General features: G+C 31.7%; 2 protein-coding genes across 3 annotated transcripts; one reads left to right on the forward strand and one right to left on the reverse strand.

Moving 5' to 3' along the window:
* Positions 1-7,481: 7,481 nt before the first annotated feature.
* On the forward strand, positions 7,482-13,422 carry LOC139484967 (putative leucine-rich repeat-containing protein DDB_G0290503). The gene is made up of 3 exons (XM_071269037.1): positions 7,482-7,613; positions 8,816-8,881; positions 11,394-13,422. Exons 2-3 carry the CDS (start codon positions 8,823-8,825, stop codon positions 13,333-13,335), a joined length of 2,001 nt encoding a protein of 666 aa, XP_071125138.1. The 5' UTR covers positions 7,482-7,613; positions 8,816-8,822; the 3' UTR covers positions 13,336-13,422.
* A 17,789-nt stretch (positions 13,423-31,211) lies between these two features.
* On the reverse strand, positions 31,212-115,313 carry LOC139484966 (bridge-like lipid transfer protein family member 1). Of its 2 annotated transcripts, XM_071269035.1 has the most exons (65): positions 114,803-115,313; positions 110,743-110,886; positions 110,189-110,363; positions 109,208-109,274; positions 108,239-108,429; positions 107,170-107,249; positions 106,420-106,561; positions 105,403-105,559; positions 102,884-103,054; positions 101,935-102,052; positions 100,912-101,067; positions 100,307-100,404; positions 99,767-99,930; positions 98,107-98,431; positions 97,135-97,326; positions 96,729-96,866; positions 94,478-94,654; positions 93,854-94,099; positions 90,372-92,091; positions 89,893-90,004; positions 89,077-89,311; positions 87,309-88,444; positions 86,820-87,000; positions 80,122-82,360; positions 79,508-79,657; positions 78,689-78,782; positions 78,061-78,273; positions 77,588-77,783; positions 76,889-76,978; positions 76,228-76,251; positions 73,999-74,238; positions 73,310-73,432; positions 72,113-72,310; positions 71,229-71,312; positions 70,744-70,840; positions 70,090-70,163; positions 69,392-69,532; positions 68,864-68,905; positions 67,800-67,920; positions 66,702-66,848; positions 65,654-65,850; positions 64,135-64,277; positions 60,435-60,561; positions 59,823-59,911; positions 59,310-59,441; positions 58,948-59,124; positions 58,333-58,500; positions 57,675-57,849; positions 55,588-55,848; positions 53,003-53,105; positions 52,274-52,531; positions 51,557-51,775; positions 50,539-50,727; positions 49,597-49,743; positions 48,366-48,578; positions 45,442-45,691; positions 44,903-45,060; positions 43,463-43,661; positions 41,616-41,830; positions 39,700-39,954; positions 34,843-35,013; positions 34,079-34,252; positions 33,353-33,481; positions 32,588-32,708; positions 31,212-31,570 (listed from the first exon to the last, which is right to left on the reverse strand). In XM_071269035.1, the coding sequence occupies exons 1-65, from the start codon at positions 115,026-115,028 to the stop codon at positions 31,360-31,362; spliced, it is 15,105 nt and encodes a 5,034-aa protein (XP_071125136.1). In that variant the 5' UTR covers positions 115,029-115,313; the 3' UTR covers positions 31,212-31,359. The 2 variants fall into 2 exon arrangements, with proteins under 2 accessions (XP_071125136.1, XP_071125137.1); XM_071269036.1 differs by lacking the exons at positions 68,864-68,905; positions 76,228-76,251.
* Positions 115,314-144,179: the final 28,866 nt, after the last annotated feature.

The raw sequence follows: 144,179 nt of genomic DNA on the forward strand, positions 1-144,179 counted from the left end.
GGGTTAAAAATGAAAATATCTGAAGCAGTCAAATATATCGTCGTGTCATATGATTTCATATGTCATATGTTTTCGTATCATCCATATTTCATTGGTTTCGATTGCACACGCGTATATTGAGGCGGGTTTTCCGGTTCCTATATTTGAAACAACAACACTACAACTTGACACATTTTAAACATATTCAAAGTCGCTTTAAAAGACGCTACAACACATTTAATAAAACTGACCAGATTAGCCATTTTTATTTAATGCCAAAAATGTGCCTCACTAGTATAGTTGATTAGAAAAATTCTGAAGGGTTACATGAAGTACAGATCAGTCGTTTGCCTGTCAGACACCGGATCTTCAAGACATGTGACTGTCATGTGCTTTATTTGTCATTTAAAGTATAAATCAGCGAGTTAAAATTAACAGGCATCTTAAATAAAATATTCGATTGACATGTTTTTGTATACATCCTTAATACATAAAGATGAAAACAGTCTTCTTTTTTATATTAGCTTTTTTTAAATTTAAAAATTATGAAAACTGCATTTTAAATTAAAAAAAATGTCTTTTGTAAAAACTGAGTGCCAATCTGAAAAAAATATCACAATGTTAAAATTTCAGCACATGAAACATCAACAAAAAACTATTCACAAGTTAGTTTTAGTACTGAAAAGAATTCAATAACTTTGTTTATGATTCAATCAATTACCAGAACCACGACTTTAGAAAATGCTCATTTCCAAGTCATTCCCTGTCCGTGTATAGATCCAATTTTTACTTCATACGAAAACATTTGACGCCGTTTTCGATATACGAAAATCGAAAAATAATCGGAAACAGTAAGAAATTGTCGTGAGCCTTGACAAAAAAAATCGAAATACCTAAAAGCATTAGGTAGCAATAAACAGTTAGGAAAAAATATCAAAATTTGCTCTCATAAATTGCTTACCATTTGTGCCATATATATGTGCATGCATATAGATATAGGAAGATGTGGTGTGAGTGCCAATGAGACAACTCTCCATACAAATAACAATTTAAAAAGTAAACCATTATAGGTTAAAGTACGGCCTTCAACACGGAGCCTTGGCTCACACCGAACAACAAGCTATAAAGGGCCCCAAAATTACTAGTGTAAAACCATTCAAACGGGAAAACCAACGGTCTAATCTATATAAACAAAACGAGAAACGAGAAACACGTATATATTACATAAACAAACATATGTATGTAATCAGAATCTTCCATAGATTTTATAATCAGTATATAAAATGGTAAAATATAGTTTCTTTTGAGTGTATCCATGGCAACAATCTGCATTTATTTGCTATAAAATATTGCAAAAAGGGGGGAAAAGATGTTACATATTTCCCCAAAATTTGGCTAAAAGTAGAATTTCAATCGCTTGAAGTGATATTTTTTCTGAAGCTGTTTACATATATCTTTCAGGTAATCCAATGACAATCATATGTCTTTCGTCTCATTTTTTGTAAAATTGCGTCAAAAACTTCGTGTAGAAAAACAGGGTTTGTAAACATTACATTAATTTCTGGACCGATGGCTGGTCTAGCTATGAAATTACGGAGAGTCAAACAGAAAATAGCCAATAAAACATGTAAAAAATCATCTTGATGATCTTATTAACCATCTTTGAAGGCTAAATTAGTACTCAGCTGTCGAAAAATGAACTTTATTACACAATAACTTTCATATTTGAAAAATCCACCGGGTCTAAAATGCGAAACTAAACTCCTAACTGTGTATTGCTACCTTATTAGTAATTTTTTTTTAAATTCCCCCTTTTAACTAATTGTCTGTGTTGTGCTAGCTAAAACGAGTAAAATGGCCTTTCATGTTTTTAAATTGGTTGAGTAATGAGTATTTTATGAAGGTTAGCAGTTGACACCAAAACGCGACAAAACTGATTTAAAGAAAGGTGCCAAGTCAAAGTGTAAAATCTTGTTTCTACCTCAATTTTTGGCAAAATCTTTAAAACTATACTTTTTTGGCAGTTTTTTAATGTTGAATATCTCAATAAGATCTCTGATGATGCAAAATTGTACAAAATTTAGCAATTTTAAGCAGGAAAATCTAAATTTTTATGTTTATTGCATACCAAAGACTTGATTAAAAAACTTGGTAATAGGGAATCTAATTCTTACATCTGAATCAACTATACATTTAATATATGTTAAAATGTAGCATGAAAACTTGATAAAAATAATAATTTGATATATTTGCAAGAAAAAACCAAAGCGTTTAATACTTAGGCTACTACATACAGCGCAATCCTTCAGAAGCAAGGGTTAGGCCAACAGAGTACAAATATAAGCCTTGTGTCAAAATGTCTAATTTTGTTTGCTAAGGAGTGTAAACAATAAAACTGAGATGTATTGTCATTCTTAAACACTCAATCCCATCAGAAGTTGATTTAGAATCTAAATATCAATAGATTTGTGGTATGAAAAGTCTTAAATTATACAATTCTGGGCTTGGTAAGTATGCCATAAGGTAGCAATAAACAGTTAGGAAAAAATATCAAAATTTGCTCTCATAAATTTTACCATCGGCCCTTTTCATTGCTTTCTTGCAATATTAAGCTTACCATTTGTGCCATATATGTGCATATGTATGTAGTCAAAACCTTCCAAAGATTTTATAATCAGTATATAGAATGGTAAAATATAGTTTCTTTTGAGTGTATCCATGGCAACAATCTGCATTTATTTGCTATAAAATATTGCAAAAAGGGGGGAAAAGATGTTACATATTTCCCCAAAATTTGGCTAAAAGTAGAATTTCAATCGCTTGAAGTAATACCTTTTCTGAAGCTGTTTACATATATCTTTCAGGAAATCCAATGAAAATCAGATGTCTTTCGTCTCATTTTTTTTGTAAAATTGCGTCAAAAACTTCGTGTAGAAAAACAGGGTTTGTAAACATTACATTAATTTCTGGACTGATGGCTGGTCTAGCTATGAAATTACGGAGAGTCAAACAGAAAATAGCCAATAAAACATGTAAAAAATCATCTTGATGATCTTATTAACCATCTTTGAAGGCTAAATTAGTACTCAGCTGACGAAAAATGAATTTTATTACACAATAACTTTCATATTTGAAAAATCCACCGGGGCCAAAATGCGAAACTAAACTCCTAACTGTGTATTACTACCTTAGACAGAACATGCTTTTAAAATTCGTGTACACAAGTGTATAAAAACTCAACAGTGAAACCCGTAAGCAGTGAAAAATTTCATTAGTACGGAAACACATCACACGATGATATTGTTTTAAATCTTAAACGCATTCATCACTGTGTGGGTTACGTGTTCGAATCAAAAAGCAAAGGCACAACTACCGCAATGAAACTGCCTCAATAGAGGTGTTTGAACCATTGACGTGGTTTAAGATTTGGTTGTGAGTTTGTCTCCTGATATTGTTAAAAAAAACATATTTTCGTGTTTCCGAACGATTTTTAGAGTGGAAATGATTATTGGTATGTTATTCCACCAGATCTATATATTTCCATATAAATAGAAATATACTAGATATATTAAATTCAAGATGTTCTGGCAGGTTTGTTATACAATTGTTGATAACAATGATAAAGAGGAAGAAGATAACAAAGGGCAATTCAAAACCGTATGTTGAATAATAACAGATCACAGGAAATGGTACAGTCTAAATTATCACTTAATGGCTTCTCGGATATTCTTATATGCCTTATGATATGTGGTTTACATAATAGAGAATAATGGCCAAAATACAAAATTGAGCAAAAATTATAATCAACAGAAAATAATTGAGTTTAAAATTGTAAGGAATAACTGTCATAAAAGAATTGAAGAATTAGGTAATGAATTAGTGATAACAGAAATGAATCAAGTACTGAATAAAATCATCTCATTACAGAAAAAAAAACTTAATTGTAAAATCATTTTTGCGAGAATTTTATAGAATAAGCGTTATCTTCATCAGGTAAAGATGAATTTCCTTGAAATAAAGACTACATAAAATAGAGAACGACATGTCAGGTCCATTATCTTACCCTTAATCTTGACCGAAACACGTTTTCCACCAGGATACATGAAGACAAAAATAAAGTTACTAAATCATTTATTTCCTATTATAAAGATTATGGTAACATGTTAACCGATTTATAAATCTCTGACCTTATTTGGTTACCTATTAATTACATATATGTTCACATATAATCATTGGTATAGTTTTTCTGAGTTTAAATCTACAAAAGAGAGACGAAAGAAACTTAAGGGACATTTAAACTCATAAGTCGAAAATAAACTGATAACGCCATGGCTAAAAAAGAAAAAGACCAACGGAAAAACAACAGTACAAAAACACAATATAGAAAACTAACGACTATGCAACACGAACTACATCAAAAATTCACATATTAAATTATAAGTCTGATAACTATTTACACCACTGGGTCAATGCCACTGCTGGTGAACGTTTCGTCCCCGATTGTATAACCAGCCTAGTAGTCAGCACTTCGGTGTTGACATGAAAATCAATTAAATGGTCATTTTTATAAATTTCCTGTTTACAAAAGTGTGAATTTTTTAAAATACTAAGGATTTTCTTATCTCAGACATAGATTACCTAAGCCTTATTTTGGCATAATTCCTTGGAATGTTTGGTTCTCAACTTTGTACTTGTTTGGCTTTATAACTATTTTGATCTGAGTGTCAATGATGAGTCATATGTAATCGAAACGCGCGTCTGGCGTATTAAATTATAAGTCTGGCACCTTTGATAACTATTCGCTATATACTAGTACATAATGTCTGTATACAAACAAAATATGAATATGTTGTACGCATCTTTCCCTTTAAACTATAAATAATGGATACACAAGATATAATTAGGATTTCTTATATCTTGACTAACATAAAAAAATATTATAACGGTCGCTTGTTGAAAAAACTGTACGACAAAAGAGATTATGACCTTTTTATGTCTATGTAGCATATTTCCTAGTAGAAACGATATTCCGTTATTATGATCGAATGAAATTTATCACCGATAATGTTTTTACCTGGCACTGAATCTGATTATCATTTAGTTTCGTTGGATTCGGGTTGCTCAGTTTTGAGTTTTCTATACATATGTTTTTTATACTGTTGTTTATGTTTAATCGATTGTTTTCAAGGCGTTGTAATGCCAATAAATTTCTAATGTTTTAGCTCCAATATCGTTGTCACTGTATGCACTTATAAAGTAGGATGGATGTTTTTCCATGAGATAACAGTGTACGATTATTTTATCTGCTAGTTAATATTATTTTTAATCACCTTTTTTTTTTAGAAAATCTGCAAATTATTTGAGGAAAAAAATATCAATGTTCCTGTTCTCTTTTCAAGATATTAAAATTATATAAATGTTTATACAAAACAATGCTGTATTCTTGGTTAACCAAACGTTTCTTCAATTCATTATTTAAAATCATTGAATATCTATAAGCAAACAAACATTGTTTAAGAGTTTTCAAAGCAAAAAATAACTAATCTGAGAACTATGTGAATCAGAAAATTTGAAACTTACGTCAGCAAGATAATTAGATTCCGCTTCTTACCATGTTTTCCTTAATTTTTTATAAATCTGGCTTCAAACATGAATTTCTCACAAAAAATAACAAAGCTTGATGTTTGTTCAACTATATTAATGACTGTTGATCACATCCATTTCAATTGTATTTGAAATAAAAGGTAACAAAAACACAGACGTCTTTTATTAAATTTTGACTTGCATAACAAAGATCGGTTCTTAATGAACGATACAAAAGGGGCAATTTCAATTTCCTCATTGTGAACTTTTTACTTCTCACTTGTAACATTAAAGATGAACATGCATTATGACTATATATACTAGAATATATTTAATCAATTGCGCATCCTAGTAATATCTTTTCCTTGACAGAGGAAGATAGGGTATAAGCTGATCACGAAGAAGTTATTGAACACAGGGTTCCAATTGGTAAAGTCATTCCTTTGAAAGATTTAAGAATGCCAGAATTATTTGAATCACCATTAAGTGCCAGAAGAAAACATTGTCCTTATTTCATATATACAAGGAAGAGTTTCCGTTTTTGTTAACTTTTTTTAAAAATGTTTATTTGACTATGGTATATATATAACTCATGAAAATTACCAATTTTAAAGCGAATATGTATCCAAATGAGTATTCATGAAAGAGTCAAATTTATGTACCTGTTCAAAACTGTGTCCCATTCTGGAAGGACGCTAAATAAATGTGGCCCTGTGTTCAGCCTTTAAAGTCTTTCTTTTTCCGAGATGTGTGTCCTGTTACGGTCTTTGTTTATTGAAATCCGTGTTTTTTCTGTCTATTATACAAAAAAAGTCATATGACACATATATATTTGTCATTTCTTTTGATGAGTTCCTTGCTGATATGAAGACCCCGCAAAAAGGATTAGAACGTAGTATGTAACTTTATTGAGAGAAAATACTTTTCGTTTTCTGACTGTTTTCCTTCAGTTAAACCCTTTTTATTCTAAAATCATAATATGGTTTACTAATAACTAAAAGATGAAAAGTATTTGTTCTTCTTTTGTTGTTGTTGTTTTAATTGAGGTAAATTGAAAGTCCTCTTCTATTTTCCCTATTTTTGGGGGGTTTCGCACCCTGACAAGCAACTATTTTGACACTTATTTTTTACTTCTCACTTGTAATATTAAAGATGAACATGCATTATAACTATATAAACTTGGATATATTCAACCATTTGCGCATCATGGTAATATCTTTTCCTTGACAGAGGAAGATAGGGCATTAGCGTGTTAGCGTATAGGGAGCTACGCGCCTGGTTGTGATAGATCTACATTTTAATTCGATTGTTGTCTGATTATGGAATTTTATGCATTTCCCTTTCGCGCAGAAAATCCATAAATAAGGCAGGCACATTTCATGGCAGGCATTTTACTTAACTATTTTATATTATATATTATCGTTTTTACATATTTGTTAGCCCTTTCGATTTTTCTAATGTGTGTCCTCTCAAATGAGATGTCAATACACAACAATTAATTCTTTAATGATCCAATGGTCACAATAATGATAACATGTGTTTAGTTCTTTCACAATTTTAAAACGTAGTCAGAGATTAGAACATCTTTACTATGTTCGATTGTCAACAAATAATTATCTTTCCAGAAAATCAAACTAGTAGGTAAATTTTAATAAAAGAAGTTAAAGTCAAAGATTTTATTGATTTTAAGTGCAAATTATGGAAACCAACATTAATCATGACAATCAAAAATATGAACATAAAATGATAGTATATATGTTAATCATATCAGATTCAATACAAAACAATAAAAAGGGATAAAAATATATAGAAAAGTGTATTTTATCATTTTTTTTTCCTTCTATCTATTTGACTGAATTCGTTATGCATGTTAGCATGATTTAGACCGTTTTCCGAAAATCAAATATGTCATCTATAAATAGAAATCACTTTGATATTGCACTATTATGTAGTTAACGGTAACTATCGTGTATTGAATCTTAACATTTGTACTTATACCTTAATATTTCAAGGTTGCATTTGAATTATTCATTCTACTTTCATAATATCAGGTGAGTCGATTTTATTTTAAAATGCATACGAACACATTTAAAAAATATTTTTGTAGTTTATCCATGAACCTATATAGACTCTTCATACAAATCCATGTTTTATCTAATAACATGAATCACTGTCAGTGATAGTCGAAGCCTCGGATTTTTGTAATTCTAAGAAACGAAAGTAAAAGTAAAAGCATTTTATTTCAATTAAAAAACTATTGTGTTTGCAAAATTATATTTAAAAAATTATTGACGATCAATGAAGGTGATGAACAAAACATTGTAATATGATTTAAATATACAAGAAACAGTTAAAGACTTTTGTTTAAGGGGCACATGCTATGATTTAAACAATATATGTATATAAGATTAATCACATGTCTCACATTTCCAAGGCAGTATACATGGTATAAAATGCTTCACTTTACAACTTCATAGTTCATTGTCGTCGTTTAAATATGTGTGATTTTGGAGAATTTATTGTTTTTATTTACTTCATAATAATCGATTAATTGTACTTGATAACTTTCGGAAAACTGTTGGGATAAACCATAAGCTAAGTTTAAATATTAAAGGCAGATTTTTCGTGTCTTAAACGATTACAAGAATTGAACATGTTGAATAATGTAAAACTATTCGTCATAGACAGTCAGTTTGATTCAATTTTGTAAGAAAACATCCAATTACTGATGCATTCTTGACCTCAAACACAATAGTTTGACATCATGTGAATATATATATGCATGCAACCTATTATTCAACCTCAGTAGGAAACGATTATCTACCAAGTTAATTTTCTATTTAGTAGTATAGGCAGTCCACTTTCGGTTTCTGAGTGGTATAAGAAGTTTTACTACTATATCACTATCTAGTCAATACTTAAGTTGTGAGTTCGAATTCGCCACGTTGCAGTCGGCTATTTTGTAAAATGGCAACATCAAACTCTCAAACATATCAAACGAATAGAAAAACAGCTGTCACATTCCTGATTTGGTTCAGGTTTTCAGAAAATAGTGGATTAAATTTCAGCAGACAGTCGGTAATCCAATGGGTACTTATCATGTGAACATCTACTGACCGACTTGTTTTTACACTCGTATTAAGCAGAATTAATATTAAACCTTCCTGAAGACACAAAGAATAATACTTACTAATTTTTATGAATTTTGTCAGTTCATGTACTTTGATTTAACTTTTTGTATATTTTGTTTCAGAAAAAAAATGTATGCGACTGTTTTCTTTCACATCATTGCAGTTGTCTCTATTACTCCAATTTACAGGTAAGGTATACATTCTAATTTTCAGTTTACATAAGTTTTGCAGTCATCGTTTACTATTTAAAATAAAGCAAATTAGAAAAAAAATAGTTGGCAAGTTTGATTTCTTTATGAGTACCGAAAAACTTTGGATTACACGTTAGCAGACAAAAACAGTAATACATCAATACAAAGGGTTTCAAGGATTACCTTTGTCAATCAGTCTCCCTGTCAAAGTAAAGAAAATTAACTGCAAATAAAAGTAGATTTTTTTTTCAGATCTTTCCTATATATATGTTCCATAAGTATGACAAAATTAGTCACTGGTTACTATTTACAATCAAATACTTAGGTGAAATGTGGTTTTTATGAGCAAGTCCCCATATTGACCTGTTAATTTATGCTTTAGAATCGAAAGGAAACAACCACAGGCACTTGTTTCTGTCAATATGGGGTTTACTATCCATACCCAGTACCAAAAAAAACACAAGGTAGCTAACGGAAATTTTCAATGTATTCGCTTCAACCAATATTTTTTTAATTTCCCTTGATTTTTTTCACAAATAAAAGTACACCAGTCTGTCGGTAATTGATTTATCTTTACAATGAAACAACTTTCACGTACCTTGAGAATACCCCTCAAACAGAATAACACACTTCAGATGAGAATTATTGACCTTTTTCCAGACCGTGGAATTTGTAAGAACTTAACTTCCGGTTAACTTAGGAAGTTAATATAATTGTGTAATCCCATTGGTCACATTTTTCTGGTTACTGGTAACTAGTATAAATAAACAGGTAACCAGATGAATTAAACCAATGGGATTGCACAGTTATATTAACTTCCTAAGTTTACCTAAAGTTAAGTCCTTACAAATTCAATGGTCTGGAAAAAGGTCAATAATTGTCATCTCAAGTGTGTTATACTGTTTGAGGGGTATTCTCAAGGTACGTGAAAGTTGTTTCATTGTAAAGATAAATCAATTACCGACAGACTGGTGTACTTTTATTTGTGAAAAAATCAAGGGAAATTAAAAAAATATTGGTTGAAGCGAACACATTGAAAATTTCCGTTAGCTACCTTGTGTTTTTTTTTGTTTGTACTGGTTATGGATAGTAAACCCCATATTGACAGAAACAAGTGCCTGTGGAAACAACACCTTTATCTCACATTTCATTTTAACGAGATGTTATCAGAAATTTAAGCGTAAATGTAACATAACTACCTTCAGCTTTAGAGTGTACTTTCGTATCGCGTTGAGTTCTGTCACGCTACTGTTGTAAAATCATTTATGACATTTCTAGGAAAATTATTTTAATTTATACATTGGTCCAAGCTCTACTGTATTTGTTTGTCCGAGGATCCAATGCTTGTATATAGCACATAAACCGATCATAATGACACCGATAGTTTTATACGAGTTTTTGCAAAACGTAGTTTTGGTAACATGCTCTTTTTATTACTTGTAAACCAATGGAAATAACTTTTAGGGACCATTTAGAATTCATAGATGTGAAATTTGTAACCTTATTATCACTTTATAAATATCGTGCGTCTTATGCGATTTTCTGCTATCACCTGCATCAGGAATACTAAAACCTAATTATTTCAGAGCAAGACAGTATTCTAAAAGAAATGTTGAAAATATATTAGTAATTATGCAAGAACAGAACCATCGGCCTCCGATTGCAAAGCGAGCAATTTGGGTCATCAAAGATTTGGGTGGAATACACAATGCAACGATCGTTGCTTTAACGCGTAAGGTTCATCCATGTTCAAATCAATCGTGATGTCTATATACTCGACTGGATATCGAACCAATATTGATGAAAATATACAAACATGATATAGTGAATTATCGGTTTTATTCGTTGACAAAACCCATCAAAAACATTATGTATATACCCTAGATATTAACAATTTCGACGATGATTTATTGCATTGACATATTAAGATGAATAAGTTTATATAAACCGAATAAAAAAATGATATACTATAGTAGTACATCTCCTTGTTTGAAAGCAAAAAAACAAAATTTCACTGATAACCGATCTTTTCTTTTGAATTTGGTCTTCTCCAAGAATGTAAATGGATCTATTTGTCGTTAATTAATATACGATCTTCTTTTCTATCCTTTTTAAACTCAAAGTGATTTGTATTTAATCAAATCAACCAAATTATGGACCATGTAGGTATTTACGATTAATCAATATGATTTAAGAAAAGAAATTGTTAAATTTAGATAGTTTAATAAGGGATGTGACTATCAAACACTAAGTTTAAAGCTTTATGCTGACTATGTCATATTGTCTATGACATGTGTTTCTCTCTTTTTAACTTACCTGCATTTCCGACTGCAAAATACGGGTATTAATTTTGGGAAGTATGGGAAGAAATTGAAAACTGTATAATCAATTTTATTCAAATGGTTTATATGAGATGTTGAGAAAAGCATTATTTAGTATTTCAATCAATCGAAATTGTTTACTGGTCTCCAATATAAATTGCTATTCATTCATGTTATAATGGTTATAGGATCAATGGGAGTTCTCCATCAAAAGCAGATACTTGCGATAAGAGTGATATTAGAAAACAAGCCAAGGAAATAGCAGAAAATGAGATAGCTCCTTATTCAAAGTGGGACAGCCTACTGACATCAGCACCTACATCTATTGCTTTAATTGGCCAACTTATGCTGATAGCAACCGAAAGTGATTTTACATTACTTGAAAATGCTCCGAAAGACGGTTTTAAATATTTGAAGTATCCAAATTCCTTCAGGGCTTCATTGGTTCAGTTAAGTAATATGGGATGGGATGCGTTCAATGACGCACATATGAATATGGATAGCATAAGGTTACACACTACCAACCTTGATAGTCATGTTCAGACATTATTTAAAATAATGAATGATGGAACGAACGACGAATTGGAATTACTTGTTCCTATGACACTAAGGAAAATAGAAAATATTGCAGATGAATGCTTGGAACTTTCTGTAAATACCGAAAGCAGTTTTGACTTATTCATGAAAACAATCAGCGAACTGAATGAAGCAAGCACAATTGCTAAAGGAGTATATGAGGAAAAGTATAAAGATACAGAAACGAGGATCAAATCAAGTGAAATAGAGCAGGAAAGCTCAATATCAGAAAGGGAAACCATGAAACAACAGATAGAGGATATGAAAAAAGAAATAAAAGACATGCAGAATGATTTTGAAGAAACATTGGATGAAATGCCATCTAGTACGAAATTGCTAGGATTATCTCTTGTTGACGGATTTCTTGGTGTAGCTAAAACAATTTTCCGTGGCCATTCGGATGATATGTTTGAGGAAATTCAAACGACAAGAGAAGAACCAGAAACACCAGAAGATCGAGCAAACAAACGAGCCTACAGATTTGCTGAGGAAATAAATAGACATGTGCATACACTAGTAAATGTCGCAACCTCTCGCCTTGATAAAGGCGAAAAGATACCTAACTGGAATGAAATTGATTCAGTGCGCTCTGCAAAAGAAAGTCTTAAATTAAATTTAAAGAACATAAATAGAGATCAAATGCAATCTGAGGTTCATATGAGAGCCATACAAATTTGTGAAGATTCAATACGGTTGTGTAAACAACTTATAGCGTTACAAAAAGACTTGAAACTTAATGACGACAGAGTAAAAGCATTAATTATTGAAGTAGAAGATACATTAGATATTTCAGAACAATTTGCTACAGATGCAGATACTTTTTTGCATAGTAGAGGTCCTCGTATGAGTTGGCACAAATCAATGTTTAGTTCTAGTTTAGTGCATAACGAGTTAATAAAAGCTCATATTAAAGTCGATTCTGCACAGGAGGTGTTGCAAGGTTCAAGAAAAAAGCAAGAAGAAATGTTTCAAAGCCTTAAAAGAAATAATGCCCGAATGGAAGATACCCTAAAGGATTTAGCTAAATTTAAGGTTGAAAAGGTTGACTTTGAAGAAATCAGAAAGACTTTAATAAAAGGTATTGAAGCCATACAAAATGTTCGTGAAGAATGGGGAAGAGTTGTGAGATTTTTTAAAACGATATCAAAAATGATAAAAATGAATTTTTATGTCAATGTGAATACCTTGATAGAACATTCAAATATAGGAACAAAACTGAAACTGAAAAACGATGCTTTTCCTGCTTTAACGCGTAAACTTGTTTCTGAAAGTATGTTAAAAGTAAGTGCATTATCGTATGCAGTTCATGAAATAGCATCAACCTACGTGGAAATATCGGAAAAGCATTTACTTGATCAGATGAACGCATTGGGCGGGCTGGCTGCTTTAGATCCCAAGACCGAACAAACGAAAATCAGTGAGAAGAGGGAACAGCTGAATGAAAATTGCCAAAATGCCTTAAATGAAATAAGCAAAATCGTAATGAAAAAAAGACAGGAACGTCTAGCAAAAGTTGAGAGAAAACTAAATGAACTAACATATGTTAAAAACTAATTTAAAAAATCAGTTTCTCGCCTACTTTTGCTGTTAATCGCAGACTCAACAAAAATGAGGAAAAACATCAATAAAAATTTCCCTCTCGATACTGTCTTTTCATTGAAAGAAGCTTCCAAGTTTGGTAAAAATCCAGGATAGTTTATGAATCTAATAAATGTTTTATAAACTTACCTGCAGACTGTATGTAATGTTAACTGGAAGAAAAACTAAGTCAATTTATAAGTAAAATACGGGAAAAGTGGAAATTTTATTTACAAAATTTACCTCTGAATAATATCTTATGATCAAAAACAAGCTTTTGTTCAAGTTTGATAGAAATCCAGGACAGTTTAAGAACAATATAAGAATTTTAAAAACTTAAACCACAGAGTGAATGTTCTGTTTCTGGCAAAAAAAACTAAGTCCATTTATAAGTAAAATACGGAAAAGTGGAAATTTATTTTTACAAAATTTTCTTCCTGATACTATCTTATGATCATAAACAAGCTTCTGTCCAAGTTTGGTACAAACCAAGTATATTTTATGAAAGTTATTTAAATTTTAAAAACTTTAACCACAAAGTGAATGTAATGTTTCCTCGCAGAAAAACTAAGTTCATTTATAAGTAGAATACGGAAAAAATGGAATTTTATTTTTACAAAATTTACTTATGGATACTTTCTTATGATCATAAACAAGCTTCTGTCCAAGTTTGGTAGAAATCCAATATAGTTTAAGAAAAGTAATTAAAATTTCAAAAACTTTAACCAGAGAGTGAATATTTGTGGACGCCGCCAACGACGACGCCGACAACGACGACGCCGACAACGGAATGTAGGATCGCTTAGTCTCGCTTTTTCGACTAAAGTCGAAGGCTCGACAAAAACATACGATGACACGTATTGCTAGTTTGTATGTCGAGCAATCGTTTTTAAATTCACTTCGTTTTGTAGATTTTACATTTGCATCGAATATAAAAATTTGATATTTTCATCATTTTTGCAGAAATGTTGACAGCTATGAAAATAAGAAAATAAACTTATAAATGGTTGAACTTAAAATAAACAGGAATTTCAGGGTTTTTTTTTTAATTTCACACCGCTGAAAGATTTATACTTACAAGAACCAAATAGAAATGTCAATAGTAGTTTGATTTTGATTCCTTATATATATACTAATAAAGGTCTGTGGCTTGGAATGATTAAGCCTGGTAATGATCATCTTATCTGTCACTTGGACAACCAATTTGCATTGATAGAGATTGGGATTACCTTTATGCATAATCACTTTTTTATCCTCGACAAAAAGTTTGTTCAATGAGATATTTGTTCTTTCAAATTTGCATTTCATCGAAAAAAACCTTTACACTATATAAACCATGTAAACGATTACATATGTAACATAAGTTACTTATGTTACATATGGATACGACATATATACCCCTTTCTATCCATAAGAAGTAAGATTGAGTTCTTAGCTTCGCCTTTCGGATATTAAGACAAAGACAACGTTTTGTCGAAAGTAATACACAATAAAATGAGCATAATGTGATCATTTCTATCGTATAAAATAGTTACAGTTTACTTCAATCAAAACTTCAAAGTCTATCATGTTTTCATGACCTTTATGTTTTCCTATTCTGGATTTTTTATATTAGGCGGATGGTCTAGTTATATAGAGAAGAATAATACGTGTAGACCATTTTACGAGATAAGAAATATTTAAAAAACAATAGTTTACCAATGTTCAAGTTTAATAAATCGATGAAGGAGATACAAATCAAAATAACTAATAAAGTAAGGAATTGCATGAACTCAAAAAGGATGAGACGATGTGTATCTATATGATAAGCGTCTCCTGCTATGAGTACAAACAGAATTATGCGAAAGAACGACTGAAATTTACACTTCTTTCATGTCATTTGTCTTACTCAACTCATTAATGACTATTTATTGCCATTGGATCTTTAGATACCAATATAGTCGTGAGACCAAATAATTTACTTATTGTGTTCTATTCTAGATTGAGATAATTTGATTGCGTCTAGTTTGAATTGCTGGTGATGCATGCATAGAAACACATATCCTGTTGATGCGTCTATTTTTAGCCCCTTTAGCAAGACTGTCTTGCATTCTTATGTAATTTGAAACTTAGTGGTCTTCTTTTTTCTATTCAATGGATTTCATAGGACTCTTTACTAAGTTAGGTCAAACTTTGTTATTCCAAACAATATATGACTAGTATATATATGTGTTTAGGGGCCAGCTGAAGGACGCTTCCGGGTGCGGGAATTTCTCGCTGCATTGAAGACCTGTTGGTGACCTTCTGCTGTTGTCTGCTCTATGGTCGGGTTGTTGTCTTTTTGACACATTCCCCATTTCCATTCTCAATTTCATGAACAAGTTTACAATTATAAGGGTATAATTGGTACAGATAGAAATACTTACAATATGTGAAAAAAATATATAGCCGAAACGTACATAGATGTTGTCAAAAAGAAAACTAACAACTTGTATTGCCTCATCACAATCTTTGTATTAATTCTTATTGGAGTTAACATAACGGTACCCAAATTGCAACTAGTACCCAAATTGCACCAATTTAGCAAAAATAGCAACGGAAATCTTACAAGATCTCCCAGAGACTAAACAGTTTTGTATTTTTATGATTTGATACTATGCACGTTTTTCAAAATAGGTAAATATATTTAGATATACACAAAACGTTCTCAGTATTTATCAACAGAAGAAGTGTTTACTGAAAAAGCAAAATGTACCGAAACGTCGCCAAGGGACGTTATCAAAGCGTCATCTTTTTGAAATTAGCAAATACAATATCTTCCAAGTATCCATTTCTTAAAAAAAGAAGAGTAAGCATGGACAAATATCCAATTGTTAACAATATTTGAAAAAATAAACAAAAGTTCTGTGCGAATTTAAGCATGGATGCAATTTGGGTACTCCTCATTACAGAATCATTGATGGTTTGGATGTTAGTTCAGACCATTTTTTCGATGATTCCATATGAACTGAAAATCAAATTGGTGTACCTATATAATAAAGAAGGAGTCGGCTACAAAATAAGCACAAAATGGAAATGTTGGTCATGATCATAAAAAACGTAGTTGAAAAAAACTGACAAAATAGGTGCAATTTGGGTACCGTCACGTTATGTTCTTTTACGCTAATTAAAATAACCAAGTCCGGTCTGGTTTATGTCGCATTATTTGATGACAATTATTTTAAACGGTTTAAAACGTACTTGTTGAATATTTAAATTCGTGGTTCCCATGTACCAACGAAATACACGAAAATTGGTATCAAAAGAATATTAATGAATCCACAGTATGATGCTTTTATTTTCATATATGTATTTGTGTTCTTTATAACGGCCTTCTAATATAACGATTAATTAGAATTGTTAACGTCAAGGCGATGTATAAGCCTAACATACAGAGCTTTTTGAAAAGAAGATAGAGAAAATTCCTTGTCCGATTGTCCCAATGATTCAGTCATTATCAATACCCTCAATTTTCAAATACAGTTTGCATTGGGGCACAGGATAATACAAGCTTTGTTACTAAGTCACCTTGGTGGACCAAATTTAACAACTACCTGACGATAGGATAATCCTTTTAAAGATGAAACACAAATATGTTGTAATTTTTTGTGTTTCAGCTAAGGTGGTACAGAGAGTATTAAAGTAGGAATTTGACGCAAGAGCAATGGAGGCATCTGTAGTACACTATGATTATAGTATTAATGTTCATGTGACGCCATACGTCAATTCTGGAATCCTCAAACTTATGATGGCATATCAAATACTTTCTAATGTTTATATTGAATCCGACGAGCAATTTTCAAAATTTCAAATTCAAAAAATGTATGATTTGATACTTAACGCTAATAAGGATTTTGAAAAAGCAGACACTAATTTATCAGTACTTAGATTGAATGCTAACCAAAAGTTTGAAAAATCAATATCTAAAGAAAAAATTCTATCGGACATAATCAGAAATTTAGAAGTGGGAATTGAAAGAACTACTTTAGAACTAAATGAAAAAAAAGATGAAATTGAAAATGCACAAATTCATTTTAAAGTAGCACATGAAGAACATAAATATGCTAAGCGGTACAAAGATAGAGCAGTTGACGAATATTATCATAAGAAAAGAGAAGAAGAAAGTGGATTTAATGCAATTCCTTTCATTGGTGGAATTGTCGCATATTTGTCTGGATTGAGTGATGAAATTGAAAGAGCCAAGCGCGAAATGGAGTATGCACGGGATGATTATGAGTATCATAAAACAATTCTTGGTAGTAGGAAACTGGAGTCTAAAGATTTACAGTCCAATATTGCGAGTTTGAAAAAAACTCTGGTTTCCCATGAACATAAACTTAAGGAGCAAACTGCAGGTGTAGCCAATTTGAAACATAATCAAAAACTAATGAACGAAAATCGTGTAACTTTAGGGGATTATCTCCATATTAGTTCTACACTCCTAAGAATGACAAAGATACTTTTGAGCGAAAGTAGTGAAATTATCTCTGTAAAACCTTTGTTAAACGTGTTCCATGACGTTGCGAAAAAATTAAAAATGTCATCACACAAAACAAAAATGCTTAAGAGTGAAGAGTTTAAATCATTTTCACTTCTAGTTGATCCAGCGATCTTGGAAAACAGGCAATTTTGACATCGCTTAACGTTGGTTTTGATTTTTTTTGCATATTTAGTTTTATCAATAATGTTGTGTTTTGTCATTTATTTCTGTGTGTTCGAAGTTAGACCGGTATTGTTATATTTATACAACATCAGAAACCGTTAAAATATTTTTGTGATCTAAAAGAAATAAAAGTAACTTCGCATAGTAATGTTTGTTGACCCACAAACGCAAGTTTCTCTGCCTTATTTTTAGAATACATCGAATTTGAATATAACGCTCATCTCAGTACCCGAATCAAAGACAAACGAGACGATATTTCATATTTTTTTTTATAAATGTTCTTCTTCTTAGCAGCATTACCCCAACTTCACGGGTGTATGGAAACAAAAATGGTGCGACAAAATTCTCAAATCATAAAATATTCGACATTCTGCAGCTATTACTCATACTTTTTAAAACGTCACCGACCTCTGAGCAAAAAGAAATAAGCCAGGGTTTTGTAAGAGAACGTCTCGTCCTTAAGGACGGTACGAAGTCTTAATAAATAAATATTCAGGGTCAACTTTACAATAACACTGGATGGTCTAAAGACGAGTATTCTAGGTACTTACAATGTGTATCGTTTTATTTACATTAGTTTTTATCTACATTTTTATCGGCACTATTGTGTTTATTTTAATCGTATGACTCTTGACGTTACTAATTATTTGTGCATTCTGCAGCTTTCGGGATAGGGGTATTTTGTGTTCCTGATGTGGATAGGTACCGAGATGCAATTCCGATGCATGAGGTTTTCTTATTGTGGTTTTTATATATAAGAGGCACGAAAGATACCAGAGGGACAGTAACACTCATAAATCGAAAATTAAACTGACAACGCCATGGAATAAAAAAAATAATGGTGCTTTGAAACACCCAAGACATATGTTTATGACCCAGAATTTTTTATACTGCAATAAAATGTAGGATAAGTTACCTTCAACTGTTAAAATTAAATGAATATTTTTTACAATCCTTTTGTGTATGCATCTAGATGTGACGTACTATAATTTGACCGTATTACACCTTTAGTAATACCATTGTATTTATATCATACTTAATTTGTATTTTTTTCAAGAAAGTGTTTGTATGTCAAAACGATTCACTCTACTGTAGTATAAATCACAAAAAAATAAATTGTTGGCGTCTTGTGTTAAGATTTATTTGTTCGTTTGTTTGAAATTTTAAAGTTAGTTGTGTTGTATGTATGTTTAAACAATTCTGGTTTCAATTCAAGATTCATTTTGGTTAACAACTGTCATATTCTTGACTTGTTATTGACATTTTCTTATGTAGAAAATGATGGATTTAACCTGGTTTTATTGCTAGCTAAACTTCTCACATCAATGAACATTGTGTTATAATCTCAATCATCCTAAAAATAAACGAATATATCAGAAAAGAACAGTAACTCAAGCCGTAAAGTCTTGCTAAGAATAGTAACTCAAGCATAAGTCTTGCATGAGAACAGTAACTCAAGCCATAAGGCTTACATAAAAACATTAACTCAATCCATAAAGTCTTGCATGAGAACAGTCCCTCAATCCATAAGGCTTGCATGAGAACATTTACTCAAGCCAAAAAGTCTTGCACGGGGACAGTAACTCAAGCCAAAAAGTCTGGCATGAGAACAGTAACTCAAGCCATAAGGCTTGCATAAGAACAGTAACTCAAGCCATAAAGTCTTGCATGAGAACAGTAACTCAATCCATAAGGCTTGCAGAAGAACAGTAACTCAAGCCAAAAAGTCTTGCATAAGAACAGTAACTCAATCCATAAAGTCTTACATGAGAACATTAACTCACTCCATAAGGCTTGCATAAGAACAGTAACTCAAGCCAAAAGTCTCGCAAAAAGTCTTGCATGAGAACAGTAACTCAAGCCAAAAAGTCTTGCATAAGAACAGTAACTCAAGCCAAAAAGTCTTGCATATGAACAGTGACTCAAGCCATAAAGTCTTGCATAAGAACAGTAACTCAAGCCAAAAATTCATGCATGAGAACAGTAACTGAAGCCATAAAGTCTTGCATAAGAACAGTAACTAAAGCCAAAAAGTTTTGCATATGAACAGTAACTCAAGCCAAAAAGTCTTGCATGAGAACAGTTACTCAAGGCAAAAAGAATTGCATAAGAACAGGAACTCAATAAAGTCTTTCATAAGAACAGTAACTCTATCCATAGTCTTGCATCAGAACAGTAACTCAATCCATAGTCTTGCATGAGAACAGTAACTCAATCCATAGTCTTGTATAAGAACAGTAACTCAATCCATAAAGTTTTGCATGAGAACAGTAACTCAAGCCAAGACGTCTTGCATGAGAACAGTTACTCAAGGCAAAAAGAATTGCATAAGAACAGTAACTCAATAAAGTCTTTCATAAAAACAGTAACTCTATCCATAGTCTTGCATCAGAACAGTAACTCAATCCATAGTTTTGTATAAGAACAGTAACTCAATCCATAAAGTATTGCATGACAACAGTAACTCAAGTCATAAAGTCTTGCATGAGAACAGTAACTCAAGCCATAAAGCTTGCATGAGAACAGTAACTCAAGCCAAAAAGTCTTGCATGAGAACAGTAACTCAAGCCATAAGGCTTACATAATAACAGTAACTTAAGCCATAAAGCTTGCATAAGAACAGTAACTCAAGCCAAAAAATCTTGCATGAGAACAGTAACTCAAGCCATAAGGCTTACATAAGAACAGTAACTCAATCCATAAGGTTTTGCATGAGAACAGTACCTCAATCCATAAGGCTTGCATGAGAACAGTAACTCAAGCCAATAAGTCTTGCATGAGAACAGTAACTCAAGCCAAAATGTCTTGCATGAGAACAGTAACTCAAGCCAAAAAGTCTTGCATGAGAACAGTACCTCAATCCATTAGGCTTTCATGAGAACAGTAACTCAAGCCAAAAAGTCTTGCATGAGAACAGTAACTCAAGCCATAAAGTCTTGCATAAGAACAGTAATTAAAGCCAAAAAGTTTTGCATGAGAACAGTAACTCAAGCCAAAAAGTCTTGCATGAGAACAGTGACTCGATCCATAAAGACTTGCATAAGAACAGTAACTGGAGCCAAAAATTCTTGCATGAGAACAGTAACTCAAGCTATAAAGTCTTGCATAAGAACAGTAACTAAAGCCAAAAAGTTTTGCATGAGAACAGTAACTCAAGCCAAAAAGTCTTGCATGAGAACAGTTATTCAAGGCAAAAAGAATTGCATAAGAACAGTAACTCAATCAATAAAGTCTTTCATAAGAACAGTAACTCAATCAATAAAGTCTTTCATAAGAACAGTAACTCAATCCATAGTCTTGCATAAGAACAGTAACTCAATCCATAAAGTATTGCATGAGAACAGTAACTCAAGCCATAAAGTCTTTCGTAAGAACAGTAACTCAATCCTTAGTCTTGCATAAGAACAGTAACTCAATCCATAGTCTTGTGTATGAACAATAACTCAATCCATAAAGTATTGCATGAGAACAGTAACTGAAGCCATAAAGTCTTGCATGAGAACAGTAACTCAAGCCAAAAAGTCTTGCATGAGAACAGTAACTCAAGCCATAAGGCTTACATAAGAACAGTAACTCAATCCATAAAGTCTTGCATGAGAACAGTACCTCAATCCATAAGGCTTGCATGAGAGCAGTAACTCAAGCCATAAAGTCTTGCATGAGAACAGTAACTCAATCCATAAGGCTTGCATAAGAACAGTAACTCAAGCCAAAAGTCTCGCAAAAGTCTTGCATGAGAACAGTAACTCAAGCCAAAAAGTCTTGCATAAGAACAGTAACTCAAGCTAAAAAGTCTTGCATGAGAACAGTAACTCAAGCCATAACGTCTTGCATAAGAACAGTAACTAAAGCCAACAAGTCTTGCATGAGAGCAGTAACTCAAGCCAACAAGTCTTGCATGAGAACAGTAACTAAAGCCATAAAGTCTTGCATATGAACAGTAACTAAAGCCAACATGTCTTGCATGAGAACAGTAACTCAAGCCAACAAGTCTTGCATGAGAACAGTAGCTCAAGCCAAAAAGTCTTGAATGAGAACAGTAACTCAAGCCATAAGGCTTGCATAAGAACCGTTACACCACAGTGTATGGCTTTTAAATCAAAACAATCTATTTTCAGTGACAATGTTTATTATTCTGGAATCTTTGTAACAAATAACAATATTCTACAGATGAAATTTTAAACAAATGAAAAAGTTTCCTCCATATTTTAAAAAAAGCTCCCTAAAAACCAGTAACAATAATTTTATTATAGTTATGCTCTTTCAAACGAGCTAAGATGTAGAAATAATAGTACATAGTTACAATTAGCATCTACAATATTTTCTTTTAAGCTTCAAGCAGAACTCCAATGACAAAACTTATTAAAAAAATTTAATATAGAACATTTTTTCCCTCCAAATTACACTTCCTTTATCCATAAATTCATCACACACTGTAAATGTAAAAATCATAAAAATTCTGGAAGAAAATTAAATAAAATAACAAAAAAAATTTAGTATAAAAATAATGTTAACATAAATGGGACAAAATAATTGCATTCTGACAATAAAACATGAGCATTTATCACACCAATAACATATTTAAGGAAGAAAGCAGATTCAGTTTCCATTCATACATAGCATTCCAACACCTCATATTTCTTGGCTTTATAATCTCTAATCACAACTTACCTTTACCTTTCAACTTTTAATATTTTTTCTTTCGTTGACTCCGAGACTCTCAAGTTTTCAGTTAACAATTCTTATTAATTTCCTACCATATTGTCTTTTTTTATGGTCAAATTTCGTAACATTTTCTAAAGAAAGCACAATTTCAAAACAGTCATGTACAAAATAATATATTCATGTCAAGCTAAAAATAAACTGAATTTCACCCTGTTTTCCAAGACTCCTGTTTAATACTTTTTTTTACAATGAAGGTTTACCTCTGGATAAACATATTTAAATTACTCAATTAATGCCTTGGTACATATCCCTAATTCAGAAAAAAAGGCACATCATGAATAACCAGGTGCTCCGCAGGGCGTAGCTTTATACGACCGCAGAGGTCGAAACCTGAACAGTTGGGGCAAGTATGGACAAAACATTCAAGCGTGATACAGCTCTGAATTTGGATTGTGATCAAATTTTTGACATTACATGTTTTTTTTTTTACACAAAACAAATGTCAAGATTTTACAAATCAATTAAAGATTTCTTCTTCAAACTTTTTAAATCTAAAATTAAATAGTTGACACAGCATAGGTTTCTGACACAGAATGAATGTGGTCTAATGAACTTAAAATATTTTTTTTGCCTTTGAGCAATTCACTATGCTGTTGAATATTTATCCTCTCAAAAAAATGTTTGAAGAAATTTTCTTTTTATTTATGAAATCTGAAATGAGAAAAATTTAAACCCCCCCCCCCCCCTTTTTTTTTCACATCCCCGTTTCCCTTTTTCCAAAACTGATATCAATTCAAATTTCTAATGGAGTTTGCAACAATAACTACTCTTTTAAATACATCATATAATATTAAAATGTAAAATAAAGTGCTTGTTATCACTGAATGGTAAAGATTGGTTGGTAGTAAAAGTGAATATACATTGTTTATTGTATAAAACAATAAAAAAAACTTCATCAGCAACATTTTATATTGGCAAATTTCCAATGAAGTTATTTACATAAAGTTATTGGCAAATAAAAATAGAAAATGACATCATAGTCATATCTGGCAAATGTCCAACATACATTATCTAAAGACATTTTAGATAAGATAAGGAAAAAAAGCTTCATCAGCAACATTTTATATTGGCAAATTTCCAATGAAGTTATTTACATAAAGTTATTGGCAAATAAAAATAGAAAATGACATCATAGTCATGTCTGGCAAATTTCCAACATATATTTATCAACTTCTATTCTATACAAAGAAAGATAACTCCAATTGAAAATTAATTGCTATTGCACAATATTGTGCAATTAGATATTTCTTGCTATTGTGCAATACTGTGCAATTGAAAATTTCTTGCTATTGTGCAATACTGTGCAATTGAAAATTTCTTGCTATTGCACAATACTTGATATGGAATCCTGGACCAACTTGAAAACTGGGCCCATAATAAAAAATCAAAGTACATATTTAGATAAAGCATATCAAATAAGCCCAAGAATTTAATTTTTGTTAAAATCAAACTTAGTTTAATTTTGGACCCTTTGGACCTTAATGTAGACCATTTGAAAACTGGACCAAAAATTAAGAATCTACATACACAGTTAGATTTGGCATATCAAAGAACCCATTTATTCAATTTTTGATGAACAAAGTTTAATTTTGGACCCCCATTTGGACCAACTTGAAAACTAGGCCAATAATTAAAAATCTAAGTACATTTCTAAATTCAGCATATCAAACAACCCCCAGGATTCAATTTTTGTTAAAATCAAACTAAGTTTAATTTTGGACCCTTTGGACCTTAATGTAGACCAATTTGAAAACGGGACCAAAAATTAAGAATCTGCATACACGGTTAGATTCGGCATACCAAAGAACCCCAATTATTCAATTTTTGATGAAATCAAACAAAGTTTAATTTGGACCCTTTGGGCCCTTTATTCCTAAACTGTTGGGACCAAAACTCCCAAAATCAATACCAACCTTCCTTTTATGGTCATAAACCTTGTGTTTAAATTTCATAGATTTCTATTTACTTAAACTAAAGTTATTGTGCGAAAACCAAGAATAATGCTTATTTGGGCCCTTTTTTTGCCCCTAATTCCTAAACTGTTGGAACCAAAACTCCCAAAATGAATCCCAACCTTTCTTTTGTGGTCATAAACCTTGTGTCAAAATTTCATAGATTTCTATTAACTTAAACTAAAGTTATAGTGCGAAAACCAAGAAAATGCTTATTTGGGCCCTTTTTGGCCCCTAATTCCTAAAATGTTGGGACCAAAACTCCCAAAATCAATCCCAACCTTCCTTTTGTGGTCATAAACCTTATGTTAAAGTTTCATAGATTTCTATTCACTTTTACTAAAGTTAGAGTGCGAAAACTAAAAGTATTCGGACGCCGGACGACGACGACGACGACGAAGACGACGACGACGACGACGACGACGACGACGACGACGACGACGACGCCGACGCCAACGTGATAGCAATATACGACGAAAAATTTTTCAAATTTTGCGGTCGTATAAAAATTAAAACTGCAGAAAATGAAAAAAATTGTCCAAGCATAATAATGTCTATAAAATAATCCCAAACACGTCCATCATATTAACAGATGAAACAAAATTTATACATAACTTTTTTACCCCAAAAAATATTAACAACACAAGGCTTCTTCCAAATTTGATAAAGGAACAAAATAAAGAGCAAAACAACAGAAAATCATTTCATCATAACAGTGTTCCATTACTTAAAAAGTCAAAACAATAAAGTATGATTAGACCCAATATTTTGCCCTAAAAACTTGTGAAAATTGAAATTCTTTACAGATACTTTATCATTGCCTTGTTGTTCATATATGTATGGATACTAATCATTATTGACAGCATTTCTTCCAGTAAGTGTTGAAAATGTATATAGAAATTTAAATGTACTTCTAAAGGTATGGAGATCTGGAAGATAAATGTTTTTTTCTGCTGAAGTACAAAAAACTTTCAGAATAATAAAGTTTCACATTTCCAAATTTAAAGAGAGAAAGAGTGGCCTTCTTATAAAACTATATGCATGAGATAAATACATATGAATTTTCAGTCATAAATAATTCATTCATACATTACCAAATATAATTCTCTACTGTCATTGTTCAACCATGCTAAAGCTTAGGATCACCCCCCAAAAAATTTGAAAATCAAAATAAAGTATGTGATGCAAATCATATTGCTATAAAATTATTTATTACGTGTCAAAACTGTAATGAAGCTTTTTTGTTTCCTATCATAACATTGAACGTCTTACTGTGAGAATAGTATGTTCAAAATATCAGAACTAATGCTTTGAATAAAATCATTAGTCTGAAAGTATTGATTCCTTAATACAAATAAAATGATTGTCTAACATAAAAGGCATACCATTTTCCATATGTATTACAGCAGTATTTCTCTAATGACTGTTTATAACAGATAAAAGAAAAATCTAACAAAACCTACCATTTATAGAGCAATGACATACATTAATGTCAACTACCAATAGATTCCTTTAATAGTTGCATTTCCTTTATAATGAAAAAGGCTGAAGGTTAAACATCAATGATACATTAATCAAAGAACACATCAAAACAAAACAAAAAATATTTCACTGATTTATGGAACAGATATAACTGCTTTTATACACGTACTGTGGATTCATTTATTTTCCTGGGTATCAATTTTCGTGGATTGAAGAAAACTTCAAGGGTATCTGATTTTGTTGTTTTACTCAACTCTGCATACTCATCCTATAGAAAATATGTAATTCGTTGATCATTTGAATTCGTGGTTCACCTTTACCTACGAAAACAATGAAAATTGGTACCCAACGAATAATAATGAATGCACAGTATTTGCAACTTTTCCTCAGTATTACTTTCAAAATATTCAATCTATCATTTTAAAAACTGCTGTATTCTGGGTAATGTTTTCAAAAGCATTTTTTTTTTGTGACAGGGAATATTAAGCCTATTCCTAACACAATATTTATCTTTAAACCTCATTACCACCAATGAAAATGATCTTAAAATAATGAAGTTCACCGTGGAACATTCTACTTACATATGTTTACAAATAAATAAACTACATATAGATACAATATAGTAGATGTTTGTATATACACAGATACTGGCTTTGGAAAATGATGCCCAAACCGGACTCACCACAAAAATGTAAAAATAGTATTACTAGATACTAATATAATCTAGATAAATATATATACATTGTAATGTTTGAAATAAGTGTACTATATTTATGTAAAATCTATAAATTTTCAACAACATAAATTCAAATCTCAATAAGAAGTTCTAATTCAGAAATGATTTGAAAAAAGATAAAAAAAAAAAAAAAAAAATCCTTTTACACCCCTAGCATGCTTCCAGTGTTAGAAGCAGATAGAGAAGATAAAGTAGGAAATATTCCCAAAGTATAAGATCTTCCTGTAATTTTTTTGGAATTTCCCCATTTCTTTAGAAATATATTAAATCAAATTAATAAATATAATGCCATTCATTTCATATAGAAGCAATCTTTGTCAAAATGCCATTATCATATATCATAAAAGGTATTGTTTAGTATTGACATGATTAACAATTACATTAGCAAAAAGACCAGCATTTCTTAGTGCAAAAAGGTTGCACCTTAATCATCTATCACAGAAGAAATAACTCACAACAAAAATATGAAAACCCATGCCGCTTTTCAATGTCAAGTAGATTTACTCTGAAACTTTTAAAAATTTGTAGTTTTGGATACTTTAAACTACCCAAAATAAAAAATGGATTATTATGGACCCATTTCATACTGGCCATACAATTAACATTCTAATGTACAGATACAATGGTATAGATAAATGCTATCTACAGCTCTCCAGGTAAACCCATTAAAGCATACCTATGAAGATCTGATAATATATCTAAGGTAATTCCATCAATCCTATAAGGGTATTGCTTTAGAGTAACTCCTCATGTGAAAATTATATGTTAAACACTTTTGTTTAATCATCTTTATTTCAAATCCATCAGTCCTTAGTTTAAAATAGACACAACATTACATTTATTCACTGATAGCAGAGACTTGACCTTTGCACCAATAATATTCTTAGTGACTATTTGTAAAAGTTTTACTGAGTACTTTTAAGAGAGAAAGAAGACACTGTGAAAGGAAGAACACACATATACACATGATTATTTTATGTAGATTTCTCTGTAAAACTGTACACATCATTAAAACAACTCAAAATAATCAGTATTTTAGAACAAATAAAAGTTACATGATTTGATGATTTCATATTTATAGAGTACATAGAATGTGTTACCAAAATAATACATTCATTTAAAAAATGTTGAGAATTCTTCGTGGATTTGAACCCTGATACTTATACATTGAGTATGCTATATATTTTCTTTTGTTTGTCTTGACTAAATAACTAAAACAACTTTAAAGGGAAAATTCACGATTTTTTACTTATGGTTTAAATATGTTCATTATGACATAATATATATATTCACAAAGTTTTATCGCTATATGTGCAGTAATAAAGGAGAAATTCAATAATTAATGAAAAAATATCAACTACTTCCTGTAGGTCGTGACGTTTTCTCCTGATTTTTGCATGCCGGGATTTAAAATACAATCATTAAAAGTCTTGGTTTTTAATCATATTTTAACGTAATCGTAAGCGCGCCGATGACTTATGCTTTATCTAATAACCATCCGATAATAAGAAGATAAAACGCACAGACGTTCAATTGTACTCATTCGTGAGATAAATTATCTATGTTAAACGTATATATTCGAATTATTTTTGTAGACAACACAAAAAGTTATAAATTTATTTTTAATAAATGCATTTTCGGACTGATAAGGTGAACACATTAAAGTACAATAATCTGTAAAGACAATATGTTGGTGTACTATTATTGACCTTTTACTATCTCTGCTATGGCTAGGTTTATACGATGTGTGTATTCACGGTTCTGTGGCAATACTCGTAGATGGCTTGTTGAAAGGTAAATTGTTATTTGCACTTCGGTATTTAACCACGCCTCTAGGGCACACCTTGCCAGGTGTGACTGTCTATTCGGATCAGTGGTAGCATTTAATACACACATTAAAAATACATATTCAAGTTGGTGACAAATAAAAATTGGTCGCCGTGGAATTATTTAATTATATTTGGTGCTATTATTTATTTGAATTCAAATAAGTTAATTTACTAAGAAATACACAATTTTCGGTTAAAGACGGGAAACTTAATTCATATGTCAGAATGAAATGATATACAAGTCTTGTCCTTGATTTATGTCTCATAAAAAAGGGGGACTTAGAAATTAGAAATAGCTTTACTAAATCATTTTTATTTGTCTTTATTAGGCGAAAAAATGTACGAGAACACTTACATTTAGACTTTTGAAAGCCATGTATTAATTAATATATGAAACTATCTGAAGATAACTCTACCGAAGCGGAATATAATATGTACGAATAAAGAAAAAAATATTTTTGTAATGGAATCGCGAAAAATTACGAATAGATATTCTTTTCAAGTGTGATAAACGTCAACCAAATTTATTCATAATCGGGAACGTCCTTATTAAAATCTGAGACAACTATAATAATCGTCGTCTCCCAACGTATATATATACTTAAATAACTATTTGATCAACGATGTTTAAAATTAAAAGACAACGAATTTAATGTTATCTTTCCCTATTTCTGAATGTTATTATAAGTCTGTTCAACTTGCAAGAATACCCCTAAAGCGGACAAATATCCGACAAGCAGTTTATTCTTTAAATTGCTGTCATTGAATATCAAGAAAGAAAATAAATCCCGAAATTGATACTCAATAGTTTTCCTAGAAAATATTCACATTCCTTGGGGATTATTAGTGTACGTCCAGTTGCATATATTTTACATGAATGTTGGAACAATTGTGATGATGACGAATTTCGTCCTTTATTCGAGAACAATTTAATTGATATATAAATCTGTGAGTTTACTATGTTCTTAACTTCGATGAACCAAAGCAAGTTATAAATTGACCTGTATTTAAATCAAATTGGTTTTTTTTTCTTCTTCTTCTTTTGGTATACAATAGTCTATCGAATTCGTTGATTACATACTGTTGGCATACGTGGACTAGTCTATTTACAAAACTTTTACCACAATTTACACAAAATGTATGTTTCTTTCTTATGTTCAATGTATACATGTATACATATTTTAAATAGCGCTACTGACTATAGTTCCGTAACTTTCTACCAGGCGTATGTATACACGAATCGTCGACAAGTGCGCACATTTTTTTAGATCAATAATTCTGGTATGTTCCAATCTGTCCTAAACTATTGACAACGAGTATATATTACATTTTCCCAAATTAACCCTTGGAAAAATATGTAAATAGATTTGTATTTCTTCAATTATTTTTTTTTGTATTATTTTTTTTTTATAAATAATATTCTTTACACCAGAAATGTTATTTATAAACAAGCGTATGAGTTCAGTAATGACTAGTATATTATATCACTTTCGGACACGCAAGACAAAAATGTGTATTATACATGCACCTGATAGTTCAAAATGGAAAGTTATAAGTAACGGTCGTGTACACTGATCAATACCTACAGAAGTGAAACGATGCATGAACTTGCAAGCCCGCCGGACAGGAAATCGATTGAATACCTGGACGTGTCACCTTACACCCCTTCAAATACCTTTGGGAGTAATACCTTTAGCCATGCTGGTGATCAGATGAGGGAAGATACGAATTTATTTAAATAAAGTTTATTACTTGAAAGAATTATGAACGAATTAGATTTTCGAAAACAATTTCCACGGAACACTTATTTATCATTTTATGATTTGAACTTTGACTTTTTAACTAATTACAATATTATCAGTTTAAAAATAACAGACTATATGGTTATTTAAAAATATAAGACCATTTTCCGTATCAAGTTAGTCAGTCAGATAAAACAACCGTACGATTGACAAGATATCGACACGCAATTACGACTACATCGTTTACTGTAGTTTTGTTCCTTTGTGGTTTATTGACATATCGTGATTTTTCATCGGAGAAGGTGACAAGATGGCGGCGAGTAGAGAACTGATACTCAAAATTTAAAATCGATGGTGATCTCTTATTTAGCGGAATAAAACTTTAATATCTACAAATTTGAGCATTTTTATACAGAATGGACATAATATCAATTTTTGATTTTTTTGCGAAGTTTCCCTTTAATTATAATACTTTAGTTTTCCAATATATCTAATGTTTTAAACCTGCAACATTTACTAAACATTAACTATTGTGAAATTATTATACATAAAATGATCAATATACAATAATGAATGTTACTGAAAACAAATATAATAAATTAAACTGATAAACAGCAATGGTTAAAGAGACATGGGAATAACTATAGGAAAAATGCCATATTACAGATGAAACACAAACACGGTTTATTCACAGTCTGTAAATAACATAATTAAATATATACAAATATAGGTACACACTTTCATGAGTAGTATAAATATACATGTTATATTCCACAAATCTAATGTAGTTTTTATTGTGCTCAATATTAATCTCTATATATTAATACATTATAAAAGGGACATAATTCAATCACTAACTCTCTCCTTCTGTCTGTTCTTTAGGTTTCTCTCTTAATACTGTAATGAGATATTCGATAAGTATAGATAAGAATTTATCTAGTGGGTCCATGAATCCACGCTGCATCCATTTGGGTATAGTGACTCTAGCATGAGTAAATCCTAACTTCTGTAGCACGTAATCCACACCAACAGGGTCTATTTCTTTACTGGCCCAATGGAGTAATCTAAAATAGGTAATTTGAAATAGTAAAGTCTTGTCAAATAGCCTTATTATGAAAAAAGCCCATATAAGAAGGTTGTATGGTCAATTTTTTGGAAAGCCATAAGTAGAAAATATTAGGATTTCAGCATGAATGTGCTGTCCATTATCATCCATAAGCAAGAATTTAGTTTCTTTTAGGAAAAAAAACTTTATTCAAACTCATTGAGGTTGATGTAGAAAGTATAACTATATTGGAATCTGCAACACTTGAACTATTTACCTCATAGAACAATCACTCTTGTATTGAAACATTTTCCTTTCATGTCAAAATTTTATTTGAACTTCTTGGTCGCCAGTTATGTAGGACAAATAGAGAGAAGAAGTAATGTGTTTTGAGACTTATAATTATATTTCATTGCCGGAAAAAGTAATAAACTTTTTCAGAGTGCATTTCTGATCCATATCATAGGTTTTTAAAATATGTATTACTACACAATTAATAACGGCTTATTTTTTATATCAAAAAGTCATTATTTTATAAGATTTAATCAGAACAATACTGACTTTTGGCAATTCTACAAAAAAAGGCATTAATATCAGTTTCTCAATCAAGAATTAAGTACTTATAAGTAGTTTTAAATACTAGTTGACTCAAAGTATTGTAAAGGTGTAGGATTTTAAACTTTTCCCTGTATATTATATAACTGATGACCTAGTGTTTTAGAAATTTATTTCACATGAAATTATTGCAGTATACTTTACCCAGGAATCATAGTATTCCATTGCCAACAATGTAAGTAGCTATATATACTGTAAATTCAGAAAATATTGTGTGCATTTATTATTGCAATTTTACCATTTTAGACTTAAATGCGATTTTAATTCTTATGATTTTGGGGAAAATCCTGCTTAATTCATATTAAATATTTTAAAATGTGAGTTTAAATTTTTGCATTTACAACTCTGTCACAACTTTCAAAATAATAAAAACCTCACAATAATTTCTGAATTTACAGTACTCTCTTAATGAACTACCTACCTAACAGTTGGTTCTAACTTCCAGAATTTACAATTAAATTCTCTGCCATCTTCCTTCAATGCTGCTGTTGGGTCAGTCACTTTTTTCTTCTCTGTATCTGTTTTGTATGACATTCTACCATCTGTACAACAAATACAAGATGTAGTGAAAAATAAAATGAAAAAAAAAAGAAAATTGAATGTCATTGGGTAATTCTTTACCTTAAACCTGTCTATACAAGATAACTGTTTTAGGCTTTGAGGTTGCATCTAGATATTTCCCTTATTTGGTTTGGTCAAATAAGTAAATTCAGAAATTTAGTATTTTTTTGTATCATTGGGAAAATTACATAACGATTTCGTAAAAAAAAAGGAGAAGGTTAGATTTAAAATGTTCTGATTGGATTTTGCATTTTCTGAAATTGTTGTTGATGTTTGGTGATTGATTTACGCCGTATTAGCACAAAAAAACTATATATTGCGGGAAGAGCTATTTTAAATATTGTAATAGGGAATTTGTAATTTTCTAATTAATCATTTTCGTTAATTGTTCAACAATCACTATAATATACAGTACTATTGCTGAATTGCTGTTCATTCACTCAACTTCTCATCTTCATAAATAGGATTTTAAGGAATATTTACTTTTATAAATACCAAGATGTCATATGTTGATTATTTCCAATATAGAGAATAAGTGGTCTCTTTACACAAAATGTCAGCTCTTTACATGTGTTGTTTAATCATAATTCATAATGAAAATAAAAGACAAATAGTAAATACTGACCTTTATCTTTTTCTTTAATGTACAATGAAATGAGGTCATGTAAGAAGAGGATGACCTCAGCATCCATAGCAACATAGATATGGTCTTCAAACTCTGTTACAAAGGTCACTTCAACTACTGGTCTCTCATCTGTAAATAAATATAATATTATCAAGTTTGACATGCAAGATTTTTATTTTGAAAAAAAAATTCAACAAAAATAACATACTTGGTAATATGACAAATAAGGCATCAGAAATATACTTTTAACATTTTCTTTTCGTTGGTACTTTTATTCATACAGCTCTTTCTAACCAACTTTGAGACTAATTATTTTAACAGTTTTCTTACTTTGTTAATAGATTCATAAATGTTCAAGTTTGACATCTTCATTGATGATTTGTATTTGTCTTTTTCTACTCATGAAAGTTGCCGTTTATTAAGTGGTTTAGTGTATCTTCTACCACAATGCTTAAAACTCAATGTGTTTCTTAGTATTTATGTGAAATAATCCCATGATCATCTTTTTCATACAATTGTGTACAAAGTGTAGAATCAATATCTCTGTTCCTGATGGGATGGGATCATTATCTTATAATTGGATTCTTAAAAAGTGGCAGGAAACAGTCATCCTCTGTTTTTTGGGGTTTTTTTTGTAACTTAGTTATTGTTTTACCAAAAAATCATCACTTTGAAACTGCAAGTATTATGCAAGAAGGTTAGGCTATTCTACATGACTATATTTACCATCAGATTGAGGTTCATATTCTCCTTGTTTGTGAATAGATTTGAGGCACATTTCTAATGAGGGCAATACAAATATCATCTCTGTATCGTGGAAGTAATCCTGTGTACGTCTACGTCTGTGGTCCTTTGGACTCTCAACACCATACCTTTGCATGGTTGGAAAATTATCTAGATCTGGGAATAGAAAAATTAAAATATTATTCTCAACAACCAGAATAATAAGTTAGTTTTTGAAATGCTCTGTGATGATGTATGAACTACTTTTAAAACTCTGTTGAATATTGACTTGTAGATTTTTGGCACTCATGGCATTATCATGGCAGCTAAAATGAATGTTATGATTTGGTGGAGAAAAAGGAGAATCCAGAGAGAACCATTATTCTTCCAAAGGAAAACTGTCATTTCTGTACAACAAGGAGACAAAAACATCTAGCTAAAAGCTGGTTCAGACATTTGAACTCAAAACCTTAAAAATGACAGGTAAGTGAGCACTATAGATGAACTATACATAGAAGACTCAGTCATCAAGGCTGAACTCTTCTTGAAATAGAGCAAGAAATCTAAATATGAAAAGGAAGTACAATACTATATTATTACATTTATAAATAGATGTATACAACTGATAGAAACAGTACTGAATATTCACATTATATTTCTACAGATAAAACAATTCACTTACATTTTTAAAATTGGATTTTAAAGTGTTTTCTCTGGCTATAATATGTTCAATTTAAGGAATACAACATTTTGAACACAGCAATTACCTTTAATTTCTGATGTAGCAAATGCATAATGGAACCATTCCTGTACACTGGTAAATGTTGGTGGCATTGTGTGACCTCTGCTTATCTTACAGACAGAAGCCATATTCTTTCCTAGAGTGTGTTGTGCTTCACGGCCAATATTCAATTTCAAATCTTGTACTATATGGAGATCTGAAGAAAAAATTGAGACATGCATTTTTCAGGAATTATAGTTATCCCGTACCATTGTAAACTCGTACCAACGTCAACTCGTACCACTAAAAAAAACCTCGTATCAATGCAAACTCACACCACTGCTAACTCGAACCAACTTATTTAAATGCATTTAAATGGTGTTAAATAATGAATATATACTTTACTTTTACTCAATACCTCTTGAGTCTGTAAAATATATATATAATTTGAAAGTACAATGACCAATTTGTAGCTAATGTTCCTTGTCTATTGGTCCTGGATAGAAAATACTTGAGACTGTTTTTTTTTTTTTTTAATTACTTATATTTGTTATATTATTAAAGTTTCACCCCAATAAAATATTTATTTTTCATGAATAAATCTTAGCAGTTAAGGGGGTACATAACACCTAAGATAAGATAACTCTTACTCATAGTCTGATTCATTGCTGCGTTTAAAAATCATGCGCAATATGCAAGCTTTTAAAAGATGATGATCAGAATGTTTACATTATTGCTAAGAGCAGCTGTATTCTCAGATCCGGACATCCTGGCATTTACATTTGTCAGGAGGTGATGAAATCCGGAATCCTCTAGATTTTTCATCTATTTGAAGGGGATAACTGATTATTTATATTGCCGATTATTTTTTAACCAGAGGTTATAGTATGTTAAAAATCAAAATGGAGATAGTATATAGTGTCTTTAACAGTATTAAAAGAGTAAAATTACTATATTCAACTGGTAATGATATATATCAATTAAATTAATTTGCAATAAGTCTATGGAAAATCTAGAGGAATCTTATCCGCATCACCTATCAACATTGTTTAAATAACAAAAATGCTAATCATTGATTGGTCAGTTACATGTTGTGATGTCACTGCAGATCTGAGAATACTTAGTGTTATTCATTCAATCTTTTAATCCATTTAAAGTTACTCATTTTCAATAAATGAATCTTTAAAGAGAAAAAAAAGGGAAATTTCAGAGTGAAACAAATTACCAAAAGAAAACCAGGACGTTAGAAAAGTAGGGAAACAGAAAGGACCATAACTGTTTTCGTTTTTTACTTGCCAATGCCTTGGTCTTTCATAAAATAAAATAAAGCACTAAGTCAAAAAAAAGTCTAAGAATGATACCATTGGATTTTAGGGGGGGAGGGGGGGGGGGGGGCTAGAATTAAAAATGTTGTCCTGCATTTTTTTAATCATTGGAAAGGGGGGGTTGCACCATGATCTTTTTTTTTTAAGCTCGGGATTTCGGGATAAGGGAATTATTTTTTTGAACTCCGGAATAGCGGGATTTAAATTTATTTAAACTCAGGATTTCGTGTTTTTAAGCCCGGTTTTTCGGGATCAGGACCCCTTCTACCCTCCCTCATCTGACATCATTGTCCTGAATTTTAATTTTTCATTCTTTAGGGACCTGCAATTTTCATAAGTTTATTCTAAAATTGTTTACATAAATTGTAAACTTTTTTTAAAACCACACATGTGAGTTTTTAATGAAATATGGGCTTAGTAATTAATATGCGTAGTAATGTTATGATATGAATAATTTATAATTTTAAAATTTCTGGCATATATTTTTGAAGTGCAATTGAATATTTTATTACATGATTTATATTCATGTAAAGAGTAAGAAGATACCGAGGGGGATAATCAACCACCAGTGCATCATTTACATGTCATGGAATAAAGACAAAAAGAAGAAAAAAAACATCCGATTCAGTCTACAACATTTGTACAAGACAATACACACACGTATGCACTTTCATATTCATCTGAATAAAAAAAATACTACATCTTTCTAGTATCTTTTTTCAACCTTTATCCTGACAGGTGAAGAAAATAAACGAGTGTCTTCTATTCCGTCCGCAATTTTAGGGAAAGAAAAGTCTATATTTAGAATCGTGGTTGAAACTGAAACTATACACATGTATGATATAAATAGAACATGTTATTTTTGCATTATCAATTTGAATTTCGAAGGGATAGCAAACATTTTTATTTTTCTTTTATTGTGCTTTTGTCATGTTTGTGTATCCTTCCGATTTTTTTTTTATCAAATACAATTTTGAAATAAATATAAAAAAGAAAGTGTGGTGTTTTATTGCAAGTGACAAGTGAAATTTTTTCTTCTCAAGTCTCAATTCAAGATAATTACTGAATAGAGCAATCGTTCTCTATAATAACAAGGGGCCCAAAAAATAATGTGAAACTTGTAACTGCCGTGCTTTTAACTAAAAACAAGTTGTATCTTATTTTCATAACCTCTGCTGAAATACTAAAAAAGTTCTATGTTTAACGAACTTGATTTCACAGTATAAGGATTTTGCACAGTCAGCTCTATTTCATCTCTCATGAGTCGTCATTCTTTGCACGAATAGTTTTGTTCTTAAGATTTGAATTGTATATTTGTGAATCTGTAGACCAATAAATTGAAAATCTTGATCATGTAAAGCATCTGCCAACTTAAAAGCTTTTCCCTATGTATCATATGTTTTTTGACGTATCAAATCAAAAATCAGTTACATTCTTTTTTTGACCCTGCAACTGAATGTTTGGGGGGTGGTATTGTTTTACCCCTGTCCGTCTGTCCTTCCGTCCGTCCCATTATTGGTATATATTTGGCATAACTCCTCCTACTGATTCCTAGGAAGTTTTCACCTTGCTGTCTGTTGAGTAGTTAAGTACGTACAGTGCGCGCTTCAATAGAAACTATTCCTTTTTCATACAATTTTATGTGACTACATGTCCATTATGTATTCCGTGTTCATAAATTGGTTGACATGTCATAAAATGTGTCTATATTGTTGTATGGTCGATTAAAGCTGGTGTAATATGATTGTTTTAAATAAATATGAATTCATAACTACATAAAAGTCATGGCCCGTACAAGTGTTTCTTAAAAAAAACCACAATTATCATCATCGGGGTCAACCTTCAAGGTCACATGACGGTCACAATTTTAAGAAGGCACACTACCTCATGATGATGCATCCACATGCCAAAGATGTAAGACCTAGGTCAAGGGCCAAGAAGTTATGGCCTACATGGTTGTGTTTTAAATAAGCTATTGGTGTGTTTTAAATAAGTTTTTCATGAAAAAACCAACATAAAGTTGACCTTGAGGTCACATTTGAAGGTCACAATAAGTTCATCATGATGCAAGACACTTAACCCCGTGATGATACATCCACATGCTAAATATCTAAGGCCTAGTTCAATAGACGAAAAAAAATATGGCCATAATGCACTTTTGAATAGATTTTGCCCTTATTTAATGAACCAATTTGAGGGTGAGGGGTACTTTAAACTTAAATACCAAAAAATCTAACGGTTAAATCTTAAAAAAATTTTGCAAGAACAACCGACTAGTATAGCACTCCAAATGCTTATTTTTTTGAAAAAATTAAACGACACATTTTTTTTCCAAAAAAAAAATTCTTCTTCAAATACTAGAGGCAGAGCATTCACTTTTCGGGGCTGATTCTGACATCCCCTATTAAATTTCGGGCAAAATTTTAAATCTAGAATAAAAAACTTACAAGAAAAGGGTATCAGTGAACTAATATTCACCTCAGCTATCATTATTAGCTATGCTTTTGTCAATTTAGGATTAAGTTTTAAAATTTTTAACATATTTAACCCCATACCCATATTTCAAAAACTTCCAATTTTGGCCGATACTAGTATGTAAAAGATGCTATATTTGAGTTGCCAAATCTTTTAAACCTTTGGTTCAAATCTTTTAAAATTTTTACAAGATGTTTAGGTTGGCCTAGTTTATCAATGAAAAAAAATTAAGAAAAATTAAACGACAGGAATTTTTTGGGGTATAGTGTTGGGTACCCCCTTAAAACGGTTAATCAAAATGATTTCCAAAATGAAATTCTTACTGTCTATATATAACAATGAAATGTAACTGTTTCCTATTAAGGGGTTTCCCAAATTTTCCCGCCAAAAAGCACATGGCTTCCAACAATTGTAAACATAGCATTCGATTTGTGATAATGGATTACAGCTTTAATTAATTTAATTGGATATAGATATTCAACTTAAGGTACAGTTAAAGCAATGTTTTTTTTTACTTTCTTCTGGATTAAAACTAGTTTGAAAGATCGGTTTAAAAAATAAAGCTTATAAAAACATTCGTATTTTTGTCTAAGCTTTCCTTAAAATCCAGTATAAAATTCAAATAATTCAACTTTATTTTTATTAAGTTCACAAAAAAAAACACCATAAAACATTCATGTTTTTTAATATATTTTTAATGGTACGACTTCCCAGTGGTACGAGTTTACGTTGGTACGAGTTAACTTTTTTGGTACAAGTTAACTTTTTTGGTACGAGTTAACATGGTACGAGTTTTCCGTGGTACGAGTTAACTTGCTTCCATTTTTCGGTATAATCATTTTAATACTTCAATCATATTTGAATTTCAAGGATAAATATTTTTTTGAGATGTTGAAATTGGAACATTTTTAAAACATAACTTAATGATTACTTATCAACAGTTTTTTTTCTAAATTCTAAGAATGAATTCTTGTTTTCCATTTCATCATTAATAAGATATCATGAGTGGGCAAAAATAAAATTCCTCTGTTTATTCATCTTTCAGTTCATCAACAACAAAAGATACTTTTTTTAAAAATTCTATTTCTATTCTATGAACTAACCTCCATCCTGTGTTTTCTGAGCTTCTGTAGCAAACACAATAAAAGCTTCATTCAAACAGAACAGTGCCCATGATTTTGATCTAAAGTTGATACCATGGAAACAAGCCAAGGTCATGTTGTTGCCATGTAAACTAATGTTGCCACCTAAGATGGTACCTTCTTTAGGAATCATGGAGGGTAACATGGAGAATTTACAATCTGCTATCATCTCAAACGCCTTCTGCCAATGTCTGTGATATTTAATGTCCCATAAATCTGAAATAAATTTAAATGTCTTGTTTGGTTAGTGAATAATATTGGTGTTCACTGAAAACAAACAACAATCAAAGAGTGCTACAATTGTGCTCATGATACATGGTCTCACACAAAAAAATCTATAAACTCAACAAGAGTGCACACACTGAAATGTCTTACCTTCTATACTAATCATTGATATTATGTTGATAGTCCTAAGTATAAAGCTAAGCTTTATTACAACTTTCACATAAACTTAACATTAACCAAGATAACTAAACAAAGACCATTGAACCTTGAAAATGAGGTCAAGGTCAGATGAACCAAGCCAGACAGACATGTACAGCTAACAATGCTTCTATACAACATATATAGTTGACCCATTACTTATAGTTTAAGAAAAATAGACCAAAACACAAAAACTTAACACTGTGCAATGAACCGTGAAAATGAGGTCACAGTCAAATAAAACCTGCACAACTGACATAAAGATCATAAAATATTTCCATACACCAAATATAGTTGACCTATGGCATACAGTATTAGATAAAAAGACTGAAACTCAAAAACTTAACTTTGCATGACCACTGAACCATGAAAATGAGGTCAAGGTCATATGACATCTGCCCGCTAGACATGTACACCTTACAATCATTCCATGCAACAAATATAGTAGACCTATTGCATATAGTATGAGAAAAATAGACCAAAACACAAAAATTTAACTATAACCACTGAACCATGAAAATGAGGTCAAGGTCAGATGACACCTGCCAGTTGGATATGTACACCTTACAGTCCTTCCATACACCGAATATACTAGCCCTATTGCTTATAGTATCTGAGATATGGACTTGACCACCAAAACTTAACCTTGTTCACTGATCCATGAAATGAGGTCGAGGTCAAGTGAAAACTGTCTGACAGACATGAGGACCTTGCAAGGTACGCACATATTAAATATAATTATCCTAAAATTATCCTGAAAATGAGGTCAAGGACATTGGACATGTGACTGACGGAAACTTCGTAACATGAAGCACCTATATACAAAGTATGAAGCATCCTGGTCTTCCACCTTCTAAAATATAAAGCTTTTAAGAAGTGAGCTAACACCGCAGCCGCTGCCGCCAGATCACTATCCCTTTGTCCAGCTTTCTGCAACAAAAGTTGCAGGCTCGACAAAAATTCCATGCTGTAGTAATTTAAGTTAAAATTTCTAAAATAAAACTTACTTGAAATAAAAAAAAAAAAAAATTGTCCTAAGAAATGAAATAACTGTGAAGAAGGCATCTGCATAGATACTATTAGTTCCCGTTTATAAACTATGAAATTATTAAGAAACAGAAGGTTCCACTTCCATCAGGCACAGATGACCTTTAAATAATTTTCAATGTTGTGTCTTGTGTACTATTATTTGTGTTTGTCTTTTTATTTTTTAGTCATGGCATCAGTTTACTTTCATTCTGGTATCTTTCGCTCCTCTTTTTTGCTATTCCTTTTTAGAAGTCCTTTTTGGTCATAAAGCTAACATTGCAGCATATCTAGCATCTTTAGCTTTAAAATGTTTAGGTTTGTGCCTTCCTGATAGAAGCAAATCTAGAATAGCTGTTTTGAAGCACCAAATTTGTTAAGTCTTTCTTTCATTCAAATTATTTTTAAATGCAAGACTACTTTCTTACATTCATCTTCATCATTTTGTTTCTGTCTGTCAAGAGGCCTCTTTGTTCCTATTGGTCCAATAGCTGACAAGGCCCGCCTACTGCTATTGAACTGCATAGTTATGAATTCCTCTATCTTTGCCACCATCTTAAAGATATCAGGAGTTGTAGATCTTGATATCATTGTGTGAAACTGGTCCCAACCAAGTTCTCCATGTGCAAACATTAAACCAGGTCTAAAACATACAAAATATTAGTAGTTAATTCCATTATTTAAATACTATCATTAAATCAACAAACAAAGGGTTTATATTTCTTTTGTGAAAATATCTGTGAAGTTTTTATAATATCTAAGATGATAAATGAAGAAGAATTAGCCATAGCATATCATCCAAATGTAATTTTAAATATCCTGCGAAAAACAACAACTTCTTTTATTCAACACATTTTTTAGATTCTTTTTCATTGTTTGTGTTAAACTGTTGAGATAAAATCAACTTAACAACAAAAACAACAAGAGTGCACACGCTGAAATGTCTCGCCTTCTATACTAATCATTGATATTATGTTGATAGTCCTAAGTATAAAGCTAAGCTTTATTACAACTGTCACATAAACTTAACATTAACCAAGATAACTAAACAAAGACCAATGAACCTTGAAAAAGAGGTCCAGGTCAGATGAACCATGCCAGGCAGACAGGTACAGCTAACAATGCTTCTATACAACATATATAGTTGACACATTACTGATAGTTTAAGAAAAATAGACCAAAACACAAAAACTTAACACTGTGCATTGAACCGTGAAAATGAGGTCACAGTTAAATAAAATCTGCTCGACTGACATAAAGATCATAAAATATTTCCATACACCAAATATAGTTGACTTATGGCATATAGCATTAGATAAAAAGACCAAAACTCAAAAACTTAACTTTGAACACTGAAAATGAAAATGAGGTCAAGGTCACATGACATCTGCCCGCTAGACATGTACACTTAACAATCATTCCATACAACAAATATAGTAGACCTATTGCATATGGTATGAGAAAAACAGACCAAAACACAAAAATTTAACTATAACCACTGAACCATGAAAATGAGGTCAAGGTCAGATGACACCTGCCAGTTGGACATGTACACCTTACAGTCCTTCCATACACCGAATATACTAGCCCTATTGCTTATAGTATCTAAGATATGGACTTGACCACCAAAACTTAACCTTGTTCACTGATCCATGAAATGAGGTCGAGGTCAAGTGAAAACAGTCTGACAGACACGAGGACCTTGCAAGGTACGTACATATCAAATATAGTTATCTTATTACTTATAATAAGAGAGAATTCAACATTACAAAAAATTTGAACTTTTTTTTCAAGTGGTCACTGAACCATGAAAATGAGGTCAAGGACATTGGACATGTGACTGACGGAAACTTCGTAACATGAAGCATCTATATACAAAGTATGAAGCATCCAGGTCTTCAACCTTCTAAAATATAAAGCTTTTAAGAAGTGAGCTAACGCCGCCGCCGCCGGATCACTATCCCTATGTCGAGCTTTCTGCAACAAAAGTTGCAGGCTCGACAAAAAAGCGTATTTAAGCATTGACACTCATATCACATTTTATACTTATATTTGGAGATTGTCATATATTTTGAGCTTTGTCCATTATTTTGGTAAACAGATTTTGTTGCAATACTGTCTTATTTGATTTCAATCCCACACCTTTATCAAACTGCTGTCACTAAGCCACAGGTTTCACACTCATTCGAATCAATTTTCTATTTCATCATTCTTTATTTCACCATTAAGTAAAACAGTAAATTCTCCATCTTTTTGCTACTGACATATTTCTTACCTAGTGGTAGCCAGGGGACCGTCACTTTCACTTTTGTCTTCTACATGCCATTCATCCTTGATTTCAATGTCTAGTTTACTCAGTCTTGTCATCAGTACACTGGTACCCATATAATCCATACGACATTCTATGGCAAACAGTGACAAGCCTAATCTATGACTAGGTTCTTTTCCAATTATTGGATCTTCATTTACTTCAACTGGAATACATAATTATATAATTGTAAATTATTTCAAGCTGAATTTAAATGTTTGTTCTTATTCGTTTAACCAATTATATATATATTATTGCTCTAATAGTTGTTGACCAAACCCCTTAGTGCTATAACAACAACACTAAGACCCAGTTTACACTGGCAATGAAATTGAATCGACCTGTATTTGAATCGATCTTAAAAAGACCAGTTCGCATTTACATTGCACCAGCAAGATTGATCGAGATCGATCTTATTTAATCCAGAGCGTTTACACTACAACATAAAAAGAATCGGTCTGACCTTCATTTTCCTATCTAAATATAACAAACACCTGAAAAAAGATTTATCGCTATCGATCTTAGCGTTTACGCCAAAAAAAAGATCGATTCAAATAAGATCGATTTTTTTAAAACCACCTCTAGAGGTAGACTTTTTAAGTCCTATTGAAGATCAATCTTACGTGTTTACACTGGACCAAAGATTGATCTTAGTAAAGATCGATATTTTTTGTCAGTGTAAACGGGGTCTAATGTTCGGCCTTGTAGTTTATGCTGTTTCTTATAATTTAATTAACGAAAGTTTTGTACATTTATATATTGTGCTAGTTGCATTTTAAAAAGTGTTTCTACAAATTTTGTTGTTAAAATATCAAAGATCCACAAGAAACAATAAATCTGGTTCAATGTTGAGATTCTAATTTTGAGTTTCAAAACCAAAAGTAATGTTAACATTTAAAGTTTGTATGTGCTATTTCCAGATAAAATGAATCTTTTGTAAACCAAATTACCAATGACAAACTTCTAAAAATAAAAATAAACATTCAAAGCCAGGAATGGAGGTTCCATCCTAATGTCAGACAAGTAACTGTAAATTCAGATATTATTGCGTGCATCTATTACTGTAATTTTCCAAGAATGGACAAAATGGGAGGTAAATTTAATGCGATTTAGAAAAAATCTGCATATAAATCTATGTTTTAGTCATCAGAATTAGGAGATAACTGTATTGTATTTTAAGCTCTGACGGCATCAATTGGGGATTTGATGGTCGCAAGTTAAGTTTACTGGCGACGCGTTAGCAGAGAAAACTTATTTCTTTCCATTTCCGTCCCACCTTCACAAGCAATCCCTTCGATAAATGGTAAGGAAACATCAAATATCATAAGCTACATTATTTTGGTTATACCAATGACCACTTATCAAACTGAGTATAGTTCCTACCATTCCTTAAGTGTCAATACTTACCGAATGTTGATAGGTTGTTAATTTCTAGGGTGCCACCAACAACCCCTCCTTTAGAATCAAAATGAGAATTGTCCATTCCAGTTGTAATCTTTAGATCTTTGTGTCCACTACAATCTATTGATAATCTACCCTGGCTCTTCACATTTTTAGTTGACCATCTAAAAAACAGGCGTTGGAGTTAATATATAAAATTATATGTAATCAAAAATAGGCTTACAAATATTATTATTTTAAAGAAAAGCAATCAATATGTCAGTTATAACTTGATTCAATTTGAATAAGATCTCATCATGGTCTCTAATGGACTGACAAGAAAAAGCCTATGATCTCCAAACAGTCTAAAGTATATTACTTCCATACATATTCTAATCTAAACCTCTAAGGTCAACAAAATCAATGAATAGTGTTTCATGAAAACAATACAGCTTCTTTATAGATTTGGCCTTTGGTGCGCAGTTGGTGCGTATTTGCAGTCATCCAACATTTCACATCACATACTTAGTATAAAGTAAAGTTGGCAAAAACAATACAAAACTTACACTGTATTGCCCATAACATTGCTCATCTGGACTCTGAGGTCTAACTGTGATAGATTTACAGCAAACATTACAAGTGTTTCCCATGAGCTGGAAGGTTTAGTTACTGTAGCTCCTGAGGCTCTTCTCTTGTTTCTGGGTGTTTCTGATGGAGTCAAGCTAGCTCTCTGTTTAGATAAAGACCTATGTGTTGATACGGAACCAGATTCACTGAAGCTGATATCTGTAGGTGACTGAGGAGCTGACATTGATCCTATGTGAAAAAAAATTATAGTTAAGTACGCAATTCATTTTTTAAACAAAAATGTTCTGTCTGAAATCAAAATTTAAACTCATCAGTCCTAGTTATAAGGTGTATTGATTGAGTTTTAAAATTTTGTCGGTAATTAAAAATCAACAAGATAATAATTTCTCTTCCTATGTTCAATACTAAATTTTAGGATAAACTAACTATCTTATTTAATCAATTAATTAAAACAGGTCTATTAGTTGATGACCATTACAAATAAGAATTTTAAATTATTAAACAAGTCACAATAATTCCCCCCTCCCCCCTGTCTCTCTCTCTTTAAAGTGCTGTAAAGACAAATATTCACATCTAAATTTGGATTCAGTTTTATAAACACGGGAGATCATTTTATACTATATTGTTATAACATTATGAACTCAAGTGAGAATGCTCACAAACACCATGCCCAAACTTCTTACTGGAGGCAACTCCGAAGCAGTCCTATACAGAGATCAGCAATGTGATATATATGTTGGAAATTAAACTCCTTCAAAGGTTACAGACGGAACGTAGAAAAATATTGGACAAGATATTATAAAAAAAATACTGCAACAGCTCTTAATTTCATGGTGTTTTTACTTATTATAATAAGTTATTAGAATAAACAAATGTGAAATAATTATTATACATAACTTATCCCTTATTCTTTGAAATTACTTTAACCTTACCTGGTAGACATAATATCAATTTAATGAGTCAAAAATAAATCAATTTAGTGATGACAAAACTATATTGTAAAAGCATGTAAAATAATAATTCATCCAAGTCTTATTTCAGTACAAAGTAACTATGACTTTGACCTTCAACTAAAACAGTAATTGTTACGATTATTTGCAAAGTCAGGGTATTCTAATTCAGCCAAACTGTGGAATATAAAATTAGTTTATAGCAGTGAAGTATATTTAATATGTGAAATTTTAGGGAAACAACAATCTTGTATATATATGCTTTTTTAGCATGCATGCTATGTCATGTCATGACATGCTCTTTCATTGCAACAAGTTGGCAACTGTGAAAATTTGTGTTCTGAAAAAGCATTTAAATTCTATCAATGAAAATTGGAATTATCATATTTATCAAGGACAGATTCTATAAAAGACCTTTTGAATAAGAATATATACAACAATAAATTATAATGGTGCAATTCTATTGTCTTTGATGAAATAATCATCAAAATCTTATAAGCAATCTACAACTAAATGTTATTAATGAATTTAAAATCTTAAAAAGATGAATATAAAAAGAAAAGAATAATTAATTTATTTTTCTGTATTAAAAATTTATGATGCTTGAAGAAGGGTGGAAGTAATTTCTTGAATGAAGATGTTCAGTATGAAGTTCAGGATTAAAATAACAGTACAGTGTAATATTTACTGCAGATGTTCAGAATGAACTTCAGGATTAAAATAACTGTATAGAAGAATCCTTCCTACAGATGTTCAGTATGAAGTTCAGGATTAAAATAACTATATAGAATAATCCTTACTGCAGAGATCTGCAGATGTTCAGTATGAAGTTCAAGATTAAAGTAACTGTTTAGAATAATCGTTCCTACTGATAAAGTTCAGGATTAGAATAACTAAATATGCTATTACATACATCGATAGAAATGAATAAATTATGTACATGTATATACTGATGACAGTTCTAAAACAGTGTAAACAATATACAGGAATTAAAACGCATCACATGAAATATCAATGGTAGGATAGTGCTGACAAGCAACTTAGTAATATGTATGGGATTAATCGGGAAAATAATTTTTTAAAAATATAAAAATAAATAATAAAAGTTCAGAAGGTCAATTTGCATTACACAAAAGATTTTCAAGCATCGACACAAAGCATACAACACAAATAGTCCTGATAATGATGGTTACATATAATGTACTGAACATAATACAAGCTATGTATTAAGTAAATAAGTGCTGAAATTTGTGCGTATTAGGTTCCTTCAGCTGAAAACTTACGCTTAAACATTTTACATCCTGAAAATTAGTATATATCACATAAAATATGTTATGGTATGCTGTCATTGATTTTAAAAGATAAGCACAGAATAAGATCACTCTTCATCAGAAATAAGCTTTCAAAATTCAAATAACTGCAGGCAGCAAATATTCCAACTGAAAATCTTCAGAGAAAAAAGTCCTGACCCTATAATCAGTTAAAAATCTTAAGATTTTTTTTTTAATGAGTTACAAATTTGTGCATCGATATAACTCAAGACATGAGAAAGGATGAAGTATAATGTAAAGATTGAAAATATCTTTTAAGCAATTAGTTAATGCTTTCAACCCACAACAGAAATAATGTTATTGAAGTAAAATTAAAACAAACCTATTTTTTTAATCAATAGACACTCTAGCTTTGATTCTCTACCTGCCATTATTAAGATAACTTTAAAATGTCCAACATTTCTTTATTTGGATTTTCTCAAAAGGAAACAAGGATGAAACAGAACTTACGAGGAAAAATCTGTCAGTTAAAAAAAAGAATAAATAAGCAGTCATTATCAATAGCAATTGACCACTTAATTTGATTGTAAAAGATATTTTGTGAACTTCACTTTACTTCTCAATTGAAAGAGATTCGGGTGAAATTTCACAATATTTACAAAAAGACATAAATGACCGAACCTCTTCTATTCACTCTGCTGTCAATCTCATTCTTAAGTTCCATACTGAGTTGGGTCCTGAATTTGTCACCTGATGAACCTCTGCGATGATGAGTTTTTCGTGTTTTTGTGTCACCTCCATTAACATTAAGCGCAGGAGAAGAGGTAAAAATTTTAGAAGGAGGACTAAATGAGCCTGCTTCCCCCATTGAGCTGCTTGAGGAACTGTCCCATTCTGAAAGTACAGGCTCATTACAGGAAAAGAAAAACACAACATATCAAAATTAAAATGCACGGTCAGTCATACCTCATGAATTCTAAAATAACTTGATGGGATTTTCCTTATCTGTCTTAGATAATCAATCTAAATAAAATAAAATCTCAACACTTCTGTATTGTCAAGGAATGGGATAAGACTTTAAGAACGAAAAAAAACAAAATATTATTCCATATGAAATATATTTTATTTTTAAATACAGTGATAATTGTACCTATTTCAACACTGAAAAGAATAAAGATGGGCTTTTTCACAGGTTTACTTTTTCAAAATAGTTTTATTGATATTGAAAATCTAAATGCAGCTAACAAATATATGAATATAATTTGATATGATTTCTAACTATAGCAGTTATAAAAAAAAAATGATGCAAGGAATATAAATTAAATGAGATTAATTTGTACTTTTATAAATATAATCAATTTAATGATTAATGATAACTGGCCATAGTTTTCAGAAACATTGACTTTATCAAACATAATCCTATGAAGTATGGCTTCCCTATCATAACCAACAAATTAAAATATCTCAACTTAAAATAATGGAAAATGAATTAAAATAATATGATGATTTGCAAAAGCTGGCAAATAGCTTTAGCTGTTGTTAAAAGTAAAAAAAACACAAAACTGCTAAATATGTAGCATTGCTTAAATTAATAAATGGACAACGGCACATCAAGAAGTTATTTGATTGATATAAATCTTCAAAGTTATTGCATGCTGATGTCATGAGGGTCAACAAGGGTTTTCAGAGAGAGAAATATAATAAGAAAAAGATTTTTATTGCAAAGTTAGGTAATTTGATATATTTTTTATACTGATATTTGTTTAACTTAATATATTGTTAAAATCAATCCTTTTCCAAGACAAATTATTAACTATCGACAAAGAACATGACAGACAAGAAACATAAAAAACTTATAGGAGACCCTCATGACCATATATATGAAGATGTACAACAGTAGTGCTACGAATACCTTCATCACCAGTCTGGGCAAAGCTCTCTTCTCCAAGGAACAAACGTCTGGTAAGATTTCTGTTGTACCATGCCTTAGGAAATGTAAGGATTTCAGACAATCTTCTCATGTCATACTTAAAGGCAGCTGTACCAATGTCACACACAGCTGAAACAATATTGTAAAACATGATGTTATTTTACTTTAATTGGAAGAATTAGGTTTGAAACATATGCTCACTTAATTAAGCTGTTATTTTTTCAATACATGGGCTTGTTTACACATCACTGTCCCAGGTTAATGTGGGTTTGCCACCTGCAAACATATTTATTTGTTACTGTCCCCAAATCAGGATCCTGTATTTCATTGGTTGTTATTTGTTGCCGTATATCACATTTGTTTTTGACTTGTTGTTTTGTACATGAATCAGGGTGTTATTTTTTTACATTTGAATTGTTTTACATTTTGTAATGTCAGAATCATTTTATATCTTTGCTATGCAGTATGGGTTTTGCTCATTGTTGAAGCCTATAAAGTGACGTATAGTTGCTGTTGAATAGTTGTATCATTAACAATCAAACAGCTCCTTATTTTTAAAACTATGATTTAAACGAATACAATCTAACTAGAATCTGATGTAGTGATACACTACGCTCCCCCTAAGAGTGGAGAATATCATAGCAAAAACTAACAGCTGATTTATATAACATTTGTTTGATTAATGCCTCATTGTTCTGCACTCTTGGCTATTTTATTACAGATTGTTTTATTGGTGGTAGAACTGGGGAGAACCATCAAACTTTGGTAGGAAAACTGGCAAACAAATAAGATCCAAGACAAACATTATTTGCCAACAGTGGAGTTGATGTATAGACAAAATATTACTGCTGCAAACATTTCTTAGTTTTTAGTATACTATGAACAGAAAATCACTTTCAAAAACAAACCCACAGACTGGCTCACCTGAAAACCTGACAACATTTGATCTTGACTGTGGCTCATGTTTAGATACATGTATATGTGAAGGTTGATCAAGTCTCACTTCAAGTTTACGTGATCTAGAAATCGTCACTTTAATAAATTCTACATTCAAACTCAGCATATCTCTTCTTGACATCTCTGACCAGGCAGTACCATGTTCTTGAATGCTTCCTGTTAAAAACATGAAAAAAAAAAAATTAAGAAAAATGAAACCAATGAAATACAAAATTCCATACCCTATAATTCCCAATTTTATAGTTTTTAAGAGCATATAGATTTCATTTCTACATATGAAAACAAATGTATTGTAAAAAGGTTTTAACCCTTTCAACACTACACCAAAAAAATAGGAAAATGGATGCTGCTGCTGCATTTTTTTGGTGTTCATTCATTAGAACAGTATATTCCTTTTCAGTCTTCTGTATCTTTTTTATTAAAAGAGATACAGAGAAAGTTATTGCATGAACAATGCTCAGGAGAGCATGGACTGTAATGTTAGGCAATTATTTCAGCAAATTTTTTATCAGGTAACCTGCATTTTCAGGTAAGTATCAGGTAAAAGGTGTAATTTATTACATTTGTGTTGAATTTTGAATAAAAACTACTTTTAGACTTCATTTATTTTGTTGTTTTATCTGCCATATAATAAAGAAGACACCAGTTGCTCGATTCCGTAGCGTATTGCACCATACACGACGTATTATGTAATCGTGGCACAAATAAGTGGCTCCGTCCTCAAAATTTTCAGTCAACCTCTGTTTTTGTATGTATTTTGCAACAAGAAAGATTTTAATGACATTCTTTTATAATAATGAATGCCCTTTGTCCTAAAATTTATGACCTTCTTAAGTTTTCTATGTAGTGTGAGTTTACTAAATCATTGAATAACATGTGGTATCAAAGAATTTTTATCTTTAGAGTTTTTTTACTGGATATAAATTTGTTCAATTGACCATTCAATTTTTTTCACGTAAATGTTATTACCATTATAAAAACCTACCTAGTTTATATGCAGAATCACTAGAATACATAGGTGATGTCATCTTTCTCTGGGCTCCACCATAGGGATGGAAAATATACAATGAGAAATCTGATAATCTGCCTGTAAAACTGAGACCTCCTGCTTTGGACATGACTGGTAAATCATTACTGGAGGAAGTATTACTGTGGGTTCTGGACTTCTCATACTTCCCTCCACTCCAGTTACGCTCTCTACTTACTGCAATAAACATCATTTGAAATATTCAAGAAAAAAAAATTGATTTTCCTAAAAATGTTTTAACAATTATTTTAAAATATCAGCAAAACAGTACAATTTAAATATGTTTGAATAAGATTGCCTTTCTTATTGTTTCTAAGGTCTGAGACATTTTTCTATCTAAGCAATCATCTGATTTTATATAAATCTGACTAGCTGACTATAAGGTATTAGTTTTCCTGGCTTTTGAAGGCCCTACAGTGAACTACAGTTGCTTTAATCTTCAAAATTTTGGTGGATAAATGTCCCATTTGCAATCAAACCATATCACCTTATTTTTATATTAACTATTTTCCCATTTGCAATCATACCACATCTCCTCATTTTTATATCAACTTTTATATCAATTATTTATCGTTGAATTTAAGCATTCAGTGAAAGTGGACACTATCACTACATGCATTTCAATTAATGTTGCAGTAAATTTGACAGTAACTTATACCCACAAATTCATAATACCTTTGGTCTTAAGTGGAGGTGACGCCTCTCCTATTTGGGCCTCCATATCTGGTCCTCTTGTGCTAAACACTACATCTAGTGATGGAACCTGTAGAAGACATTCTACTCTAGAAACAGGGACACAGTTGAATCTAATAATAGATGGTTCCACTCTAATGAACACAACAACATCAACAGGGAATGAGCTGTAGTAAGCTCCAGTTGTCAGTGATGTGCTGGAGGCATCCAGGTCTATATTTAACATACTGAATGGATCCACTGTAAAAATGTGAAACAATAAAACATGAGAATAATTTATGGTATGTTTTAGAGTTTGCATGCTGATTAAGAACAGTTAAATCATAATATTTCTGTTTTTCATATAGTAACTAAAATGTTAAATTTCAACATAGAGACATGGTCATATTTACAGTCAGTTAGAAAACTAGTTGGTGTGAGAATATTTAATTATAAACTGATGATCTGCTCAAGATAAGTCAAGTTCAGAAACAAATTTGAAGGGTAAAGCCTTTTTTCTATCAGAAAAGTAGCTTTGTAACTATGAATTTATAGAGAAAATACAGCAAAGTTTTAAATAATACTTCAACTTTTTTTTAACAACCATGCTAGACCCTCAGATGTAATCAAGGTCATTAAAAAAACGGCTAGTAGTACTTTGACTTGGATATAAAATTCATGTGAAGAATTGCAAGATAAAAGATAAAACAAGAAAAAATTCTGAGTAATTACTTTTCTTTATAGGAGGAGAGGCTGTTTGACCAGGCTGACCAATAGGTATTGGTTCTAAAGCTTGCTCTAGGAAATACATCAGGTATGGACTAATTATCATCTCCTGAAAAATAATCATATTCAAATGTTATTTCAACTTTACAACACTTACAAACTCGAAAAACTAAGGATTTTCTTATCCCAGGAATAGATTACCGTATAAATCGTTAAATAAGCCGCAGGTTTTTTTCTCTGTCTTTGTCCCTGCGTGTTATACTCGGGTGCGTGTTATGTAAGTATTATTTTCTGTTTTCAGGACGACGGTGAAAGAAAAAAATATCTGGATTTGTTTTCTGGAGACAGTCAGATTGTCAAGTGCTTGCAGTGACTTGATAAATTGTTAATGTTGCATATTTTGTTATGAATAAATAAATATATTAACTAAATCGTTTGTTTTTATTTCATTCAATCATTGTTGGTTTACAGGAAGTCGATAACCATGTGTTTAGTGTTCATTTCGTAAACAAAGAAAGATAACTGTGTCCATACAGGATATTAATTGTGTATTTATCATAAATATGTAGTTGTTAGTTGATTTAATGTGTTTTAATATAAAATTTTCTAATGAAATAATAAAGAAAGTGATTGTGTGTCTTGCCAATATTACAAGTTTCTTTAAATGACGATGGTGATGCATGTGCTTAAATCGACACTTTAAAGTGCTTCATAAACAAAGAGAGATAATCGTGTTTGAGAAGAGGTACCAAACAGGATAAAATACTGAAGAGTAACTGTTTGTCGTTTTATTGTGTTTCAAAACGAAATATCTTTACGAAATATTATTGGATGTTTAACTAAAAAAAAAAGAATACTAATTTTTATAATTTAATCTGTTAAAACATTTATTTATTGCCGTCTTCTTTTAATCCCCCTTGTCATTGCTCATAACACTTTCATTTCAAAATAGACAATGACTTGCAAAAAGTAAATTGTTTTGTTTGTTGTATTTATCCACAAAATTAAAATTGAAAAATGTTTGTTATGTTCAGAACTTCAACTTTTATTTTATAGACAACAATAAAATTCTTAAGATTGATTTAATTAAAAAAAAATCTTGACTTTTGGGTGAACAGTTTTCACACGTGGGTACAGGTAAGTAGGTCATAATCAAGGTAAACAATGGCAGTTTTATGGCTTGGGTGACCTTTCATGCATACATTTTTAAGATTAATTTAAATCCTTAATGCCAATTCAAACAATAAACAAGCAATCAATACCATACTAATTTTAATCAAAACAACAAGGTTCAATGGACACCCAAGCTGTCAACACATGGCCATTGTTGACAAAAAACATCAAACGAAACTGGCATAATTAAAACAATGAGAAAAGTATAATTATTTTATTACGATTTTTTATTTTAATATGACACAAATAAATATATTCAAAAATACTCTCAACTTTCTCACCAATCTGAAAATAGAAATGAAACAAATTACGGTGTGAGTTACAAAAGGAGAAAATATTCATGACACTATCAGGTCAGTAGAATAAATATACGTTTTCTTCAGTGTGCGCTTAATATTCAGGTGCGTTTTATGTAAGGACAAAAACAATCTTCCCCCCAAAAAACGGCCGTGCGGCTTATAAAACGATGCGCTTTAAATTCGAAAATATACGGTACCTTAGCCGTATTTGGCACAACATTTTGAAATTTTGGGTCCTCAATGCTCTTCAACTTTGTACTTGTTTGGCTTTACAACTATTTTGATCTGAGCGTCACTGATGAGTCTTACCGGTATGTAGACGAAACACGCATCTGGGGTATTAAATTAAAATCCTGGTACCTTTAATAACTATTTACATTTATATAACTACAAACTAGACAACATGCTCATATATTTGAAAATTACATACAGGGAAAAGGTGATGATTATATAGGCAGACTGGGGTAAATCACTTTTTGTAACAGAAATATGATAAAGATTTGTTACACATTTTTTAATTACATGAACATTTCAAAATTTCATTTTTTCTTATTTATACCAAGTTCTGTGGACAAGTATGAATGCAGAAGATTTACAATTCCAATCATATTTAACAATAATATTTCAGAAGTTGAAAAAACAAGAATGTGTTCAAAGTACACGGATGCCCCACTCACACTATCATTTTCGATATTCAATGGACCGTGAAATTGGGTAAAAAATGTAATTTGGCATTTAAATTAGAAAGATTATACCATAGGAAACATGTGTACTAAGTTTCAAGTTGATTGGCTTCAACTTAATCAAAAACTACCTTGACCAAAAACTTTAACCTGAAACTCCCACTTTCATTTTCTATGTTCAGTGGATCATGACATTGGGGTCAAAAGTCTAATTTGGCTTTAAAATTAAAAAGATCATATCATAAGAAACATATGTACTAAGTTTCAAGTCGATTGAAATTCAGCTTCTTCAAAAACTATGTTGACCAAAAACTTAAACCTGAAGCGGGACAGACAGACGAACGAACGGATGGACGAACAGACCGACCCACAGACCAGAAAACATAATGCCCCTCTATTATCGTAGGAGGGTTATAAATAAGTATTATAATTTTACCTCAGGTAGTGACTGCAGTGACAACCAGGCATAAAGTTTGGCCTTTTTCACTCCAGGTTTCTGTCTTAAACTAATGTTGGAATCAGTACAATCAGAAGCAGTACTAGTAGTTGGACTAACAAACTGATTGGATTTTGGTCTCCTAATGACAACTACTTCTTCTTCTGTGTATGCATCCTCCTGTGGTAGGAGGTCTCTTACTGATTCAGGGGAATAAGCTGATTCTATAATACCATTGGAAGTTTTGGAATTGTAGTGAACCTATAAATAGAAAATTGATGATAAATATTATAAGAGTAATATTTAAATTCAATAATGCAACAATACACTATAATAGTATAAAGTTAAAATGTCTATGTTTGTATTGCCACAGTGGTCTCATTGTAGCATTTATTATTAGAGGTTGATATTCCATCCCCCTAAAGAAAATCAGCATTTGGTGCTTCTAAGGTAAGTTTGTGGAGTAAGAGCAAAGACTAGTGGATCCAACTAGAGTGCCTTAGAAGAGTGATTTGTCTTTCTAAATAATATGACCTTGTGAATTGACATGTTAGAATCCTGTTCAGCGTGTGGGTCAAGTACATAAACAGTTATTATATTCATAACACATTAACATGTTGTCCAGAACATCTATGTTATGCTCACAATTGGACATTTAACAACAAGTCATCCTTTAATCAATGTTAATTTGTTGTACTTATTCAACTAAAACTTTCCAGTTCTAATCTCAATACCTTTTTTGTATATTGCATATAGTGAATATTTTCCCTATGTTTGTTGTTGGCATTTTACCACAAATTTTATAACATCCAAATATTGATCAATTTAAATGCGCTGTACAAGGAATGTAAACAGAAACAAAAAAGTCTAAGGCCCAAACTTCAAAGAAAACCAAAGGTTTAAATAACTACATATAAGTAGATATAAAAAGATGTGCATGTGTGCCAATGAGACAACTCTCCATCCAAGTCACAATTTATAAATTTATAAAAGTAAACCATTATAGGTCAAAGTACAGTCTTCAACACAGAGCCTTGGCTCACACTGAAAGGGCGTCAAAAATTACTAGTGTAAAACCATTCAAAAGGGATGATTACATAAGTCTGGGATTAAATATTCAAATTAGGACCAATACTAGGTGTCAGATTGGATAATTATTCTCTTCTAACCAAAGGCATCTTAAACTTTTCTGGCCGGCCATAGGGATCTACTCATGTGCAGGTTATATGACAAGTAATCAAGCAATGAAATTCTCTGTAAGGTTGTTCATTCTGAGACGCATGTTGTTTGAATGCAATGCATCCTACATTTTAAAGAATTCAAGAAACAGCTCTTTGAAAGTTAAGAAGGAAACAACAATAAAATAGTTATACAGTTTAACCTATGTTATCCAACACAAAGGGGGACAAGAAAAATATATCGGATTAAGCAGGGTGGCAGCATACTCAGGGTTTTTTCTGAAAAGATAGGTATATTTTGGGACCATGAAAATGTGTCAGTTAAAGCAGGATGTTAGAATACTCAGGTGTCAGATTAGGCAGGTTACACTGTATATAACTATATTTTGTCCCTTTAATACAAACAATTACTGATGTTATGGATCATGATGCCTCAACAGGAATCACTACACAAATAGTCATCCACACTTGAATTAATCTATATTTAATTTAAATCTTCTGCTTTTGTAGAGAAAAAAATATAACCTTTATTTGTGAAATAATTACATTGTTTCATTATAATATGTGATTCTGATTGGCTACTCTGCAATCTCACGTTATTCCTTGAGCAATTGCATTACACAATAAAATTTATCCTTTATGATGACACGAGGTCCTACTATAAAGTGCACAGGTAAATAAATTAAAAACTTGATATAAATCGTGTTTTCATGATCCTATCTAAAAAATGTAATTATAAGTATTGAATGCTTCTTTTTGTAACTTCATAGGGTTGTAAAAGCGTTGATCATGTACAAATTTTTATAGAGTGAAGCGCTTCCGCGCTTTATACAAAATGTACTTCAGTCAACACTTTTACACCCCAATGAAGTTACAAATAGAAGCATTCAATTCTTAATTAAAACTGACCTTGACATCAACACTTGGCATGAAGAAAACAGTGTTCTCAACTTGAGGCGGTTGTTGTTGACCTTGCTTTTTATTCTGTCCAGAAAACTGACCAAAGTCAGGTGTATTTGGGTTTCTTCTGGCAGATTTAGGTGAACTCTGGCTAGGTGTTGGTGTCTTTTCCCTCTTCTGTTGTCTACAGAATACACATCGTATCAGAAAATTCAACTTAATGTTCACATCAATAGATATTTTAAACATTACTATAAAAGAACACTTGGTCAATGTTTAGTCTATATTAGGTTCATCATCTTAATTTAAGGCAACTAACTGAAAATCATAAAATGCTTCTTTTCTTTTTTCTTTTGGGATTTGTGAAAGGGGTGGAGAGTTTGAATGTTTTAATAGCAGAAGATTTATAATACATTTAAATGATCATTAAAGTAAAACTTGAAACAAAAGGTTGCATTTAAGAAAAATAAGGCTTATCACAATCTGTCCTTTTGTATAATTTAGCCTATCTCAGGACAAACTATGTACATGTTTACTTGATCAATAATTAGGATTTCACAATTCAAATAAAGTTTAATTAAACAGTAATGGACCAATATAAAAGTTGGTACAGTAAAGTTAAATAAAAAAAACCAACATATATTTGTACAATATCTATTTTCCCAACCTTTTCAGTTCATCTTCCTTGGAGTCTTTTGGATGGAGAACACATTTACCACTATCAATAAAGACCTTTATATCCAGCTCAAAGTCAATATTAGGTTCCATCGTTGTTTTAGACCCTCCACTTCCTATACTGGGATTGGTTACTGGAGGTATTATATCTTCTTCTTCACTAGAAATTTAAAAAATAACATGCCCCAATTTTTTACTCAGAATGATATTTTTTATCAAGTATTGTGGTTACATTACCATTCGTTGGATACCAATTTTGGTGGATTTTGTGGGTACATGTGAACCACAAAATTAAATGTTAAACAAATAAAAAAATAACTACAGGCTTGTATGCAGATTTCAGCAAAACCACAAAATCAAATATCCATGAACACGTAAGTTTTCCTTGATCCACAAAATTGGTTCCCACAATAATAGATTAATCCACAGTACATAGTATTCAACAAGGCTATAACAAAAAAATTGTATGCATTATTCAAAGTATTGAAAAGCAGGAAGAATATTTCTAACAGATCTTATAAGAATTGATAGACAAGGTAAATGCAAAACAAGGCAAACTTCCAAAGTAACAGTTTTCAAGAAGGAATATAAAAGTCAAAATGCAAACCTTGATGTATCATCCGAAAAGACTTCAGATTTAATTGGCCCTTCTTCTTCTGATATATCTGAGGAATCAGTGCTGGTAGTGGAATCCCTGCTGTACCAGGCTCGGGCTTCTGGAGACAGACTACTAGAACTAAAGTCCTTTAGTAGACTGGGGTCCTCTGTAAGTGATGTGGGAGTCCTGTCAAATATGTAAAACACATTAACATAAGTCTTGAAGTAAGAGACCGTAATGTAAAACATATTAACATAAACTTTACAGTAAGAGACCTAAAGGACTTGGAAATATATACATTTTGTGTCCCTGTTTAAATTATTTGGAACAGCATATAATTCAAAATGTTGTCTAACAAGTCTGGTTATTACCCTGGAGGTGTATATGCTGTAGAAATAGTCTGTCCAAACTTGACTCTTGCTGGTAATGTTTTAGATATATCTAATGATCCTATCCTTCTAGACTGCTGGTTATAGGCAGCTAGCTTGTCCATATCTGCTTGACTGAAACAAACAGACATATTTTTTGTACATATAATGAGTAATAAAGTTATGCATAATATCAAGTCAGAATATTGACTATTATTTTCAACTCCTTTCTGCTGTTACTTGCAATTGTAAGACATTTAATCTCTGCATGTACAATATATATTACTTTGTTGTGCTTAAAAAAGATATATATATTGAATCAGACTAGTTTTATATTCTTCAAAACAACCAAACATAATGTTGTTATTCTTTCTAAAATGTATTTAAAGTGGAGTATCAAATGTCATATAAACTCAAGATTCCAAAATTATTATTGCAATAAAATACTACAATCACTTGTAATAATATAAATATAATGTTGAACTTAATCTCCAATCAATAGCTATATATAGTTACCTCCTTCTATGATGCCCTCCACCATAAGATTTAGATCGAGAGTGAAGGGGTTTGTTTCCTATCCCCAACTGGTCCTTTAAAGCAGAGGTCTACAAATACAAATTACATTTTTAACATACTGAGCTAAACAGGTTTGTAAATATTTAAATTTAAATCATTATGCAATGTCATTCCATCCATAGTTACCAAATAAGACACTGAGAAACCTAAGGTCTCTTTTTTAATGTTTTGCCTCCATTCTTTTGTATTCTGTTTATGTTTTAGATCAATGTTTAAAGAATCTGGTAAAGCTTATATTCTAGATACCCTGTGCACCAAACAGCCAAAGCATTTTTGTAAATACACTTAAAATTCTTATTGAGAAGTAAAATTGTCTCAAATGGTCCTGTTAATATTTCTTAGAGGATCTCATTTTTCAATTCCAGTTAAAGTTTTTTTTATTTCAGCATTTGCTTTATTACATGAAAGTAAAAATTTCTATGAAAACAAAATAATACTAATACTTCATCCTGATCAGCTTTCAACCCTAAGAAATCATAGCTGGTTCCCTGAAGTATCATATGCCCTCTGATCTTTAAAATACCTCCATTCTGTTAATACAACCAATCTTACCCTGCTTTCCCCTTGTTTCTTCAGTTTGAACAAAATCTCTCGTCTGAAATCTCTAAACACAATAGATTTCAGTTCTTCAAGTTTTCTAGCTTCTAACTCAATAGTTGGTAGACTTGCTCCCAGTTGCCTGTAATATTTCAATGCAAGTATTCTTCAAATTTATATTTGACGGTCAAATCCTTCAATTAAATTCCACACTGATTTCTCTTTTGTTTTACATGTTGTTCACCATAAAATTCACTACCCTTTACATTAAAATGTTTAAATCACTGACCTTCTTTCTGTTACCACTGAGATTTTAAAAGAACAAGCTTGCAAAATTGGATAACTTATCCATCATTTAATTTTAATGAAACCTCCTAAATATCATTTCCCGTTTTAGAAAATATGGTTTTCATACAATAACTATATTTTTAACCACAATTGCAGGCTCAAAATTTATTTGTTGGGGGAAATGATACTTAAACAATATGTTTTTTTTTGGTGATTTCTTTTTTAATGAGAATACAATATCAATAACAAAATTGTCAACTTCAAAAGTTATCATCCTGTTGTTTCTGTTTTCCTTAGCCTGTTTTTGCTTCTTTTTTGTATACTAGTATTAAACTCTGCAACACGTTATACACTTATAAATACACAAAATTTGGTTGACAGAGTAATTTTGGGTCTAAAACCAATTTGTATCTTGAATTTTTTTTCTTGTTTATACTACTGCTGATGAACTCTCAAATATACAAGATTTCAGTTCCCTAATTGCACTTTCTCAAATACAGGTTTAAGGTAATTCCTTCAGTTACTTTTAAATATTTTTTAAGGATGTACTTAGATGAAATTTTACAAATCAAGAATTTTAAATTGATACTATAAATTGAAAGAGCACTAGATAAGGAACAAAATAAGGCTAAAATTATTGATAGGTTATGGAGCTCCTATCCTAGATATTTGAGTGTTAAAAAATGGCGGGAAAAGGCCAACTCTGACTTTTACCTTATATTTGCATTAGTATTTTTTGGGTCTCAAATCAAATCAAAGAAATCTGGAATCTGATAAAATTAGGATAAATGGCATTTTATGTGCTGTTGAAACCTTATATGAGAAGAAAAATGGGTGTTGTGGGGCAAAATATTTTACCCTGTATGGTAGGGATAAAACACAAATTCCAAAACCTCATCTAAGTATATCCTTAAGGTTCTTGAAATATTTTTTAAAATGACTATTTTTGTAGTGTGTTCAGAGATTCTAATTTGATAATAATAATAATGATGCAAAAGAATATGAAAGTTTTTTGAATGGTTGATAGTGGGCATGGAAAACAAATCTAATCATATATGAACTGTACTAATAAAGGTATGATCTGTTAGTTGTGAGAAAACTACAAATAAATAACAAATCAAAGCAAATGAATGTATTAGTATACACTCAATAGATCAGTAAATCTTTCTCTGGGAATCAAGCAAGACTATATACCAGTATATATCAAAATATATATACAGTAAACTCTGATAAATCAAATTCTCAAAATTTCAGCAAAATATCCCATTTACCCAAGTAGACAATAAATGTATATTCATTGAATCTTCTGCAATAATAAGTTGACCTAATCAGGGGATGTTACTTGCCCTGACCACTGTTATATATAAGTGGTAAGAGCGATATTTTTCTTGATTTTTTGTCGAATACATCACACCACGATGTTTGTGTAAAAACTATCAGCTGATTATGTAATGCTCTGTCTGTGTAGAAATTTCAGAGTATGGATTAAAAAAAGTACAATTACAGAAATTATATTCCCTTATATCTAATGCTCTAGATATATTTTTTTATTAATTTTTTTGTTAAGCATGTATTTTTTGAGAGTTGACATGAATTATCATTGATGATTTCAAATGTATAAACTTGCTATTTACACAATCTTGAATTGTTCAAAAGTTTCAATGATTTTCTACCCAAGAATAGAGTACCTTAAAAGCTTTATTTGGCAAAACCTTTTTAAGGAAACAGAATTTCTAAGTGCATTTCAATTTTGTTTTTAATTTGGCCTTTTAACTTTTCAGATTAGCGAACTAATAATTTGAATGAACGTCAGGCTTACAAAATTATAAGCCTGGTATCGTTGGTGAGTTTTCTAATAAGCATCTGATACACTTGAAATAAGTGTTATACAAGAAATATTGAAAATTTTATAGTTTTGCAGTTTTCCTGTAAAATCAAAGCTAGCAAGTATAAGTGCACATTGCTGAAACACAGTAAAACCACATCTATAATTGTACTGTGCACTTATGTTCTAAAGAAAGTAAACCATTACCGTAAGTTCCTAAACAAAATTTATTTGTATATTTGAGTTTATGAATGGATATAAAACTTCAACACCCTATCTTTTTAAATATCAACAACCTTTGATAAAATATTTGTTACATGTTAAAAACTTGATTATCAAGAACTACACAAATAATTACCTATTGAAGGAACTGTTGAGACTAAAATTATGCAACATATTTTTAAAATATCATATCTGGAACTTCTGTGATGTTCAGCAATGGTGATAAGGTGTATTGTGTACAATTTTCAGACACATGGAATGAATTCTTTTATTTGTAGAATGTCACTATAATGTCATGGCAATCCGCAATATAAAACTTTAAAAAATTGATCCCTTACGTCTTGAAAGAAAGAGTAAAATCTACATTTGAATCACGACAAAAATACAAAAAAAAATCCTTTCACATGGATACTAGATGAGGGACAGACAACTCAATCAGCATGATCATAAATGCTAATATTTGAAAGAAATTCATCATGAAAGTTTTGGACTCTCAACAATATAGAGAAAAAGAAACACCAGATATATTTTTATTTATTAGACCTCAGTTCTCATTTTCTATATAAAATAAGTACACAATATTTTGACTACTTTTTTCAAATTGCAAGCGCTGGAACTATTGGACTGGTCAATAGTTTCCAGTTATTGGACCTCAATGAAACTATTTGACCGCTATCATCATTATATTTCACAGAATTTCCAATGCAGCTACAGGATCGGAGGATTTTGAAAATTCCATGGGAGTAACGACTTTTTACATAAATAGGGTTGATGTAAGTGCAAGGAGTAGCCTTAGCATTTCAGAATATTTATAAAATAAACATTATGGTTCGGTTTCTGCTTTATATATTATGATAGTTGATTTAACACCGCCATTTATTGTGTGTTGTCTTTTTCGATATTATAAAACACTAACTGACTGGATATTCGCGGAATAGGAAGTTTATTGTCCCCTCTGTTACAACTATAGCCCTCGACTACTCCTCAAGGCAGTAGTTGTATCAGAGGGGGCAATGGTTGCAACTCAGAGGCAATAAACATACTATTCCACTCATACCCAGTCAATAAGTATACACTATTTCAATGCAAAGACTGACACTATTTGTTTATCCTACCAGATGTTTCATGCCTGTGCTTGATACTTACTTCTTTTCCATTGACAAATTTTTTATAGATATCACATGGTATACCAATTTCCTTTTTATTCAAAACTTTAAAGCTTGCCTAATCTGACCATTGTATGGTGACTTCTTGATGTCTATTAAACAATTTTCATGTTTTACCTAGATAATGTCTCACTGACAAACATCAATAATTTATGTTCCATTTTTTTACCTGTACAGTTTTTATCACAAAAACATTTAAATATTCCATGTTTACCTTAGGTCTTGTACAATCCTGGCCTGTTCATTCATCTCTTTTTCAATCAGTCTGAACCTTTGTTTTGGATCCATTGATGTGTCATACACAAAACTTGGCAATGATTCTAACATCAAACTAGGTCTTCTAGGGGAAGGCTCAGTCTATAAAAGAAGGGTTTTCATAATGTATCATTGAACTATCGTTATATAACCATGACTTGTAAATCAACTCATGATTTAGATAAAAACATTTCAAGATTTATTCTCACCTTTGCTATGGGTCTGTCAAGTCTGTATACATCCTATGTATGTGTTTTCGAACTAAAAACAATTTTCACTGCTTACGGTTTTCACTACTTACGGTTTTGACTGTTCAGTTTCTATTAGCGTGTGTACTCAAATTTTAAAAGCATGTTTTGTCGAAGGTTTTAAGGTATCTAGATTTTTTTGTCAAGGCTTTCTACAATTTTTCACTGTTTCTGATTATTTTGTGATTTTCGTATGTCAAAAAACAGTGTCATATGTTTTCGTATGAAGTCAAAACTGGATTAATACATGGATAGGAAATTATTATTAAATCCAGAAATGGGTGTTTTCTAAAGTCATGGTTCTGGTAATTGTTTGAATCATGAAAGAGGTTATTTAATTCTTTTCAGGACTTAAATAAACTAGTAAATAGCTTTTGGTGTGATGTTTCATTTGTAGAAATTGTAATATTTTGAATTTTTTTCAGATTGGCATTGGGTTTATATAAAAGACACTATTTTTTTTAACTTTACGTGCAGTTTTCAAACTTTGTGATTAAATTTTTAAAGCTAAGACTGTTTCAATCTTTATGCATTTAGGATGTATAAAAGAATTGTCAATAGAATATTGAATGAATGGAGTTTGAACAACCATTTCATATAAGAACCCTGATACTTTTAACTCGCTGGTTTGTAATAAAAACTACCAAAAGAACACATGACAGTCACATGTCTTGAAGATCCGGTGCGTACAGACAAACGAAATAGCTGTACTTAATATAACCCTTCAGAATTTTTCTCAACACCTTTTCTAGTGATGCATATTTTTGACCTTATATAAAAATGGCTTAACATGTCAGTTTTATTAAATTTGTTTAAACATCTTTTAAAGCGACTTTGAATGTGTTTAAAATTTGTCAAGTTGAAGTGTTGTTGTTGTTCTAAATATAGAAACCAAAAAACCCGCCACAATATACCGTGTGCAGTGGAAACCAACTAAATGTGGTTGATATAAAAACATATGACACGACGATATGTTAGTATGAAGTAAAATAGTACACACTATCCTTTTTTTATCCACTTGAATGTATTAGCAGCAACCTAATGCATGCATTTCTTACTAAATATATAAGTATTGAACCTTTCAGGTCAGGTGAGCTAATAATTACCTTTGGTATAATAATAGCTGTTTTATATCAGGTATTATAATTAAACTATATAAGTTGTATTAAGCTTTGACACAAAAATTAACAACAAGAATTTGATTTTAATAAATTTGTCTAAACCAGCTACCTCATATTCGTTAGGGGAGAATATGTCCTGTCCTCCCTCTTCATCTTCTCCCATTTCATCTTCTGGTTCTCCTGCTAGAGCAGTTAGAGTGGCAGCAAGGGAAGATAACCTCTTCCCAATATTTGTATCAAGGTGAACGTCTATTCCTTTCATCTCCCACTGGACATTCAGTATCCATTTAGCATTGCCATGTGGATCTGAAAAAATGTTAATGTCATATGAAACGAGTGACTGGTGAAAAATAAGGTTTATCCAATTCTTGAACCAATGCATGTATATATCATAAACTTAGTCGTATGTGCACAATTTAATCATTTTTTACCCAAACATTTTGTTTAATCGTCAATTTTTTTTCTTTCTCTGTCTGTTATTATGTGAAAACATGGCGGGTAATTAATTGTCGTGTTTTGAAACCGTAGTTAACCGATTACCACTTTATGGTAAACAATTAACAACAAAACATGGATATTGAGCACGTGTATAACACATATAATCAGATAATAGTTTATTTTAATGACAGACCCATGCATACTGCGATCACCGGATTTTTACAAGAAGGATCACGCTAAGGTCACTTGCATATACGGAAAATATGTCGGAGAATTGCTTCCTGGAAGCAAGCAATTAAAAAAAGTAAACTTCTTCTAAATGTGGACAAATCAAAGAATTTTCTCCAGAAAAAAGTATATGTACATAAGTTTTATAATGAAAACTATCCATTTAGTTATAAAAAACATATGCATAATTTTTTTTTAATTTGAGGTTTCATATGACTTTAATAAAGAATAGATGTTATTGTCAAAATACTAAAAATAACTCCTGTAAAAATTGTCAAATCAAACTGATGATATAGTCAAGAAAATAGAACGACATATAGACCTACCTATAGTATGTCAAGAATCTCTAAGTAAAGTTGTGTTTGGCTTGGATAGAACAGACAGACTAAGGATGGCCTGAGACCTTACATATTTCTAGTACCATGTTTTATGATCAGGTACAAAAAACATTCATCCTTTTCTGAATCAACAATGAATCTTATTTTTCTTACCTGAAGCCTGTTTGTTAATTGTCCTAGAACAAACTTCATATGTGCCCTCTGGTACAACACAGGCATTCATTATTGGATCTTCTTTAGAGTCAGGTTTCCAATCATCCCAAGAGGTTTCAAAATCATTGGCAAATCGTAAACAAAAATCTGAAAATAAAATCATTGGCAAATCGTAAACAAAAATCTGAAAATAAAATCATTGGCAAATCGTAAACCAAAATCTGAAAATAAAATCATTGGCAAATCGTAAACCAAAATCTGAAAATAAAATCATTGGCAAATCGTAAACCAAAATCTGAAAATAAAATCATTGGCAAATCGTAAACAAAAATCTGAAAATAAAATCATTGGCAAATCGTACACAAAAATCTGAAAATAAAATCATTGGCAAATCGTAAACAAAAATCTGAAAATAAAATCATTGGCAAATCGTAAACAAAAATCTGAAAATAAAATCATTGGCAAATCGTAAACAAAAATCTGAAAATAAAATCATTGGCAAATCGTAAACAAAAATCTGAAAATAAAATCATTGGCAAATCGTAAACAAAAATCTGAAAATAAAATCATTGGCAAATCGTAAACAAAAATCTGAAAATAAAATCATTGGCAAATCGTAAAAAAAATCTGAAAATAAAATCATTGGCAAATCGTAAACAAAAATCTGAAGATAAAATCATTGACATATCGTAAACAAAAATCTGAAGATAAAATCAAAATAATTAAGGTTAATTTAATTTTTGTCCATTCTTCTAAACTGATATGCAATAAAAACTACAATATCTTAACATTAACAAAACATTTAAAGGGATTTTGATTTTTAAATTGGTGTGTGGGTAGGCAACCAAAAATGAATGGGAATTTGGAAAAGCAAAAAGTTCTCTACCAGGTATATGTTGTGTTTTAATTCATTTTTGGCAGATCATTAAAAGCTGAATAGAAGATGTAGCTCCATTAACCTAATGTTTATTATCAGATGCTGGAAACTGAAATTTTAACAAATATATCCCTTATACATTTTCTTTGGTCAGGTCAAATATGTGACAACTGAATTACCGGTAATTAAATTGAACTCTATATAAATGAAAGACAACAAACCCTGGAATTTTCCCTTGCTGACCAGTGATCCAGAAGAACAAGCAGAGATCTGTGTACTTTTCAATGTCATCACCAAGGCAACTCCTGGTTCACTGTCTATAAATCTGCTGGTATGTGTATTCTGTTAAAATAAATCAACAGAAAATGAAAAATAAAATGTTTTTAAATGTAAATGTAAAACCTAAGTTGAAATGAAGTGAAATGAATCTTTTAAAAGTGAACAATTTGTTCATTGATATTCTATTGAACTCTGTTGAATCACATTAAATCATAAAAGAAAAGGTATTAAAAATTGTAATTAATAATACCAATATTCTCAATGAACCTGATGACTGAACATAAATGCCATGAATTGTATTGTTTACCAAAACAGTGTCAAATGCAAATTGTCATGTTCTAAATATAAAGGAACAGATCATGTAATATGTTGAAAAACAAAGGTGATGAAAGTTATTGAACATCTGTTTTGTATTTTCAGTATTCCAACAAACAAGAAATTCAAATTCAGCAAAGAAATTTTAAATTAAAACTATTCGTACAGAAAACAAACTAAAGGCATGCTAACAAATTAAACTCAATTTTGGATGAGGCCAACATTGGCTGTAATACTTTTATACCAATTCATCATGTTGAGAGTGGAAAAGGAGACCTAAAACTATATTTGCTTTCGATCATTAAACGACTGGAAAGTATAATGCCTGGCTAGAAAGTATGAAATATTTGCTCAGTTCCTACACAAGGAATCCATTTGAAGAGTCTGATTCACATTTTAGTACCTTCACATGATTCTTTTGAATACCTTATTTCTCTTCACTGTGCAGCAACGTTACAGACATTAAAAAATAAAATTCAAATAATAAAGACCAAAGCGCTGAATGTAAATCATTCCAACATAATCCTATTGTTCTTTGGCATCTATTTAACTTCAGCTAGTTTATCTGCTTATGTATTAGAGTTAAGACTTCTTACAGTTTGCTTACTTGTTAGGTGAACAATAAACAGTAATGAGCTTATGTAAAGTAACAAAAACCAATTAACTGACTATATAAACATCTGTTTGTTACCTGTTCCATGATTGACAAAGCTGATATTGACCATTGATAATCCTAAAATAGGTAGTAAGTAAACAAAAGTTGTCAGGTTGAAGGTGATAGGATAAGTTAAAATTGCCATCCAAGATGGACATGTTTACTTTAAAATACTATTCGGGGTACTCCATTAAAAAGGAGGTAATAGGGTCACAAGTCATTTTTTTTTTAAGTACCCCCATGACCAAGAGGAATGTACCATGTATCTTAACACCAACCAACAGTAAGTAATAAACCATATATAAAAGCTTTGAATTTTCGAAAATACTAAGGATTTTCTACCACAGGAACAGATTACCTTAGCTAAATTTGACAAAACCTTTAGAATGTTTGGTTCCTCAATGCTCTTCAACTTTGTACTTTATTTGGCCTTATTAACATTTTTTATTAGAGAAACTCTGAAGAGTATTTTATAAAAGAAAAAGGTCTGGCGTACAAAATTTTCATCCTGGTATCTATGATGAGTTTAATTATATCTTATCTGTCCAAGAACCAAACTATTACCTGACTTTGTACACTCTCTACAGGTACACATATTCCCATATCATCTACTGTAACCTGTAGATAAAGTGTACTGAAGGTAGATGGCGCTGTGGTGTTAAACTGTGGAATCCGACCAATCACTTGTCTTGTAGCAGTCTGAACCTGTAGGGAAAATAAATGTTATATCAAAAATGACACACATGACTGCAGGAAGATGGTGGAATTTTTGTTTTACAAGCATTTTAAAATATTTCAATATTTTCTATTGGCCTGTGCTTCACAAAAAGTCTTACAACTAGTTCTGATTGTTAGTACCAGTATATTATTTGTCTTTCTCTGTTGTGATGTTAGACCATGGTTTCAGGGTAGGGTGGAGGTTTATAGCACCTATTAAAACGTTTAAACTCGCTGCATTTTTTTGCACCTGTCCTTAGTCAGGAACCTGTTGTTCAGTGGTTGTCGTTTTTTTATGTGGTTCATTAGTTTCTCGTTTGTTTTATGTAGATTAGACCATTGGTTTTCCCGTTTGAATGGTTTTACACTAGTAATTTTGGGGCCCTTTATAGCTTGTTGTTCGGTGTTAGCCAAGGCTCCGTGTTGAAGACTGTACTTTGACCTATAATGGTTTATTTTTATAATTTGTGACTTGGATGGAGAGATGTCTCATTGGCACTCATACCACATCTTCTTATGTCGATCAACAGATAATCCTCACTTACTTCAGTATTCAATGCCATTCTTTGTTCAGTCCAGTATTCATAGGCATTTTTGTAGTTTAACCATACAAGTACAGCTGAAATTAATTAATTAAATAACTAATTTTTAATGTCATACAATACATATTATTATCGCTATTTTGTTGCATTTTTTCTTTGATCTTTTTTTGTGATAATTTTTCATATCATGCTACTCGCTTGATGGAAAATTATCGCTTGAAACTAAGGAGACAAGTGGCATTGCTAATGAAATTGAAATTGACATGAATTTGACAACTTCGTCATAGGTAAAATAGCAATAAACAGATTATCATTGGTCATCTCAACTCGATTGCTTTTCTTATTTTCGCCGTCCCGGCCCGAGTGAGGAAATTAATCTCGTTGAGATGATCAACAACAATCTATAAATCTCTAACACTGTTGAAATCCATGAAGTGTTTAGAGTAAATGTATTATTAAGCTTTTAGAAACCTGCATACAGATATATATATATATCAAATATTGGATATCAGAAGGTGAATTCTTATTGCAGTACTCCCCAATGGCATTATCCACATTAACAAATACCTCACAATAATTTCTGAATTTACAGAAGGCAAATGATGGTCTTATGATCTTCACAGAAAACAAATAACTGTTTCAAGAAAGTTGTGTTACCTTTGTCAAAGGCTAAAGGTTGAATGAGTATTATAGGTCTGGTTAGTGTAATCAATAGAGCTTCCTGGTCTGCTGATACTCCTGGTATCATCTCATCCTGGAAATATACAAACACAAATTATTTCTCTGGATAGTACACAACACTCATCACATTTTACCAGAATTTAATCTGGACAAAATACAAAATAAATAATTTTCTGGATCATAAATGACACATAAAATACAAATTATATCTCCTTTTTTTTTATATATAGTATACAACATATCTTTTTTGGATGATTTAAAACAAGTTTTTCCAAAATCTAAATTGTGACTGTTTTAAAACAGACAGTGTCCCTCCCATCTTACAAAACATTTTTTTTTCACTCTTGTCATATTTTCTAAAGTATTAATATAGCACACAAATACAATTTTGAAAGCTTAATAATAGAAATTTTTTTTGTCAAAGTAAACTTGTTTCTAATTTATATATATAGAATATTTACCTGAAGAGCATTTCTAATTGCTATTTTTGTCTTGAAAAATGCCATGGTTTGGAACTCAGGTTCAGCTTCTTCAAATAAAGCATTCTGAAATAAGTAAGAAAATAACTTATCATCAATACCATCTAACATGTACATTTCTTATCTAAAATAATTACTTTAGTGATACTGTTGACTTTTTAACTTTTGTTGAAACTACTCACTGAACCATGTTCATGCAGTACACTTATTTATCTGATCTATAATGCATAAATTATAAAATTACATACAGCATGTTTTACTCATTGTGCAACCATCTTGCCTGGGTAATGGTTGTATAACTTGATTAAGTATTCTACAAAGTTTCAAAAGAATAAAAGAAAATGAAATTGGTGAACACAAATTAATCCCCAATATAGAGAGAAGTAAATGTTTTATAACTATGACTTTCATTTGTTGTTGTTGGTTTTTTTTTTGGTGCTTCGTGCAGAATTGATGAGTCAAGACTTCTACATTGGTTCTTATGTTGTGTTGTTGCAGGTTAGTGGAGTGTTGATCATTTACAAGCATGTATAACTGTATAACTTGGCTACAATCTATATGTGCCTGTCTTAAGTCAGGAGCCTATAATTCAGTGATTGATGACATTGGTTGACATTGCTTGCCCTCTGTCATATTTGTTTTTCCTTTTTAGTTTTGTTATAAATTGTTTCACATTAAATCATGTTGGGGCCTTTTACAATAGATTTCACAGTATGTGTTTTACTCATTGTTGAATGCTGCATGGTGCCATATAGTTGCTTAAATGTGATTTATTTGACACTATTATGAAGATGACTCATTTGCAATAGTACCACTTATCTTTATTTCATATTCAATTTAGTGGCTACAATTTTGTTTTAATTTACCTTCAGTAACTGTCCCAGGGCTACATTTAGATCGACCTGAGCCTTGATAAACATTTTCTGGTTGTTAGAAGTAGTAGGTATACTAGGACTGTCTTCACTCTTGGCCATCTGTACTCTGTTAGAGATCTCTAGATCAACAGACCCTGTCTCAAGTCTCACTGCACTAGATGTAGGTGTGGTAGCTGTTATCTGTATACCCTATTAATGTAAAATATGTGAGATTTACTTAACTGATACAAGTACCAAATCAGGATTATGTTGATCATTTGTACTGATATTGTATGTTTCGGATGACATCTTGGGTTTTTCAAAGGTGTACAGATAAAAGAAACTATAACTGTACAAAGCATTTAGGAATAAACCCAAAAATTAAAAAAGAATATTTTATATGTTTTAAGATATGCATGTCTCATTATATACATTTTTTTGTAGTAAGAAATAAAAAGTAGATACATGATAGCAAACAAGTTACTAACAAAATATTAGCAATAAATATTTGTAGAAAAATATTCTCCTTAATTGAGTCCTTGATATAAATGCTTAAGATTGAGACATACAAAGATGTTGTTGGTGATTTATTCGAATGTAATGGTTGTCTGTATATATTGTTTAACATCTCACCCCTTATTTTATTGATTTTGTATTTATATTGTGTCATAGATCAAATTTATTCATTCAGTGTATGTGTATTTGTTTGTGTAAATGTATTTTGATTGATTTAAGCCATTTCAATTGATATAGTGTGTCGTTCTATGTTGTGATGTTACACTGTTGTTACAGGTAAGAATGAAGGTAGGTACCTATTTAAACATTTTAATCCGCTGCATTGATTGCATGTGTCCTAAGTCAGGATCCTGATGTTCTGTGGTTGTCATTTGGTAGTGTGGTTTATAAGTGTTTCTTGTTTCTTGTTTTTTATATATAGATTAGACCATTGGTTTTCCTGTTTTAATGGCTTTACACTAGTAATTTTTGGGTTCCTTTACAGCTTGATGTTCAGTGTGAGCCAAGGCTCCATGTTGAAGGTTGTACTTTGACCTATAATGGTTTACTATTACAAATTGTGACTTGGATGGAGAGTTGTCTCATTGGCACTCATACCACATCTTCCTATATCTAATTACATTGTAATATATTCATATACACAAAACTTAATTATCTATAACACTAGGTTCACCTCTATGAAACTAAACATACCTTAAATCTGAAGAGTAAGGAATATAAGACTGGTTGTGATGTAGGGTCAGGTTCTATTTCATCCACCCATAATGGTACAGGCTGGTCAGATCCTGACACTTTCTGTACCAACTCATTAACTTCCTGAAACAAACAAACAAATTCTGCTCAAACTGTTGTCTTACAAGAAGAAACCATATAGATTGACTGGAAGCTCTGTAACTTATGTAATTCCAATATGACCCCTCTCCCCAACTTTATAAAAATCAAAGTGTTATATAAAAGTGTTGTTTGTAAATTCACAATATAAATAGACTCATACATGTATCATTACTGGACATCATCAATATGCCAGATTGATAATAACGAGATAACTGTATTGTATTTTAAGCTTGGACAGCATCAATTGGTGATTTGAAATTAAGTTTACCGGTGACGCCTTAGCAGAGCCAGTAAACAGCTATTTGTAACATCAAATCACAATTTGATAGAGTCTGAGCTTAAAATACAAAACTGACAGAAAACAATGTGAAATCATAGATTTAAAATTTGTGATACATTGTCTGTGCTTGCACAACATTTTCATAGCATCAATTGTGAATTGACAGAGTTTTTGCATGAATTTTAAATAGAAAACAAATAATCAAAGGAAAAAAATGCATAAATAAAACCCTTCAGCTGTAAGAGGTGTAAACACAAATGACTCATACCTTCATGAAAACCTTCTGTACAAATACAAGATGGTTAAGTAGATCTGTGGAAAGGCTGTGTTCTAACATTCCTACTTCAGCTACACCATTTAGATAACTACCCTCCCTCCATACCAAACCATCAGTCAACGACTCACTGGTACCCGTGTTAGAGTTGTAACTACGATAGTCAGCATACATATGAATTGGTGGCAAGTCTATACTAGCTGATGATGGTATTGAAGTCTCGGTTGTCATCACCTAAAAATAACGATATAAAATTATCAGTCATTGTATGCATAAGAACATTTGTCCAATCGGGCCATTTCAATGGCCGAAATATTTTTGAAGGCAACAAGAGGGATCTGGAAAGTTTTGTCAATAAGTATTTATTAACATAATACAGGTGTACAAATCTAGATTGAGATTATTTTCTTCTATTCATCTGAAAGTCAGCTGGAATATAAAACCATGTGTTAAGAAATCATATCATGCAAGTTGCCAGTGTATCTATTCAATTAGAACTTTATCATATTCCTTTTTTATTTCCATAATTAAAAATACTTTCTCTAATTTTTGTGCTATTTCCACATTTCTTGAGCAGTGTGACAAAAATATTTAGTGAAAGTTAATTATGACATTAAATTTCTTGATTTCTTCTCAATTTCCTATTGTGACGTCTTGAAAAAAGGCAATCATGCCTGATATCATCACATATAAAGAACACAACTTTCTGAAATTGTTTGAAAAGGAAAGAGAAATAGATTCCACCACTATAACTTGTGTATTACAATATTTATCCACTCTCAACAGTTAAAAATTTAATTATTCAAAAAGCTCAGCAAGCCTCTGGCTTTATATATAGTAAAATTTAACTGTCTGGAGTGGAGATATACTGTAAGACATTTGCTGCAGTTATGGATCTATATTTCTCATAAAATTAATACAATGGGTATCATGATATCTTCAGATGAGTAATAACAATGCTGGTAGGCATACTTTCTCTGTCAAAAGACACCAGAAAACTATAAATAAAGCATGTGAAATCATGAATTGCATCATTTTCCTTTTAAAACATAGAATTTATTATTTTAAGGGCTGTTCCATAAAATTATACATAGAAGTATGGAATGCATTGCAAAATCTCTACATGTAGGTGGCACATACCTTTTTTTTTTAACTAAAAATATAATTGAAATGTTCAAATTGCCTCTAGGTGGTCATATAAAAAAAAGTGCCTTCCCTTGCTATCATGTAATATTTTGATGCAACAGTTTTTAAAACATTCATATAAAATTAGGTAATAAAACACTGTTGTTTTATTCAGATTTAAAGTCATGAATTCATTTACATTGAATCAAAATCCCATGTTTATACCTCTTGTTTTACTGATTCACCACTGAAGAAATTCAAGAATATTTGTGTGTTCATGAGCAAGCCTGTCGTCATAAGAGCAAGGAAGAGTAAGAAATATTGTGTGCATCTACTAATAATTGAAATAGGGAATATGTGTATACAAATGCAAATTTTACAATGTATATATGATGATCTTTCATAATATTTGAGAAATGTACAATATGCAATGAAGTATGATTAATTAGCATGTTTTAAATTGAAATTGCATATCTATTACATGTAAAAGAAATGTGAAAAATAATAATAATTATACTTGCCAAACTTGAAAAGAATTTGCAAATCAAAGCTTAAAAACCGAATATTTCCTCAAAAATCATTCAAATGTGAATTCTTTTCTTGCATCTGATCAGAACAATTTGAATTTTTTCTAGATTTATTTAGACATTTAAAATAAACTTGTGTGAAACAGCTAGATTCTGGTGATGTCAACATATATATACTGTGGATTCAATTGATTTGTGGGAACCAATTTTTGTGGATTAACCAAAATTTATATTTTTACGGATATTTTATATCATGGATCGGCTGAAGTGGGCTTACAAACCTACAAAAAATATATGCTTCTTTGAACACTCAAAATTGTAGTTCATGTTTTCCCCTGAAATCCACAAAAAAAGGTACCCTTCAATCAATGAATTCACAGTATTTGAGGTTTAACACAGCTATTTTAATCGCAAAATACGATATTCTTTTGAACACTTGAATGATTTTAGTTGTAAGAGATTAGTATGATTTTTAATGGAATGATAGATTGTGTATTTGCATCAATTCATAATTTTTACTGTGTAATATAAGGACCATTCTCTTAAATAGATATAAAATTCAATAATCTACCTTCCCAAACTTTCTCTTCAGTTGCTGTATTGAATTAAACTTCGATAATAAATAACAAAATAATTTTCTAACCCCAGAAGTTGATACAATGTAACCATACCATATATTCAACAATTTACAATAAGCTATAAAATTGATGTATGAAAACTGTTCTGGCTATTTTAAAAGTCTATCATCTATATTGGAGCAAATATTCTGTTTCTCATTAATTTTGCACTTAACCTGAGACAGCTTATGCAAATACAATGTGAATCCTATTTTGCAAATTTCTTTTGATATCAATATTTCTTAATTCAAATAACAATTTTAAAACTAAAGATGTCACCTGCAGTACTGATTAGCATTGAATTTATACTGAAATTCTTTAAGATCCAATTTTAATAACAAGTATCACAAAAACTTAACATTTATCTTTTATCCACATTGCTTGTAAATAATGTCCAAAGCTTGAACAAATAAACTAGTATTTTCTGACATCATTTAACCTTAACATAAGCTTGAAAGGTAAGAAGTACTCTATTGTGTATGACTAAATGTTAATTAAAAAATATATCAAATAATCTGAAAATCTAAGCTGACACATGAATTACTAAAAATAATAATTTGTTTTTTGTCAACAATCAAAGTTTATAACCACTAGGATACTTGATTTCTATATTACCTTAGATTTAAAACTAAGAGCATGACTCGGTAGATCCAGTGTGAAATGAGCTTTCTTTCCTGCTATACCACTAACAGTAATTGAGTTTGTCTGAAAAATAACAAAATATCATTAAGTTTTAAAGTACTGTACTCACAATCAAACAGAACTATCGAAACCTTTTGTAGGAAAGTTGATCTGTCCATGGAAGTAATATTTAAAAGGAATAACAACGACTAATTAGCATGTATTAATGGCTTGCAGAGTTCTGTACTAAAGTCATATGATTTTATCCAATTATAGTCTCAGCGGCAAGACCCCTTTAGTTACTATCTGTGATACCACAGTTGTAAAATGGCATCTGGAATTTTTTTTCAGTCACCTAATTTTATTGTGTCCGGTAATTATAAAGTACCTGTGTGAAATCTGAGGTTTAGTAATAAGAAGGTGGCGCTGTATCATATAAAACCTCTACGTAAGTCGTATGATGTAAAAAAAAACAAAAAAAAAACTTGAAAAACATAAGAGAATTGTTCAAACTACAACAGTTTAGTATAGAGAATTGTATTTAATTTAGCATATTTTTGCTTTTCCTTCTCACGAAAGTTACAAAATAAGTTGGTTTACAACAATTTCTTTGTGCATGTGCAGGCTATATATGAATGAAAAATACTGAACAATAGTTCAATGATAAATACAAATCTTTGATATTTCTTTTACCTTGTATTGTGCCTTTAGAGAAGGTAGCAAAGATGCACCAACAGTAATACCCTGTAATATAGCCTTAATATGAATGTGTAAGAAAGTTGGCTTGTTGGTTGACTCTCTTTTTACTGGTTTCGTTGTGCTTTTCTGTTTCTCTGCTTTTTGTTGGTTTTCAGGAATACCACTTTCATACATGGTTTCTAACACACGCCTGAAAAATATCAAAATGATTTATTTAACACATTTATAAAAAAATAAGTTCTGAACTTTTATGTAAAAGTTCTAGTACATCCTGTAATGTGATTAACATTTTCATCCTTATAGGCATGCTTTATAATTTGCAGTCATAAAATGGGAAAGTATAACATTTTAAATTTCTTTTCTGAAGTATAATAGATAAATAAAGTCACTGTTATAATACAGAATGGCACTACATGGGTCATTTGAATCATGCACTTAACCACAAAAGCTTTAATGTAAATACTTGCCCTGCTCTAGACATAGGCCTTCTAAATTCCTGGAGTGTGGTTGACAGTTCCCTAGAACTCCTTGTGACCATACCATGTAATACTACAGGATGTTGAGGTATGTCTACATGTATGGCCCCTATAGATACCATGGCAGAGTTATGTTCTTTTGCTCTCCTCAGAATGGTGGTATGTAATCCAAGGGACCGGTCTATTCTTACTGTCACCACTGTCCTGAAATATCACAAGATTCAAATAGTAAACATTTGTATGCGTAAAAATGAATAAATATTTGAAAAATTTGAAAAATTATGGCTGTAATTTTTAATTTACATACCAAAGTTAAAAAAAAAATTGAAAATTATGGCTGTAATTTTTTAATTTTCATACCAAAGTTCAAAAACAAAATTGGGCAAAGAGTTTTTATCATGACAATTTCGTTTTATCATACATGAATAGCAAAGAAGATAACGTTTTAATTTCCAAGAGACAGTTCTACTTAAACAAAAGGTATAACCAAGTGTGTTTGACATTATAAGATAACAACCAGATAAAGAAACCCACAACATATTACAAACAGAATTGAATTTTTAAGGTTGCATAAAAATCTGATATCAGGTTGCATAAAAATCTGAGATCCCATACTTACTTAATGTCAGGCGGTAGACCTTCCAGTAAAACTATATTGGTGTTTCCTATGTGAGCTGTGACTGAAGACTCAGATGTTTTCCTGTGTAGAAAACCTACAAAACAACTTACTTGATATATATTATGACAAATCATAATCCACAAAAACTAAACAAAACTGCTCAAATGTTAAGATTGATTCAGTTTTTGCAGATTTTTCTAGATTCTAAATAAAAAAAATGCTAAAAAAATCTTTCTTTACAATATTATATTCAGGTTTTGTGACTCATTTCACACAAAAAAACTTCTGGTAAAAATAATCTTAAGCTCCTAAACTCTTCAGAAGTAACTTATCCATTTTTAACAAAGATCTTTATAAGACAAGCCTTAAGAATTAGCTGCATATCATTTTCTGATGCAACTTGATCTATGAAGTGAAACATGTTGATTTTGTTAAACCATCTAATTTACAACATGTCAAACCCCTTTTCCCATGTTTTTTTTAATAATTTTTCAATTATAAGAAAATGACTGATCATCCCGTAAATCTTTTTGAGTTATCAAAAAGCCTCGTAAAATTTTGGCATTTGACCTTCAGGTGTCTGAGAATGTCCACCATTTCTTATGATAGTCTACTTTTCTCTTCAGATATAATATTGAAAAGCTTGAAATTTGAAATAAAGGGAGATGTGAGTAAAAGTTAATAAGACAGTTACCTGGCATCACAAAAGACAGCTAGAGCTTAAGAATGTTTCAGCAATGGTTGAGAATATGTTGTGTGAAAAGTTTTACAGACTTCCATTTCTTCTTGATTCTAAACAAACTGTGAAAATCATCAAACCTTTTGCTTTTTCTTTATATGATCCACTAGCATGTACACTTTTCATTTCAGCTTCAAGTTTGAGACCACTTAACAATGCCTGCATTCTGACTCTCTCCACTTTAGCAATACCAAACACAACCAAGGTTATACTCTCTCCAACATATATACCTAATAAAATACAAATCATTAAATAATATAATTGTGTATTGCTTTATCTGTATTCATGCAACTGTGGTAAATCTTGAGAGTAGAATAAATTTTGTTCCATATGTGTCCTTTTAATTCAAATATCTTTATATTGTACTGAGATAAAAAAAATACTCAATACATGTTGCTTTAAATGCAGGTGGGTGCCATTCAAGAATTTGAATCCTTACAAAGTTATATTGGCTTTAAATCTGTATGTGTTTTTCCTCAAATAAGCACACAGCAGTGGAGAAATAAGACCCATAAGGCATAACTACAACTATCACAACAAAAACAACATCCAAGAATGTCTGTCTAGTGTAAAAAGATTTCATATCAACATGCTAAGTGCTAAATAGGGTATTTAATGGACAACAATCCTCCAATAATCTTTCAGACTGAATGTGGCATATGACAGGACATTATTAATTTATGATTTTACTTACTTTGTCTAAAACTGGTTCTACTGAATGCAGGATGTGGAGGCTTTTTACTGGTACCCTCCCCAGTTCCTCCTATCTCCTTCTCTTCAATGTCATTTATATCCTGTTTAGATTTATTTTTTAATTTTGTACTGCCTGACAGAGTGCCAGTATTCCCTGCAACAGGCTCTCTAGACCCTCCAACACGTTCTCTGGACCCACCCTCTGGTTCCTCAACTATTACTGGTAGCAGTTTAGCAACAGTAGGCCTGCGTCCAAGTATAGTCTTAGTTTCAGGCATTGTGGAATATAATTCTAACAGATGATATAATGTCCTCCAGCATTTAGGAGTGGATTCTTTGATTTCGTCCACTATTGTCTTTTCAGCCACGATTGGTGAAGATGTGTCTTCCATGTCAATTGTAACAGAATCACTGTAATTCAAAGACTGGGGAGGTGTCAACAATTCAGATGATTTGCTTTGTACATTAGGAATTGGTATAGGGTCTGACTTTGATGTCTTTTTGGTTTGAAAAATATTTGTCCTCTTTAAAGATAATGTCATATGTTTGTCTGGCCTTTTCTGTTCAGGTCTTTGAAAGTTCAAAGGAAGACAAGCCAATGCAGATGTTTTTCTATGAGAAGGTGGAATTTCAATAGTGATTTGGCCAGGACCAGATTCACTAGAGGAAGTAGAATCCTTCATTTTAGACAGATTTTCAACTGATGGAGGACTAGCTAGTCCTGAATGAGAAATATCAGAATGTTGAGTATCTGCACTGGAAGTTGAACCTTTAGAATCCTGTTTCCTGTGTGTTTTAACCCATTCGAGATTCGAGTGACTGTGTTTAAGTTCTTTCTTTGTGTCTTTGATATTGTCTGCCATTGTAACAAATTGATGCACAAGTCTCAATAGTGGCATATCAACATGCTGAGTAACTGAATCACAGTTCATCATGAAATTGACTTGTAACGTTGTTGGTTTTGCTTCCAATTTATGCATAGCAAAGTTAAGCGGAGGTTTTCCATTGCTTTTATCGTCACTTCCTCCTGATTCTTTATTTTCAAAATCAACTACATCTTTCATAGCAATGTGAGCTAGAAAGCCTTCACATAAAAATGCAGGCACAGCATTAAAATCAATCAATTTTCTTTTCTTTGATTTTTCTTTCCTTCGATGATATCTCTCAGAGCTTACAATCTGAATCTTTATAGTTTCAAGCTGCCCTTGCAAGGAAAGACTTCCACCAAATTTCTTCATCATTGCAGTTGGGCGAACTCCTTCAACATGTAATCCTATGCTCTGAAGGAAGGGTTTGAACAAACTTCTAGCATCTGCCAGCTGCATAATAGATGTTGCTTTAGAGAATTGTTCATCACTTAAATCTAGTCTGCTGTCATCCTGACTCCAAGCACTTCCAAAAGCACCTAAAAGAGAATCTTGTCTTTTGAATAAATGTGAGTCATCAAAATCAAATTCTTCCTGCTTTGCCATCCATTGATATAAGTCTTGTGTTTTGTCAACATTGGCATTGTTCTTTAAAATTGATTTAGAAAACTCTGTCTTCATCGGAGTAGCTGGAGGAGTCATGTCACTTTTGTCCATACTTGTCAAACTAGCAGCCGCAGAATGAAAACTATAATTACTGTCATTACGATGAAGTGATTGGTGAGGGGCTAGTAGCGGGTTTGGTGTGGCACTACTTCCTGTCACCTGTCTATCTGGAGATTCGTTGGCTCCTGAGTTTTGAGAAAGTCCTCCTTGTAAATAGGATTTTAATTTTTTGTATTGTACTGAGGGCATGGAAGATGACCCTTCATGGTCTTTCTTTCCTCTGACATGAAAACTTGAAATTGACCCAGATTTATGTATTGACCCGTCGTCTCCTGTCAATAATGATACTCTTTCATCTACAACATCAAAGTTTTCCTCACTCATGTTATCCCCACATTCATCGTCATCACTATTTTCATCATCACCTAGTGGCAAGGCAAATTTAACTGTGTAGGGACGTACAGTTTTCTGAGATTTGAAATCCATTTCTGACAGTTGTGGCATGTACAATACATTTTTCCACTGTCGTGTCAAAGCAAGTATTCCTTTTTGGATTGTTATCAGTTGAGGAAGAGTGTCTGCTTGAACAGCTCTTTCTACAGGTTTGGTGCCCACTTTATACAGGTATTTTCTGAGAACTGTAAACAGCTGACATGAAGGTTCCTCTACTAGTATTCTGGCTAATGGAGTCATTTTGTAGTACTTGCTCTGAAAAAAAAAAAAAAAATTTTAAGACAAAATCTTTTGAAGATGTATGATTAATTGTATATTTGTTTTTCAATAAAACTAGTCTACATGGCTTACTTAACTGAACCTAGCTACGCTCCAATATAGCAATGCATTAGGTCCAACTCCCTTTAATGTGCTTCAACATTTACATATAGTTTTTACCTAGCAATGTATTTTCAAAATAGACCCATTATAGTACTGCAACCAGAGTTCATTTTTTAAAACTTTAATGGTCCGGAAGAACACACACCTAAATTATATATCGATGGAAAGAGGAAAACGTGTACAATAAGAAAAGTTGGGTCGTAAAATTCCAGAGTGGTCACAATTTTGTGAAATTGAGGTCAAAGGTCAGACCTAAAAATATCAATATTTCAACCACAAGGACAAAAAGGAGAAATATTCTGATATTTATTCAATAGAATGCTACAAAAACGATTCAATCATAAGCATATGCTATAAACGATGTTAAAACGACAAATTTGACTACTTATATGAAGAGCTGCCATTACAAAATGGCGTTGATTTGGAACCTTCTGATTTTTTTCCATTTAAGACATAACAAAAGAAGAAGTGGCCTTGACCTTTTCACATCCATAAACTTTCATATTGTGTATAGTATTTCACTATAGTATATTACAGAATTATTTTCTAAAGTTTAAAACACCACTTTATCAAATCATTTCAATATTTTTTCTATCTTTGAAAAAAACAAAATTCAAGCGCTGAAACAGTGTTTTTAATTTTGCATCTTAAAGGTTGTGTATTTTGTGAAAATTAGTAGCTAGTTATAGATTAATACATATTGTGTTTTTGCAAAGTCTGGACAGAGCAGTTATAACACAAAATATACTATAGTCACCCGAGGTGAATGCGAGGTCCCTTTTTTATAAGAACAAGTTAGGCGCAGAACAGAGTTTGTTCAAAGCAAACACAGTTTTTGAGTACAAATGCTATCTGGAGCGTAAATACCATCATGATTCGGTCAAACTCGTCAGATATAGTCTTACCTTTGCATAGGAAACACAAAAGAAATGTGAGTACAAAGTTTCGATCAATGTTCGTGACCCATATTCCCATATGCATATGCATGATGTATCTGCACTGTCAATCCCAAATGTAATGGGGCGAATGTTGGTACAGAAACGATTGATTTTGTAATAGCCATATGTTTACGAATTTTTGTTATCTTTAGGGACAATATAGGGTTCAGAAGCACCTTTGTGTTATTTTTCATCAATTAACTAACAAATGAATTTTTTAGCCTAGGCTCCGTGTTGAAGACCGGACCGTGACCTTTAATGGTAGCATTAGCACTCATATCACATCTTCCTATATCTATTAACAAGCTATGCGGGCATCATTTCCATAGAAATACCAAAACGAGGACATAGCTCATAAGAGCACTGGTGGCGGGGTGAAGTAATTGTTCTTCTTTTAATGTATCCTTGATATTTTCAGACACACCTTGGTGTAATTCTGAAAGTCTTAACATAGACTTCAATTTTCCTGCAGCAGATATGGCATCCCGTAAATTGAGTTCAGAGCTAAACTCTATATTTCATATCCCTTGGCCCCACTGTGTCTGAATTGTAAGGTGTCACAATATCTAGTTAGTTCTGGAGTTTGGCAGTTTGGTAAGCATCAGAGACAATCTTGGATAAAATTGATCGGTATATATAGAGGATGTGCTACATGAGAAAGGCTTTTTCTTATGGAAGAACACATCACATCACTAACAATCGTTATTAATGAACTGACAGCAAGTTCAAATTCTAATTTTTCAGTAACTGTTTTACTTAATTGCACAGGTGTTGACTTCAATAAGTACTTGGTTATGCGTAGTTTTCTGTTTTTTTTAAAGGTTTTTCTTTTACACAAAAACCCTGTTTTCATAATCCAAACTACAAAGAAGAAACTGAGCGCGAGATCGTATAAAAGTGTCAGGTTGTGAGGATACATGTCGATTAGTTTGATCACATATATGGATTTCTGATGTTTCTAATTTAAAGTTGCCAAAGGGTGACTGGAGAAACGAAATATGGTCACTTGGTCTTCCCCCGACCAGCAGTAAAACGAAGTGGGGCGTCCGTTTGGCTGTGCGGGATGTATCAAGTTCGCAGTCACGTCCGGTCAGAATGGGGACGTTAAATCCGATGCCTCATGTAAAGGGAATGTCACGTTCTTTGCACGTTAAAAACCCTTGCATCAACTCTTTGAGGGGTCCGTAGGTGGCATGTTGCAATGGACAATTTCTGTCCCAATCCAATATACCATCATTTTCCATTGGCAGTCTAAATTTTCCCGATCATTATCCCGAATGGCCTCTATTATGACAAAACCTACCTATTGTTTTTATTGTTAACTTGTTCTCATCCTGAACATGCATGAAATATTTGCCACTGGACGTTAATCAACCAACAATCAATCAATCTAATTTAAAGATGCACACCAAGTTTGCCTTCTGGTGCAAGTCTCATATCATCACTAATGATTCGCCCACGGAAAGCAGAATATCAAGAGAAGTTGGTTTTAGCATCACCTTGTCACACACCAAATCTCTGCGAAACTTCAATAGTACTTTTCCCCCGACTACTTGCATGCATATTAATTGCTCTGAGGTTAAACATTGACATACAATGTATTTTCACACAATGTCAACTATAGTTATTATCCGGAAAAAACTCTTATCCGAAGGATTTGGTTAACTTTTATATAAAGTCAAAATTTTATTAACAAAAATATAACTTTTTTACAGAAAATACACGAAAGAACTACTATATATATTCAAATCACTCAAAAATAGATTAACTTCTCCTACAAAATCTACATAATCACATCGAAACTATCAAATTGATTGTGAAGGAAAAAATAAATGGTGGAGCTGATTGACGGATAGGAAATTTCCGTAATTAAAAAAGGTACAAATGATGTTTTTATTTTTGAGTTTTTGACAAAATTGTTTGGAATTTGCCCAACAAAATTTGCATGCAGTATCGCAATAATATGTTTTGTCCTCTCAAATGTTAAATACTGTTTTTGAATCATATGTTTTCTCGTTTTCAAAGAAAAACGCGTTAAATTTCTATCTAAAAAATCAGCCAACTTTAAGTTTGAAAGTTTTACTTGGAGATGGTATTATATTTATGTCTTAATCATTCCGGTGATCCTTGATGATATGTGCATAGAAAATATTTACGAAAATAGCGGGAAATTTAACCAAAAAATATATTTTTGGATTTTAAGGTAACTATCCAAAACCGTAAATTGAGGGGTACCCCCATTAAAGGGATAAAATACAAAAATGTGACCATAGAAACTTTTTACGACCCGACGGAAATTAAAATATAGATATTATTCTATCATTTAAAACAATTTGCAGGCATGTGCTATTCCAGACCATTAAACTCGTTAACTAAGCGTCTTTTTCGATGTCAGTTGCAGTACTATTATAATCAAGTAAAGAATGGCAAATGGGGGCCATGTTTTATATTTCACATTTTAATATTTTTATATTAAAATAGGTCAAACATTATTCTTTCCAACATTTGTTCACATTGGGAATGTACCGGTATTTAAAGAGGAGATTATAAAAATGAAACTTTCAAAGATTTAGATATGAAACTGTATTGCACCAAATCATCATACTATGAAACACATTTCTAAAAGTTTTTTTCTATAAACCTCATTATAAAAAACTTCCCCTTCTTATTAAGTGTATAACAGAGAAAAGAGTTAGAGTGGGGTGCTCATTTTAGCCACATCTTTCCATGTTTTCTACAGTTTATGTTCAGGTCTAAATGTTTTTGAAGTATACTGATATTTCTATATGAAGATAACTTCAAATGCAAAATATACTTAAGCTTGAAAACCAGTTTGTTTTAAGAAAATCATCTGAAAAGTTAGATTAAAGGGTGTTTGAAATTTCCGGATGTTTTGTCAATGGGGGACACATATTCGCCTTTTTTACTTATCTATTTAAAACCAAATAACCGCAGCTTTTAACAATTTTTATCAAATCAATTGCATTATAGATGAATAGCAGACATTTCAAAGGTATAAAGAATTTAAAATTAGGGCATTCAGTCAAATATTTACTTAGAAATACTTCTTTGAAATCGTGTTTTTTAATCAGGAAATTCCCCGAAAATTGTTGTCCGTTTTTCGGTCATTTTCAGTAGGAGCCGCAATTTTGTCTCAGTTTAAAAAAATATTATATTTGTTATAAAAATATAATTTACAGGTACATTTCTTCCATTTCAGCCATCCTTTGAAGTTTTTACACCTCAAAATCCTTAAACGGCGAAAATGAGCACCCCACTCTACCTATACTATAGCATCAATGTTTATTTTTTCTGATTGAAATGAAAGGAAAAGCTTTCATATGTATTCATAGTTTCAATATAGACATTTTTCAGAATACATGAAATAAACAAACCTTGCTAGGAAAGTGGACACTGGATTCCTCCAGCCCATCAGTCATGATACAGGCCATAACAGAACTAGTACGATGTGTTAGAGTTAGCATCATATGTTTGACTGAACATATCAGTCTGTCCAAAGGATTCATCCAGGCATTGATAGCGGGTGTACCTGTACTCAATAGATTCCAGTCATGTCTGAAATCATACAGAAGCAGAATTTAACACAATTTCTCAAATGTCTTTCTACAAATCGTAACTTTTAAACACTGAGTATTGAGAATATTTTTGTAAAAGAATTTATTTGGTTTTTAGGATTTTTTTCAACTGAAGAACATAATTTTTGTCCAAAACATCTAATCCTATTTTTGATTTGAATGCTTTGATAGGTTGCTGTCTCATAGACATATACCATAATTTTATTCACATATTCATGTATTGTAAGTTCCAAATAATAGCAATACGAAAAGATATAAAACAATTTTTCCATTACAGTGATTTCTTACTTTGTGAAATCCACTTTCCTCTTGATAGAAATTGGCGGTGGTGCAGCAAAATTAAACCAAATTGTCTTTATTTCTAGCATACCACTAGACGCATCCCCTTTAAAAGCCTCATATTCTGTAAATGACATTAAAGATGAGGAACTTGAGGGTAGAGATACCCTGGAGTCCCAGGAATGTACTGAATCACTGTCTTTCTTATTTCCTCTACCGTGTTTGCTGGATGATAGATTTGGCTCTTCCTCTGACTTCCCTAATTCACGTTCTAATTCTAATCTAGTCGATGTCTGAATGTTTGATAACTTTTTGGCCACTTTTTCCATTTTTTGTGTAAACTGTTCATCAACATTTTCAGAAAATCCTAACCTCCTAACTGCTTTAACGTCAATATTTTCTAATCCACATTCAAACATTATGAATCCTAAAGCAGACTTGCCAGATTTAAAACTGTGTTCTCTACTCGGAACCTTTCTTGATTTTCCATCATATGGCGAACCATCAAGTGATTCTTCCTCAATACTGCTTTGTCGAAACAATTTTGGTAAAGTTCCACCATGACTGTCAGTATCTCTACTTGCCTGGCGACTCATACTACGACGACTTTCTCTACTTGAATTTCTACGTACAACCTTCGGTGATGGAGTAGAGGTTGAAGGCCTCTCCCCCCTTTGCCTAGGGGAAGCTGGAAATGCAAATGCTAATGGTTTACTAAGTTCCTTGTCAAATTCAAACAAAACCTTAGACTTGTGATCGGGTATAGCTGTTAACAAGACTTGATCAGAGTAATTACTATTTTTCAGCAGTCTCTGTAACTGGATGTGTACTTTAGAAATATGAAGTGTTCCAACGTCTTCCTCTCGACAAACTTCTGTCACAAGATCTTCTTGAGACTTATCAAAGTTACTGGAATCCATTCTTTTCACATTCTGTTTCTTTGGTGAAGTCTTTATAGGTACACCACCAGGATTAGGTTTCTCCTGCATGGTTTTAACAGAATGACTGTTTGACAATAACTGACAATTGATATTGTCAAAACATACAGCTAACAGTGAGAAACATGTCAAATCACGGATACTTTCCATAGCAGAGAAAGCTATCACTTCTTCAACCATACCTGACTGTAAAACACATATGTTAATCTGAAATTAAAAAAAATAAGATATATGCAAATGAGAGAAAATGGTAAATTATATAATGGCTACTTTACTTAACAAAACACACAGCTAGCAAAGCAAAATTGATATCTATGTATTGTTGCATTAACATGTTGGCAACAAGTTACATTGAATACTACAGAAAAATCTAAATACTCATGAAAACACGAACCTGTTTAAGGTCCAGCAGAAAATATTACGTGAATATCAAGAATGAAAAGGTGTTTATTTGAATTCAGTTTTGTACTTTAAACATACTAAGCTGAATTTTAAGCACCAATCAAAACATAAAGTATACAAGCAATCTCATCTTTCTTTGTTATGTAGTCACTTGTTTATTCTTGTTTCATATCATTGTAAAATTGCATGCTATGTTTATAGTTAATTGTACTTGGTATTTAAAAGAAACAGATTAATATAAGTTATGTACAGAATCCTATTATTATAGTGTATTTTTGTATAATGATAAATAAATATGTTTAAACTATCTTCTGGAGAGAGACTGGTTAACTAGACATCAGGAAGGATGCTACAACGAAACCATAAATAGGTGTTTTCTACAGTTGAATACCAGGGTCTCTGGAAGAAGAAGCATACCCTATTTTGAACATACCAACCTTTGATAATGTAAACAGAGCCTGTATACTCTTTGTTTTCATTTCCCCACTGCTACGTCTGCTCTCGGTACTAAATTGTCTCTCTGGCATCTTTGTAACCTCACTATCAGACTTCTCTTTCACCTTCTTCAGTCGATTCTGTCTTTTCAGGCTATCTACACATTGACTGTGTAAGCCATCTATTATAGAAGATGGGTGAAGAGCTGTCAGTGTTGGAATCACGGCTTCACTGTATCTGTTTGAAGTTTAAAATAGTATAATGTTATTTATGAACACTGTTTGGCTAAAAATATATTGAATAACATGAACTTTTATAATTTGAATTATTTTCTAATGAAAAAAACAATGGTCAATATAATGAATATAAACATCCAGTTCACAAGCATTGCAAAAGCAATGTTTAATTCATAATATTTCCCCTATGCATTATTGATATATAAAAAGTGTTGAAATGAAATGAAATGTAAGGACAGAAATAAGGGTTGCTGTCTCTTTTACTTACTTTCTTACTTTAACATAAATGATCTTTTAGTTTACTTTTTTGGTGATATATGTGAGCTGTAAATGTACACTTTTGTCTTTTTTTTTAAGATTGAATGACCATGGCTTCACATCCAGAAGCAAATATCACATATATTTTCACGAACTTAGAAAAGTAGGGACATTAATAATACCTGTAACTAATTAAATCATGCTATTTAAAGACTTAGGAAACAGTGGTCCAAGAGATGTTAAAACTGAGGAAAACAGATGCAAAAACCAGGATTTTAACATCACATCTCATGATCTATAGAATTTGAAATCATTGAATCATACCTTTGGAAAGACTCTAGAAATAATGGTGTTAACATGACATTCATAGAGCCTCTTACTTTAACCACTGCGGTGGTAATAGATGCATTCTCAGGTAAGCTGTTATCTGGATCTTCTATAAACATAAACATATACATTTTAAATAATTTATAATATTTTGCAATTTTGAAAAACATATAAGTTTGTGTAGGGTGAATTTTGTGGTAAAATGTCTTCATTGAAAATGCGAACAATTAGACTCACAAAATTTCCTATTTTTACCAAGTTTTAGTTTCTGTTTATTGTTTTGTTTACCCTTCTATTTACAAATGTATATACAAGTTGTTACATGAGTTAATAATTCCTTCCACTTTATATGCATTTCTTTTCACATTATCATCATATATCAATGTGTCTTTTTACCAATAAAATCTACATCTGTAAGCCATTGATTTATATTTTTTCAGCTTAAACTAAAAGCTTAAATTGTTTATAACGTTTACCTTCCAGAATAGAACTGTCTGCATTATCTTGAGATTCATTGACATCATCAACCTCATCTTCATCTCTCTCTTCTGTTCTGTACTCCTCTCTTGTTTTCATTAGACTTGGTGAAAAGCCCTGTCGAGTCTTGACAAACCTAGGAACACAAGCTGGACTATGTACATACTGCACTGATTGGCCGACAGAAGATAATGAGTACGTTGATTGATCTGCTATATTTGTCTTGTTGTAGCTCATTTCTGGTGTCGCCTGTGACCAATCATTGCACTGATAGTGAGTCAGGTGACTAGAATAACATGACATTAATACAGGAGATTCACTTATCGGCTTTTGCACTTGCCCATGAAGATCGACTAGGAAATTTTCAGGTACCCCTGAAAAACTATCGGCATCATTTGGCTCTGTTGTTGCAGATTCATAAGATAATGTAGAGCCAGAACTTTCTGAGCTTGACTGTCGCTCAATAGGTTTTTTATTCCTTTTAATTGTATCTAATTGTATAACGGTCTGATCATTTACAGTGGAATCATGTCTTTTTAAAGTTCCGTCTAAACTCATGTTGTCAGTAGAGAGAAATGAAATACCATTATCACATATATCAGGTTGTGAAATTTCCATATCTTCATCAGCGGAATAATAACGTTCACTTTCTATAGACATTTCTGATTGTACTTTACTACCCATACCTTGCCTTAAAACTTTAGGAGTTGACAAAGACGACTTTGAGAAACTCCTTTCTGACATCTTAAAATCGTCCAGATCAGAACCTGATTTTCTGTTGATAGATTTCAATGTTGTTAGACTATCTGCTAATCCTACTCTTCGATTTCCTGAGGAATCTCTTTTACTAAAATTTTCCAAACTTTCTTTTCTTGATGACAAACTTTTACTGTCAGAAGGAGAACTTGATGATATATCTTCAGGAGACTTACTGCTAATGTTAGAAGATAGAGAAGGTTTAGTTTCAAGAATAGAATCACTTGCTGCTGATTTTAAATAAGCATCCCCAATAGATATCTGAGATTGAATTTTTCCCGGACTTTCTTGAAACAGACTTTCCTTTGGAACCTTCAAAGATTGGCTTAATGAGGACTTTTCGCCAATGATTGTAATGTTTGTTCCAGATTCTGGGGTTGTTACATTACTCATATAACCTCTTGTGAATTTAAATCCATTTCCTTTTGAAGGTGATGCTCCTTCTATTCCATTTGTAAGTGATACCTCAAACACTAATTTGTCTTTAAATAGCAAACTCTGACCAAATCCAGGATCCTGTCCAGCAGGGGACACTTTTAACACAGCAGAAAATGGTCTTTCTTTACATTTTTTAGAATTGAAAAATCCAATGCCTGTTCTATTGTTTCCGAAAAATGCACACCCACCAAGGCAGCCACATTTTCCTATTACTAACGGCAAAACTTTAATTTCTTCTGGTGGCCACAGAAACCACAATCTCCTTGTCTTTTTGTCATGAATTTTGAGAAAGTTATCCTGTATTTTGTGGAAGTCAGGGTTAGGTAATGCCATAGCTGCCTCTCCATCTATTGGTCCAATGGTTAGACCACCTGACTCAAACCATAAATCTAATTGGCTACTGTCATGTTTTAAAGCAGAAGATGAAATAAACTGGGTCAATGAAATGTGTTCTACTCTAGCTGTTATTCCTGCTCTAGTGTTAGTTCCATGCAAATTACAGGTTGACAATTTAATTGGATGCACCTAAAAAAAGAAAAAGAAAAAGAAACATCAATTTCATCAGTCACATAACACTATTTCCCATTGGATTGAGTTAAAAGGGTCGCCCAAAAGGCTATTCACATGTAAATAAAATGTTTCGGTGAGTGCTGCCTGATACGACCACAATTGGGCCAAATTTGGACACAATATTCAAGCTTGATACTGTCTGAATTTGGATTGTTATCAAATTTTTGACATAAAATAGGTTTCGGACACACAAAAAAAATCAAGATCTTACAAATCTATTGCGCAATACTGTGCAATTAAAGATTTCTTCTTGAAACTTTCTATAAAAAAATATAATTTTAAAATAGGAACCCCTTAAGTTAACCCTTTCCTCCATAATGACGCCTTTTGACGCCACCCCCCTTACTCCATAATGACGCCTTTTGACGCCTGTGTAGTACCTCAGCTGAAACACTAGGACTACAAAGTGTCTGCAGTTGACTTGATAAAATTTGTATCCAATATAAAAAGGAATATCATAGGAATAACCGACTTAAATTTATTTGATGAAATAGTTGTTTTTCACAATGCCTTAATACTTTAAAGCATATGTTCAGCATTTTATTAAAAAAATCCTATGCAAATCAAGAATGCAAAAAAAAAAAAAATGGAGGAAAGGGTTAAAAACAAATTGGAACCCACCAAAAAAAATTTGAATCCCCCTTGGAGCAATTACCCCACACTCTATCCCTGCCTTTCATTTATAGTATGGAACCTTGTAGTACAATTTCAGAGAGATCCATATACTTAAACACAAGTTATTATCTGGAAACTAGATATATGCTCGTTTTTGGCCCTTTTTTGGCCCCTAATTCCTGCATGAATGGGGCAATAACCCCCAAACTCAATCTTAGCCTTCCTTTTGTGATATGGAACCTTGTGGTACAATGTCAGATAGATCCATACTCTTCATACAAGTTATTGTCCAGAAACTACAAAAATGCTTGTTTTTGGCACCTTTTTGGCCCTTAATTCCTAAACTGTTGGCACCATGTGGTATTAAACATTGTGCAACAATTTCAGAGCAATTGAAATACTTATACACAAGTTATTATCCTGAAAGTAGAAAAATGCTTCTTTTGGGCCCCTTTTGGGCCCCTAATTCCTAAACGGTTATGACCATCCCCAAAATCAATCCCAACCTTCCTTTTGTGGTATTGGACCTTCTTATAAAATTTCAAAGAGATCCATTCATATTAACTAAAGTTATTGTCCGGAAACCAATGTGTCTTCGGACACGCAGACGACGACATCATACCATTATACGATCCAAAAAAATATTTTAAGGTCGTAAAAAATATCTTGGTGACAGTTGCACACTATGCTAATTCAGACAAATAACCACTGAAAATTATTGTCTTTAAATGTTTGTATAAACACTTTTTATTGCATAAGTAGATAATAACTATGACAACCATCTCAAGTATCACAAACAAACAACTGTTACAGCTTGAAAAGTAAATATATTAATTAAAAATTTATGATAAAAAAGTGTTTTTTTTAATTTCTAATAAATTTACATTAAATCATACCATTACAAGTATTTCACAAAATAAAATGACCAAATCAATCTTAAACCACATTAAAGCTTGCTATGCAGTATGGGTTTTGCTCATTGTTTAAGGTCCTACAGTTACCTATAGATGTTAACTTCTAGATCAGTTGGTCACTTGTGGTGAGATGTCTCATTGACAATCATACCACATCATCTTATTTCTATAATAATTGAATACTTCACCTGAAGATTTAAAGCTGTTCCAGATTCTACTAAGAAGAAGCTGATTGAATCCACAGACAGTCTGACCATTTCATATTTAATGTCCTCTGATAATGGACAGTGATAGGAGTATTGAGGTAACATCCTACATTGAGGCTGAGGTAACATGTGCTGACACAGCTTGTTTGGTTTGGAGGGTTGTAAACAATTCTCTGGGTCTTCTACCAGTATGATAAATGTCTGGATAAATTCTACTAAATTCTGTAACTGCAATGTAAATCACATTAATATCTTTGATGTCTTTAAAAATGGATGGACAAAATCAAAAACAAATACTTATTGTTGACGTTGTTTTTTATCAATGTACATTCATTTATTTTGTGTGGATACCAATTTTTGAGGATTACATGGATGAAATTTAGAATCTTAAAATTCCCCTTTTGGCATTCTTAAAATATTAACATATATCTTCTACATCCCTTGTCTAATCTAATGAAACTCAAGAAGAAAGGAAGAATTTAGCAACATGACATGTTTCTATCTTTTTTATTCCTAAAACCTTTTTATCATCATCAATTTACAATACTTTATAACAATTCAAAGCATGTTTGTTAACAGACAACACTTTACTTATATGATAAGTACCTGTGAACTAGTCAGCTTCCCTGTTAAATCTCCTATAACAACTTCTATCAGCCATGCATACTCCAAAGTCTCACTTTCCATAGGTAATCCTTCATGAGAAAACATTGCATGACCTCTGACCTGTAGTCCTGACAACCCAAGGTGACCTTCATTCAGATGTTTGTTATCATCTTCTCTCTGTAAACATGCAGACATTATTTCATTTAAGATGGTTTAAAAAACGTATAAAATCCAGGGGCTGATTCAGGCGGGGGCGTGGCAGGCGTGCGCCCCCCTAAAAATTGTAAACCATAGGTTGTCCTCTGCTCAATAAAGTTTCTGAACAGACAACGAAAATTAAAGTCGTTGCATTCCATCCGTTTTAACATTCAAAGAAGTATATAATACAGTAATTTAACAGAATCAACGTGCTTACTAATCAACTGACATACGGTTTATTTTAAAAGTTCTATAAATATGTTATACTAAAAAGGAAGGTGGCAACGCGGTACTGCGTTTGAGGACAAATATCATAGGCTTTTAGCAGTTGAAGTAAAACAATTGTGACATTGTAGTTGCAGTTTTTATAAACAACTTCTTTGATAACCGAAGTTCAAAAACATCCCTACTTCGCTTTCCCACGAAGTAGGTGAAAGTGCCCTACCAGTGTTTGGGTTGGTTATTTCATAATGGCACGGCAAAGAAAACAGCCCAAGTTAGATTCTTCTTAATGAAAGATAGATATAATGGTTCAAGTGAAAGGTTAGTTTATTTAATATCTTGTGTCAATATATGTTTCTTGTTTGCAACCTATAAATTTTGCCGAAGCATGCATAAACAGTCAGGGCCCCAACCCGTAGGTACTACTGTATTACATGGGATCCCAGGAAAATTAACATAACTTTGTAAGGATCTCATTCTGATTTTAGTGGTTAGTTACGAAAACTGTTTTACAATATATAAAAAGTCTTGCACGACCCCTGAAAATAAAACAAAAATAAAAACAGATATTATGAAATGACAATTAAATTGTGAACGTAGAAATTTACGTTTTCATAAATCTTGTTTTACTCAGTCAGTCAGTCACTTAATATTTGGTCCGGTATTGCAAATTTTGAGTTTATAACCGATTTCATATCACATTATTGACTAATAGTAATGTAACACCAGTTTTCCAAGTAACCATTGACATTCGCTTGATTTTTTTTATGGAGGGTCAGCTGAGCTTGTGTACTCCTGATGGTCTCTATTCTACTTATGTTCCGTCCTGTTTACTGGTAAATATACCTTGACCTGTAATGGTTTACCTTTATGAATTGTTACTAGACAGTAATGGAGAGTTGTCTCATTGGCATTCATACCACATCTTTCTATATCTATATAGAGGTAGTCAATGAACAGAAGCTCACAGATTTCTCGTTAATTATGGTGATTGTAAATTGTCAGGGGTGGATTTATGCGGTCTTAGATCGAAATTTTAATTTCTTTCTGAAGATATGTGCGTGACATTCCCCATATTCGTATACTGACAGACGTACTGATGTACAAACTAGGATAAGGCTTAATGCCAATGTTGCCTCGCATAAAAAACAATTAAATATGTAACAAGAATGTGTCCATAGTACACGAATGCCCCACTCGCACTATCATTTTCTCTGTTCAGTGGACCGTGAAATTGGGGTCAAAACTTTAATTTGGAATTAAAATTAGAAAGATCATATCATAGGGAACATGTGTACTAAGTTTCAAGTTGATGTAACTTTAACTTCATCAAAAACTACCTTGACCAAAAACTTTAACCTGAATTTCGCACTATCATTTACTACGTTCAGTGGACCATGAAATTGGGGTCAAAACTATAATTTGGCATTAAAATTAGAAAGATCATATCATGGGGAACAAGTGTACTAAGTTTCAAGTTGATTGGATTTCAACTTCTTCAAAAACTACCTTGACCAAAAACTTTAACCTGAAGCGGACGGACGAACAGACGGACGAACATACGGACGAACGGAGGCACAGAACAGAAAACATAATGCCCCTCTACTAGCGTAGGTGGGGCATAAAAATCATCAACGTCAATTATAATTTTTACATTTTTCCATTAAACTTCAAATGTGGTACTTTGCAAAATGATACCAACATGTTAACTAATATTAATTGGTGTATACTTCACTAGAATTCTAATGATCTGTTTCTGACAGAGCAAGTATATAAACTATATGGTTACTAAATCATACAGAAGTGTAATATATAATTAAACTTAACCTACCGGGTATGTATCTTTAGCTACCAGTACAGCTGGGGACAACAGTAATTGTAACTTAGTCTCCAAGTAAGTCTTGTCCATCTCAAAACATAGCCGTTCAAGGAATATACTGGGACATGGTAGATCATCAATGTTACAGTTCTGGAAAATAACAATATTTCATAATATCAAGTTCCTGCATCTTAAATATCACATACTGAAGCAGAAATCTATTTAATTGTGTCTTTAATGTTTCCCCATTTTCATTCTAATTTTAAAGTGCCTTCCCTAGGTACCATGTATATTTTCATGAGACAGCCCTAATGAGCATCTGTCCTTTGGTCTATATTTTTTTAAATGATTTTTTCAATAACAAAATAATGGTGTAAAATATCTAATTTCATATGTTTGTAGTTTTCTCTTGATTTACCTTAACAAGATGTCCATGAATATCATTAATAACTAATGAGACAGTCACTGCAAATGGACGGTATTCTCTTTCATCAAATGGTCTCACTTCAGCTTCAGCCACGTAAGGACCATCAGCAGCTTCACCAAGCTTCTTCTCTTTAGGAGTATCATAAAAATCTGTAAATACTTGGTCTTCACCTAAATAATTTTCCTGAAAAGATATAAGATAAGGTGAGACTAGGTTAATATGATGAATTTTACCACTTTCCAACACATTTTAGAATTTAAAGGAACTAGCCCAATTTCTTCATTGTGCATTTTTAAGTGAGTTTAAATAAACAATTACCAATTTATATAAGATAATAATAAAATTTCAAACATATTTCCATCAAGTTTAAAGACATGATCTTATAATGCTCATTCATGATAAAAGATTTATATTTCTTCCCCCAATAATAGTAATTATTGTGAACATTTTGCTGTTCATCTTGTTATTGTATTCTGAAATTATTGCATGCATCAGTTATTGTGACTGCTCATGAGCTATGGACAAAAATTCCAGCTTAATTATTGCAATGTCCAATTTGCATACAAATAACCCTTTCAATATTTAAAATGCTTTCAATATTTAATTTGTTAGAACTTTATCATATCATGTTGCAATTTATTGTGATAGATGTTACAGTAACTGATATTATTGCATAGCAATATAATATTTCCCATAGAAAGTAACCAAAAGTTAGTGTGCAATAAATTCTAATATTGCACTAGTGCAATAAATCTTCAAAATTCATGACGTCATCAACAACAAAATCTTAGTTTAAACCAATTTTTACCTTAAAATGTTATATTGCTATACAATAAAAGGGTTATTGCATGAATATTCTTTCTTCCTATGTTCTGCAGTGAGGCACAAAAGAATAACATTAAAACAATATTTTTTCCGTATTCTCTTCATATTTTTCTGGTGAAAATTACCCATTAAACTCACTTTTACATGGAGAAAATTCCTAAGTAATGATCCATATATACACAACATAGATGGAGCCACTTCCAGTTCCAATGCTATCAAATCTGGTTCCATGTTTGCTGGATCAAAGCCCTCAGGAGGATCTGTTCTAATCACTTTGCCACTGAACGGTCCCATAGGTATATTTATCTCCTCCTCTATGATAGGTGTAGTTGGGGCAGTTTTCTTCTTTTTGGTGGAGAATTCTCCTGTTTCCACTTTATCTTCCAGTAACGGCATTGGATGATAAGTGTATCCTAGACTTATTGCTACATGTGTTGTAGTCCAACAGTCAATCCAACCTTCACTAGAAAATTATAACACAATTAATTACAATTTATCATAATTTAAAAGTATACCAGGCCAGCAGTTTTTGGTCAATGAAGAAATTAGTTGTTGGTGTTAAAAGCTTGCCAAGAAATCTGAGTTATGCGTTTGTCAACAAATGAATATTTTTCACCATTCAAGAGAAATTTCCTGTAATTTTTTTGAAGCAACTCAACATAAAATATCAGACTTCATGTAGACTAAAACTCCTGCTAACCATTCATAGTCGAGAACTAGAAATTGAACTGTTTTTTTGGGAGATTTTTTTTGTCAAACTTGTGTTTTTGTACTGCTTTCTAATTGGTGATTACCCCATTTCTCATTTCACAGACAATCATGCTAAACAAGTGAAACTGTGAGCTACTACCCACTGGTGATACGATACCCCTGCCGAAATATTTCGGTTAACAAGAAGTTGTTGAGTGATTAATCTGAAAACGCATCACACAGTATAGCTGATTTATATAAACCCTGAAACCAAATTTCAGAAATGCTGGTATAGCAGTTCCTGAGAAAAATGTGACGAAAATTTTCAACTTGGCTATCATGTGTAAAATGGTGTAAACTACACAAGTGTGTACAGTAAACAGGAAACTTGTTCTTGAGTGATTAATCTGAAAATGAATTACATGGTATAGCTGACCTATATAAACCCTAAAATCAAATATCAGATATCTATGTATAGTACTTCCTAAGAAAAATGTGACTCTTGGCTATTATGTGTAAAATAATACAAGTGTTCGGTAAACTGGAAGTTGTTGAGTGATGAATCTGAAAATGCATCATACGATCATTATAGCTGACTTATATAATTCCTGAAAATATATTTAAGAAATACTTGTAATGTAGTTCCTGAAAAAGATATGACAAAAATATTCATGGGACAGATGAATGGACAAACTGACTGACGGACAGAGGTAAAACAGTATACCACAACTTTTTTACTTTAAGTGGTGGTATAATAAAGTGGGGTATAATTATTCAGAAATAAACATATAATTGAAATAAACAAACTTTCATAAACTGTCTGATTAATGAAACTTATTGCTGCAACTAAGGTAAATCTACATTTATATGCATGACTAGAATATGTTTTAAAAAATGAATACAATTTGAACCCAGTCCTTATGGACCTACATATACATGTCATGATATGGTAAATTCTTAGTAGGCTTTTAACAAGTCCCAATCCTAAAGCTGCCTTTTCATGCCCCCACTCCCTTTCAAAATCCTGGGTCTTTATCTGCATTTGTATATTCACTATTTAAATTATACAAACTAGACATACTACTTGTCTTATAAAACAAAATCCTACCTTTCTTCAGTAAACCTTCTCCACTGACGTTTCTCTGGTTTGAAAGGTTTCTCTATTATTTTCCCATTTCTGTCCATTATCTTCATGTTTTTAGATAGAGCTAAAACAATTTGTCTACTTGTGTTGGACTCGGGTAGGTAAAATCTACAGTAGGCATTCTCTCCCTAAAAAGTTTCCAAGATAAAATGCTATTACATCATATTCTATGTTATGTTCAGTAGTTCACAATAAATTTTGGTATGTGCTAATGCCATGTTGCTTTATTTGAGGTGACATTGAATAGTAAGGCAAACAACTATCAATGAATTATTTGTGCTGTTGTTGGACAAAAAAATGAATAGTAGAATGATGTCAAACAGGCAAAGTGGTTGCAAGGAGGAGATATGTTAAAACTATATATCACAACAAACTTAAAAAGTCATGGCAATACTCTTCAGCAGATCTTTTCAAGGAGATCTTAAAAGGTAATGAATTCCAAATAAATCTAAAAATAGTAAAAAATTATTTTCATTGGTTTTCAACATTTTTATTTCTACTCACTTTTATAACCAGCCCAATATGTACTGTAGAAGGTAAATAATCTGTGTAGGGTAAGACCAGTGATAATTCTAATGTCTGACCAGCAAAAGCTATATGAGCTACAAATAGAAAATTACATGTATAGATAGAAATTATTTTCAAGACTGCAGAAACATTGTACTGTAAACCTGATAGCTAATTGAATTAACTGTTTAAGTTTGTCTTTGTTATGGTAAATGAATTCTCCTTGTCATTTTACAAAATTAAACAAAATCCAACAGTAATTCTGACTTCTTAAAAACAAACAGAACAACAACGATTTTGGTGAAGATGTTACAAAGTTGAAAATCATACATGTAAGTCTGATGAATTTGTCCTTTTCAACTATAAAATATGTTTAGACTAACTTATTTTGATGTCACATAAACTATCCGGACCAATATCTCATTTCTAATTTAGTTTCACGCCAAATCATGAACAACTTCAAATTCATTCCCTTGTACTATTTTTCAGGAAGTCATTACAAACATCAAAAAGCAAAATAATTGGTTAACAATGATTTGAAGGATAACAACTGCTCTTTCTGACATGCTACAAATACATGTAAATGTTTAAGCCAATTGTACCATTTTCAGTTTGAGTAGATGTAGTATCGATCCAGTTATATTCATTGGTCAGCAGTACAAGTTCAAATTCTTTAATAATAAGATTGATTGTCCATGTGTACGGTACAAAATGGAAAATATCCTGTCTCTCTTCAGATGACCAATCCTCCATTAAATCTGAAATATATCAAAAGTGTTGGAATATATCAGTATGCAATTATTAAATAATACTTCAATTTCACCTGGACAATATAATCTTTTAAATACCTTTATGTTTATGAAAAATTACATTAACATGTCTAGTAGTACTAGTGTGCAATGTATAATGCATATCATCGCTGGACTTCTAAAATGTCGTATATGACTTTTTTGGCTAAAAATACTTTTTGACACCAATGGTCTGGGCGGGAAGAAATCTTTGGTATCACAAAATAGCACACAGTTAGATCAATCAAAATGTGTGAAATAAGACATATTACAAAATTTCCAATGTCAGTTGTTTGTAAAGTTTGCTTCCAAAATGTGGTATGAAAACTTGAAAATCGTTGTAGAATGGCTTTGGAAAAAAAATAATTGTACATTTCTTTATTTCTGTGAAAATAATTTAAGTTCTTGGATAATCCAGAAATGTCAACGTTTTTATTTCACTGCTATTTACAAAAATGTTCAAGTTCACATACAACATTTTGGAAGCATGCATTTTGCCAAAATTTTCAAAACCTGTTTGTGAGAAATTTTTTTCTTGAAAAATTTGTAATTTACAACATTTTAGAAGCCCAGCGACGATATACACTTATTTACGGGAGAAACACAATTTGATTTCTTATAATATTATTTTTATTAGGTTTCCAGAGTTTTGAAATTTAAAATACTTCCATCTTCAAGGATGTTATTTTATACATGAATAAAGATTTCAAGAAGATAGGATAATTGTCAATGAAACAGGTACACAACTTAAATCTACCAAGATGATTATAGGTCACCAAACACCCTTTGGCAAAGGAAAAGAAGGCAAAATATGATATTGCTTCTATTTTGACTCACCTTTGAAGAAATGTTTGAGATGAAATATGAGAAAGACTGTAGCTTTACATGCAATGAAATCACAGACCCAATCTTGGTGATCATTCCATGTCAGTGGATATGAAGCTGTTACTGTAAACTGAAAAATAAAATTACAGTTTTAACAAAACATATCATTAGAAAAAAAGTCTTATAAGTATGCACAAGTAAAGAATATTTTCAAATGAGGCTGTAAAAGAGCTGATGCACTGTTTGTGATCTCCAGTATAAATAAGAGTTTGAATAAAATTACTCTACATTTCAACTTTTCAAAAATGACTGGAATCACACACATACAAAAATCTAGACAACATCAAAAGAAAAAAATATTTGTTTTCCACCTTTAAAATATATATCAATCAATAAACCAGCAGATGAAATGCATTACACTTAATGTTGATGTATATATCTTAAACTTCAGAAAAGTCAATACACTTATTGTTGGTGTATATATCTTAAACTTCAGAGAAGTCAATACACTTATTGTTAGTGTATATATCTTAAACTTCAGAGAAGTCAATACACTTATTGTTGGTGTATATATCTTAAACTTCAGAGAAGTCAATACACTTATTGTTGGTGTATATATCTTAAACTTCAGAGAAGTCATTTAAAATTCACAATCAGGATTTAATGAAGGTAAATTGTGTGAAAGTCACATATCATAACTTTCTCTGGGATTTAAGGAAAATAAATTGTGTGAAAGTCACCTATCATAACTTTCTCTGTGATTTAATGAAGGTAAATTGTGTGAAAGTCACCTATCATAACTTTCTCTGCATACCACATATATCTTAAAAATAGAAATGTCCAACTGATTTGAAACTAAAGATACATGTTATCAAAACTAGGTAAACAATTCTTCATATGAGTTCATCTATAGACGACAGAGTTTTTCTGCACAAAATGTCCTTAAGATATTGGTGAATACCTCAAAAGTCTCACACTCTATAAGTGATCTATATTGTAAACTAGTGGAAGCATCTGCCAATAAAAACTGTCCCTTGACTGTTGTAACATAACCATCCTCTGCTATCATCCATGGAATATTCATCTCAATGTAAGAACCAGGGTTGGCATTCATATGGATGGCTTGTGTTTCCTTCAAATATAAAGTTTACAATTACAGTGAAAACTCTTTATAATTTTAAAACATTTTTGGAATACTGTAAAATCAGTAATTTTTGCTTGCATATATTTTTCTGATTGTTAAAAAAAGCCAAATAAGTTGTTGGCGTTTTAAGGAAAAGACTGCATACTAAAAATGCTTTTAAATCAAAAGTGGAAGTTTTTATAATAAAGATCACAAAAATATATTTCAATAAAATACAACCAGATGCTCCGCAGGGCGTAGCTTTATACGACCGCAGAGGTTGAACCCTGAACGGTTGGCGCAAGTATGGACACAACATTCAAGCTGGATTCAGCTCTAAATTTGGATTGTGATTAAATAGTTGACACAGCATAGGTTTCTGATACAGAATGAATGTGTTCTAATGAACTTAAAATTTTTGTTTTCTCTTAGAGCAATTCACTATGCTGTTGAATATTAATCCTCTCAAAAAAATGTTTGAAGAAATTTTCTTTTTTATTTATGAAATTTCAAATGAGAAAAATTGAACCCAATTTTTTTAATCACATCCCCCTTTCCCTTATTCCAAAACTAATCTCAATTAAAATTTCTAATGGAGTTTGCAACAATAACTACTCATTTAAATACATCATAAAATATTAAGATATAAAAAAACTGCTTATTATCACTGAATGGAAAAGATTATTTTAATTTATCAGTTGGTAGTAAAAAGTGAATATACATTGTATATTGTATATAACAAAGATTTAAGTTGATTCTGGACAAAGAAAGATAACTCCAATTAAAAAAAAATCTTGCTATTGCACAATATTTTGCAATTAGATATTTCTTGCTTACTATTCTGGACAAAGAAAGATAACTCTAATTAAAAAAAAATTTGCTATTTCACAATATTGTGCAATTAGATATTTCTTGCCATTGCGCAATACTGTGCAATTGAAAAGACTTGCTATTGCACAATACTTAATATAATAATTTTAGATCCTGATTTGGACCAACTTGAAAACTGGGCCCATAATAAAAAATCTAAGTACATTTTTGGATTCAGCATATCAAAGAACCCCAAGATTTCAATTTTTGTTAAAATCAGACTAAGTTTAATTTTGGACCCTTTGGACTTTAGTGTAGACCAATTTGAAAACAGGACCAAAAATGAAGAATCTACATACACAGTTAGATTTGGTATATCAAAGAACCCCATTTATTCAATTTTTGATGAAATCAAACAAAGTTTAATTTTGGACCCCGATTTGGACCAACTTGAAAACTGGGCCAATAATCAAGAATCTAAGTACATTTTTAGATTCAGCATATCAAAGAACCTAACTGATTCATTTTTCGTCAAAATCAAACTAAGTTTAATTTTGGACCCTTTGGACCTTAATGTAGACCAATTTGAAAACGGGACCAAAAGTTAAGAATCTACATACACAGTCATGACAGTTAGATTCGGCATATCAAAGAACCCCAATTATTCAATTTTGATGAAATCAAACAAAGTTTAATTTTGGACCCTTTGGGCTCCTTATTCTGTTGGGACCAAAACTCCCAAAATCAATACCAACCTTCCTTTTATGGTCATAAACCTTGTGTTTAAATTTCATAGATTTCTATTTACTTATACTAATGTTATGGTGCGAAAACCAAGAAAAATGCTTATTTGGGTCCCTTTTTGGCCCCTAATTCCTAAACTGTTGGGACCTAAACTCCCAAAATCAATACCAACCTTCCTTTTGTAGTCATTAACATTGTGTTTAAATTTCATTGATTTCTATTTACTTAAACTAAAGTTATTGTGCGAAAACCAAGAATAATGCTTATTTGGGCCCTTTTTTGGCCCCTAATTCCTAAACTGTTGAAACCAAAACTCCCAAAATCAATCCCAACCGTTCTTTTGTGGTCATAAACCTTGTGTCAAAATTTCATGGATTTCTATTAACTTAAACTAAAGTTATAGTGCGAAAACCAAGAAAATGCTTATTTGGGCCCTTTTTGGCCCCTAATTCCTAAAATGTTGGGACCAAAACTCCCAAAATCAATACCAACCTTCCTTTTGTGGTCATAAACCTTGTGTTAAAATTTCATAGATTTCCATTCACTTTTACTAAAGTTAGAGTGCGAAAACTAAAAGTATTCGGACGACGACGACGACGACGCCGACGACGACGCCAACGTGATAGCAATATACGACGAAAAATTTTTCAAATTTTGCGTTCGTATAAAAATAATATTTCATAAAACATCACAACCAATTTAAGTGAGATATTCATTCATAACAATTTTACACATCAAATAAATCCAATATATTTCAGGATGATGTTCTATCATGAAATCTATGAATGATCACTGACACTTACAGCATTTTTGGTAAAAAGTATATCAATGGTCGACCTGTGATACATGTTCATTCTAAATTCAAATGTTTTATATTGCCTCAGTTCACCAGGTTTAGGTTCAATGGTGGGTACCATGGCTTGGTAGTCAGCTGGGTAGAAAAACTTCCATAGCAATTCTCTGCAAAATAATGAATAAGTTCATTTCCTTTATTAGTGTAATAAATTACCAAAGTGATGCTTGTAGTCAAAGTTCAAAAATATACCTCAAACAAAAAAGCCTTAGTAGAATGGCTATATGGGTTTTAGATCAACTTTCCCTAATGGAGATTGAAACCTTTTAGTTTTATGAACACATACATTATTTATAAACTGAAATTTATAGTTGGTTATATAGGTAAAAAAAACACAACCCTCAGGTGTAATAACACCATTGATTTCCCCTTTGCACTTTTCAAAAAAAATGTGCAGAATTTATCTTTGTTTCAAATAAAGAAACACTTGGCATGAGTAAAGTTTTATCCTGTCCAGTACTATAGAAAAAAAATTCACATAACATTTCATTGCATATAAGAAAATAACCATCACTGGAAGTTAACCAATCAAATTTCTCCCCTTATTTAACCTGTGTAAAAGATTTAGTAACCATGTAAACTAAAGTTTACAAAATATTCTATAGAAACCCCAAATGAAAAAAATAATGGTGCTTTGAAATACCCAAGACATATGTTTATGAAACAGAAATGTTTTACTGCAATAAAATGTAGGATTAATTACCTACAACTGTCAAATTCAAGGGATTATTTTTTTTGACCAATTTTTGTATACAACCGGTTTTGGTTTGATTTGGTGGTATTACACCTAAAATATTTCAATTTTAAAACTTAAGTTTGAGAAAAGAAGAATTAATGAAACTTGAAAATATAACACTTGGAGGAATTTTTCGTACTGCAATGTATTAAGATTATTCCAAAGGCATTTTTCCTTTATTCACCGGTAATTTCAGACTAAATGAAAATTCTAATTTTAACAATTTTATACCTTTGTCTATCAGCCCAAGGGCCATAATTAAAATCTGTATTTTTACCACATCCTGCCACCACACCAAAACATGGATATGTCCTCAGTACAACTGTTTCACCATCAGCTAACTGTACACTTTCTGGTTCATATGGAACAGTACCTACAAAATGCAATGTTTTTAAAACTTAGTAAAAATAGATATTTAGATGTCCTTTTATTGTTTTTGCCATAAGGTTGCTTTCTGAAAAATGTCTACCACTTTTAATTAGTTTTACAAAATTTCAGTATTACAAACAGGAACATGCTGTATTTCTATGCATAAACAAATTCTTTTACATTTAAAATGTCTACACAATAATGGTCAAAGATCATTTAATCAAATAACCGAATGTCAACTTGGTTGTGTTCTAATCTCTAATTTACCAACAAGTCCTTCAAATAAGACAATACACAAAGCAAGAAAGGCAGATCTTTTCTGACCAAGTAATTCTATATAAAAGTTACTTAACTCATGCATTTTATATGTTATACACATCAGTTGAGTAAAATGGGTGGGGGATTATTGAAGGCAGTTAATACAAACAATTCAAGCCAGTTTAAAGATTTTCTCATTTGCATGTATGTAATTGTTTTTGATTTTTAATTAATAGTCATGTGGGAAAGGTCATAAAAAGGACCATCAATTCTCCTTTTTATATTTTCAAGAATAGTCCTTAGAAGTTTACACATGCTTTGTTGCTTCAATTTTACTTCTAACCTTTAACCCACCTGGTTCATCCATAAAAAGGTGTACATTGATATTCCTAGTCTGTAAAACAACAAATCCTTCTCCCATGTTACGTGGTGGTCTGAAATTCAAACATATTAATTCATATTAGTGCATGTTTCAAATTCATATGTATGCTTTAAAAATGTAATAAGCTGTAAACATGCACCTAAAATTTATTAATTTTAACTCCAGGTCAAAAAATACTTTAAAAATACGCTTACTTCTATAACTAACTTCTCCTTCTCAAAAAAGGTAAGCAAAGGTTTATTTTATAACATTTGTTTTCCCAAAAATAATTAATAATTTCAAAACCATAGCACCATATCTAAATGCAATAAGATACTACATAAAAATCAAGGGAGCAAACAAATATCTTTACATATATGATACCCAGTAAAGTCAGTTCATCTTTTAGCATTTATAAAAAAAAAATAGACATTAAATAATTAAAGTTGACAACTATCATTTACTTGTTTTGAATGAGACTTTTGTAAGACTTTTTTTGTTGTACATTATAGCAATTTAATATTTGGTAAGAATTTTCAAATACATAAACTTTGGTTATCACATTGACCAAAACAAACAAGCATAAAACTAAATCTTTTTTATAACAAACTAAAATTCAATGGTGGGAAAAACTACTCACTCATCCACTAGTCCATGATACTAATGACTTGGTACAAACATTATTTTGGTCTCTTGTGGAGAGTTGTCTCATTGGCTATCATATCACTTCTTTTCATATTGACAGCTATCATTCTTTAGGGACGACATCAAAAGATCGATGTAGGATAAAAACTTAAATCAAATAGTTTGGGGGTGGGGGGTCAACATTGCTGCAATTTTTGTTAATCTAAAATGGATTTTACATATATCCCTATTGGTCAATAAATTTTTCCCAAATTAAGTTAAGAAGGGGTGTGGGGGTCAGTGAAAAAACTATGTGAATTAAGTTTTTTATCTTTCATTGAACTTTTGATGTCGTCCCTTACTAGTTTTGACTGAGTCTTTTATAACACATTGTTTGTTATACAGTATACATGCATTTAGCATTGAAAAATGACTCACTCATCCACTGGTCCATGATATTTAGGACTGGGTACAAACATAATTTTAAAGTTTTCAGCTTTGCCCTTTGCATCATGCATCAGTATATCAAATGGAGTAGACGCTGGTTTTGTTGTGTAAGTAAAATTTCCATCGTCAAACTTCACTATCATAGAATTTGGTACTAAGTGGTTGCCAAAAACTACTCTTCCCTGAAAAAAAGACAGAAACAATATTGGTGATTGGGAACAGCATTGATTTATCAATGGCAATATTTCGAAGAGCTGAGGAAACCAGACTTTAAATTAGAAAGCAAGATTTGTACTTTCTCTATAAAATAATCACACCAATCATAACAGTTTGAAAACTTAAAAAACTTGAAAAGCAGTTAAAACCAAAAAAATATATTTAAAATTCAAGCTGAATGTTACAACACTTTAATCACAAAACAAAATGTAAACCGTCTCTAAATTTGCCTGATCTAACTATCCTAATCATAAAAAAAATTCTACACAATATTTGAGGTGTTGACAGTTTTTGTATGATATGCAGATAACATAATTACATATAAGTATATAGATTTTCATAAAAAATTTAATTGTTAGATATGCAGAAAACATGTAGGTATATAGATTTCCTTTATTCCATCATTGTAAAAGCCAGTAATGTGGATTCTATTTTTTTCATGGGTACCAATCTTGTTGATCGAGGAAAGAAATTTTTTTCGTGGATATTTGTTTTTTGTTTTTATCAAAGTAAAATTAAATTAAGTATTAATAAAGTCTGGTTTTGGATAAAAACGTATATAAATTAACGCAGAACATGAGCTCAAAGTACACATGTGCATACAGGTCTATAGAAAATTTGCATTTCATTGAAAATTTCGTGGTTTACCATTATCCATGAAGTCCAAAAAAATTGATATCCCATGAATAATAATGAATCAACAGAATCTTAAGGATTTTAGGAGTTATATGTATCTATACATACAGAATTTATTTGTACTTTGATGACAGGAATCAAATCTCTCCACATGAATTCTTTCTTGCTGACAGATCTGAAATAATATCATCATATAATGAAAACAGTCTATAACAAGGACATATTACACTTTAGAATCATGAGAAAAACCATATTAAGGCAATTTAAGCTTTATTAGACAAGATCCTATGTTCAAAATTCCAGACCAGCTACTGTTTGGTAATATTATACCCTTATTTATTCATGTGTCATGATTTGCTGCAGTTCTAACATTTTATATATATAGACTGACAGTTGAAGGTGGCAGAGTAGTCTAAAGTACTTGACACAGTGCAGGCGGTGTTGTCATTATATCCCAATAGCATGAGTTTAAATCCCAGCGAGGGAAGAACAAAGATTTGCCTTAGCAAATTTGGAGATTTAACATTGTTGTGCTGATATTTAGAGGATTAATGGATATAAAAGTGTTTTCAGCCATGTATCTCATTCACTAGTGATCCAATAGATTGATCTGACGTAGAGTTGCCACTTATATTAATTTTTCGCACCTATGGTAAACTATCATGTTGTGATTGGTTTGACGCTGTCGAGTGGTGACCCCTATGGATCCGTAGGGGGTTCATGACATCACAGCACGTATTAATGGTGACATGATCTATTAATGTTGTGTTTCATTGTTAATTTTTCTACAAATTGCAGCTAAGAGTCCTGCGGGCAATAAATTTTTTATACAGTCAACTATTAAGCCCAACGAACCATAGAGGGTGTATAAAATCTATAGAATCTGCCTTCTGCCTCATCCCCTATGGACTTTACTAACCCTTTATAGATTTGTAGGGGGTCAGTTGCGAACCATATAACTTTTAATATCCTTTATAACCTTTTCATTCACTGTTGATGCTGTTTAGAGTATATGCTATAGAATCATCTTGTACTTGTCTCCTCATCTTATTCATTGTGGTCTGATTGCATTGTAGATATATATATTACCTTTTCTTTTCACCGTCTTGGTTATTATCTTTTGAATCATTTTGAACTTCATCCTCTTTGTCTAATTTGCCAGAAAATAATTTTTCTAAATTTGAGTAATTGACAGATCTGTTATAAATGTGCACCTCAAGGTCATCCAAAAATATGGCAACTCTACATTCCATATGTGATAAATCTAAAAAAAATAATGCAAGTAATCATAATCAATTAATCTTTTGCACTCATACCACATCTTCTTATTTCTTTTCATTATGACTTTATTTTGTTAATAAAATTCACTTTATTTAATTAATCATGTAAAAATAAATTCACACATGATTACATGTAAACTAGTCAAAATTTTATTTTTATTTAGAAACTCTTTAATTTGTGACACCTGAAGGGTCATATATGTACAGTTTCTACAGTAAATTTTCAACGAACATCAAAGTAAGTATCTGGACCATTAATGTATGAATGCATATGACCATGACAATACTCATATAGTCCAAATACTCAAATGGTCCATAAATGTATATATCTACAAAATATAAAATCAGTTCTGTATTTCTTACCTTCTTTTATAGTTTTGGGTATAAAAGGTCTCCACCATTTAAATATAATCCATCCATTTTGAATTCTCATTGTAAAATCTTCAGTTATAAGATGTACGTCTCTAAACATAATTTTTCCAGATAACACAGAAAAAGACAGGGAACCTGCAGAAAACATATTAAATAAAATAAACTATTATGACTAACAGATATTAAGGGTGTCATCCTATCCTGATTGTTCAACTTCTGATAATAACATATTTATAAATCAAAGTAATTGAAATCACTAGTGGAAGATTGAAAGAGCTGTCTGCATCAAGGTTCCAAACATTGTCATATTGGCCTGACATGACCTAAACTGAAATGGGTTTCACCAAAATGGCAGATTGGGATTATTGTTACAAAATGTTTGTTTTCCAGAATAATTTCGGTCATTTCCTTGAGGATTGGGCCTAAAATAAAATATTGTCTGTTTCCCCAATCCAGACCGACCCTGCATAAAAGGTCAGACTCATAAAAATTTATTGTCAAAACTAAGGCATATATTATTTTATTCATTTCTGATTTTCAGGCTTGCCGGATCAACTGGTATTGTTCAAGCTTTTTGGAAAAAATAAATTCCCTAGCTACTTACCTACCCACATCTGGCTTGGCATTGTCGGGATTGGGGAAACAAACAATATTACATAATAATTAAGGCCTTGGTTTTCAACCTCCCTTTTTGCACAGATTGTTGTTTTGCAATGCTTTAATCATAATAGTTATAAACCTGCCACTCAGGTATATTACAATAATACTAATTGTTCAATACTGAGGGCCCTCTTTCTTACCCTAATGATTGTCACAGAAATACTGGTTAATTGTTCTAATGTGTAAATAGATTGCTGTTCGGTGTGAGCAAAGGCTCCTGGTTAAAGACCATACTTTGACCTATAATGGTTTACGTGTACAAATTGTGACTTGGATGGAAAGTGGTCTCATTGGCACTCATACCACATCTTCTTATATCTATGTACCTGACAGAAGTGATCAAGCTTAAAACTTATATCATAAAGAAATTCCATTCAATGACAAGTGACTTCTTTTATCTACATGTAATTTGTGATTAACTAGAATCTTCTTTTTTATTTGGTACACATACAAATGTATAGTCTGTATGTAAATATGTCTAATTTTTTTCCCTTGTTTATTGTTGAAATGGCCTTTAAAGACCATTTAAGGTGGTACCTAACACTACAGGGAGATAACTCTGTAAAATGACATAAACGTTTTAATGACGTTGTGTTTTTAAGGGAATATTAAGCTTTTCAATGATAAAAATTAGTGTTTGTCAAACTGCTATATAACCAGTGTATTTTTTCTGATAAAATGCTTGGTTCAAATATTTTGAAATTTTTATCAAAGGGTCAAAGTAAATACTTTGTAAAAATTTTATGAAAATTAAACAAGCCAAATTAATTTTAGTGAAAGTGTTGGGTACCACCTTAATTACAAAATAAACTGATTTAATCAACATCAATGAGCAAAACTATCATGGGTAGTCAAGTTTGTTTATACATTTTCACATTTCAACAATGTGATTGAAGGTATGGCAATCCACAATTTGCACATCCTAGATCACAATTAAATTATAAAATAGAAATTGCCCCTTTGCTATGCAACCAATTGATTTCTATAACAGATGCCTATTTACTTTGCTTCTACTTTTACCATATATTGGACACAATCAACAAACTGAATTGAACTGTATGGGCATTTAATTAGTACTTTGCTTGTATATATGCTATGCTTTAATTTATGAAAATATTTGCTCATACAATATAGCTGCCATACTTTGTATATCTAAAGAGTATGTTTTATATGTTTAAATATTGTATGTGTTGTTATTGATATTAATTTCGGCAAAAAGCTCAAAAGAGCTTAAGTTTGTTATGAATGTTTCTTGTCAACACGATTTAGAATATAATTTTTTATTCTATTTCCTTTCTGTGGATATATCATGTATATTGCCTTCATCTTGGTGCACATATAGACCCCTCCACTCCAGGTACCACAATCCCGAGGATTACAACAACTAATTGATATCCAAAGGACAAATTGATTTGTCCTGAACACATATGGTGTTAAACTATCTAAAATAATATTGAAGTATATAATTTTAAGATATTTGTCATGTTTATACTCAATAAATAAAAATGAAATTCAACTTCAGGAAATCGATAAGCATGTCTTGTAAGTTATATGCAAATTACTTGTTGAAAACAAGTTGGTGGATATAATTTTTCAAAAGGTAGACAACTTTGAAAATTTGGGTCTCACTAATTAGCGACAACAAGCGTCAAGAAGCGACAACAAGCGTCAACAAGCGACAAGAAGCGACAACAAGAATTATTTTAGCGACAACAAGCGACAAGAAGACTATTTAGCGACAAGAAAACATTTTTTTTATTAGATATAAAGAAATTTGTATTTAATGGGTTTTTTTAAATATACGAGCAGATATGTCTATAATTAAAATGTTTTATTATATAGATAGACAAAGAAATGAAACATTTGTGAGGAAGAAAGAGATTGTGAAGTTTATATTAGTATATTGGTAGATGAAGAAATTTAACATTTGTGAAGAAGAAAGAGATTGAGCTTCTTTTTTAAAATTTTTGAATATGAAGAATATGTATAAGATAATGTATGTATCTGTTTCCATCAAAGTCAAAGTATCATGAATAAACGAATGGAGATATATATTGAGCGGGCATAATGGAATATAATATTTTGATTCATTTGCTTAATACTATGCTCTAAGTGTACTTTTGTTATGTCAATTCGATGCTTTATCTATAGAACTCTCAGCCACGCTTTGCCATCTTTATTATTTAAGCGTGTTTCCAGACCCCACGACGAGGACGTGGTTCTACCTTGGGGTCCATATATTATTTTTTTTTTTAATTATTTTTAGTCATTATATAGTAATATGTACATTCCTATCTAACATAATATTTATACATTTTGTACATGGTGGTCACCATTTTGATAAGCAAACATGTGGAACATCAAATGAGATTAACAAGTCGCGTGTCCCCTGTTTTATTGCTACAATAACATCCAATTAACACCTTCAACTTTGTACACGCGTCAGACCATACAATTACACGCGCCAGAATATACAATCATTGTAAATGATGAACACCTGTTGAAAACTCAAGATTGTCATTAATTTCCTTTCATCTTCTATTAATTACGCATAAACATGATAAATATCGTTAAATGAGACAATAAACAAATAAAAAGATGAAAACATTCACATTTCAATTTTATTTTCCTCCTGTTTGATTTCAGTTCTTTGTATTTCACAATTTGTGTCAATATTTTCAGGACAATGATGCACAAATAATTCATTTTGCGAGCTTAATATATATTACACGAAAAGAGTTTTAAAAAACAAATTATACGATAAATAATATGTTCTAAAACACAAGGAAAAGTAATCTCATAATACAATAATTAAACGTAACACTGGCTGTTATTCATAATTATGATAAAATATTATGTAAATAATGTCTCATTTTTTTCTATCAATTTTAACTTTCTTGTCGCTAAAATTATTTTCTTTTGCATATTCTTTTAATATTTATTGCAATAATTAATTTTAATTAAAAAAAAAATGTTTTCTTGTCGCTAAATAGTTTCTTGTCGCTTGTTGTCGCTAAAATAATTCTTTGTTGTCGCTTCTTGTCGCTTGTTGACGCTTGTTGTCGCTAAAATTCTTGTTGTCGCTAATTAGTGAGACCGGAAAATTTGCATACCAATCATGCCAATTGATTTCTTGAAGAAAACTTGTATTTATATTAATTACAGTATTTACGACCAAAACGTCACTGACCTTCTAGCATGTTTAATTATACAAGTTTAAGCATTATGACACCATATAAAATAATGTTTTTGGGACAAATCAATGTCCTTGAGAAATCGTGGTACTCGACCCCTGCCCTCTCCCTATAACATTGTATAATGTTTGAATATGTATATAAGAAAATATTGTAGACTAAAGAACAGACCAAGTCAAAACTGAGTTACTTCTCACCTAATCTGATGTGTCCAAAATTAGTAAATCTATTGATGACTGCTGTAAGGATAAGACCAACCACTCTAGAGTTGTAAAAAGTCAAATATATCACCCAGATCTGTGCCAAAACAATGGATAAGAAGAACCAGTACCATTTTGAATCAGATAACTGGTCCTGGATATCTTGAATGAGATTAGGGCCCTTTTCTGTGATGTTTTTCAGATCTACTTCGAGTGACAACATTGTTAAAAATTAGATAATTAGTAAGGTTGTTTTTGGAAGGCTGGTCCTATAAATTGGAAATGATTACAACCCCAACTCTCAAAACTGAAATCATGTTTTCCATGTTTTTGGTGTGTATTTGCAAAGAAAGACAGTCACTGCCATTTTTGTATATTCAACAATCTATGTTTCATAATGATAAAAGTTCCTTCATATTGTTCATTTTTGCAAAAAACGTTTGTTTTCCTTCAGTTTTGACGTTCAATGAAAACAGGGGAGATCATAGCAGTCGAAACGGAAGTGAGTTTCTACTTCCTGCCATTAATCGCTGGCAGTTAAAAACGCGGGAAATATAAATAAGATACCTGTTTATACACCTGTGCAGACCGAGAGACATATATGTGGTTCAAATAAAAAAGTTGTTGCACATTTTTGAGAAACACTCGATAGCAAAGATTGAAATGTAAAAAAAAAAATCCATTTTAGTCCATTTTACATCACAGGTTCTTGTCACTTGTCTCATAAAAAAATATTTTTTTTATAAATGTTGCCAAAGATATCGGATCAATAGATACTATAATAGACGAACATCATCCAAGTATTAAAATTATAAAAGAAAATAAACCAGAAAAAGAAGAACTAAATTTTAGCCCAGTAAATTCAGAGTTTGTTAAAAAAAATCAAAATCAAATTAACATCAAAAAGGCAACAGGAAAAGACGGAATCTCTTCAAAAATACTAAAATTATCAGAATCTGAAATATCCAATCCAATTTCTAAACTAATAAATAAATCATTTGAATCTGAGGCTACTATAACACATGTGTTATAAATAGTAGTCTCAGTTTGAATCAGCTGTTTTCCCAGATAAATTAAAAGAAGCACAAGCAATACCCCTGCATAAAAAATCAAACACTCTTGATAAAGGAAACTATAGACCTGTAAGTCTTAATAAAGGAAACTATAGACCTGTAAGTATATTGCCCTTGATTTCAAAACTTTTTGAGAGGTCTATAGAAAATCAACTTGTTGAATATTTGAATTAATTTTTCCACATTTTTCTGTCAGCTTTTCGAAAAGGATATGGATGCCAAACCGCTTTATTAAAAATAATTGAAGATTGGAAAAAGGCTTAAGATCAGAATAAATATGTAGCAGCTATATTAATGGACTTGTCCAAGGCTTTTGACTGCCTACCCCATGACCTCCTCCTACTAAAATAAAATCATATGGTGTTTCCGCCTCATCTCTTAAACTTTTGGAAAGCTATTTAACTAATAGAAAACAGTGTGTTAAAGTAGGTACTAATTCAAGCTATTGTCAAACAATGTTTAAAGGGGTGTCACAAGGGTCAAAATTAGGGGCAACATTATTTAATATATTTTTTAAAGGTGGTACCTAACACTACAGGGAGATAACTCTGTAAAGTCAGCTAAACGTTTTAATTACGTTGTGTTGTTAAAGGAATATTAAGCTTCTCAATGATCAAAATGGGTTTTAGTCAAACTGCTATATAACCAGTGTAATTTTTTTGACAAACGGTTGGTTCAAAATTTTGAAATTTTTATATTTTTGTTTAAAGGTCAAAATAAATACTTTGACAAAATTTTATGAAAATTAAACGAGCCAAATTAATTTTAGTGAAAGTGTTGGGTACCACCTTAAATGACATTTTCTATTTTATTCATAAAAGTGAACTCTATAATTATGCAGATGACAACACCCTTTCATACGCAGATAACGATTTAGATAAATTAATTAAAACTTTAGAAGATGAAAGTAAAATTTTAATAAACTGGTTCTCAATAAATAAAATGAAAGCTAATCCAGAAACATTTTAAGCAATAGCTGTAGGTAAAAAAAACTAAAGACAAAAACCTAAAATTTAAATTAGAAGGTAATGAAATAGAGTGTGAAGATAACGTTAAACTTTTAGGTGTAACAATAGATTTTAAACTAAATTTCAATGAACATGTCTCTATAATATGTTAAAAAGCATCAAAACAATTAAATGTATTAAAAAGAATAGGTAAACACCTGACTAAACTCGGACAATGAACAATTTATTATTCTTTCATAATGTCCAACTTTAATTACTGCCCACTAGTTTGGCACTTTTGTGGGGAGGTAAATACAAAAAAGATAGACAAAATCCAAGAGAGAGCACCAAGGTTTATCTATGAAAACCATTCAGCAAGTTATGAAGATCTACTCTGCAAATCAAAATTACCATCTTTAAAAATAAGAAGAATGCGATCTTTGGCGATTGAAGTTTTATAAATAAAGATTGTCCTGTATATCTCCATGATTTGATTCACTTAAAGGAAAACACTGACTCTTTCAGATACCAGAATACAGCAGATCTACCACATGTAAGAACAACTGCATATGGCCTACAATCCTTCAGGTATGCGGGTGCTAGGCTTTGGAATGATCTACCAGATGAGCTTCGTAAGCAATCATCTTTAAATCAATTCAAGAACTTGATAAATTCTTGGTCTGGCAGCTCATGCCAATGCTTTGCCTGCAAAACCAGTTAATCTCTGTTCATTATTTTTTGGTTTGTTGCTTTATTTTCAGCATGGCAAATATATTTTGTTATCTTTACTTTAGTGCTGCTGCTGCTTTGTGCTAATTTTAGAAACTTTATGTGCTTTTAATGTGCTTTTTATGTGCAAACCATTTTATTTATGCTTTTGTGTTTTTATCTCATAATTGCATGTATCAGTATGTGTTTAACTTAAGATGCTTAAAGAACTTTTGTGCTGCATGTTTATATACTGATATGAACTCTTGCTTTATATGTGTGCATGACTCGATATGTATGTTTTGTTTTACTTGTTGTTATGTCGGTTTTAAAAGCTCTTCAGAGCTTATGTATGTAATTGCTTGCTTATACCGACTCTAAATAAAGCTTTATGTCTTATGTCTCAGAAAAACACTTCTTTAGCCTATATACCTAAATATAATTTAAGGTATAGATGTTTTTTTTTCTGAGACAACAAAAAAAAGTTAAGTACAAGAGGGAAAGGATCAAAGGAAAAGGGAGAGGGAGGAAAAAAAGAAGACGAAAGAACTGGAACAAATATTGAAGAAGAGCAGTACGGCAAAGAAGAAAACAAAGAAGCGTTTGGCTAAAAACAAAGAGAATGACAGGTCATCTCCCCTAGGTGTCGAGCGTAAACGTAGCCGAAATGAACACAAAAGTGGAGTAGTGATTATTACATGTAAGTCAAAAGATGATCTCAACCAAATCATGTCTTCAAAATGTAATTTAAAGTTCAGTCGACAATATAGCGATGTTTACATCCACAAAGATCAAAGCGTTCAACAGCGTATTGAGCGAAAAAACTTTCAAACGATTGTTGACGTTTTAAAATCATTTGACTCCGAAATTGACATGAGAGGAGCTGAAATTATAGCCAAGCGTTATGTTAACCACCAACAGTCAAGACGAGAAGGTCATTTTAATAGAGACATGCAAAGTTCACGTAATGAACAAAGTAACAGCCGCCATCATCGCGCTGGAAATAGGAGTCAGCGTGACATGCACAATAACACTCATACTGGAAGACGTAACGACTACAACAGCGACACCAGACGAGAACAAAGAGACAGAAATGGTGAACAACAAAGGCACACGACACAGGGTAGATGGTAGATTGCAGCCGGGTTTTGGAATGTGAATAATTGGAATAAAAACACTTTTTCTGAAAATAATAAACTTAGAAATGATTGTATAAACATGCTGAATTTAGATATTGTAGGTGTATGTGAAACACATTTAAAGTATGATGACGTTTTACATGTAAATAGTTATAACTGGATTGGTCAAAATAGAAAACATCTACATAAAAAAGCCAAGACTGGTTCTGGTGGGGTAGGACTGTTTGTTAAAAAATCTTATTACGAAATGTTTGATATTGGAGTGTTAGACACATCATTTGAGGGTATTTTGTGGGTCTCTTTCAGACATAAAAATTCAGACTTTAGATTTAATATATGTGTAGCATATTTGCCTCCGGAAAACTCAACCAGGCAGGTTGATAAAGATGTATTTTTTGACACACTAATAAAACAGGTGTATGAGCATCAAAATTCTGGCCCATTTTTGATTTGTGGAGATTTTAATAGTAGATGTGGAGATGAAAACGATTATATTGTTGGTGTCGATGATCTATGTCCAAGAGATGTAGTTGATTTTAAATGTAATTCTTATAGTAACACATTTATTGATTTTTTAATTAGCGTGAACTGTTGTATACTTAACGGTAGAAACTTTGTTAACAATGATTATACATGTGTATCAACAAAAGGCTGTTCAGTGGTAGACTATTGTATTGTACCATATGATTATTTACATTTATTTAGCAATTTTGCAGTGATAAGAGCAAATGACCTGGTGACCTTGGCGGGCTATGATTTATCAGGGGTGGATTTAAAGTTGATTTCTGATCATTCATTGATTAAATGGAATTTTGATCTTAGCTCATTTATTTCAGTAGAATTGCTAAAAAAAGAAGAATTAGAACTGTCTAGTTTTAATAAATATGATTGTAAGAACATACCAACGGATTTTATGAATACTGATTATATATATTTAGAAATTAATTCTTTTATAGAAAAGTTTGATATGATTAAACAAGAACAAAGTTGCGTAAATGATATATTTTCATCGTTTTGTAAAACTGTAGAAGGTGAAATGAATGACAAACTAACATGTAAAACTGTATGTATAGGTGGTAGTAGTCTTACAAACAAGAAACATAGAATCAAGAAACCTTGGTGGAATGATGATTTAAACAAGTTATGGGTTGATATGTGCAAGGCCGAAAAAACGTGGAATAAATTTAATAATAGTTCACGTTCTTCTGAATTGAAGTCGGTTTATGTACAGAAGAGAAAATATTTTGACAGGGAGGTTCAAAAATGTAAGCGAAAGTATTGGTTTAGTATGCAGCAGGACTTGTTGTTGGAATCAAAAAGAAACCAACAGCAGTTCTGGAAAAAAATTGGTAAAATTGGGGTAGCGGAAAACCGGAAGTCAGTAATTCCCATGGAGGTCGTAGATCAAGATGGGAATGTTAATTCAAATCTGACAGCTGTTTTAGATAAATGGAAGTCGGAATATAGTAATTTGTTGAATCAAAAGATTTCAACCAAGGTTTCTGAAACGCAAAATCATGCATATACGAAAAATACTTTTAATGACTTTTTATTGACGGAACCCATTTCGTTTGCTGAAACAGCTAGTGTCATTGACAAAGCAAAGAAAGGCAAATCTGCTGGTTTTGATAATTTACCAGTTGAAGTTTTGCAAAATAATTGCTCAACTTTGTTTTTGTACCATTTATTTGATTTTTGCTTTAGGTTCCAAAAAACACCAGAATTATGGAACAAAATTATTATCAATCCTATACCTAAAGCAAACATGACAGATCCGCGCGACCCTTTGTCTTACAGAGGAATTGCATTAGCTTGTGTTTCCTATAAGCTTTATTGTAATATTTTAAACGAAAGGCTTGTGCAATGGATAGATGACAATAATATATTAGTCGACGAACAAAATGGTTTCCGTCAAAATCGAAGCACTATAGACCAATTGTCTTCTCTTACAAACATAATTGAAGTCAGAAAAAAGCTTCGTAAATCTACTTTTTGTGCGTTTATTGATTTTAAAAAGGCATATGATACCATCAATAGAAATATACTATGATCCAAGTTAAATGTAATGGGGGTGGCTGAAAATTTTTGTGCTGCTATACAGTCTATTTATTCAAATATATTATGTTCAGTACGATTAAACGGCCATTTATCAGAATGGTTTAATGTTAACAGTGGTCTTAAACAAGGATGCCCATTATCTCCCTTGTTATTTAATTTATATATTAATGACCTAGTTTCATTCTTGAAATCATATGAGTGTGGTATTGATATTGATGATGAAAAAGTTTGTATTTTGCTCTATGCTGATGATGTGGTTTTACTTGCAAACGATGAAAAAGAATTACAAATTCTGTTAAATGCATTAGATATATGGTGTGGAGATAATTGTATGACCATTAATTCCAAAAAGTGTAATATTGTGCATTTTAGAACACCTTCTGTTGATAAGTCACATGTTGAATTTAAATGTGGGAATGATATCATTGAATATTCTACTACTTATACATATTTAGGTTTAGTTTTAAGTGAATTTTTAGATTATAATGTAACTGCTAAAGCTGTTGCAGCTTCTGCAAATAGAGCACTTGGCCTTGTTATAGCCAAGTGCAAAATCTTAGGTGGTGTTACTCATAATGTCTTTTCAAAATTATATGAGAGTTTGGTGCTTCCAATTGTTGAATATGGTGCTGGTATTTGGGGTTGCAAAAATTTTTCTTTTATAAATGCCATCCATAATAGAGCTTGCAGATTTTTTCTTGGAGTGGGTAAATATACTCCAAATGCTGCAGTTGCAGGGGATATGGGGTGGATACCTATCTTTCAAAAACAATGGCAATGCTTAATCCGACTATGGTGCCGTTTGAACAATATGAGTTCTTATCGTTTAAACAGAAAAAATTTCATATGGGCAGACATTATGAGTAAAAAACATAAGTGTATAAAAAATTGGAATTTTTATGTAAGGAAAACGTTTTCTGAGTATAATGCAGAACATTTGTGTATCATTACAGATTATGTTGATAGTACCTCAGTTGTCAAAACTGTTATGTCTAAAATGTTTAGTAAATATGTCGAACAGTGGCAAGGCAATTTACAATCAGAGAAAGCTTTATCTGGTAAAGGTGGTAACAAACTTCGTACATATAATCTATTTAAGAACAGTTTTGAAACGGAAACTTATTGTAAAATTCCAATGCCATTTTCGCAAAGGAGTTCTTTTGCCAAATTTCGATGTGGTGTAGCACCACTAAGAATAGAAACGGGGAGATTTGAAAAATTAATTTTAAAAGATCGAGTCTGTGATAATTGTATGAATATTTTAGAAGATGAAGCCCATGTTATTTTATCGTGTCCTTTGTATGATGATTTAAGAAAAAAAATATTTGATGAAGCAACACATTTTAATAGTGATTTTATGTCTTATGGTGATAAACAGAAATTAGTGTTTTTATTTACAGATAATAATATGATTCGTAGCTGTGCCAAAGCCTGTAATCTTATTTTAAATAGACGTAGAAATGTTTTATACTGTAAATAATGTTAATGTCAATATGTTTTATAATAGATGCATTCTTTATATAATTTTTAATGTTATAGTCTCTTGTAATTCTGTACAGAATGGCTCTCCTTTTATATTTATATATTTTTACATTTAATGTAATGTTGTATTATATATTATTGAGAGATGAGACTTAAATAAAATATTGAATTGAATTGAAATTGTCTCAATCTTGAAAACTGAGTAGATGTTGATTAATCATTACATACATGATCATAAATGTTAGGTGTATTTAAAAATTATAAATATGGTATCACAAGGGGGGAGGGGGGGGGCTCTGTCAGATATGTTAAGAACATACGATACAGTTTTGATCCCATATTGAAATTTTGCTGACAATTTACATAAAGGCTTTTTTTTTGCCTGATCAAAGAGGGGGGATAGGACCTTTATCGAGACTCCGGGATCGGTTGTTCCCTCCCCCCCCCCCAATTAAATCAAATATGTTAGAAAAAATACCTTCATGTGCTACTTTTTGAGTAAAATGAGATCGAACTTTTATATATTTGCACAAAATTCGGATTTGTGGACGTAAATTTCCCTTAAGACGCATTACTTTTTTTATTTTAAAAGATAAACACAATCTGTTTTTTGTTAAATTATTTGTAAATTCTGATTTATATTGATGTCCTTTAAATTTTTGCATTTTGTTTTTTCAAATAACTGATATAAATCAAATCATCATGAATGTGGAAAAAAAAACACAATTTTTTGCTGTATATTTATCAAATTAAAAAAAATGCACTATTTGCGTTTTCATGAAAATTGGCACATATAATCTTCTAACGTAATCAAATCAAATGGCATTTTTAAAAAGAGGGGTCCATGAACTCGTTTTCAAGTTAAATATTAAGTTTGAATGATAAAAATCAGTCGAAAAATTAACCTTTTCCCGATAAGTCGTCATAGGTTGACTTACATATCTCACTTTAAGAATTAATAAAAAAAAACATATTATAGCAGTGATATCATGATTGTCAAAGAGACAAATGTCCATCAATGGCCAAGAGACAAGGATATAATCATACTATGGGTTATCATTCTTCTGACTTCTCATATATGTTATGATGGTATGATACTAAATCCATAACCGGAGAGTTTGTGCTTGATATTCATATGATGAAGACATTATCTTTCAATCAGTTTAATTAAGTTCTGGAGCTGGCATGTCAGTAACTAGTAGTCCTTAGTTCATTTATGTATCATTGTCATTTTGCTATGGTTCTGTTGTTACCTACTCTGACATCGGACTCGGACTTCTTTTAAATTACTTTTTACTGCATGTGCGTATGTTTTTTCCTACTAGCTAGAGGTATAGGGGAGGGTTGAGATCTCACAGAACATGTTTAACCCGCTGTATTTTTGCGCATGTCCCAAAGTCAGGGGTCTCTGGCCTTTGGTAGTCTTGTAAAAATATCAATTTTTAGTTGATTTATATATTAAAGAGTTAAGCATGACGTTCATCACCACTGAACTAGTACACATTTTTGTTTAGGGTCCTGCTTTCTCATTGTCGAATACTCCTCATCATTTTGATCCTGTACCATTGATCAAAGGATGTTTGATTAGGAATCGATCAAATTAAATGGCATCATTTATAAAAAGCATAGTTAATTTCAAAATGAATAGAAAACAAACGGAGAAGATAGACTGATGACAAATCGTTATTTCAACCAAGACATTGAGAATCAAGCACCTGTCGAATTGATTTATAATCAAGAAAAGACAGCTTACATGCCAATTAGATTATAGATTTTATTTCTTTTTCTGATCCAAATATAATTCATTATCATTTATTTGTAAACTGATGCAAAGTAATATTGAGTCCATACTTATGTGTCAAATAGTGTGACATAAACGCTTCAAGTTTTAGAATTAAAACAAATGGAACCAAATAATTGTGATATTATTATATACGGAAGCCGATAAGGGCCATTCAAAAAAAAAAATTTATGTCGTAATTACGACATAGCATGTCGTAATTTCGACATAACATGTCGTTATAACGACATCGCTATGTCGTAATTTCGACATAATATGTCGTTATAACGACATCGCTATGTCGTAATTTCGACATAACTTGTCGTAATAACGACATAGCTATGTCGTAATAACGACATCACTATATATATTAAAGAATATGTATTATGATTGCCAAGACACTAAATGACACAGAAATTAACAACTATAGGTCATATCATATGCCCCCAATAACTAGAAAAGCCCCCGCATAATCAGCTATAAAAGAGGGACGAAAGATACCAGAGAGAGAGCCCCCGAAATGCTGTGTGGCAGACAGTGTTATTAATTAATTATTAGCTCCCTTGGTAAAACTCCAAATTTCATATTTAATGTATTTCATTGTTAAATAATTTACATGAAGCTGAATAAGTATATATCTGTTAATTGCATAGCTTTTGCTATTTGAATTCATTGATTAAAGATATTTATTTATATTGTAAAGTTTAATATTTGTATCGTCGCAAAATCTTTGGTCACCTTCTTTAGTTACCTTCTGTGAGAAACTTATATATTTTATAGATCCTAATTGAAAGTAGTAAGAAACCGACCGGGGACTAAGTCGACTGACATAAAGTCCTATCAAGGCAAGCAAAGCCTTACACCTTTCTGTAAAGAAGCGCACAACTCCGTGGTTTGTGGTAATGAGGGTGAATGGACGTATCGATTGCTGTGTATTTACTGTCAAACGATGGGCACGATGTTCCTAAAACACGACGTTACACATAAAAAGCGGCGTCGAAGAGGGTTTTTGATTAATTTTTGCAAGTTTTATTCGTTTTTTTATATGTTGGTTGATTTATTTATTATATTACAAAATTTTTAAAATTTCTTATTCTGGTTCTGTTCGTTTTGTGATGTCATTTTATCATAAATTACCTCAAGTTGTGGAAATCTATTTAATAATGTTTACCCTTTAAGTTATTTCAACTAAAAATGCATTACTGTCGCAAGTAATGTGGGAAAGAAAGATGGGACAGAAGTAGATATAGGCAGATGTGGTACAGTTTTCCGTAAAAAAGATATTTTTTTTAGATGTACGAAACTTTTATCATATGATGTTTAACTTTCAAGGTGCATATCATCTGTCATTGTAAAATTTCTAAATCTTAACTCAACCCCAATACAAATATATCTGACACTCTGCAAGTAAATCGAACATTTTTACCCTTGGTTAAATTTGAATAAAATTGTATTTTCCATGGTACATAAGTTGTCGAAATACACCCCTTCAATTACTTGAACCTTGGCTTGAGAATTATTTCCGCAAGTCATCTATAGTGTTTAATTTCTGATATACATTTTAAAATATAGTAATCTACTCCTGGATCGTCCGCGAAAACGGCTTAAATAATCCCGGGTTTTTAAAATTCGATGAAACGGTTTTCGTCGCTGTTTGGGATTTGTCTTTCAATTACTAGTACCTCCATTTCATGCACAAGTTTATATTGACGAAAAGTTCCGGCTTCGCTAGTACAGGAATTAATTTCATCACGACAGTTATAACATGAATAGCAGGACAAATCGCGAAGTAAAACACTCCGTGAACTGGTATAAGTCTTTTAATATTGGTGATTGCACCTTACTGAAATGACGACTTTAAATGATCTATGGAGTACTTCCACAATATAAATTTCAATTCGAATTTTACATTTAGAGGATTGTCTTGGTGTCTAAAAATTGTCTTTGCAAAAGTTGGACGAAGTTCATGTAATGAGATGTTTTTCCCCATTTCACCATTCTTTTAAATAAATCGTTAAAAGCTATAAACGATTAATAAAAATTGCAAAATTTAACCTGTGTCGAACCTATGTCCCCGGGTGGAGTCTATAGCAACATGCGCTATTCTTTTTTTTCGGCAGCAATCATCAACCTGTTTTTCCAAATTTCACAACACGATTTGTTTTAATTATCATGAACATTTAATTGAAACTTAAGCACATGTAACGACGGAAATTAGCGTCTTTCGAACTTTCGACGTTTGGACAAATTGGCTACTGTTTTGTAATGTGTGGAAGCATTTTATTCCTTTAAGACCCAAACATGTAGTTAATAAGAAAAGAATCTTGTCATTTTTTACTCTTCGTGTATCTAACTTTTGTTTTGATTAATTATAAAAAATACGCGTTAACTGCTTTGAAAAATGAAATATCAACTTGGACAAAATGGCTACCGTTTGAAAAACGACTGTGTAGAGAAGATTTTATTGAATCAGCAATATTTGAACTCACGAACAATGAGGCAAATATTTGTACTTTTGTTAGATATTATTATTGTCTTACTATTTTTATTCATTTTCTGCTACTTACAAAAGTTGAGATAACGAAAAACGTCGTTGGACATTTTTCTTATTCCCGCTTAATATAAAGCCACCGAGTCAAATAAAATTTGGCAAAAATAACGTCTTTAACGCCACAAAGAACCGACACCTGTCGTTGTTCCTGCCAAGTATCAAGAAGATCAGAGAATAAGAAATAGGATCACTATACATAAGATTTAAAACAGTTTTTCATAAATGTAACGTTGGACATCCGGTTTTTTTCACATAGCTTTGCTAATGTAATCATCAAATATACTAGATATTACTTAGTATATGATCAAGAGCTGTAAAAACATAATTTGAAACATATATTGAATTTGCTTTAATATTGGTTCGTGTTTTCTAACATTTTTATTTTGTTTTGCGGATGAAATTTCGAAGATTCTGTTTTAAATACTAGAGGTTGTAGAAACATCGTGTCCAGCGTTTTTAAGTAGAAAGAGAGCAATCAATATATTTCAATTCACCCTTATTACACGAAGGCATGTAGTTGGGCGCTGGTTTATAGGTAGAATGTATGTCAGTCCTCATATAATTCCTCACATATTAGTTCAAACAAGTAGAGCGTTTATCAGACTAAGTCTGTATCTCCTAAATTAGGATCTATAAATTATATAAGTTTCTCACAGAAGGTAACCAAAGAAGGTGACCAAAGATTTTGCAACGATACAAATATTAAACTTTACAATATGAATAAATATCTTTAACAAATGAATTCAAATAGCAAAAGCTATGCAATTAACAAATATATACTTATTAAGCATCATGTAAATTAATCAACAATGAAATACTTTAAATATGAAATTTGGAGTTTTACCAAGGGAGCTAATAATTAATTAATGTTAACACTGTCTGCCACACAGCATTTCGGGGCCTCTCCCTCTGGTATCTTTCGTCCCTCTTTTATAGCTGACTATGCGGGGGCTTTTCTAATTATTGGGGGCATTATGATAATATATAGTTGTTAATTTCTGTGTCATTTAGTCTCTTGGCAATGATAATACATATTCTTTAATATATATAGTGATGTCGTTATTACGACACAGCTATGTCGTTAAAACGACATAGTGATGTCGTAATAACGACATGTTATGTCGAAATAACGACATAGCGATGTCGTTATAACGACATGTTATGTCGGAATTACGACATAGCGATGTCGTAATAACGACATGTTATGTCGAAATTACGACATGCTATGTCGTAATTACGACATCATTTATTTTTTTTGAATGGCCCTTATCGGCTTCCGTAATTATATAATACGATTATGGTTTAAGACAAATTAGAGAATGCCTCGATATAACTATACCAATTATACCGGAAAGCAAAATTCAATAAAAGTTGTTGATCAAACATCTTTTTTTCTTTATTTTGTACAAACTTCCAATTAACGATGTTTCATGCGAGTTAAAAAAAACCATTCGTAATATTACATGTATAGGCAGTTTACCATTGGTACTAAAAAAATAACCAATTATTTTAAAAATCCTTTTATTGGTGTAAAGAATTCTGTTTAATCATTACTTTTTGTTTGATGCGGTATAAATCTCGAATTTGAATTTAAAACACACTTTCCTTCTCCGTTTCATAAAAAAAAAACCATTTATTGAACCATAGTGTTATTAGCCACACACCCTTTCTGTTTTTTCTTAAAAGGTCCTGTACCAAGTCAGGAAAATGGCCACTGTTATATTATAGTTCGTTTCTGTGTGTGTTACATTTTAGTGTTGTGTCGTAGTTCTCCTCTTATATTTGATGTGTTTCCCTCAGTTTTAGTTTGTAACCCGGATTTTGTTTTTTTTCTCAATCGATTTATGAATTTCGAACAGCGGTATACTACTGTTGCCTTTATTTATTCAAGTGTAAAGTGGAGAATGAATGAAATTTATAATATTCCAAAAATTATAATCCTTCAGATATATATATATATATATATATATATATATAAGTACGTCTGAGTCAGTGACAACCCTACAACAGATGTATCCATCGGATCGCCATCAATGATGGTGATACATGGCTGTGTACATAATGTATATACAACTCGTCTAAACATCAACCCAACAATGTTAGATCTGTAAATTTGCTTTCGCAAATTTTTGGTTCTTCCCTCGCCGGGATTCGAACCCATGCTACTGTGATATCGTGACACCAAATCGCCTGCACTGCAGCCGTCCCGCTAGACCACACGACCACCTGGGCTCTCAAAAAGAGAGCTTTCGGTGGGCATGTGTTACCTTTCCACGTCAGTTTTAATCTAGCGGCGTACTACAGTACATGATATATAAGGCATGAAGATGTTATTGTTACAGATCAGCTAAATTATCTATAGTAAAGGATCCTACAAATTAATGTAAGATACAGTCACAGAAAATAATTATATTCATAAGTACGTCTGAGTCAGTGACAACCCTACAACAGATGTATCCATCGGATCGCCATCAATGATGGTGATACATGGCTGTGTACATAATGTATATACAACTCGTCTAAACATCAACCCAACAATGTTAGATCTGTAAATTTGCTTTCGCAAATTTTTGGTTCTTCCCTCGCCGGGATTCGAACCCATGCTACTGTGATATCGTGACACCAAATCGCCTGCACTGCAGCCGTCCCGCTAGACCACACGACCACCTGGGCTCTCAAAAAGAGAGCTTTCGGTGGGCATGTGTTACCTTTCCACGTCAGTTTTAATCTAGCGGCGTACTACAGTACATGATATATAAGGCATGAAGATGTTATTGTTACAGATCAGCTAAATTATCTATAGTAAAGGATCCTACAAATTAATGTAAGATACAGTCACAGAAAATAATTATATTCATAAGTACGTCTGAGTCAGTGACAACCCTACAACAGATGTATCCATCGGATCGCCATCAATGATGGTGATACATGGCTGTGTACATAATGTATATACAACTCGTCTAAACATCAACCCAACAATGTTAGATCTGTAAATTTGCTTTCGCAAATTTTTGGTTCTTCCCTCGCCGGGATTCGAACCCATGCTACTGTGATATCGTGACACCAAATCGCCTGCACTGCAGCCGTCCCGCTAGACCACACGACCACCTGGGCTCTCAAAAAGAGAGCTTTCGGTGGGCATGTGTTACCTTTCCACGTCAGTTTTAATCTAGCGGCGTACTACAGTACATGATATATAAGGCATGAAGATGTTATTGTTACAGATCAGCTAAATTATCTATAGTAAAGGATCCTACAAATTAATGTAAGATACAGTCACAGAAAATAATTATTTATATATATATATATTTTTTGTTAAACGTGAAAAAAACATGTAACACTTTTTTCGTTTAAACATAACTCGGGCTGACCACACAGGCTTGTCAGCACATCAAATATCAAGAGTTATTACTAAAATATACAAGCAGCCTTAACTAACTATTAACCGATGAATCCTAACGAAAATAAACATGTTTTTTCAAAGAAATTAGGTGTCATTATAACAATTAAAACACCCGATAATCAGAATATGTCACAGAAAGTAAATATAAAGATAATACACAATGTTGTAGTACTAATTTTTGAGTAAAGAGATAATTATTTGGCCTGTATTAGAAGTGAAGTAAAAAGAATATCGTTATCATAATTTACATACACCGCTTTAAAGCTGCTTGTCGACTTATTATGAGAATCATATGAGAACTGGTTAAACGATATGTTATCAAAGATGTTATATTATGCTTTTCTTATAGTTTTACCTTTGTGCCGTGGTATATCAAGAATTGATCAAGACTTCTTCATTGATCAAAACAAATCATTACATTCTAGTGAGATAATAATACAAGAATTAATTGAATCATCTTTGGGATGTGCCAATTTATGTACCAGTCAGCCTAACTGCTGTGCTGCCAGTTTTAATAAAGTAACACAATCATGTCAACTCGTGTCATCTTGTGTGCCTGTTACCTTACCCTCAGAGAGCACATGGATAATAAGGAAATCTGTCGATATGGGTAAGGAAATATATCATTTATTATCAAATTGACACTCACACGAGCATATATATACTTTTAGACGTCTTTTGACTACTAGCTTTTTTGTCGTCCGGATTTTAGTCTGATTGATGATAGTATACTTCATAGTCACATTTCATACATATATCGTGACAATAAACGTATCATATACAGTAATGCAAGCATATACATGCAGTTTCTTTAAATAATCAAACAGATATTTTATTCTCTATTACTGATATCTTTTTGGGGTAGTTTAAGGATAAGATTGATTGATTATTGAGTGTTTAACGTCCAGTGGCAAATGTTTCATGCATGTCCAGGGCGAATTGATGGATGATGAGAGTAGAAGCTATGAAAATAAATGCATGTTGCTTACTATAGCTTAACTACGTATGGAAGACTTGTTGAGCTAGGGTCCGTCTCCCCTGCTTAGTTTTGCAAATTTATTTTAAAAAAAAAAGTAGACTGCAACATTTCACTGCTCTCTCAGAATATTGACGTTTGCATCTTCGTTCTTACGTTATTATGAATATAATTCTTTATTAGCAAAAAAAAAAACCAAAAAAAATTTTGGTTATGGCAAATACATAGACAAAACAAACATAATAAAAACTTGCCAATAATAAAATATATGTAAGAGATTGAAAACCAAAAGTTAACCTATGTATAACATAAACCGGCTGATAATATGTAAATTATTTCTGAGCAAAGTCCCATTTTGGTTTGTTTCGATTTAATATTTTAATAGTATTTTTTTTAACGATTTTATCACAACCAACTTATTTAAATTCAACTCATCACTCAAAATAAGCATTCATCATTCATATTCCGAAAAAGTTAATCGTAACAGCTTATTTGAATGGGTTGTTTTTACCAGATATTGGAAAACCTACCGACTACATCTATTTACCAGTAACTGTAGTGGGTCTTGTAAATAATTACACGTCATAGTTACAACTAATGCACAATACAATACAGTACACGCCAAAAAATCATTATCGTCAAGTCAAAGAAAATGAGGCATGTGAAAAAAATGTATATCATCTTCCTGGGTATACAGTCCACACTATTTCATTTCAATGTAAAAGTGTTTTATAAAACCATATTGTACTGTTTGGTGTGAATAATTAAAACTGTGGCGAACCCCACCAAAAACTGGGATGATTTTAGGTGCTCCAGTAAGTTATGTAGATCCTGCCCCACATGTGGCACCCGTCGTGTTTCTCAGTCATGCAAGTACAAACCCGGTGATAAGTCTAATTTAGTAGTTCACATTCTGGGAAAGGGGACATGATTATAATTAGGACAATATTCGTCATCATCCGTGACACAGATATTCCATAACGTGATGGCGTCCGTACAATTTACGAAGGGATGATTTCAACTCCACCACTTAAAAGACGTGGTTTAATACTAGTAGCTTCTTGTTGAGCAGCAAGCATATATCAAGGAAATCATTTTAGGAAACACAAGCCCTGGAATATCATATCAACTGGGAGAATATACTCTGTATACAGGTGCTGCTGGAAGGCTGCTACATAGAAATAGAAAGTTCACTATTGAGAAGCTGAAATCAATTTTTGTTTTTAACAGACCCTTATTACCAATTTCTATATATAAAATGCCATGCAGCCTACGAATGGCCCTTTGTTGGTACAATAGATATCCTTATTCTTATTTTTATTATTCTTAGTACAATCTGCGATAACAGACTGCAGTGATTTACCCATGGAAAGCAGCGGACAGTATGACATGATCACATTTAATTCCAACGTAATTCACGTTTACTGTGCAGAAGGCGGATGGTTGGTGCGTATCAATTTAATCAAGGTTCTATCGCTTACTTTCGTAAAATGAATGTGTTAATTGATACATAAACAGTGGGCGAACTGGTGACAAAATATTACCTCCCCTGTAAACATTGCGCTCTTCTGACTAGAGGTATTCGGTAAAGAAAAACGGACGATGCTGTAATTGTTTAGCTTGTTAAAAATGAGCTAGCACAAACGAACTAAGATGTGTCAACATAATGTGAATATGATTACGAATCAGGTAAAATATTTATTGTTAAGTTTATCACCTTATTGTATCATCATATGATAGGTAAATGCGTGAATTTTTTTATTTTCAGTGTCGTTAGGGTTCAAACTTGTAATCATGCCATCCTTGATTATTTTTTTTTTAAATACTATCCAATGGTCGGAACACCTTGATTTTCTCCCAATTTGTAAAGTTGATTATGTTGCATGATATATATTTTATCGGTGGAAAAAATTGATATGCAGCAAAGATTGGCAGTTTTTAATTTCTGTTGCTATGTGAAATAAAGGGAAGTAAATTAAAGTAAAAGAAGGCGCGCTTTTTCAAATAGTAAACAATTTAATTCAGATGCATAGTATTTTGTCAAATGATAAAGAATATCATAGAAACTTGCTAGAAATTCATCTAATTTATAAAAGATATACAACATGACATACTGAAATCTGAAAAGGGGTAAAACCACCATACCTTGAACAAATTCAGTAAAAAAAAAAGGGGGGGGGAATGCTACGAAATTTAGATTTTATTTATTTGTTGTCGACAGCCAAAAGATGATTTGACATGCAACTAACTACTTTTTCGTTTCCTTGTAAAGTAAAATTGGCTTTTTTGGGGGTCTCTGTTCATTGTGGTCTAATATTTTCAGGTTCTCTTTGGATTGCCAAATAATATTATAATCATCTAATTGAATGTTCAAATTATTTTGCAGCGATGGTCTGTATGGAAGGAAGACTGTCATAAAACCCAACAGTTCCGGATGGCCCTTTTAACTAATTGCTTAACATCAATAGCGATGTAAGATTCAAGTGTTTGATTTAGCACAAGTTTAGCCAGGTTTTCCTTGTAATTGTGGTAGAAAAACCACTAGACAGTGTCTGGCATTGAAATGATATCAAACGGATGTTTTATGGAATAATTCTCGTACATATGGCAATCATATGCATAGGAATGTGGAGCTAGTCTCTTTCATGCAGCAATTTTTAATTTCCAATATAAACTCCGAAAAGACAAGGGCATAGAAATGTATACCAATGAGAAACATTCTTTGTGAATAAAATCATTCCAAAACTTAAATGTGTCATTAGTGTTGCATTATTTATCAGTAGAGATAATCAGATTCCAGTAATATTGCCCAACTGAAGGTTTTTGTTGGTAATGTTTTGTAAATCTTAGTTGTTTTGACAAGTTGGGCTGTGCAGGTTGCCCGGCTGCCCCTTTCAGTGTGAGACAATATTTTGTTTATTGTAAACAAAATCACTGATTCAAGACTGGAGCGGGCCCCTTTTATGCAGTTAGTGCGAACCCCTTAGGTTTCAACCATTACATGCAATACGGGGGGAGGAGGAAGATTTTGTTTACCGAGTCAAACATTTTTCCTAATAATAATACATTGAGATTTAATATATACGTTGCTATATGTAGTGTTTATATTAAAGTATTGCCAACAAAATTCATTAAATTTGGGATCATAATATTGTTTAAGAAAAACCCTTACCCCCTCCCCTGTACATCATAAAAGTACATAATCTTCTGTAACACACGTGCATGGTTAATTCGGATCACATATTTTCTATTCCGATATTATAAGAATTCGAAGGTTCATATCATTTACAATATCATTCAAAAATTTTCTGGGATTTTTTTTTACTATCAACGTTGAACCTCGAGGTTACACACATTGTAGTAAAAAAAAATCCAATAAAAACGTTGAATGTAAATGATATGCACCTTTAAAATCTTATATTGTAGGACTCATGTTGTTCAAACATAATGTGTTGATCAATTATGTCAATTATGTTATGATGATTTTGATAAACTTCACATTAGGTTATCTTTCACGTATATTGATTACATTATATCGAGTTGTCCCAACGATATAATTGTCGGTGTGCTCGATCATACGAATTTACCGACATTCATATAGACAAAATGACACAACTTTGAAAAATTCTTGTGACGAAACTACATTTCGGAACACGTTAAAAATTGGATACTCAGAAAGCTACATTATTAAGGTTTGATATATATTTAAAAAAAAAAAAAAAAAAAAAAATATGCAGTCAAATCTGGCAGTTTTTTACACACCCCTATGTTGAACAATAGGTTGTTCAATTAACAGCATGTTTGGCAATAAAAAAATCATATATTAACAAATTTAGCTTTAACATATACTTTATTTATAGTGGTTGTATAAAAGTTAGATAATGGTTTTGTGTTTTAAGAGATATTCATCCCTATGCATATCGGTTTTTATGCGTAAATTGTCTCTCCTGTTTTTAGACCTTTTCTATCTCTTTCATAAGAAGAGTGACTTTTCTATTGTTCTAGTGTCACTGGAAATCCCACTGTAAATGCTTAAAATGCTTACCTTTCCCGCAATATTAAAATCAATTTTCTAATTATTTTATAGTTGAAATGTTGTGCCGATAAAATCAATGCACCTGTCCTGATTCTATTTGTTTGCGTTGTTCGTTAATATTGCATATTTTTTTTTTAAATGTTCCTATCTTGCTTCCTTTCTGACTTTTGACAGAAATCTATAACACGCATTTAGTAAAAACAAAATACTCTGCAGAAAATGCTTTTTACATAATATGAGGAAAACTTGTAATAAAACGGCCTAGTCCTCTGATTTAAGGCCTGTTGTGAAATGATGTGTTGACATCGAATGGCCAGATATGTATGCTTAAAATTTAGAATGGAAATGGAGAACATGTCAAAGAGACAACAGCCCGACCAAAGAACAGAAAACAGCACAAGGTCACCAATAGGTCTTTAACACAGCGAGAAAATCCCGCACCCGGAGGCGTGCTTCAGCTCGTCCCTAAACAAAGTGTGTGCTAAAAACGTGCTTGCATTTCCCGCACGCACGAAATAATGATTTGCAACTCCTGGAAGTGTGAAAGTATAACTTGAATCTCCATAAGATACAGTTTAAGGTTACATTTTACGCTAATTGATTTTTTCACTTTCAGGTGATCCAAAGAAGACTTGATGGCAGTACCGACTTTTACCGTAATTGGACAGATTACAAACAAGGCTTTGGAGATATTACGGTAGACTTCTATATTGGTAAATTTAATCGTATAACACATTTTTTTTCAAATCTTTATGACCACACATATGTATGCAGACCACATGTATACATTTCTTATTGGTTCTTTAGAAACGAAAAAATCGGAAGAACCATTTTGGAACATCCAAAATATTGCCTTGTATCGATTTTTTTAAATCGCAAAACTATGCAATGGTATTCACCGTTATGTGTTTGTGTGGTGTTTTTTGTTGTTGCTACTTTTAGTATAAAGCAAAGGTATCTTCAGTAGTACAGAACACAATTTTATCATGAATTACCATAATGGCCAGAACATCATAATGCCGAGCACATTTCAAGATTTTTTATTCTATATTTTTCAAGCAAAATGATTCTAGACCAGAAACACATCAGTTGCAATGACAAAGTCATGTTCAATTGCTTTTGGTCTTAAAAGTGCATGGTAGCAAACGACAGCTTATTAAGATTTATTCCAATGAAGAATAAATCCGGTTATCGGAGGAAAGTGGGCTTACGTTTTGGGAGTTGTCCCGCTTTGAACACGTGGTGGAACTTGTTATGTATTATGAGTCACGTTAATTATTTTAACCTTGATAACTGTGACGTCATCATTCTTTCTTTACCACGTACGATACAGCAGAAGGAAGACGCAAAAAATTGGGTTCCGTATGAATTAACTAATGTTTGTTTCAAAAGGATAATTTAGTTTGTATCAAGTAGATACATTGAAAAGACACAATGTCTGTAAATTGTGTATTTTAAGGATAATTTAGTTTGTATCAAGTAGATACATTGATAGGACACAGTGTCTGTAAATTGGGTCTTTTAAGGATAATATAGTTTGTATCAAGTAGATATGTTGATAGGACACAGTGTCTGTAAATTGTGTATTTTAAGGATAATTTAGTTTGTATCAAGTAGATACATTGATAGGACACAGTGTGTGTAAATTGTGTATTTTAAGGATAATTTAGTTTGTATCAAGTAGATACATTGATAGGACACAGTGTCTGTAAATTGTGTATTTTAAGGATAATTTAGTTTGTATCAAGTAGATACATTGATAGGACACGGTGTATGTGAATTGTGTATTTTAAGGATGATTTAGTTTGTATCAAGTAGATACATTGATAGGACACAGTGTCTGTAAATTGTGTATTTTAAGGATAATTTAGTTTGTATCAAGTAGATACATTGATAGGACACAGTGTCTGTAAATTGTTCCTTTTTAGTATTTTTGATTTGTATCAAGTAGATATATCAGAAACATAGTGTACATGTCTAGTGGCTTTCGAAGCGTTCCGTAAATTGTATAATTATGATATCATTTAGCCACCACTTTTAGAATCACTTAAGGCATTTTATTGCATGCAACTATATTTATTGCTTATATGTCACTTGAAACAAGTTAAATGGGTTTATAGGACAGCTAACTGTTATCCGTAAAGAAAGATCACGTTGCAAAATTTTGCTATTATTGTTATCCCATTCTCAAAAACGGATCAATGTTGTCATGGTACATGTATAGAAATAACAGAAACTAAACTAGAATATTGCCTAATTTATTTGTTAAAAATATGAAATGCAAAGACCAAAGGTTAAAGTCCCCTTATTTTATGACTTTGGTGACAAGTACCAGTGTTCATGTGTTCTAAGTTTTAAAAGTTTGAATACATGTAGGAATAATGGATTCAGTTTCATTTTGAATCGGAGATATGGTAAAAACCAATAAGCATGAATAAAGCAGCCACAAGAATGTACACCTTTGCCGCTTAGCTATATATACAATTGGGAGGTTGTTACATAAAATAGCCTGAAATATATAATAAGCCCGATATATTCACATCTGACGGCGTTACTTTATCTCATGTGGGCAATTGTTTTTTTTTCTTATTTCATTACAGGGTAATTTAAATATAAATATATGTGTGTGGTCATTTAAAAGTACGGTCACGGCGGGTGTGTTGTGTCGCTACCGCATTTGTGGCGGTGGTCGAACTCAGTGTCCAATAACTCTTGGCATAGCCACTGAATTCGACCATGTGGCGAAAATAGCGACACAACATCTACAAATATATTATGCTTCTTATAATGGAATTATGTATCCGCTGAGCTTCTGTTTCCCAGGGCCAGCATCCGATATATTTTGGAAGCAATAATGTTAATAAGGATATTATATTGATATATAAGGAAATGACATTATAAGGAATAACAATAAGGTGGAAATAAGGAATAAGAATAATGTGGAAATAAGGAATAAGGAATGGACAATAATGTGGAAATAAGGAATAAGGAATGGACTATAAGGTTTAATTATATATACTAGGGACTTGCCAATTATGTTTCTCGGCAGTCCCATTCTTTGTCAAGCCGTGGCCGTACAATTTTGTACTTTTGCCAAATAAAATATTTCTTACTTTATATATTTGTATGTCATTTGGCCCCACGTTGTCTCAGATAATAAGATTTATTCCAATGAAGAATAAATCCGGTTATCGGAGGAAAGTGGGCTTACGTTTTGGGAGTTGTCCCGCTTTGAACACGTGGTGGAACTTGTTATGTATTATGAGTCACGTTAATTATTTTAACCTTGATAACTGTGACGTCATCATTCTTTCTTTACCACGTACGATACAGCAGAAGGAAGACGCAAAAAATTGGGTTCCGTATGAATTAACTAATGTTTGTTTCAAAAGTTACCCACCCACCCACCACTTAGATTAAAGACATACTCCTTAAATGTAGTTAATATACATGTGTTAAATGTTATATCATGTTGTTCGTTTTTCTGCTGTTTTTGTTCTATTTTTCAGGTTGAAATGACTGGTAGCTTATTCCGATTGTAATCCCAATCCTTCGTCACGGCTTCAGACAAAGACTCCGACCATTGTAATCCCAATCCTTCGTCACGGCTTCAGACAAAGACTCCGACCATTGTAATCCCAATCCTTCGTCACGGCTTCAGACAACGACTCCGACCATTTAATGGCGAAAATAGCGACACAACATCTACAAATAATTTAATATATTATGCTTCTTATAATGGAATTATGTATCCGCTGAGCTTCTGTTTCCCAGGGCCAGCATCCGATATATTTTGGAAGCAATAATGTTAATAAGGATATTATATTGATATATAAGGAAATGACATTATAAGGAATAACAATAAGGTGGAAATAAGGAATAAGAATAATGTGGAAATAAGGAATAAGGAATGGACAATAATGTGGAAATAAGGAATAAGGAATGGACAATAATGTGGAAATAAGGAATAAGGAATGGACTATAAGGTTTAATTATATATACTAGGGACTTGCCAATTATGTTTCTCGGCAGTCCCATTCTTTGTCAAGCCGTGGCCGTACAATTTTGTACTTTTGCCAAATAAAATATTTCTTACTTTATATATTTGTATGTCATTTGGCCCCACGTTGTCTCAGATAAAAGCCTACGCGGTGTTTATTTTACAATTCGTTTGCTTTGTCCGTGTCTGTAGTGACGTTTTGGATTTCAATGATCGTAATCTATGTATTGCTGGTAAGTTGTTAAATCGGGGGTTTCGTTACCACAAATTACGTAAAAATTCATCCACAGATACAAAGATTTGTTTCGAAAGTTTGGCTGTACAATTCAAAATTTAGATATTTAAATAGGTTTTTTTATTGGTATAAATATTGATTTTGTTATCATATCTGTAAAGTAAAATCATACTAAATAGCACATTCATGGCTTTACAATATGTTGATACCTGTATCTTGGCATTACAAAAGTCATGTTTTTTTCTGACGTTTTTCAATCAACCCATTGGACGTTGGATGTGTATTGATTGATATTTTATTCTTAGATGCATGATTTTTTTTCTCTAAATTAGTTGGTATTACTTTTGATCTAGCTGACAGTAACTGAGAGTACTTTCAGATCTGTACTGAGCTTGGGGTTTATGTCGTTGCGTGGATGTATAAATACCCTACCCTGTACGGTTTGTGTTTTTGTTATGACCCACCTACGATAGTAGAGGGGCATTATGTTTTCTGGTCTGTGCGTCCGTTCGTCCGCCCTTCCGTCTGTCCCGCTTCAGGTTAAAGTTTTTGGTCGAGGAATTTTGACTTCTATTTCACGGTCCACTGAACATAGAAAATGATAGTGCAAGTTTCAGGTTAAAGTTTTTGGTCTAGGTAGCTTTTGATGAAGTTGAAGTCCAATCAACTTGAAACTTTATACACGTGTTCCCTATAATATGATCTTTCTAATTTCAATGCCAAATTAGATTTTTGACCCCAATATTACGGTCCAATAATCATAGAAAATGATAGTGTGAGTGGGGTATCCGTGTACCATGGACACATTATTGTTATATATGTTTCTGCTTTGTATCTAACTGATAAGTTAAGCCCTTTTCTACTTTTTTTATGCTTCGTTCTTATTTACTGTTAAATCACTGTCCCATAGAAAAGGAGGGGGTGTCACCAGGAAACTAGTTTAATATCGCCACATTCTGTAAGTGCAATGTCCCAATACAGGATCCAGTAATTCAGTTGTTGTCAATTTTTGGTGTGTATCATGTTTGTTTTTGTTTATTGTTTTGAAAATAACTTACGCCATTAATTTTCTCGTTCGAATTGTTTTACATTCTTAATTTCGAGACCTTATATAGTCGACTATGTGGTATGAGTCATTGTTGAAGTTGCACAGCCTTCGTTGTTGATGTTTTGCACCAATTCATCATGCTGATCTAATTTGTGAATAAATATAACAAATGATCAGCTTTTGTAACATTTACTTATTATTTTTTTTAATTATGAATACAATCTTAATGTTTCAGGAAATGCTTATCTTCACACAATTCTATCTAGAAAAAATTACACCTTACGGATTGACATGGAGGACTGGGCAAACGATATTCGCTATACAAAACTTTTCATGTAGGAAATGAAGCAACAAATTATACGCTATCAATCGGTGATTACAATGGAACAGCTGGTAGGTGTAGAAAAATAAAATCGGATCTATCATAAAAGTGTTTACCCATAGTAACTATAGTATGATCATGTGTAATCATACCTTAATATAATGTTATATTATTAGGTATGCACATGTATATGACATTTGCTTTAGAGCAAGTGCCCATGATTTTACCATCTTGGATATATACTTTTTAGTAGGTCGTTTTATAAGATGTGTACTGAACGAACAAAGCATCATGCTCATACTTTAATATGTAATTCTATGCAATGCCTCCTTCTATTATATTTCTAAGATATCTGGGATACATAGTTGCGAATTAATTCAAAGAGTCTGTAAGAAAATCATTTACTTGAACAAATAAATACAGAGGGAGTTTCTGTAACATTTCTGTAACAAACTCATATATATTTTTTAACAACATAATTAGGGTCGTTGGTTTTCTCGTTTGATTTTTTTTACATTTTGTCATACTGATGCATCTAACTATATATGAGGCATGGGTTCTGTTAGTAATAAGAGAAAAAATCCAGTTGGAAAGAACCGGAGTATTCAGGTTCATTGTTTTAATTCCAGGTTATTCCATGAAAGGGGAACGAGGATCGAAGGAGTTAGATGGCATGCAGTTCAGTACGTATGATCGTGATAATGACCAATATAAGGGGATCTGTACTGAGCGTCTAAGATCTGGATGGTGGTATAATTTATGCACTGACGCCAACCTGAATGGTCAATACTACGAAGGAGTAAATCACACTAATGCAATTGATCCTATCTACTGGTGGACATGGCATCCGGATTTATTCCACTGAAGTCTGTTACTATGAAAATAAAGTCTCCATGAGACAGACACAACTGTTTATTCAGTTAGTGTACTCCAGAGATAGTTTTTTTTTAACAATATGCTGTCAAACTATATACTATCTGTAGTTCATGCTTAAATAGATCGTTATTCATATCGTTATTTATATTAAAAACAAAAACCATTAGATTTGTGTTTCTTAAACTACTAAACCAATTTAAACTATTATATGTTGTTCAAATACGTAGATGACCCTATTAAATAGTTGAATGTATTCAGAGTGTTTCGACATATCCCATATAACTTGATACAAGTGAATGCTATATATACTGATATTCATGACTGATGGTTATTTCCTATTGATGTTTAAGTGATCTTATTTACTGCTATTGTTGAACAGCATTAACGTTAGTTATTTTTGGGCTGAATCTTCTGCTCAGAAATATCTGGGTAAATAAAGGCAACAGTAGTATACCGCTGTTCAAAACTCATAAATCCATGGACAAAAAACAAAATCGGGGTAACAAAATAAAACTGAGGGAAACACATTAAATATAAGAAGAGAGAACAACGACACAACATTAAAATGTAACACACAGAAACGGACTAAGCATTAGACAAAATCCTGTGAGAATAACAAATATAAAATCAAAACCAAATACATGAATCTGGGATAGATAAGTACCGCGACACGTCTTATAGTAATGTGAATTCGCACTCAAAAATAAGAGAAAACAAACGATACAACGCTAAAATGTAACACACACAGAAACGAACTATAATATAACAATGGCCATATTCCTGACTTGGTACAGGACATTTTTAAAAGAAAAAATGGTGGGTTGAACCTTGTTTTGTGGCATGCCAAACCTCTCTCTTTTGTGTGAAATATAACATTAAAATATTGGACTACAATATAAATAAATAGGAGAACATAATTGACAAAGGAACACACGAATAATAGCTAACAAAAGGCAACAAGTTTAAAATTTTAATACGCCAGAAGTGCATTTTGTCCACACAAGACTTACTAGTGACGCCCATATACAAAAGTTTGAAAGCCTAAACAAATACAAAGTTGAACAGCATCGAGGACCAAAAGTTCAAAAAAGTTGTGCCAAAAACGGCCAGGGTTTTCTGTTAGGTACCAGAACATCCCTATTATTTAGAATAATTTATACTTTTGAAAACAGTAAATTTTATAAAATGACTATACAAAACATATATTATAAAACTCAAATATTAACTAATTACAGGAAACAACCGAAATACACTACATAATCCGACGAAATGCAGCACATCCGAATAAGTTTAAACCTCAACGCCAAGTGACGTCATATTTGAAATTGTAAAAAACGACAAAAAAATTACGTCACATTTGAATTTGTAAAACAGATTATCAAAGAATGAAAAATGACGTCACAATTGAATGAATAAGATAGAATAAGGATTGATTTAAAGGGAAAATCCGCGATTTTTTACTTATCATCTAAATATGTTCGTCTTAACATAAAAAACACAATCACAAAGTTTTAAATTTATATTCCTTCTAATAACGGAGAAAATAAAGTATTTGTAACTTGTTTGCTTGACCTACGAGAGTGGGTTGTGACGTTTTAGCCCGATTTGTTGAATCATGGGAAAAAATAAAATCAGTTAAAGTCTTAATTTCTTGTCACAATACTACGTAATTAAAAGCGCACAGATGAATACGATAACGAGGTCGAAGCAAGAAGACGACATCTTGAAACTGAGAAGAAAATTTTGTGATATAAGTAGAAACAAAGCAATTGTGACAACACACATTATTTAAAAACATATAAATTAATTGAAATACATCTTATGATATAAATATTTCCATAAATTACCATAAATTTGTGTAAATAACCGATTTTTCGGATATCCATTGTTAAGGGCCGGTAGAACTACCGGGTTAATATCTGTCAAGGTAACATTTTTACTTAAGGGCAAACTCTTTTCCCCTATATTGTTTCCTAAATTCTATTGTAAAAATATAATTAAATACTGTATAACTAATTATTCTCTAGTAAATTCAATTAAAATTTAAATTTGAGTAAAGTCTGGCAGAGAACGCTGCCCCCCCTCCCCTTCCCCTTCCCCAGAAGTGAAGATAACTGGTATGTCAACAACAAAACTCAACAAATACTTACGTCAGCCAACCACTCCAATAACTGGAAAGAAGAAACTAACACCTGTACTCTTTGCAGACAGTAAAGGCAACTACCTTGAAAAGCAAATCAAACCAGGCATTGACCACCACATTAAATTTTGGTGTGCAAAGTCCAGAACAGCATCTAAAGGACTTCACTGGCTACAGCCAAATTTAGCCCATAAAATTGGCCACCTGGATAATATATCAATATATATATGGTTGGGTACATGCGATTTGACAGCATTCGATCCAAAGACAAGATACGTCACACTACATCCTAAACCTGAAGAAGCTGTCGAAACCGCCACTCAAAATTTTCGAAATATTGCAGAACTTTTACGTCCATATGCCAACTGTAAATTAACCTTCATTGAAACTCCTTCATACTCAATTCAATAGTGGAATATTAAACAGAAACATCCTGATACCAACCAATTCATTAATCAAGACAGTGCCTTAAGCAGATACATCTACCAACTAAATCAAAACATTAGGACTATAAATCAGGAACTTGGAGTTGTATCACCTTCACTATCCGTTGACCTAAGCCACTGCCAAAGCAAAAACTAAAAAAATCGCCACAAAAGG

Source organism: Mytilus edulis, chromosome 8 (genome assembly GCF_963676685.1).
Source record: "Mytilus edulis chromosome 8, xbMytEdul2.2, whole genome shotgun sequence".
In the NCBI taxonomy this organism is placed as follows: Eukaryota; Metazoa; Mollusca; class Bivalvia; order Mytilida; family Mytilidae; genus Mytilus; species Mytilus edulis.

Bases quoted from the DNA above. Each gene is read 5' to 3' on its own strand.
- LOC139484967 (XM_071269037.1), top strand. From the start codon at position 8,823: ATGTATGCGACTGTTTTCTTTCACATCATTGCAGTTGTCTCTATTACT. The intron at 8,882-11,393 runs GTAAGGTATACA...TAATGGTTATAG, and splicing joins TCTATTACTCCAATTTACAG to GATCAATGGGAGTTCTCCAT.
- LOC139484966 (XM_071269035.1), bottom strand. From the start codon at position 115,028: ATGTTGTCACTCGAAGTAGATCTGAAAAACATCACAGAAAAGGGCCCT. The intron at 87,001-87,308 runs GTAAGAAATCAC...GTATGATTTCAG, and splicing joins AGGAAAGTGGATTTCACAAA to ACATGACTGGAATCTATTGA. The intron at 53,106-55,587 runs GTAAAATTATAA...ATTATTTTTCAG, and splicing joins CACTGCAGTCACTACCTGAG to GAGATGATAATTAGTCCATA.